Genomic DNA, 121896 nt, shown 5'->3' with positions numbered 1-121896 from the left:
CCCTTGTTTTATTTAGTGTATGCGGGATGAAATTAAATCTTATCCTACAATATAACAACTTATATCGTTGTTGATGGCCGTATGAGATTCCTAGCGTGCTCTGTAATGAGTATATTAGCTGAGCATAAGAACAAATGGGTTGGGCAGAGTAAGCCCTGTCACTGGTATGTGACCTATGTCATCTTTAGTACGTGTTCTACTCTAATAGCTTAGGTATGCCCCTGTCCCCTATATATTCTTTGCAAGAGTTTATAAAGGGGGCTGTCAATGGTGTGTCACTTAGGTGTTCTGGGATGCTGTGGTTGTTTGGATAAATTTAGTGGTGCAAAGATCCGATCCAGGTGATCTGATATTTTAACTCTTTTGAGCATTTTTCATAAAATGAAAAACAGATGAGGAAAATTACGAAAACATGCTCAAAAGAGTTAAAATGAAAAACAGATAAGGAAGATTATGAAAACAACATGCAGCCTTTACAATTCCCTATGTACAAGATACGTGTTCAATTCTTCCATGTCAAAATTCCTACTGCCATGTAAAAATTCCTGCTACCATGTACAAATAAGCATCAAAAGATTTATCATTTCATTATTCTAAATACATGTCCTCTTACATCCATCAAGATACAGGACGTATTAAAATGCATCACTGCAGACCTGTCACCAAAAGATGCTAGCTGGAATAAGAAATCCCAGCTATCCAATTTTGCCAATTTAATCATCAAGTTGAAATTTGACCTTGAATTTATTTTTTTCAAATGCAACTTACTAGCTGACTGCTTATACTATTTATTAGAGATCAGCATCAACTTTCAAGTCTGATTTTGAAGCTAGATTACCATTCATCTCACTTGACTTGTCATCTGACATCCAATACTGAGCAGTCTTTATATCATCTTGTCGCATAAGTTTGGAGAACTCTTCATTGTCATATTCGGATTCATTCTTTCCTCCAAATGCTGTCGGAAGCTTATCAAAATCAAAAACTTGTTGCATGAAACTGCTACATTCTTCATTTTTGGGGTAGACAAATTTCACCTTCTCAAACGTCTTTGAATCAAGAAAGTACTTCACAATCTGACATATATTAGAAACAATTTATTAATTTTGGTGGAATAAAGAAGGACGATGACTCAGATGACTGCATCAACATAATGAAGAATGTCACCTTCCAGAAAGCTTTGAACTGTATTAGAAACAAATTAATTGATCTTTGGTGTGATAAAAACGAAATATAACTCAACTGACTGCATTAGAAAAATGAAAAATGTCACCTTCCAAAAAGCTTCAAAGATCCGTGGAGGGTTGTATAGAATAGCTGCAGCAAGTCTCTCAGGATAGTGATTTTGTAAAATATTTGTAGTTTCATGAACTGTTTTTACAGGCACATAATTGGTCAATGACCAGCCATTGAAGTCTATGAGCCAAACCATCTGCTCCTGATCAGGAGGCAAATTAATAATGGCATTCTCTAGGAGATAAACAAGGTGGCGTAGTTGATTCTCTTCCGATGTAGTGTTCTGCATGGACAAATGCAACATCCATCGGGTCATCCACTAATTCAAATAAATAGCAATGCAACAAACTTTACAACTTCCACTACCAGACCTGTTTTGCAGGATTCAATATTAGGACGGATCTCCGAAATCGATCATGAAAATCTGCCCTATACACCTTCCCAGTTTCACCTTCCATAGCAACTTCATCCTGAAAGAACAAAATAAAACATTTGAATGTTAAAAGTTGAAATCCGCTATAAATTATCTGTAACTTGAAATATAGGACTTCAATACAAACTAAGTTGCTTCAATGCAATTATCTTAAACCACACTAAAGCAGGCATGTATCCAAAGAAACGCATGTGGAATGCTTAACATAAAATAATCTAAACAATGTAAGCACAAAGCAGTCATGAAGTGAAACCAGTGCTTCCAAAGTTCCACAGGGTTTTCAGTCAGACATATTCAAGCAGGCACATGGATAGATAGATGCATGGAATAGGCAAGCATCAAGACAAATCCTTACCCTAGGAGAAGCAGCATAACATAAATAACAAGTAACAAAAAATATGGATTCTGCAGTTCATATAAAAGGAACAAAAACTAAATAAAACTCAAAAAAGTTGCCTGAATTTCTGCATTCCAGCAGCATCTGCTCCTTGGATTGCTCTTAGCTATATTTGTTGTTTCCTTGGGACAACGTTGGAATATTTCTTTATTCCTAATATGTGATCAAAACTGCTTACACAGGAAATGCATCTGATGGTAGATTTTGTTAAATAACATTTACCCAGTGAATCTCCTCTGGTTGATATGTTGCCCTCCATCTAAGTGTCTCTTCTAACATTTTTTTTGATTTATGAACATTCCAATTCCGAGCTTCCAAATATCGTCTTAAGCATGCATCAGAACAAAACTTCAAAGCATGGCCAGACAAAGGACCAATGGCAGCCCTCAGTTCGTTTATCTGTGCAATCAACAAGATAAATTAAATCATTTATACAGATGAGAAATTATAATGATAATTCTTATCGGTTCATTCCTATCTGTAAAATAAGCTAAATGGGCGTCCTGTAAATTTACATGTAACAGAGCAAAACCACAACAAAACATGAATTTGAAATGCTTTAGATTTATCATTGAATGGAACATACCTTAGCATGCCTTTCATCATGATCTTGTACATGATGATCCTTGTTACCATACCATCTCCGCAACATGGTGCTAAGTTTCACAAAGTGCAGAAGTTAATTCAACCTGCAATATCATCAATCAGAACCTCTAAAGTTTCAAGCACACATCTATTATGCATATATGGACAAAACAATCAAGTCCAGAATGCCATTTGGATTAAAAACATCCATAGGCCTTGATATCATGGAAAAGAAACAAGCATCTGCTCTTCCAAGCATTTTGGAGTCATAAATGTTATAAGTGGAAGCAATTGCTTTGGAATTTTGGTTAGAAACATAGCAGAGAAACGAGATATTTATGAGCAGAAAAAACAAATCAAAGACTTTGAGAACAACATGAAACCATTACCAAACATGTCACTACAAGCAACCTGAGATGATAACGACTATTGTGTGAAGGATTATTTTGCAACAGTGAGATGCATACAAAAGTCACGCAGTTCCACCTCGAGATTTTATGACCCACAGCTACAGCTAAAATTGCATGACCAAACTTATCAGAGTTGCAGGTGCAACCTTGCAGCTGAAGGTGTGGGTGTGGATTGGGCATCAATGCTGCCAATTATTCAGCACCATCAAATTTACCAAAATATATATAGACATAAAAAACCTTAATTGGATTTGGCAATATCTGGACTGTTGCAGATAATTTCTTCAGTGTCCACTCAGGTTACATGGTTTGGAAAGACAAGAACAGGGTTAGTTATAAGGTGGGAGGGTGTGTGACACTCATAACTAATTCACACACAAGAAACACAAAGCAATGCCAGGAAATGTATTCAATACGATGCCCATATGTATTACATCTTGGTGTTGATGATGACACAATTCAGTGTTTATGGGGTCTCTGTTTACCTTGATGCAACACGCTTTATGACACTATGTTGGGAACATATTGGTTCACCAACATACATAACACACATACCACACATATGAACACTAATGACACATATGTGCATTAATTACCTTATGCCTCCAAATTATTACATGACCCTCATATTACATCATCACTCTTATTTTATATAAATCACTGCATTACTCACAGACTCACAGTAATGACCAGTTTTAAGCTAACATCTGCTCCTATCTTTGAAATTGAGAATACTTGCTTAAGTTTTCAGGATCTTTTGAGCTTCTTCTAAATAACCTTCTAGATCTTCTCTCAGCAACCCTCCAAGTGTTAGTGTTGATATTGTCTCTATGGGTGACAAAGCCCATGCTGAGGTACTTGCCATGAGCACCTTGCAATGGAGCTGTTACCCCTCATAACAGCAGGGGTACACACAAAATTTTGTAGTATCTTTCACCACCATTGTAAGCCCAAGTTCACAGGTTAAAAGCATTTTAACAACCATGTGAAGCTTTGTATTAAGCATCCTAGACCTATGTCTTATTGTCTATATCTAATTGTGTCTATCGGACCATGGCCAGTCCCTTGAAGTTCATCTCAAGTTCCTTTTGTCTTGTATAGGATTGGAGGGCCTTAGGTCGGCTTACTTGAGGACTCATGGTTTTATGGGAGCCTGCTTTTGTAGGGGTGATCAACAATATATAGGCCAATCCAGCCCACATCAAGGTGCACCTATGCCTTACCACATGGTTAGAATCTATAGAGTCTGTAGGTGGCCTTGGCTTTTGCGTGATATCCCTCAGATAGTCCTCATGTATGCCAGTCTCATATTGACAACTTTCATAGTTCCTGAGGCAATTCACAGTTTCCAATGCAAAGTAGTCCCAATGGTTAAAAAATAAACTTGGTTTTAATTTGTTCAGCTTGGTCAAAGCAATCCATGTCACGTAAAAATGTTCCAAATAGTGAAGGCAATGACTAGTTCCATGTTGCGGGGGAGCGCCCCCCCCCCTCGAACCCGCTCCCGAATTGCGCTCCGGGCGGGAGCGGCTCGGGAGCGTGCTCCCAAAATCGCTCCCGGACGGGGGCGATTTTCGGGAGCGCGCTCCCTTAAAAAAAATTGTGCTCCCTGGTCTGTTAGGGAGCGATATAGGGAGCGATCGCTCCGGCGCTCCCAGAGCGATTTTTAATGCACGGGAACGATCGGGGAGCGATCGCTCCCAGACATTAAAAATCGCTCCAGGAGCGATTCGAGCCGGGCCGGGAGCGGTTCGGTGGAAAAAAAAATCCGCCGGACCCGAAAATAAAAAAATAAAAAATAAAATTAGAAAATTTTTTTGGTTTTATAAGCCCAATGGGCCAAAAAAAATTCATTCTAACTTCATTGAGCTTGAGTTTGGAGCTGGAGCAAGAGCAAAGGAGCGAGGAGCAAGTGCTGAGGAGCGAAAAGCAAGTGCCAAGGAGCGAGGAGCAAGCCTGCAGAGGTAAGTAACTTAGTAATTTAGTTAGTTTAGCTGGTTAGGTAGTTAATTTAGTTAATTTAATTTAGCTGTTTGAGTTTAAAGATCATGTATTTAAATTAAATTAATTAATCCCAATAAATTAAATTAATTTGCAGATTCAAGAATCAAAACCCTACAAACATCAAACACCATGGACTTGGCTATATTTATTGGCATTTTCCTCTTCCTGATCCCTTTTATGGTTATTATGGTGCTGGAGAGTAGGAAACGGAGGGGGTCCCAAACTGAAGAGGGGGATGAAGAAGCCGGAGAAAGTCAAATGGGTGAAAACCCCAGTGAGGAGGAGCTGGAGGAGGGTGAACATGACCCTCAAAAAACTAAACAAGACCAAACTCCATTGTGGAAATATGTTCACAGGGCTGAAACAGGGAGACGGGGTGGAACCACTAAATTTCATTGCCCCCATTGCAACACTGATTACACAGGTTCATACACCCGTGCTAGAAGACACCTCTGCGGGAAAAGGCCATGGGATGGAGAGAAACAAATAGGAATCAAAACTTGTACAGCGGTGTCAACAGCAGATAGAGCCAAATACATAAGGGAAGAGGAGGAAGCCCAATACAGAACAAAAAAATCAAGGGGTTTCTTTGAACCAAGCTCACAATCACAAAGAACTCCTTCAGCATCCTCCCAAGGCAGTGGATATGGACATGGAGGCACAGGGTCATCATCTTTAAGGCGTAGAACCGTATCAGATTTCCTTGATGAGGGGTGTAGGAATGATGTGGATTCAAAAGTTTACAGGTTTCTCTATGCATGTGGGATACCATTCAATGTTCTACGCTCACCTTATTGGCACGAAATGGTTTCTGCCATAAATGATGCCCCTAAAGGATACAAGAGCCCTGGGTATGACAAGGCAAGAACCGTTGGCCTTGATCATGAAAAAGAAAAAATATCACATTCTTTGAATAAAATGACAAGTTCTTGGACTGACCATGGGGTGTCCATTGTATCTGATGGATGGACAAATGTAAAAGGCAAGCCATTGATAAGTGTTCTTGCTGTGTCTGTTAGTGGTCCCATCTTTCTAGCTGCACATGATTACTCAGACAAGTTCAAGACCGCCATCAACATTGCAGAAGCATTACTTGAAACAATTGAGCGTATTGGCCCATACAATGTCAGCCAAGTCATCACTGATAATGCTCCTAATTGTAAGGTAGCGGGAGCAATTATTGAGGATAAATACCCGAACATATTTTGGTCTGGATGTTTGGTTCACACATTGAACCTTCTGTTGCATGATATTATCAAAAACAAAAACGAACAATACCAATGGATTGGTAATTTGTACAAGAAAGGCAAACAAATGATAAAATTTATTACAAATCATAGCAATACCCATGGCCTTTTCCGCAGTCACTCGAGATTGGAGTTGCTGAAGATTGCGAGGACTAGATTTGGTAGCTATTACCTCACCTTCAGGCGCCTTTTGAAGGTAAGAGAGGCATTAGCTAGCATGGTATCAAGTCCACATTGGCAGGTGTTAAAGGAAAGGGCTACAAATGTAGCTGACATGGCAGGTTTTGAAATGGTGGAGGAGGCCGCTCTTGATGGGCAGTTTTGGACAAGTGTGAGGCAGGTATTGGATTTCACCAAGCCAATTTATCACATGATTCGGTTTGCAGATACAGACAAACCAGTGATTGGCGAGGTGTATGAGCAAATGGATACCATGTTGGGGGAAATAAAAGACATTGTTCATAATAGAGATCCCAACTTGTACAAACTGATTCATGATTGTGTGTGTGAACGGTGGAATAGGCTTAACCTTCCACTACATTGCTTGGCGTATATCCTTACGCCAAAATACTACTCTACATCTTGGTTGGGCCAACCTGCAGCAGGGGGTGGGGTTAGGACCAAACCCCATTTAGATCAAGAGGTAACTAAAGGATATTTGGAAGCATTAGAAAAGTTGGTACCTGACAGGGAGGAATGTGCAGCTGTGCGCCTTGAAATAGGCAGATACTTCAGCGGCACTGGTTTGTATGGTAACTTCCATGCAATGGACGACAAAGATAAATTTGAATCTCTCACATGGTGGGAAACATATGGCGGCCACGGACTTTTGCCAAAATTGGCAAAAAAAGTTCTTTCACAGGTTGTAAATTCTTCTTCTGCAGAGAGGTGTTGGAGCACCTACAGCTATATACATAATGTGAAAAGAAACAGACTCAACGAAAACCGAGCAGAAAGCTTGGTTTATGTGCACTACAACTTGAGGTTGTTGAGTCATTATTGTGATCGGGCTAATGAGGATCCCACATATAAAATTTGGGACAATCACCCAGAGGATGACAATTTGGAGGATGGCATTGTACATATTGAAGAACTAGAAGAGGAACTTGTAAGGGATGAAAATGAAGCAGCAGCCATGCCACCTCCACCTCCACCTCCACCTCCACCATCCAGTAGCAGTGCTCGAGGTCCGAGTCTTGTTCCTTTGCTGTCGCCACCTCCATCTACACCCTCGCGTGGAGGTTCTAGTTCTGGTCGTCGGTCTGTGCGGGAGACTCCTAGAAGACCACCACGACCTGCTTATACTCCTGGAGACTCTCGTGGCAAGGGCCACATGTAGATTTACAGTTTACTTGTCTTTTTTAGTTTCTATTAGACTTTAGTTTTCATAACTGTTGAGTTTTGAGTCCTTGACTCTTGACTCTTGACTCTTGACTCTTTCGTATCATAATGATATTTTTTGTAAACATTATATCACTGTGACAATGAAAATTTGAAGTTTGAAGTTGGGCCTTGGCAATTATAACTCATTGGTAATGATTGTGAATTATGAATATGATGCTTTGTGAAAGACTAAAGTTGTTTCATTTCATCTCATTATTCATGTTTCATTTTATAAATTTTTAACATTTCATATCATGTTAACAGTTAGAAGTTAGGACTTAGAAATATCTTCAATATTACTTCTTGTAATGGTTAAACTTAGCTTACAAGTACAACTTTGGTGATCAATGATGATAAATGTTATTGAATTTTCAACTCTGAAAGCTTGAAGTTGAAACTTTAATATTGAATTTGATGAATCATGATTTATAAGACTCAATATGTTGCAGTTGTAATATGTATTTTACTAACTTGTGGACATGGTTGATGACGAATCACGATTATAATTTCTAGATGATTGATGTGATATGGTTCAATGATCAATCTATGTTTTTTTATGTTTTTTATGTCTAATTCATCATTCTACATGCTTTTGTTGACATATATGTATCAAAAATTAAAAAATATAAAAAATATATATATTTTTAAAAAATCGCTCCCGGATTCGCTCCCAAACCGGGAGCTTCTGAAAATGGTCGCTCCCGCTCCCGTTTTCGCTCCCGCTCCCGCTCCCGTTTTCGCTCCCGCTCCCGCTCCCAAGTAACATGGTGCTCTATGGTTGTGGGGATTTTTCATTCCTTAATGGCTTTAATTTTGTTAGGGTCTACCTTAACACCCTTATAAGATACAATATGACCTAAATATTCCACTTCCTGTACTCCAAAGAAGCATTTGGAGGTTTTTGCATATAATTGTTTCTCCTCCAATAGTTTGAGCACCCTGTCAACATGTTGAACATGATCCTTCCAAGACTTTTTATAGATTAGTATATCATCAAAAAACACTAACACAATTTTTTTAAGGAAGTGTTTGAAAATGGGATTCATCAAACCTTGAAATGTCGAAGGTGCATTAGTAAGGGCAAAAGGATGACCAAAAATTCATAATGACCCTCATGAGTTATGAATGTTGTTTTCGGAATGTCTTCAGTCTTCATTCTAATTTGATGATATCCTGAATGAAGATCCAGCTTGGTGAAGTAAATTGTTCCATGTAATTCACCCAACAATTCATCAATGATAGGAATGGGAAATTTATCTTTAATAGTGAGCTTGTTGAGCTCCCTATAATCCGGACACATACGCCATGATCCATCCTTCTTGTGCACCAATACTACTGGAGCAGAGAAAGAACTTTGACTAGGTTGAATTATTACCAACCTCTAGAATTTCTGCAACCATGCATTCAATTTCACTCTTTTGGGCAGAGGGATATCTGTAAGGTCTGATGTTTGGAAGAACACTTCTTGGAATCAAATGAATAGCATGATCATGCTCACGAATAGGTGGGAGGCCTTTGGGAGTCTCAAATACGTTGGAATGATTGTACAAGACTTTCTGCAAATCTGGAGAAATAGATGATTTTGATGTTTGAACCTCTAGTGAGCATAATTGTGCAATTACGCCCCATTGTTCTTTCTTTAGAAGCTTTGTCATGCCATTAAAGTTGATTATCTTTCTTGATTTCCCTGTGATACCCCTTAATTCAACTTCCTTTTCCTTTCCAAAAAATTTCAAGAAAAGCTCTTGAAAATTAAAAGCTATCGTCCCCATAAAATGTAACCATTGGGCTCCTAGTACAACATCAGCACCACCCATTCGAATGCAAAGCATTGGACTATTTAATAGATATTCCCCCATGGTTAGCTTGATATTATGGCACTTTCCAGAGCAATTTATAGTTCCTCCATTTGAAACCATCACTTGACACTTTGATACTGGATACAGAAAGCAATTCAATTCCTTAGCTATCTTACAATGAATAAAATTATGAGTACTACATGAATCAATCAGCACTATTACATTTTTCTTCTTGATATATCATTCTATCTTGAGAGTTTGAGGAGTGGTAATTCCTGCCAATGCATTGCAAGATATGGTCGGATTCATTTCTTCTTTCTTTGGGGTTGGTTCTTGGTGTATATCCTCCTCTTTTGATGTTTCTTGTTCCTTTTATTCCTCCTCTTCACAATCTATGTAGAATAATTTCTTCTCAGCACACTTATGACCTTTAGTGTATTTGCTATCACAACTGTAACAAAGCCCTTTTGCTCTTTTTTCCTCCAATTGTTTTGGTGTCAACCTTGTAGGTTATGGAAGGATAGGAGCAACAACACTTCCATCTTTATAGTTGTGAGTGGTAGACTTCCTTGTTGCCATAATTTTTCTTTCAACTTTTCTTGCCACCCTGAATGCCTTCTCCAATGAATCAGGTTCCCAAAGGCGAACCTCATGTTGGATGTTATCCTTCAAATTCCCTATGAAGACATCAATCCTATGCTCCTCTAGAATATCAATTACCTTGATATTCAATTTTTGGAAGTCCTCAATGTGCTCTGCCATTGAACCCTTTTGTTTGAGATTTATCAATTGGCTAAAGAATGTGTTGCTCTTTGTATCCTCATAATGTGCTATCATTTCCTCCATAAAAATTGACCAAGTGACAAGTGGTTTACGAGAACAAAGCCATCTATACCATACAAACTAATTGGGTTCTAAATATAAAGATGCAATGCATACCTTTTGTGTGTGTTGCACGTCATGGACATCAAAATATTGCTCCATCTGTAATATCCATGTTACCGGATCCTTGCCATCAAACTTCCTCATATCGATCTTTGGAATGTGGTGGTTCCTAAACCCAACATTCGAGACTCTAAAATCATAATTCATATTCCTTTTGTCTTCATCATGATTTTCATGGATTACCTCGTTACCACTGGGAAGCCTTTCTTCTAGCAACTTTGCCAAATCTTCCTTCAACCCCTCTATCTTGACATTCATCATTGCTTCCATGTCTGCTTTAAAACCATCATTCAAAACTTCCATGTCCCTTTTTATACCATCTACCTTAACTCCCGTGTCCCTTTTTATACCATCTATCTTAGCATTGATCATGGCTTCCAATTCATTTTTTGTTACTTTTTGTTACTTTTTGTGAGAGCGAAATTTGTTGCACTTGGTCTCGTAAATTTGATATATCATGTTGCATTTCTTCCTCTTCTTTATGCGTCATAGAAGAGATTTTTGGTTGCTTACTAGATGTGTCCATTTTTTTGTTTCAAGGCATTTTGGAATCAAACAATGATATTTATGCTTCATTGTGCCCTTTTAATCACTTCAAATTGATTTTTCAAACAAAAGTTATGCAAAATTTTAAAAAATACAAACCTTTTTCTTGCTTTTTAGGAGCTCGATATTGAAACTGTTGTATCTTTGTAATTTCAAATCTAAAATTTCATCTCGTGGTAGCCCTCTGAGTCTTCTTCCCAACCCCACAAGTCAGACCGAGATTGGATTTTTCAAGAAAGAGTTATACCCAATCTCCCATGATGACCTGATTATAGACTCGTTTAGAGAGTGAAATTGTACGGAGTGCCACATGTCACTATTTCGACCTTCGGCCCTCAAAATGATACCTGAAAAACTATAGTTTGTGCACTTTTAGTCACTTTTTACGAAATTCAAATTCGATGCTTAGAGAGAAAGTTATGATGATCTTCCCTAGATCACCTGTTTGAGATGGAATTCTGGAACATGCAAAAACCCCAACTTCCTCGAATCATATCTCCGAAAATATTGTGAACCAAGATCTGAAATTCATACACAAAGTTCATCAGTATTTCAGCTCCACATGGTTGCACTTTCAGCTTCTGAAGCCTCGTAGAAAGAGTTATAGCAAAAATGCCAAGATGACCGGTTTGAAGAAGTGAAACCCTATATTCTAAATAGGAGGGAAAAATCAAAGTCTAGGTAGGGGTTTCATGCTAGGGAATCATAGTTTATGTTAAAAGGCACTTTTGGCATGTTGTAGTGTCTTGTTACAAATGAGTGTAGCCAACACATCTATCTTCAGATATAATGTTAAAATTGACAACTAGGGCCAAACTCCATGTGGGTCTTCTTATTTATGGCAGTTGATATTTTTCTTGGATTCCTCTCTCCGAGAGGTGTAGGATTGATCTAACGATCATCCGATTCCGACATGTATTCATGGAGATATGAATTTATTTGTATTCTTGACAATTTGTCAAGGTCAACCAGCAAGCAAAAATAGTCATTTTCACCCCCAGCGTATCCTCAACGTTGCATATAAAAGGAGGAGACCTTGTGGCATTATTTCACTCATCTCATCTCACATCCTTCTCTCTCTCCTCTTGATTGGGTATGCATAAAGGAGCAGCATCTCTCTCACACGTGTGGCTGGAAGAAGGGTTTTCTTATTAGGGCAGCGTTGACCTAGGTTGACCGAAGCTGCAGGGTGTATTTTTGGCCAGCATTGACCAAGCGTTGACCCTTATCATTTGCGGATTGGGTTAGGTTGCCTCTCCTAGGCAGGCCGCAGTTTTGGACAACAGTGTTGACCTCATTTTGTCCCCACGTTGACCAGCGTTGACTGTCAAAAGGCTGACCACAGGTTTGACCAGAGTTGACTGAAGTTTGACTGGATATTTCAAACTGTTTTGGGCTGCCTCTTCTTGCTGTTGGAGGCCGAGTTGACTGAGCATTGACTGGGATTGTTTAGAGGTCAAATCTGACCTGTTTGACCAACTTTGACTTTGTTGGTTAGGGTTTTGTAGTGGCTGTCATAAAATTACAGAATTGTATATTTGTACTATCTCTCTCTCTATTGAATTATTGAAGAATATAAGAAGAATTGATCAAGGGTTTCCCCACATTGGGGTTTGTCCCTGGCTGGTGCCACATCTTGTGTCCTCTTGTCTTGGCTTGTCTTCTACTGTTTATATTTATGTTCTATCTGCATTTTACTATCATGCTGATGTGATTGCTAATATGGAAATTGATATTGGGCTAATAAGAAATTTGAAGTAAATTGCTCTTAAACATAGAACATACCAAAAATTAACAGATAAGATACCACCATTCTAGCTAGTTTGTATTGCTTTGTAGTTGACAGTGTTTTTCCATCATTAATAGAACTTGGGTTTTGTTGTACTATGAGGCTCTCTGCAGTATCTTTGTGTGTGTTTCCATTTGATATTGCTACCTTCATTTCGTTCTCTAGATAATCCAGATCAGTTGTATCAGAGCAATTTGATATTTGTTGTTTCTCGGTGCATGTTCTTGATGAGGTCCGGGTATTGAGAGTTGGGTCTTTAACTAATTGATCCTAGAGAAAAACACTCTATCTGACCCAAGCATACTTACATGGCAGAATAAAAGAGAGATGACAGAGTAGGAGATCCTATTAAGTCGTTGCTCAAGGAAGCCCTCATGCGACAAAGGAACGAGATGATGGATAATTTTCCCCATATCCTTCGATGACTACCAACAACAGTAGTGACACCTTCAACCAACAACTATTTGAGAGGTGCAGCGGATTGTACAACCATGCATTTCCCTCCCAAATGCTTGAATTTTGAACCTGCGCAAGCTTTCCTTTAAATGAAGTGATAGGGAAAGTGGATCGTTTCCGCTTCTCCCCCTCTATTTCTCTATGTGGGGGATTACGTCCTCAGTGGATCCCCTCACTAACTCAACCTTTCGGAGATCGTCGAGCTTTTATGAGGAAATGAATTATTAGAGTAGATGAGGGTACTTCACCTAAAAAGGCAGGCTCTTAAGCCCCAATGAAATGTTGTATGCAATAGAGAAACCTCCCTCTCTGGTGAAGAGCTTTCCCTTGTTTCTTTTTCCTAGTTCGTAATCCTAAGGAAAAAGGGGACCAACCCTCTATCTCTTACTGATTCAATAGGTTGTGCTCCTCTCAAGGAAAGATATAGGCTCTCACCCCTAAATGAATAGGAAAGTGTGTGGAAAAAGAGCTCGACGAAGGGAAATAGTTGTCGGGAGAAGATAGGTGGCAAAAGGAGAGAAGAGAAAGTGTTTTTTCGGTGATTTCCTTCATAATAAAGAAGCCCTCTCCAATTATTTAGGGGTTCGGTTGACCATCCTAATTCATTCAATAATTAATTCATTAGAGGTTTAATCTGCTTCGAGCCGAGTCGCTTCCCCACCCAGATACTTCTTCCCCTACGACGGCCCCTCCCAGTTCGAGTACTTTGAAGCAGCGCCTTCAAGCCCTCTCTTTCTAAACAAATTGGGTTAAGAATGGGCAGATGATATTTCCCCCAACCAATGCACTAGGTAGGTAGGCAATCGAATTCAGGTTTCTTGGCTTTCTCTTCCAACCCAGTGTCGTTACAAGGAATGGCGATTTGTTGCTCGATTCGTTGCTTTCCTTATCTGGCTCATAACACTAATAGTAGCATCTCCCTACCCATTGGTTACGTCGAGTGCAATAGGGATCTTTGAGCGTAGTCCAATGATTTTTGGATACCATGACCGATCACCATTCATTAGGGTGTTTATCTTCCTTCACAACGAAATATTGATGTCACTCATGAAACCATAACTATAGTCGAGGGGGTTGGGTTGGGCTAAGGTTGGAGGTCGAGCCCCTATCTATATAATTGGGGGCTCAACCGCGAAAGGGCATAATTATAACTGGATAGGGGAGAAGAGAAATGTGGTTACTCGCTGGGAGGGGAGGTCCGCTTAGCTCTCTCTGCGACCATAGAGAATAGAATATATCTTTTTTCTTCTATTAGTGAATGCCCTGCTGGGGGTGAAGGGAATAGGGGTTGGCTATAACAGTCGCGAACATGGGACAAACAAAGCCCAGTCCCCATCCTCCAACTTGATGATAACTAGAGATCTGGGAAAGGTTATCTACGTGATACAACTAGTCCCTACCTCAGAAAGAGTACTATGGCAGGGCCACCAACCTACCTCCCTATAGATTCAATCAAGCGAATAAAGTCAATAACTAGAGAGATACCAATGCTGAGGGAGAAAGAGAAATGATCACCGAAACTGACTCCGAAACCATGTAAAAAAAAAAACATGTAATGAAGGTTGTTGGTCACTATTGTGCCTGCCACCAGGTTGGTTGTTCTCGCTGCAATGCTGCGTGGGTATTTATGCCAACCAAATAATTCAGGTTACATTGACTGAATTGAATGAAATGTTGACCTACTCCCTCCCCAATTATAGTTGTTATTGTCGGGACGGGATACAAGACTGTTACCTCATTATAAAATGCTAAACTCCCCACCCAGTCAATATTTATACGAAGGAGTTTCCTTATATAGTTCACTTGGCCTCCCTTATTCAATTTAGGCGGATCCATTTACCTCGAATCTACAAATGTGCTCTGGTACCAAATGTTATGCAACCAACTCAAAGAACAGAAGAAAAGATAGATCAACAACTTAAAATTGTCCTCTTCAAGGGGGAAACCTCCTTTACATTACATAAATGAACAATTTTTGGATGATACAAATGATATGACCTCCTTGGTATATATAGGAGTCTAAGAGGTCACAATATAATCAGAGCCTAAATAACAATAATAATGTAAGGGCACAACAATAACAATAGTGGACTTCTATGGGGCACAACAATAACAATAGGGGGCTACACTAACAATAACAATAAGGGGAATACACTAGTATTATAAGGACCTAACAGAAGCATGAAAAACATGTTTGACCTAGATGACCAAACAATTTGAGCATGAAACCCGTGCTTATAAAATAATATTTATTTTTCTTCTTTTGAACTTTACATGAAATATACAATAATATAAGTACAATAGCAATTATGAAGACCAAACCTAGTTACATTTTCTAACAAGGAGAGCTCTAAAATGGGTATTGTGCCTACATCCCTACAATACATAACATTTTCTATGGTTGAATTGTATATGTCACTATCAAAGTTTCTCCTTTCAATAGTCCCATGAGAAGAAGGGGCTAGTAAGCTTGAGGCTAATGCTAATGAAGAAGAAAGTTAAGAGCAATTAAGAAAGGTCAAAATGCAAAAGAATAATAAAAGGGATTGTAGTGCCACAAAAGCCAAGGCAAATTGAGCAATAACCCTTCACATGGGGTCATCACCTCTAGTCTTATGATGCATCTACCAAGAAAAAGGACTAATGAAGTATCTCGATGTCCCATGCATTGAACTGCAGATGAACAGTATATCAAATAAACCAAACTATAAATGTATATTTATATACAAGCATTGTGAAATGAAAAGCACGATGCCCCAAATCAAATATTGAGGAAGGGATAAGAAATTGAAAAAGCAATGTAAAGGGGTGGAAAGACACAGTGCCAAGGAAAGGGTAACACAAAGCATCAAGGAAATCCTCTATAGAGGCACTTATGGGATGAAAATTCATTGACCTTACTTCGCTAACCAAGACAACCAATAAAACCCTTCATTTTCCCCTTTTATCATGCTCATCTTACACTTCATATATCCCTTCAAGAGCTTTATGGGACTTGTTGCCTCAAAATCTCATAGGGCTTGTGAGAGGCCTCTCAAGGCAAAAAAGCCAGACCTTGTTGCAACAATGAGGAAGATTGCCACTGTCACCTCATGATCCGGATTTATGAAGGGACCAAAATGAAATATAGATTTATAACAAAAACACGAAGATATAGTAAAACTTGACTTCCATTAATAAATGGAATGTGCTGAAACTGTAAAAAATGCACAATGAAACAAATTCACTCGAATGGTGGTAGCTTACCTTTGAAAACAGATGTGACTACTATGTGCATTCGCCAAAGTGCATTACAATGAGGTTGAAAGCCCCTTTTTAACATAAAGCAACAATGAGGAAACCCTAAACATCCAAAAACCTAACTCTAAGAGATGAAACACCAAACGGTTTGTGGCCTCGATGGGGTTAGTTGGTACGTCAACTTCCCAGGGTCGTAACTTTTGCATATGTTCTATGGTTGGCGCACTTGGTAGCCCATTGGAAAGGCCTAGCTAAAAAGTACACATTCTGACTAGGCCCAAGCAATAGCCACATGGGCCCTTACCACATCAAAAAAATGTCGTTTAGAGCCTCAAAACATCCTCAGAAGTTCAAGACCCCAAAAACTGTAAAAAAAAAACTACCAAGATGGAGAACTATGCTTTGACCCAGTGGAATAAGTGGGTGGCCACCAGTATCCACCTGGATCATCTCGGCAATCTTCCTCTTGCACTTTAGTGGAATTGCATCACAAGTGAGGCTTCCTGTGATCACCTAAAGAACTATGGTTCAATGTGATGTAGATATGGACTAGGTGAAGACACTTTTTCATGGATGAAGGCACAACTCTTCCTGTAAAAGAGATGCATGTCATATACCAAGCCTAGGGATGCCATGCATGACCTAGGATTTCAAAATTTGTAGCAACAAAGGTATTTCTAAGCATACATGCATTAAAAAAGGGGTTTGCAAAAGACGTAAGCAACAAAGGAGAAAGGCAAACATTCAAATTAGGCCCTAAATTGGATCCCTAGCTAGGGTTAGGGTTTTCTAGGGCACAAATTACTTAGAGAATGATCATGTTAGCGCTTTCTAGGGTAGATTCAACCATGCACAAGTCTAGATTTTGAGTTAAAGGGAGTAATAAGTTTTAAATTAAGGCTTGTCACCTCCAACATTCATCTATGATTGCCCTAATTGCATTTGGCCCTATAGATTTGCCCGAGAGGCTTGCCTTGAAAGGCTTAGAAAGAGAAAATATTTATGTTTTCTAGATTTTTAACAACACCAAGAATGTTAGTGCCTATTCCTATTTGGTTGAAGGAGTCTTTAGGGCTAATTTAAGAGATAATGGATAGATGCTTGGAGTAAGGGGGAAAACCTCTTGTTTCCACTTGTACAAACCTAGCTATCTTTTTTGTGAAGAGAGAAATTAAATAGGGGAAGCTCTCTAGGAGGTCCCCATGGATTTCAAGAAAAAGGAATTTAACATGCACCAATTGACCAAGATTTTCCATAAATAATATGCATTTAGACATGGAACAAAGAAAAACCCTAGTAATAATTAATCATATGAAAAAATTATAAAAATATGCAATAAAACTTATAATTATTCCATGAAATAGCCTTCTTTCAATCCCAATAAGACATCTCCAAGACAAAACCCAATCTCCAATAGCAATAGCACCATAAAGATCACATCTCCACAAGTAGCGAGATTACACAAGGCTAAGTCAAGCTCTCTAAAGGAGGCTGAAATCCAAGAGTGATGATGAAAAAGTACAAATAAGTGACCCTCTAGTTATATGAGTTAAATCACTCATAATAGTTAGCCTAAAAGCCCCATGAAAAGTTTAATTTTGAGTGTAAATGAAAAAAATGGGTTACAAGCCAACCTAATAGCTCAATGTAACAAAAATAAGCCACAAAAGCCCACACATGTGGTTCAAAACTCTCCTCTAGCAAGATATCATGCCCTTTTTGGGTAATAAATGCTCTGAAAAATGCATTGAATGGGCAAGACAGATGTCCAATCATCATAATAAACTCAATGTTTGAAGCGAACCCCTCAAATCATGCCTCAAAATGCCTCCATGTGTCAAAACCCTACTCTAGGTTGCATCACCTCCAAGGTGGCTAGAAGAATGATGTGGCACACTCTCTCTTAAGCATTGGGGCTCCAGGTGGTAGTACAACCCCTCCATTGTCATTATGAGGATGACCAACATCATCTGGACTCTGGATCAAGTCATGTCTATCAAACAATGTCAAGGCTAACCTAGGGGCATGTTGGGTTTGTTGGGCACATCGTCAAGAATCTCCAACACTAAGCAAAGTGAGCTCAATGTTTCTACATCTGGGGATGCTTTGAGGTGTCAATCAACCATTGGGATCATCAAAGTGCCCAACACTCTACTATAGAGAGGCAATGTTGCAGTTTCAAAGTCATCACTACTCTTTGAAGTGTAGTACGACCTGGGCATCATGTAGAGTGAAGGCATGGAATGTGTGCCCTCAAGGCATCTGCTGCTCTATGAAGGACTACCTAACAAAACCATCTCAAACTCAAGAAATAGTTACCATTCATGGGAGACAATGACCATAGATGCATCACAGTGGACCATACATAATTGTTAAGGGCACAATAAGACTTCAAACTGGGATCACCTTCAAATATCCAACTAGACCAAGTCCCATAAAAGTGTTCCCTACCTTGTTAAGTATGGCTAGATGGTTAACCTTATTAGGTGCTTCCATCCCCTAAGGGGAGGTGACATGCCTAAGGTCAACACTTCAATTTATAGGCGTTCGTGATAGTGGTGGAAATGGAGGGGAAATGCTTCATGGCTAGGTGCAAGGTCATAGGATCGATTGATGGAGGTCCATCATCCTGAGGGTACAAATGAAGGGAGGAAGAAATCGTGGAGGCATGGGTAACCCCTTTCCTCGCCCTGCTTTTTCCACCCCTCTGGTACACCTTTTACTTATTTTTTATAATACTTTGATAAGGAACATAACTCAGGTGTCCAAGCTTGCCTTTAATGATGTAGCATTTATTTGCCCCTTAAGGATGAGTTAGCTTCTCGCTCATCAAGGTTGGGGCATGCAAGGGTTCCTTATTATGTGATGGAGCATCTAGTGCTCAGGAACTGGGTGATGGCTAATAAGGGGGGTAGAGCTCATGCTAGGCTTTTTCCACGCATTAATTGATATCCCGTCAATCTTTTGCATTTTGACTTTTCGTTTTCTTTCATTGTGGCCATTTATGCTTTTATCTTTTTTTAGTTGCATCTACCTCCACGATAAAGTTTTCCAACCCTGACTCAAGGATGAGGATATGAAGGTGCCAATCCCAATGAACCAATGACAGCAAATCTGAAGGATGGATGTGATATCAAGGGAATCATAAAGAGGTAAGTATGGAAAGATTATGGACACGCTACTTCAATCCAAGTTCCCCAAGTAATGCCCCTCCTATAACCTTAAGGCCTCAGAGGAGGGCCCACTAGACTAGGGTCAAAGACTAACCTCCCTGGTTGTTAAAAAATGTAACTAGTGCCGATCTTCATAATGTAATAAAATGTAATTTTTTATTATATTATTATTTTATTCCTAGTCAAAGCATGTTTTTCATGCTTATAGGGTCAGTTGAGTCAAAAATATTTTATTACGAGTCAAAAGAAATGTAATTGAGTCAAGTCCCATTTGGACTTTTGCAAAGAAAAAGAAAAAGAAATTTTATTAAGTCAAAGTCCACCAAAACTGTCAAGTCGGCCCTCCTTGGAAACAAATCGGCCTGATGCTCCAAGAGCCACCTATTCGACCTCATGGACAGATATATATAGAGGACAGTTTGATCATTTTGGAGGGCATTCATTCATCATCAACATACATATCTTCTACACCTAACAAACGGAGAAAATTATGAATTAGAAGGAAGGAAAAGCTTGCACATGTGGGAAGAAGAAGCTGAAGTTTTGATCTTATTGCAGGCCCAAAAAATCAGGAAGACCAGATTTGACTTATGTTGACTTTTTGACTTTGGAGGTGACTTGGAAGAGGGCTAGACTTGGAGTTTTGTTGGCAATTTTGGGTCTTGGTCTTAGATATCTCATTTTGATCTAATTCTATAAGAGAACGATTTTTGTTGGGTTTTCCCCCTTGTGGGGTTTTTCCCTAGCTTGGAGCCTAATTTCTGATCTACTATGAACTATGATCTCTATTTTGTGTTTTTGAATGGTAATTGTTTGATGAATAAAAAAGGAAAAATAAAAGAACACTAAATAATTTCACAAGTAATTATCATGCTAAGAAATTCCCCACTGTATTGGAATTTCAACATGGTATCAGAGCTAAGGTGAATGCAGGAGCACCATTGAAGAAGCCCTAATCAGAACTAAGTCTGGTGTGCAAAGAAGATCTAAGAAGCAAGAAAATAAACATGAAGCAGTGACATATACAATGATCCAAGAGTTGGATATGAAGTTCTAAACCATCAATTCAAAGTTTTGTGGCAGTGGTTTGAAATCTGTAGCATCTAAGGTATGTGTTCCATCTTCATATAAAAGACAACAAGAAGGTTGAAGGCCAGAATTAAAAGGCTGTAAGAGAGGCCTGAATCTCTGTAATATCTTCTTGTAGAATGCAAACCACCTGAAGCAATACATCACTGTGAAATGTGAACTCCCTGAAGACTATATTTACTTCTAAGGAATACAGAATTTTCTAAGGAAATCCTCCTCTTTGCACGTGACATTCAAGGAATCCAAGACAACCTCTATCTCTATGACGTGAGTTTCCAAGATATATCTCTCCATGTGTTGCAAATTTTTGTGATGCATCTCTCTGTAATACGAGCTATAGTATCTCTAAAATGCGGTCCAAGATATATCTCTCCATGTGTTGCAAATTTTTGTGATGCATCTCTCTGTAATACGAGCTACAGTATCTCTAAAATGCGGACCTACGACAGTATCTCTGTGCGGACCTGTGACAGTATCTATGTATAATACAAACTTGTGATAGTCTCTCTATGATGCATACCTATGATAAATATAATGAACTGAGGCAAAAGAAGATTTGTGGTTTGTGACAAAACAAGAACATGACAGAATTTGGAGGACTGAATATGAATCTTCTGTGGAATGCAAGGACCCTAGTGTACTATGGTATGCCAACTGTACCTATGGCATTATTCTTCTACAACTTGGATCCAAACCTATGATACTTCTCTGAGGCAATATCACTATAAGAGGCACTGTTCTTCAATCAATTCAAAATGTTTTGGGCATATAACAAGCGAAGGAGCAAGTCAAAGAAATTAATTAGATTACAAATGTGAACAAAGGTCTGAAAACTGTGAATACTATTCTATGGTAGTTATTCTAATTTTATCCTGTGCAAGAAGTCCAAATCTGTGGTCACTATGACCTAGAATTCTGAGATACATTTGATCTCTGAAGTAGATAAGAAGGCTGAAATCTGAATTTGATATTCTCTAAAAGTTTATACGAAGTCTCTAAAGATACTGTGATATGCAATGTTAACACTGACATGCGAAGTTTGTGATATGCAGGATCTCTATGGACTTATGGTTGACTTGGCACTTGAACAATAGAAATACATATCAGAAAAAAGCATCCGAACTACTTGACAATCCAAGCTTATTGTAGCTTCATACCTCTAAAACCCTAAGCATCTATATTAACTCCAGGCAACAGCATCACTTGTTCAAAGATCCAAACTATACAAGACATTCAAAATACAGATCAAGAATTTCTCATCATTCTATTATGGGGCTGGCTATGTATTGTTGTGAACTCTGTAACAGTATATGTTCCTATATTATGTGTTTCTGTGGGCTCCAAGACGCGGTGTTCTACACAAGGACCTGAGGAAGGAAGGACAGAAGTTTGTCATGAAGATATAAGACTCATTCATCTATGTGACATGTGCATCTATGATCTGAAGTTAATCTCGTGTAGCATAGACCTGTGACATTTTTGGCTGAAGTCTATATCTATATCAAGTCTCATCCTTGTGACATCCAAATTTGTGAAATCCAATCTCCTTGTAATATCTGAATTTTGTGCTAGCAGACCAAACCTGAGGCGATACAAAGCATTGCAAGGATAGTTTCTTGAAGCATAGCAAGGATCGTATATCTGAAGTATTTCTGCAAGGTTGAAAAAGGTAAAATTTGAAGAGGCTCATATAAAATTTTCACTTGCATCAAATGATCTATGTCAAAAATATTGGACATGATACCAAAGCTTCTAGGTCATGATGAAGTCACATCTAGGAATCAAAAGTAAGCTAACGATCTTTTGAAGAGATAGTGAAAAGGGTCTTCATAGATACATTAGAAATCGTGACTTAACTAATATGGTAGCATTCAGATTCTTTCCTTGCATATGATGACAAGGGGAAATGATCCCCATCTCATAGAAAGCTTGACAATAGCATCTGTAGGGTTTTGTAACTAACTCTAAAGCATGCTTCTAGAATTTACATTTTCTAAAATGGCAGCTCTTCAAGACTTTGTAGAATCTAGGGTTTGTAAACCGTAGCAAATGCTTGAATTGGAAAACCCTAGGAACAAAAACCCTAACTAATCATTTACATTGTAAAAAGAAAATCTAGCTCTTGAGAATGACAAGAATGACATCATGTTGATGTGAGGACAAGGTTGATGAAAAGGTCCAAGATTAAGAGGGAGTTGACTCTCCTCAAAAAGGTAAGTACTCTACACCTCCTTGATTACTACTATTACTATTATCTTTGTACTTTGCCTTTTTCTTCTTTCATAATCTTCTAATAAAGATTGCAGGTCAAGACAAGATCTATCTAAGCTTGGCTAGCAGATGGCAGAATTGGAAGAACGTGGCAAAACGAAGAAGTTTGAAGTATGCATCAAAGAAGTCAATTACATGGCAGCATATAAGTTCAGCTGGAAAGAGGGAGCTATAAGATCTTGAATAGATACAATGATACTTGAAGTTTGGCAGAAAACTCAGAGAAGCTTGTGAAGATGACAGAAGTTGAAAAGTTTTGCTATCGTTGTGCCGGCAGCTGATTGGTTCGATTCAAGAACACGTTGATTGGGTTAACAATACTGATGCTACTAATGATTGGGAGCTGATATGATTTCTTGGAAGAGCATAAAGCTGAATTCTGTTGCAATACGAAGGAAGAAGATGTGAAGGTTTTGAGCAAATCAGATATGAAGAAGTTTGGCTCCATAAGACGTTTTCTGAACTATTTGATGACACATGGATTCAATATGAAGACTATCAGGACGATCGAAGTGCTTGATGATTCGAGAGAATGATGCAGATAGGAGCCAAGAAGCTAAAACAGATCTCCACAGAAGAACATGGTAGTCAATGCATTGATGAGTATTTTTGAGACTAGCTTAGGCTTGTGGTTATTCCTCTCTGTTTGAGAGGGGGTGAGGGTGGACACCATATCTATGGCCAAGACTAACAATCGTAAGCCTAGTGAAGGCACTGGTAGGGAGAATGGTGGATTGGATAAGCATCTAGGACCGATATTCTTTGAGGATTTGGATCCAAGATAAGAAGAGTCCCAAGGACTGATATTCTTTGAGGATAGCATATCCAATATAAGAATAGTCCTATGAGCACATACCTAGGGAACATCGGATGGGGTATGTTCCTAGAGAGGCGGTGGTGTCCAAATTTATGCCTCCTAGCATTGTGCTCTGATCTACTGGAGAGATAGAGCTTGTTAGTCAAGGCCTTGTTATTTTGGCAATGTTGGTTATGATGATGATGCTTATCAATCCGAGATCCTTTCTTATGAGAATATTTCAACTTAAGAGTATCATGTTGTGTACTTATGAATACCTCCCTAGTTAAGAGGGAGTGTTGAAACCTTTAACTAGTGTCGGACTTCATAATGTAATAAAATGTAATTTTTTTTTTATATTATTATTTTATTTCTAGACAAAACATGTTCTTCATGCATATAGTGTCAATTGAGTCAAACATATATTATGAGTCAAAAGAAATCTCATTGAGTCAAGTCCCATTTGGACTTTTGTAAAGAAAAAGAAAAAGAATTTTTATTGAGTCAATGTCCACCAAAATTGTCAAGTCGATCCTCCTTGGGAACAAGTTTGCCTAGGGCTCCAAGAGCCACCTATTCGACCTCCTAAATGTTGAAAAATGTGTAACTAGGTTCAGTCTTCATAAATATGAAATGTACTTTTGATTCTTGTAAATTGTAAAATGAAAGAAAATTATTATTATTATTTTTGGAGCATGGGTTAATGCTCAAGGTCTTTTATTTTATAGGGCAAGCACCCATTGAGTGCTTCTAAGGTTTGTCCTAGGAAGTCAAAAGAGTCATTGTCATAAGTTGAAGACCCCTTCGAGCACATTGTAATTTGTAAAGAAAATTATTTTTGTCATTAAAATACCCTCCAAGACCAAGTCGGCCTGGCAACTGGCTAATCGGCCTAAAAGGAAGAGCCACATCCAACTTGAAGAGCCTATATATAGGAGGAAACTCGACCTCCTTGAGAGACATTCCTCCATCACTCATTCTAGTGAAGGAGGAAGAAGAAGGCAACAAAGAAGGAAGAGGACAAAGAAGATTTTTGTTTGGGCTATTTCTCTCTCACGCGTGCAAAGGAGGACTAGGGTTTCTGCAGCAGATCTAGGGTTTTCATCTACAAGTTTAATCTTGGAGAAAAGAAGGCAAGAAGATCAAGAGAAGATCACCAGAGGTCATCCTCAAGCTCCAGAAGACAAAGAAAGGCAAGTGAGGGTTAAAGGAACCCTTGGAAGGCCAAGCAAGGCTCACACGTGCTGCAACAGCGATTGTTGGGGGGCTGAAAATTTCAAGTCTACACTTGAGGCCAAAATTCTGCAACTGGAGGTCGAAGAAGTGCTACAGGAAGAGATTTCACTGGATCAAGGTTAGCACATCATCTGGAGAGGGCAGTGTTGGTCTTGGAGTGTATTGGTTTCAGTCTTAAGGTCTTGGAATTCGTCAATTGAAGAATCTATAAAGAAGAGAAGGGAAGAGATTTGCGGGTTTTCATCTCAAGTGGAGGGGTTTTGGCCTTAACTTGCAGCCTATATTTTGTGTTCTTGTTCTTCTTGTTTTGGTAGTTGTTTGATGATATACACACATAATAATAAGTAACAAAGCTAATAAGTAAAAAGACATCACAAGCAGTTATCAAGTAAAGAGAAATCACTCTAATCATTGCCCTATAGATTTCTCGAATCTCAACATGGTATCAGAGCTAAGGTTGGCTAAGGGCACCATGAAGATATTTACTACATTGAAAAGGTTCCTCAAGAAGTGTTCAAAGGTAGCAAGCCATCTCAAGAAAGGCATCAAGGAAGCATGGAATCTTCTATTTACTACACAGAAGGAAGTAACCAAGACAAAGGATGAAGGACTCTTCTCAACACTCACTAGCACATTTCAAGACGAGAACATTTGGGTAATCGATAGTGGTGCATCTAGACACATGACTGGTCATCACAAACAACTGAAGACATTATCAAAAGGAAAGTCTTCTTACTCAGTGGAACTTGGAGATAATAAGAGCTATCCTATAAGAGGAATTGGGTAAACTTCAATAGAGCTGGAGAATGGAAGCAATATTCATCTCAACAACATCTTATTTGTTCTAGGTTTGCATAAGAACTTACTTTCCATTTCAAGTCTAGAAGATAAGGGTGATAGAGTGGCTTTCATTGATGGAAAGGTTGTAGTATGGAGTAAGAACTCAAGCATAGAAAATGCTAGAGTAATTGGTATTCGTGAAGGAAGACTTTACAGGTTGATATCTCCTCTTGCTCAAGCTTTGGTTCACATTGAAATCAGCCCATGTGAACTTTGGCATAGAAGATTTGGTCATCTCCATTTCAAAATCCTTCCAACTCTAAGTTCTATAGTAGATGGAATCCCCGAATTAAAAGAAGATCACGAAGGAGTATGCAAAGGATGTGCATTGGGTAAGAACACCAAGAGACCATTTGGAAGCAGTGCTTCACGGTCAAAAGAAATCTTGGATCTTATTCATTCTGATGTTTGTGGTCCTATGACTCCTAAATCACTTGGAGGTCATCTATATTATGTCACATTTATAGATGATCATTCAAGAAAAACTTGGGTTTACTTAATGAAATCCAAGGATGAAGTATTTACCAAATTTCAAGAATTCAAAGCTGAAGTAGAGAACCTTACAAAAAGGAGAATCAAGATATTGAGGTCCAATAATGGAGGAGAATATACATCCAAGGAAATCATAGCTTTCTATAAGGAGTCTGGGATTAAGAGGGAGTTAATAGTTCCATATAATCCTAAACAAAATGGAGTTGCAAAACAAAAGAACAGATCCATTGAAGAAAGTGTAAAAGCAATATTGCATGATCAAGATTTACCGAAATTTTTTAGGGGAGAAGCCACGAAGACAATTGTATATATTCAAAATTGAAGTCCCCATAGGTCACTAGATAATAGAACTCCCAAAGAAGTATTCACTGGGAAGAAACCAACTGTGGATCATCTCTGAATCTTTGGTTGTCTTGTATATATTCATATACCGAAGGACAAAAGAAAGAAGTTGGACCCTTCAGGCATGAGAGGAACATTTGTTGGCTACAATAACTCTTCTAAGGCCTATAGGATCTACATAAAGGAAGGACACCATATAGAAGTAAGTCGAGATGTTATATTTGACGAAAGTATCACATTCAAGAAATCTAAGGAACTTCCTATGGACTCTGATGATGAAGAACTTCCAGTATTTGAAGAAGAAGTTACCAGGGAAGAAGAAGAATCTAATCATGAAGATGAAGGTCCCAATGAACCTATTCAACCTGTGGTCATCCCTGAATCAAGAAAGAGACCTAACTGGTTGAAGTCTACACTACTTGATGCAGAGGGTCATGGAGCAGCTCAAGGCACATTCAGGGAAAGCAAGAAGCCCAAACAATATTTTGGGTATGCAGCTTACATGACAAAACTAATAGAAGCAGAGCCATCCACTTTTGAAGAAGTTGTCAATCATCAAGAATGGAAGGATGCCATGAATGAAGAATATCAATCTATAACGAAGGATGGAGTTTAGGAGAACGTGCCTAGGCCTGAAGACAAATCTGTAGTAACTTCCAAATGGATCTATAAGGTCAAACATGCAGTCGATGGAAGTATTGTGGCTAGGGGTTTCTCTCAACTAGAAGGCATCAACTATGAAGAGACATTTGCTCCGACAGCAAGGTATACAACTATACATTCGTTGGTCTCTTTGGTAGCATTGATGGGATGGAACATCCATCAAATGAATGTCAAGGCTACATTTTTGAATGGCACAATTGATGAGAAAGTTTATATAGAAAAACTCTTGGGATTTGAAGTTAAAGACAGAAAGGCATATGTTTGCAAATTTAAGGCGGCATTATATGGCCTCAAGCAAGCACCAAGGGCATGGTATGCTAGGATGGATGCATACCTACACAGAATAGGCTTCACAAAGAATTTTGTTGATCCAAACCTTTATATTAAGGTTGTTAAGGGAGAACCAGTAATCATTCTTTTGTATGTAGATGATCTTCTCTTGATAGGTGTAGAAGGTCGAATTGAAGAATGCAATAAGCAACTAGCAGCAAACTTTGATATGAAGGATTTAGGGCTTATGCACTACTATTTGGGATTGGAAGTCTGGAAAGTATGTGATCAAGATGTTGAAGAAGTTTGACATGATGGATTGCAAACCAATGACAACCCCGATGATCACAAACCTGAAAAGACTAAGGAGTTTTGAATCAAGCCCTGTGGATCCTTCCAGGTATAGACAACTGATTGGCTCACTGATGTACTTGGTGAATATTCGACCAGACATATGTTTTTCAGTAAATGTTCTCAGTCAATTCCAAATGGAGCCGAAGCATGATCATTGGATAGCAACAAAATATATTTTGAGATATTTGCAAGGACTCATCCACTATTGCCAGAAGTACGTCAGGAGGAATGATGTCCACCTAATTAGATATACAGATTTTGACTGGGGAGGCAGTGAGCAAGATGGAAGGAGCACTACAAGAGGACGTTTTAGTTTGGGATGCTCCATGATCTCATGGATGAGCCAAAAGTAAGATATAGTTGCTTTGAGTAGTGCTAAGGCAAAGTATATTGCAACATGTGAAGTAAGCAAAGAAGCGTTCCGGTTGACGAAGCTATTATCTGAACTATTTGAAGGACCACCAATTGTATCTGATTGTCTGAAGACCCAGTGTTTCATGGAAAGAAAAAGCGTATCAACAAGAAGTATCACTACAGTCGGAAGCTAGTACAAGATGGTGTGTTCCAGCTACGGTATATCTCCACTGATGAGCAGGTAGTTGACATATTAACAAAATCTCTTCCTAATAAGAAGCTTGTGTATTTGAGAGACAAGATTGGTTTGGTTGATGTATCATCCCTAGTTGAGACGGAGAGATAGGTACATCATTTTAGTCTTCACTTGGGAAGACAGAATGGAGGATTGGGTAAGCATCTGGCATCCGATACTCTTTGAGGATGAGGTAGGGCATCCAAGATGAGAGTAATCGTGGACCGATATTCTTTGAGGACTAGCTATCCAAGATAAGAATAGTCCAAAGAAGGTCATACTCTATGAACACCCAGGTGGAGTATGTACCTTGAGATACAATGATGATGGTGTCTATAAATCATTGGTCTCACCAGCATTGTGCTCTGATCTTGTGGAGAGATAGAGTTGTTAGTCAAGGCCTTGTTATGTGACAATGTTGGTATGATGCTAAACAGATGTGTTACCAATCTGACTCTTCTTATGAGATCTCTTCAGATTGAGAATGTCCATGTACCATTTATGAATACCTCCCTAGTTAAGAGGGAGTGTTGAAAAATGTGTAACTAGGTTTGGTCTTCATAAATATGAAATGTACTTTTGATTCTTGTGAATTGTAAAATGAAAGAAAATTATTATTATTATTTTTGGAGCATGGGTTTCATGCTCAAGATCTTTTCTTTTATAGGTTAAGTACCATTGAGTGCTTCTAGGGTTTGTCCTAGGTCAAGAAGTCAAAAGAGTCACAATCACAAGTTGAATACCCCCCTTCAAGCACATTGTAATTTGTAAAGAAAATTATTTTTGTCATTAAAAGTGTCAAAATACCCTCCAAGACCAAGTCGGTCTGGCCGCTAGCTAGTCGGCCTAAAAGGAAGAGGAACATCCACCTTGAAGAGCCTATATATAGGAGGAAACTCAACCTCCTTGAGAGACATTCATCCATCACTCATTCTAGTGAAGGAGGAAGAAGAATGAAGAGGACAAAGAAGACTTTTGTTTGGGCTATTTCTCTCTCACACGTGCAAAGGAGGACTAGGGTTTCTGCAGCAAATCTAGGGTTTTCATCTACAAGTTCGATCTTGGAGAAAAGAAGGCAAGAAGATCAAGCAAAGGTCACCAGAGGTCATCCTCAAGCTCCAAAAGTCAGAGAAAGGAAAGCGAAGGTCTAAGGAACCCTTGGAAGGCCAAGCAAGGCTCACACATGTGGCAGCAAAAACTGTTAGGGGGCCAAAATTTCAAGTTTGCAATGGAGGCCAAAATTCTGCACCTGGAGGTCGAAGAAGTGCTACTGGAAGAGATTTGACTGGGTTTGACTGGATCAAGGTTAGCACATCATCTGGAGAGGTTGGTCTTGGTCTTGGAGGGTATTGGTTTCAGTCTTAAGGTCTTGGAATTCGTCAATTGAAGAATCTATAAGGAAGAGAAGAGATTTGCGGGTTTTCCTCTCAAGTGGAGAGGTTTTGGCCCTAGCTTGCAGCCTATATTTTGTGTTCTTGTTCTTCTTGTTTTGGTAGTTGTTTGATGGTATACACACATAATAATAAGTAAAAAATCTAATAAGTAAAAAGACATCACAAACAATTATTAAGTAAAGAGAAATCACTCTAATCATTGCCCTATAGATTTTTGAACACTAGACAAATATATATATATAGAGGACAGTTTGATCATTTTGGAGGACATTCATTAATCATCAACATACATATCTTCTACACCTAACTAATGGAGAAAAGGACGAATTAGAAGAAAGGAAAAGCTTGCACATATGGAACGCAGAAGTCGAAGTTCTAACCTTATTGCAAGCCCAAAATTTCAGGGGCCAAAAATTCAGGAAGACTAGATTTGACTTATGTTGACTTTTTAACTTTGGAGGTGACTTGGAGTCTCGAGGAGGCTGAACTTGGAGTTTTGGTCGCAATTTTGGGTCTCGGTCTTGGTCTTAGATATCTCATTTTGATCTTATTCTATAAGAGAAGGATTATTGTTGGGTTTTCCCCCTTGTGGGGTTTTTCCCCTAGCTTGGAGCTTAATTTCTAGTATCTCTCGTCTACTGTGCACTATGATCTCTATTTATTTGTTTTTGAATGGTAATTGCTTGATGAATAAGAAAGAAAAAATAAAATAAGAACACTAAATAATTTCACAAGTAATTATCATGCTAAGAAATTCCCCACTGGTATTGGAATTTCAACACTGGTAAGGTGAGAGAACAAGTTTATAGCCAAGATCGGTCAACCATCCAGATCACCCCTTTATCTATTTTAGAATGCCAAAAACATTAAGCAAAATCACATGATTGCAAAATGGTTAAAGTGTCTGTCGAGTGATGACTAACCTTCATTTAAGAGGAATGCCAAATGATGAGATGTGTCTCGCTGATGGAAATGGTGAAGGAATGTAGCATATCATCATACTAAGCAAATATAAGTTATTGGCTGGCTGGCTATCCAAACTAGGAGGAAAAATTTCTCCTATGGGGTTATGCACTTTTGGTGGTGTTGTCGCCCAAACTGTACAGGCAAGATGCGACAATGCTCAGGACGGGGTCTGTCACTCTGATCCCCGCCCTCTCGGTTCTAGTTGTCTCTCTACATCAAGCTATGGGGGTAGTCCTTATGAAATGTGAAGATGGGAGACTTGTTGGAAACCAACAAGTTCGGGAGACACGACTAAATGGCCTAGCAACTTGGTTCAATTTGTGAAAATTCCTACATTGGAATCCTATTGCAATAACTGGTATATTTCTCCTAATCGTTAATTAGTTAACAATTTATCTACTACGGCAAATATCGAAATAAACACACTGCAACCTTCACAAATAAAAATTCTACGAAAAAATAAAACATTGGAAGCCGAGAAATGCTAGCACACGCACATATAATTAACACAATTATTTTTAGACAAAAGTCCCCGGAAAATCCCAACTTGGGAAAATCAGTGCAACAGTTGAGGGTTTTTATTATTATGCAGCAGCGAGAAACTTTGAGTACAACTGGATGCCGAAATATGGCAATCCTACAGAGAAAAACACTGGCCAAAAATCTAGTGAGGAATTCCTCACCCCACAGGAAAACCCCGACACAACCTGCCTTCAGAAACTCGGCCCTCTAACCCTCTATGTCAGTCTCTACGCTGCTCTGCATAGTCTGCTTGACGTCAAGCCTCTGACTAGCCTCTGATGAAGTCATTTTGCCTTCTGCTTGTTAGAAAATCAGAAAGGCAGGAAGATTTTCTTATTCTTGATAATTACTTGTGATGCTTCTTTTTATTACGATTCTTTATATCCTCTTTCTTTTATCTCATCAAGCAATTACCAAAGTAGCAGCACATAAAACAATAGACACTAGATGTAGGCACTATGCCAAGGCAAAACCCCCCTCGAGGGGAAAGCCCAGTCAAGAAATTCTTCCTTTCAATAGTATTCTTTGAGACTCTTCACCCTAGACCAAGATCAAACCTTCCCTCCACACCAAGTGAGCCTCCAATAATTTCAACCCCTTTCCAGGAACTTCGACTAGGTAGCAGCTTCCAACAACTGGTAGGTTCCAACAACAGTGAATCTTAGAAGACTTCGATCTCCCAATCCAAGGCACGAAATAGAGAGAAAGAGGCACCAAATTTTCGATTTTTTCCTTTCTCCTTAGACTTCCCCAAACTCGCACTTACTTTGGCTTCTCGGCAACAGACTTCGCACTTTTCCCAACTACAAGAGATATCAAACTTCTTGTGAGAGAGTGATGCTCCAAATGACTTCGAGTAGCTTGTATTTATAGGCTTATTGTGGGTCGAATAAGTTTCCTTAGGCCGACTTGATCTTCTTCTAGGTCGACTTGGTGTGGAGTATACATAAATCATGTTTGACTCAATACTTAACCTTTTTACATTATTCAAAAGCCCAAAAAGGGTCTCTTTAAAAGTGCAATGACTCTATTGACTCGGAATAAACCCTAGAAGTCTTCAATGGGGACTTTGACCTAAAACACAGTGACCCAAGCATGAAATTGATGCTTTAATAAGTCACAATAATAATATTATTATTATTTTCTTTATTCTTTTGATAAGTACATTACATGATGACTCAAATAGATTAAATGAAAACCGAACCTAGTTACATTTCCCAACACTCCCTCTTAAATAGGGAGGTATTCATCATATACAAGTACAATGGAAGATCTCAAACTATATGAACCATGAAGAACTTTAGGCACCGCAATGCCATGGACTAGATTCCAGACCAGGGCAATCTATCCATTAGTCTCTCAACAATTTAGGCACCACAATGCCACGAACTAGATTCCTGACCAGGGCAATCTATTCACTGGTCTCTCAACAATTTAGGCACCATAATGCAACGGACTAGATTCCTGACCAGGGCAATTTATCCGGGTGGGACTAAGATGGACTCAAGCTTTCAGCCTCTCTAGGTACCATCAAGCTTACTTGCTAACCATCAACCCAAGGATCCAGGTGCATGTCAGAGCTCATTGACCAACACCACCCTTCCAACTTCGAGACCTAGACATCAACAAAAAGTGTTGGCCAAATGTCCTCCCAGGCAATGCTTCATTCACAAAGCCTCAACACCCCTTGATCCAGCAGATAAAGGACAACAAATCTCTCCTGATCAAATTGATCGGTAACCAGCATGTTATTAAAACCTTCCTGAGATCTACCTGTACAAACACAACTCCAATCAATAATATAATTTCACATGTACATAATCAAATACAAACCTTCGGGGTCGTTCTAGATGTTGCTCCTCAACTCAGTAGGACTATCAATCGAATCTTTGACAAAAGATTCCTCAATTATATGCTTTCCTACTTTTCATGCAGCAACATATCCTCTAAAATTCATTCTTCAATTAAAACCAAGCTATGCCCTCCCTCTCAACCAGGAAGCATCTCTTCATCCGGACTCCCTCTTAATCTTAGGGGATTTCTTCTATTCAGGCTTCCTCAGGGAGATCAACTTCTTCTTTTCGTCATCAAAGAATCTTTCGTGACTTTAAACCATTTCATCAGTGTTATCATTATCCTCATCATGCTTTATCACATCAACGAGCATCTTCAACATATTGAGGATTGTGTCCCTGCACAACTTAGATAGCAAGTACAACCAAATTTATAGAAGCATGAAGTTATCCATATCAAAATCACGGAAGCATTTATTACAAACAAGAGACATATACTCTTCAACATCTTGCTAGTGACTTTGTCATAAACCCTAAACTGCATCATAATCAACTTTCATTACATCTAGGGTTTCAATGTTTCTTCCAAAGGTATTACATACCTTACTACAACATATAGTAAACCCTACAAACATTTCAAATAAATATAAAGCATCTAACAACTTTTCAAAATTCATATGTTAGACTTCTCACTAGGGTTTCATACAAATCCTACATTTCATACAAGAGAATCAATAAAAATCAATCATAGCTTAGTCATTAACATGACCAACTTCCACTAGGGTTAGTTGCAAACCTTATATTTTCAGTCAAACATCAATACCAGCTAAAAATCAGATTTCAACAATCTTATACAAATCTCAGATTATCATAGTTATCAGAGATTTTACTTCTACTAAGGTTCAACCCTAGAATTCCATTTTCACAATCTCAATAATCACAAATATATTTCAGATTGTTACATCACACATACTAGACAATTTAACTACTACTAGGGTTTAGCTACAATACCCTAGATTTCAAAATATCATCATCCTAGAATCTCAAGCAAGGACTTCCATTAAATCCTAAAACTTATGACCATCAATAACTAGGTCAACACACATAACTAGGAATTCATAAGCATATCATATGTCTGACAACATTAATACATCTGACCTAGACCAAGCTAGGGATTCAACCAAAACGACATATCTATGTATAGCTAGGGTTTCATCATTAAGCATATCATGTGTTAGTCAAACCCGACTTCACAAATATCAACAGAAGTTAGACATATAACAAACTTGATTGGACTAGGGTTTGATCAGACAAACACACACATACCAAGGAAATCATTTTAAGAATTTATAAGAATCTTGCTTACACTTTCCACCAAAACCTAATGAGTTAGGGTTTCAACGTAGAAACATGGCAAACCCGACATTACCAGAATTTCAAAGGTTTGAGATTTTAGACCTTATCATTCAACCCTAACAAATTAGGTTTTCCTAATCAGACCAAAATCCCAAACATGACATCATCAATAGGACTTCAAATAGCATTTCACAATACCCCTAAGCAATTTAGGGTTTTAGACATTCACATTAGCATACCCTTCAGTTAGGGTTTTCCAGAACCTATCTAGGGTTCTACAAAATCAATTAAGAATATGAGTGGGGTGGGTAGATTTATCAAGTGATGAATCACCCAGAACAATAATCATTATGATTCAATATAGCTAGACATTACAATGTTAGTAATAGACTGTTAAATGAATAAATTTTTAATATAAAGAAATCAATGTATTATAGTTTAAGGCATGCCTTTGTTTCTTGACCAACCTTTGCTTGGGTAGCTCTCTTCAAACTCCTAATCAAGATAATAAAGGGAGAATGATGATTAGTATTAATATAATCAAAACTTAAACAAGTACATGAAACCAAAAACTGAAAGGAGATGAGATACTTATCTTTGGGAGTTGTTGGGGGCTCCCTCCAAAGCTTGAGGGATACCTACAAACTTATAAAAACAATAAAAATGTCTTTTCCAAAATATGTTAAAAACCTATAAATTCTAAAACATTAGAAATACAAAACTAGAATATCTAAGACTAAAAGCAAAGGACTTAATAGTGTAAGTCCCTTATATCAGATTCTTCGGGTTTTGTTTTCTTTGGGTCTCCTTCTTCAGCAATGTTAGCATAATCTCTATCTCTCTTCTTATTCTTTGGATTGTCGAGACAGTCACTCTTGTAGTGACCCTTCTTATGACATTGATAGCACTCTATCTTGGACATGTCAACTTTCTTCCTTGGTCCTTTTGATTTCCTTCCTTTGTGTTGAGCAATGTAGGCATTTGATACTCCTTCAGGATTGGCTAATGAGATCCTCAATTCTTCCTGACTGCAGGCAGTCCATAGTTCTTCAAAAGTGGGAGCTTCCTTCCAACTATTAAGACATGCAGCAAATGCACCCCAAGAGGGTGGCAATCCTAATAGGGCAGTGATCACAAGTTCTTTATCTGGAACAATTTCGTCGATTGCCAAAAGATCATCCCGATTCTTGCTATCTTCACAAAGAAGGATGCCATTGTGTCTTCTTGAATCATCTTTGTGGTCCTTAGCTCATTCTTTAGACTTGTTACTTGACCAATGTTCTTAATAGTAAATAACTTTGATAAGGCTTCATACATTTCCTGAGCATGATCGATGTTAGATATGAATGGGACAAGGTTGTCCTTTATTCCTTCTACCATCAAAGTCATGGCCACCAATTCTAGTTCCCTAAATTTCACTTTGTCATCATCACTGGAATCCTCTATAGGCTTCTTTACTTTTCCTTTGACCAAGTCTAGTACCTTGTTCTTTTCAAGGATTAGGTCAATCCTCTTCTTCTAGGACCTGTAGTTTGAGGCCCCTTCAAGTTTGTTCTCTCCCTTGATTGTGTTAGAAATCTTCTTTGAATATAGTAGATTCCTTCCCCAAGATAATACTTTTGAATAGTTCCTTGATCAAGTGCTTGAGACTACCTTTTTCTTCCTTCTTCACCAAAACTCTGATACCATGTTAGAAAATTAAAAAGGCAGAAAGATTTTCTTATTCTTGATAATTACTTGTGATGTTTCTTGTTATTACGATTATTTATATCTTCTTTCTTTTAGTTCATCAAGCAATTACCAAAGCAGCAGCACATAAAACAATAAACACCAGATGTAGGCACTATGCCAGGGCAAAACCCCCCTCAAGGGGAAAACCCAGTCAAGAAATTCTTCCTTTCAATAGTATTCTTTGAGACTCTTCACCCTAGACCAAGACCAGACCTTCCCTCCACACCAAGTCAGCCTCCCAGAATTTCGACCCCTTTCCAACAACTTCGACTAGGCAGCAGCTTCCGGCAACAGTGAAACTTGGAAGACTTCGATCTCCCAATCTAGGGCACGAAACAGAGAGAGAGAGGCACCAAAATTTCGATTTTTCCTTTCTCCTTAGACTTCCCCAAACTCGCACTTACTTTGGCTTCCCGGCAACAGACTTCGCACTTTTCCCAGCTACAAGAGATATCGAACTTCTTGTGAGAGAGTGATGCTCCAAATGACTTCGACTAGCTTGTATTTATAGGCTTCTTGTGGGTCGAATAAGTGTCCTTAGGCCGACTTGATCTTCTTCTAGGCCGACTTGGTTTGGAGGATACATAAATCATATTTGACTCGTACTTAACCTTTTTACATGATTCAAAAGCCTAAGAAGGGTCTCTTTAAAAGTACAATGACTCTATTAACTCAGAATAAATCCTAGAAGTCCTCAATGGGGACTTTGACCTAAAACATGGTGACCCAAGCATGAAACACATGCTTTAATAAGTCACAATAATAATAATAAAAATTATTTTCTTTATTCTTTCGACAAGTACATTACATGATGACTCAAATACATTATATGAAGACCAAACCTAGTTACATTTCCCAACATTGTTGGCTGGAAAAATGCTTCTCCGACACTCTGGGACTCCTTACCAGCATCTAGAACTAAAGACATCTTTTCCTCTCAGCAAATCGAACTTGCCTCTAGAAGCTATTGCGCAGCCCCTGCGTCAACTTCTTTGTGGCTCTTCTGCCTCTCTGCAAATGCACTCACTGGATCTGAAATACTTCCTCCAACCTCACTATCTCTGCCCCTCACACACTACTTCGATCTCTAGCTCTCTCTGGCAATTGACCGTTGCTACTCCGGAAATCGATCTGCCAAGAAATCTAACTGCTCAAGTGTGTTCTCCATCACCACATCGACCTCCTCATATAATCCTCTACTGGAGCATCAACAGCCAAGATTAAAACATAATCAATGGTTAGGATCATCTCTGGATCGAGTGTGAGTCTCTAGATGATTATCACCTTGACTTAATTAATACTGATTAATTAACCATATTCCCTAAGTTTAGACTTAGGAAATATTTAAAAACTGGTTAATAATCTAATTAAGTCATTTCTAGGTGGAATTTCCAAAAAGGATTTCTGGGTTTCGGAGATCTCATGTATTCTAGCCTCTCCACCAAATTTAGTAGCTAGAACACATCCGATGCTACAAAAACTAACACTCCCTCTTATTGAGGAATGTGTTCTAAATTCTAATGTTGCACTCCCTACCACAACACCCTATCTCTGCATCATCTCCCATCACGCTATTGATGCTTGGCCATACTGCCCACCAACCATTGCGCAACTCTAATATATGTTGCATTTGTGTAGCTATGGACGCTGCCATATTGCTGCCAACACCGCATATGCACTGCAACTCTCTTTCATATGTTGTTGCTACAACTGCAACATCTGTAACTGAAAAGCATCCAAAACACTGAATCATCTATGATCAGCATGATGCATCTGTCTCCCGAGTCTCTTACTCTACTAGCATCTCCACTACCACTGAAGAATCTGCACTGCTGCTAACTCTGCACTGCACTCCTCAAGCTTTTGACTGGTACTAGTCTCTACAACTGTCACTGATCCATCCTGCTACTAAATAATATGGGCCCCCGTAGCCAGGTAATGGTCCATGAGGTGTGTTGACCACTACATGTCAACAACCCATAGCGATACACCCCCTTTTTTTCGCAAAAGGGATAGCGCCTGATCGATGTTTTTGTGTCATTCAGTGATCATCATCAGCTTGATTTCCAAGATGTTATAATGCAAACCCATTTTGCATGTATATGATGTAAATAATCTCAGCATATCCATGTCATGTATGTAACAACTAAGGTAAACCTACTTTTCTAGTGACGATCTACATTCTGGGAGGTTTTTTGTCTCACCGATCCATTCTCGGATGGTCGACAGAGTTTTCCTTCAATTTTACCCCAAAGCTGGAATGGATTTTGTAGCTAGGATCTTAGGCGATTCCTAGTGTTCTAGATCAAATCTATGTAAAAGTGATTTGGGAATAATCCTAACTATTTGGTTAAGTTATTTTATTACAAACTGCTTGGTCTATTGGATTATATTTGTGTCGCAGAAATAGGTAGTCTTTGAGAGTCTATTACAAATGGGTTTTCCCCCTTATGATGTAAAAAATATGAAAATCGTGATATAAAGTGTCTTGAGGGTTGGAAAAATAATGTACCCCCTCATAAGTTAATTAATTAAATTTTCTGGCCAAAAAATTAATTAAAATCCTAAGCCAGAAATTTAATTAATTTTAGGTCCTAAGTAAATTTAAATTCTCCAAAGGCAAAATTCGTCGGTCATAAAAAATTACAGTGTTCCATGGGGACTCACCCCCCCTCTAGGAGTCTAGTTTCCTCGCTCTCCCACGCTCCGGGGACTTGGGGACGAGTAGGTGTCGTTTCCCCACGCTCCCAAAAATGAGGAAACTCAAGGGGACGTGCCAGGGAGTCGTTTCCCTTTCCTGAGGGGGCGTTTCCGAAAAGGGGGACGAGGGGGACGAGGGGGGACGAGGGGGGACGTGGTACATGTTTAGGAAAAAAATGATTTTAATTAACTTAAAACTGAAACTAATCTTTAATTAACACTTAAACTAAGCGTAGGGTTTTGGGGTTTCATGTTATAAACCTATATAAGCCGCAGTGTGAACACTGAACCCTCACACTCACAGCCTTCGAATTCAGAACTCCTCCCTCCTGTCGAGCATCCTACGAGCAGCGCTGCAGCCTGCAACAGTTGCCAACTTGCCACGTCCACGTCCACGGTGCAGCAGTTGCGAGTCCAGCATTGTTCCAGTCAACAGCGAGGAGCGGACTGCTACAGGTAAGTACAGAAGTAACAGAACTGTTTGTAATTTTAAATTTTTTTTTCATTTTTAATTTTTTTTTAATCTACGTTAACTGTGATTCTGTAATTGCATGTTTTATTTTTTTTTTCATTTTTTGTCAAATTTTTTTTTTTAGTTTACTGTATATACTATAAGTATAAAGTTTCTCTGCGATTTGCCATGTCATCTGGTCACTAGACATTGCTACATTTTGCTGATATTCTGCACACTCATTCATGAGCATTTGCGTTGAGCATATATGACTTTGCATCTTCACAATAGGCGTTTACATCTCTGCTATGGTGACTGGTCTGCCATTATAGTCTGCACATCAACAGCAATCTGACCATGCTATAACACATCCATGATGTGTCTTAAGCCTTCCAAAATTTCTCTTGAAACCCCTCAGACATGGACATCTAACCTTAGAACCTGTATTGTAAATCCTGTATAACTGACAGTTCTGGTGATTAACCAATACTGAAGCTTGGATGATCAGCTGGTGGTAAACAACAGTTGTCATTCCAATCTTGTATTTTGAATTTTCAAGAACTTGTTGTAAGTATACTTGCCATAGTCCACAGTCTCTGGCCCTTAATGATTTGATGGAGGATTCCTTCATACAAAAACATAGCAGTTGCTCATATTCTAATTGCACGCCTCCATGTATATGGTTTAAACTTTAAACTTTAATCATAATGTATGATGTATGATTATAAATTAGAATTTTAAATTTATATGATATTAGAAATTTAGATAATGATATTCATATCAATGATCATGCTTTGTAGCGTTTCAATTCAAACCAAATTGGAATAGTGGACTCAATTAATAAATTATATTTTATATTTATAAGTTTTTAAGACCCTGACGCTCCCCCACGTTTCCTAAAAAATGGTGGGGAGCTTTTGCATAGGCCGCTCCCGCGCCCCCTCGCTCCCTCACCCCCTGTCCCGGAACCTGGTGGAACATTGAAAAATTATATTTTAAAAGGTCCTGGAACTGAAGTAATTAATTATTTTGCCAAATTTTAAACCTTTGATCCCTAGGGGTTAAGTCAAAGTTAAATTTTTTGGGAAATTAACTCAAAAATTTTATTTTTGAGTTAATTAAAAATTTCAATTTTCCCCAAATATTTAAATATTTTGACAGATGAGATCAAAAGAGATTTTAATCTTCAACAACGGTCGAGATTGCTTTGACAAGGATCACTCGAACTAGCCATTGGAGGATATATCTTTAAATAGGAAGTCATTTGTCAGTTGATCCATCTGATCTCTGAGTCGTGTGCTAAAAAAACTCTTGTGTAATCTTTTTCTGGATAATAAAGAAAGACTTTGGGGTTGATTTTTGTTGGTGTTACTCTTCATGGGAATATTGTAAGATGTTTTACTTTCATGCATAAATTTTTTCAAGCCGTTGATAATAGCTTCTGAAGAGTGATTTGAGTACAAGTATCTTGCTCAGTTGCTGGGGTTTAAATAAAAATTTAAATTTTGAACGTAATAGCAGGTATCTCTATTTGTCTGAATTTTATTATTATTTTCTCACTCTATTTTGATGGCTGGATTGATTTTTGCAAGGAAATCTTGACTTTTTAGATCCTCGGGCGTTAGGGGAAGTTTTCAGTTGGACTAGCCAACTCCCAATCCGTGTTTTCTGAAGAGCAGCTAAATTAGCTTCGAGCTTATCATAAGATTTTATTTGTGATACACAAAGGGTTTCGAGTTAGCACCTCCTTTAAATTTAAAAAATTTAAATCATTGTGTGGAAAATTGATAGATTTGGCTGTTGAGAGCCTTAGATTATCAGATCTGAAAGCGGAGTTGGACTCATACTTCTCAGATCTGATAGATCTACCATTTTTGTGCATAGATCTGTAATTTTTTGGTTTTCTGAGTTGGGTTTCTGGGGTCTTATTTATTTTTGTATATCTAGGTTCTTAGCGTTTTTTTTTTTCTTTTTTTTGCAGGTACAAGGTGTAGATTTGAAAGAGAAATTTAATTTGAAGCCAGATCTAGGCCCTGGAGGGTAAGATCTGGCCTCAAAATCATCTATAGAGACATTATTCAAAGTTTTTTTACAGTTTGAGGGTTTTAAAATTTTAGATTGGGGCTTTCATGAATCTTTCTTAAAGCCGATTTTAAACTTAGAGTATATTGTTTTTACATATAAATTTATGGAAAAATTTTAAGGGTTTTGACGACCATTTGTTGCCTCGAAACCCCTTTAGGAAAAACGCTCCTCTTGTTGCCTGCATTTTTTTTCTTCTTTTCCTCTATGTTTTCTGCTCCATTCCAAACCCTTGTTTCGAGTCCCTTAACGCATCCCTATTGCCCTCATCCTCTGCAAAATTCGAGGCCTCTTCCTCGTTGCTCCGCATTTCATTCCCTCTCCTCCTTCGATCTGCAAATCGACTGCCAAAACAATTCTTCCATTTGCTGTCATCGAAGGCTGCATTTTCCTCCACTTTTGCATTGTTGCCAGCGTCCTATCCTTTGCTGCCCCTCACAACCCTTTCCCTTTCTCCATACCCTGCTCCTCAACGCTGCCATCTCCTGCTGCATCGACCCTCACCCTCCATTCCTGCAATCCTTCCCTCATTCCAACGATGCCTGAATCCTTTCCTGCGCGTTGCCTCCTGCGTGAGTCCCTCTTGCCATCCGCCCAAGCTCTTCTGCCAAACGCTGACGTCGTTATCCCTCTTCGACCAGCAAACAACAAAAAATTCATTATTGTTGTTTTTTCTTTTATTTTATATCGTATGCGTTAGGGCTTTAGTTAGTTTCTTTTGATTTTGTTTTAATTTTTTTTTCTTTTTACTTTGGTTATACTTAGATTTGTTTTATATTCGATTTTTGTTTTATTTGGTTCTAGTTTCTCCATTTCTATTTTTTTTATTAGTTTTGATTTGGTTCTTTTGTTTTACATTTTTTTATGACTTCGGTTTTTCATGTTTTGATTTTGATTTTGTTTTAAAAAAATAAAAATAAAAATAAAAATTGAAAAAAAAAAAAAACATTAAAAAAATCTATAAATAAATAAAATAAAATAAAATTCATTTATGTGAATTTAAAATTCTTGAATGAAATAAATCAAAGGAGGACTTGCGCTTTCACATTAAAAATTTTAACGTGACCTATGGCCCATTAAAAATTTAATTTGTTAACCCTTTGATTTGGTTTATTTTCATCACATTTAAAAATTTGATTTCTTCATTTACCACATTAAAGTAATTGCCTAAGGAATAATTAAAATTCTAATTTAAAGTTCCTTGGTGTCTTTGGTGTTAAGTGTAAAATTTTGATTTCTCTATTGTCAAGTGCGATTAATGTTTTAAACATCATATTGACTATAGGAGAAAGATAAATTCTTCTAGATTTGGGATTTAATTGCTAGAAACTCTTGCATGATAAAGTTTTGGGCATTGACATTTAATTATTCATGATCGTCGTTTTGCCACATTTATAAATTTCTCTGGATAACTTGTTTCTTATTGAATTGAGGCTTCTGTGATCCATATCAAATTTACGAGAGATTTTTCGGCATAAATCACAAGATAAATCGTTTGTCGACGCATTTCGAACCAACCAGTGTGGTTCATCGTCAGGACAAGTTGAAGAATCAGATCCAGCTTTGATGAAAAGCTGGATCTGATTCTTCAACTTGCCTGGTTGGTTCGAAACGCGTCGACAAATGATTTATCTTGTGATTTACGCCGAAAAATCTCTCGTACATAACTTGTTTCTGTTTAGTCTATGGTTAATTCAATATAAAGGCACTGGTCTATAATCATTTTTATCTTGTGGTTGTGTCTTATTTTAATCTATCCATCTCAATTGACCAAGACTTGTTCTAAATTCATCAAGTTGTTCATCCTTAAAATCTCCTAGAGCTTGTGTTCCACAGACTATCTTCATCCATTCACCTTAGGGACTACCCCCCTTGACTTGTCTAGGAGAGAGTCTAAACAGAGTGAGTAAGTATTAGAGTGACACCCTTACTCTAAGCATTGTCGCGATGCCTAGACACTTTGTGCAACAACATTTTGTGGCGTCGTTGCTGGGGACAGAGTTTTATGTCCTTGGTCCACTTAATCTCTTCTCATCATTTAATCCTTTCATCTTCATCTCACTTTGATCATATCATCTTCTGTGTATAAGTTAGATTTTTGTCCAGGTGGCGACTCCACTTCCTTCATCTTCTACAGGGGCGTATACTAAGAGGAACCCAAGCAGCTTGGCTAATCCTGCTCCGGATCCTAAAAGGGCTCTCAGAGCTAGATTACACAAGCTCTCTTCCCATACACTCCTTGACAATCTCGGCTAGGAAGCTCTCTGTGACATCCATTCACTCTTCTTGAATCCTCCCATTCCAGACATCATGGATATCTATGAGCCTCTTAATTTTGCTAACATCCAGGGTTATCCCCATAACCTTCTTAATAATGGTCTATACAAGCTACCCACTTTCCAAGGAAATAATGCAATCACTGTTAAAAACCGTTTATATTCTTTTCAGACTTGGTGGGCTAAATTTCCTCATGCTCAAAATTATGAAGATGTGCAAATGAAATGCTTCGTCTTGACCCTTGAGCGGGATGTTATGGATTGGTTTAGGGATAGGCCTGATCACAGCATTGATTCATATGATTCCCTCCTTAATGCTTTTAGAGAGAAATTTTGTGATAAGAAAGAAGATCAATTTCTAGCAAAAGCCATTAGTGTCATTAAAAATAAAGAAAATGAGATGTGTGAAGAATTTAATAAAAGGTTTAATGGTATGCTTAAAGAAAGATCTACTGATTACAAACCAACTGAGAAAATGCTTCTAGAATATTATCTTGATGCTTTCAATCCTAACACTGCTTATGAGCTAATAAGGACCAAGCCTTGTGACTACAAGGCTTGTCAAATCACAGCTGAAGAACTGGAAAAAGATAAGAAGGCTTCTGGCAAATCTGAAATTCCTGGGTTTGATAGATCTGTTGTTAAATTAAAAGAACCTAAAGAAAAAGAAAAGGAATTCGAAGAAGAATCTATGCAAAAATTGCTTAAGAAGTTAGAAAATATGGAGTTAAAAACTTAAATCAAGCTATGATTGTTGATCATGCTAAGGAGATAACTACATTACAGTCTAGGTTGATTCAAATGGAAAGAGCTCAAATGCATCAACCTAGGGGTCAGAATAATAATAATAATAATTGAAATAATTGGCAGAAGAAAGGTTAGTCTAGTGAGCAGAGGCCTCCTCACCCTCTTGAAACGAATAATCTTGTGGAGGAGACCCCGCCTTATTGTAGAGCATGTGATGAGCTTCATGAAGAAGCCACTTGTCCTATTATCAAGAGAATCATGCATCATGAGATGCTTGGGACAAGCAACCAGATAAATGTGGTTGGTAAAGAATATCGTTTGTCGCAGGAAAATTGGGAAGAGGTCAAGGGAAATAGTCAATCTGTCAGACCTTTCACATCTTCATATAGTATCAATAATTTTGGTCAAGAAACTAATGTCTTAGTTAAACTCTTTGGTGAGAAACCTCTACCTGAGCGAGTCCTTGAAATCGCTAAGGACAAGGGGTTAACTTATCAAAGGAGAAATCAAAATGATAATCCGGTTAATTCTTGAAGTCTTGATTTTGGATCAGCTTCTCGAATGAATATTGATTTAAGAGGTTGGTTTAATAACTCTAAAGTTTTGGTTCCTGTCGCCGAAATAGTCAAGATCCCTCCCAAAGGACTATGTTATTGAATGCTATTAGTAGCACCCAGATAAATGCAACTCAAGAGGAACCTCCTGAGGCTTTCTATCAAGATGCTCCCATATACTTGCAAAGTATGGATTCTGATAATAAAGAACACTCTTCGTTCTTCATTACTTTGCTTGTGAACAATTATCGCTTATATAACTGCATGCTTGACTCTGGTGCTTTCGCTTGTGTGATGACTAAGAGAGTCATGGAACAGCTTAATTTAAGGATATATAGGCCGTACTATAACATATGTGCCATGGATTCAAAGAAAATTGAAGTTCATGGGTTGATTAAGGACTTACAAGTCCATCTGTCTGTCTACCCTGATATCATGATTGTCATGGACATAGTTGTGGTTGATGTGCCTGATGCTTGGGGTATGTTGTTGTCTAGGAAATGGGCCTCTGATTTAGGAGGAAGCATACAAATGAATTGGTCATATGCTATGATTCCTTCCCCTAATGGTCAAAGATATCTTAAGTTAAACAGAGAGCCTGAAAGGAGATTCCATGTGGAAGATCCTAAAAGTCCCCACAATGAAATCATAAGTGAACAACCTAGCCTAGGGAATCATGCTATCCTATCTAATTCTATCATTCCCTTGGAGGCCAAGGTTGAAGAAAAAGTGGGTAATTTAAAAGATAAGGTTTGGTATTTATACTTTGATGGTGCAGCATCTAGGCATGGTAAAGGTGCAGGAATTGTCTTAAAATCTCCCCTTGGTCATATTTTCAAATTTGCCTATCGGTTAGAATTTGAAGCAACCAACAATGTGGCTGAATATGAAGCCTTGTTGTTGGGTATTGAATTGGCAAAAGCTTTAAAAGTTAAATTGATAAGTATCAAGGGTGATTCAGATTTAGTTATCATGCAAATTAAAAATAAATTCACATGTAAAAATCAAAGATTAAAAAATTATAGGAATGTTGTGTGGGATACCATGGAGTATTTTGATGCCATTAACCTTGAAGCTATCCCAAGGGAGCAAAATAGTTTGGCCGATGAGTTAGTTGTTGTTGCTTCCACCATGCAATTATCTAATAATTTAATCAAAGATAAAATTAAGATGGAAATTGTCTTTAGACCTTCTATCCCAAATAATTATGAGCATTGGCGGCTCTTTGATGATGAAAGACAGATTACTCGCTTCTTAGACAATTTGGATGAAGATATTTTAAATCCTACTCCTCGGAATGTTGTTGCTCTTGAGCAACACTTTGATCGGCATGATGTTGTTAAGAAGAAAGAGGAAAATAAAATTGATCCTGGAGAGTTTGTTGAAGTAAACATTGGTACATCTAAAGATCCTAGAATTATTAAAATTGGTAAGGGTACTAATGAAGATGAAAGAAAGAAATTAATAAATTTACTTCACGAGTATAGGGATGTTTTAGCTTTTTCTTACGATGAATTAAAAGGCTATAGGGAAGATGTTATGGAACATACTATTCCCTTAAAGGATGAAAATGCTAAGCCATTTCGTCATAAACTTAGACAAATAAATCCTAAATTGGCCCCCTTAGTCCAAAAGGAGCTCACAAAGATGCTTGTTGTTGGCATTATTGCTCAAACTAGGCATTCTACATGGTGCTCAAATTTGGTGATTGTTAGGAAAAAGAATGGTACAATCAGATTGTGTGTCGATTTTAGAAACCTTAATTTAGCTTGTAAAAAGGATAATTACCCTTTGCCTAATATGGAGACCATGTTGCAAAGAGTGACGGGATCCGGGATGATGTCATTGTTAGATGGTTTTTCCGAATATAATCAAGTCTGGGTAAAAAAGGAGGATCGACATAAAACGACTTTCACCACACCATGGGGAACATTTGAATACATAAGAATGCCTTTCGGTTTAACGAATGTTGGGGCTACTTTCCAAAGGGCCATGGACTATGCTTTTAAAGGTTTAATTGGAAAATTCATTGAAATATATCAAGATGACCTTACTGTTTTTTCTAAGAATTGTATTGATCATATAAGTCATCTTAGGCAAGTTTTTGACAAATGTAGGGAGTTTGGCATTTCCTTAAATCCTGCTAAATCTATCTTTGGGGTAACTGAAGGGAAGTTACTTGGTCACATAATTTCAAAGGATGGGATCAAGATTGAACCTGAAAGGGTTGAGGCAATTCAAAAGATTCCTCTACCCCGCAATCTAAAATCCCTCTGTCCTTCCTAGGAAAAATAAATTTCCTTAGAAGATTTATTCTGAATTATGCAAAATTAGCAAAGCCTATTCAAAGTCTTTTGAAAAAAGACGAAAAATTTATGTGGAAAGAAGACAGTAGAAAGGACTTTTTCAAGAAATAAAGAATGTTATAGTCAAAGCTCCTATTTTAATCAGTCCCAATTATTCCAAGGATTTCGTGATTTTCTCTTTTGCTTCTGAGGATACCATTGCTGGTGTCTTACTTCAGAAAAATAAGGATGGGCAAGAACAGCCTATTGCTTTCATGAGTAGAGCACTTCAGAATTCTGAGTTCAATTACACTACCATGGAAAAGCAAGCTTATGCCTTAGTTAAATCTCTTAAGCATTTCAGGACATATGTGGGATATTCCAAAGTCATAGCTTACGTCCCACATTCCGCTATCAAAGATATATTAACTCAAATTGATTGCTTAGGAACCCATGCTAGGTGGGTAACGAAAATTCAAGAATATGATTTGGAAATTAAACCCACCAAGTTGGTCAAGGGTCAAGGTTTAGCTGAGATGTTAACTGAAAATAACGAGAAAGCTCTTGGTTTGATTTGTCTTAACGATTCATCTTCACCTGAGCTGCAAAGGTTAGGAGAGCATGAATGGTACAAGGATATTATATATTACCTATTGAATCTTACATGTCCTAGCCATTTAGTTGCTCATAAAAGAAGGGCTCTTAGATTAAAGGCTTCTAAGTATTGCCTCATGAAGGATGGCCTAGGGTGGCGAAATCCAGAGGGCATTATACTTAGATGTGTTGATGAAATTGAGTCTAAAAAGTTGATTTCCGAGTTTCACTCTGGATTTTGTGGAGGGCATTATGCTGCTAGAACTACCGCCCACAAAATCCTTAGAGTTGGATATTACTGGCCTTCAATTTTTACTGATGTGCACAAATTTGTTAGAAGTTGCCAGTCCTGTCAACTATTCACTGGGAAGCAGAAGCTAGCTACCCTGCCCCTTCAACCTGTGGTTGTTGAGGCTCCTTTTCAGCATTGGGGTCTGGATTTCATAGGGAAATTCCATGAAAATTCTAGCAATGGCTACTCATGGATTTTGACCGCTACTGATTATTTTACAAAATGGGTAGAAGCCATTCTAGCTAAGAATGCCACTGAAAAGGTTATTATGGACTTTCTTGAAAATCAAATAATTACTAGATTTGGTGTCCCTGCCAAGATCACTACTAACAATGCTAAGGCTTTCAGTTCTATGGAACTTTCATCATTCTGTTTTAAGTACAGCATTGTGTTATCTCATTCATCTAACTATTATCCTCAAGGTAATGGCCTGGCTGAATCAAGTAATAAAAATCTTATAACCATTATCAAGAAAATAGTGGGAGATAACAAGCGATCTTGGGACAGTAAAATCAAGTATGCTTTGTGGGCAGATAGGATAACAAAAAAGAAAGCTACTGGTAAAAGTCCCTTTGAATTAGTCTATGGCCTGGATGCAACTTTGCCAGTGCACCTTAAATTGCCAGCTTACCAACTCCTTCAGCACTTTACTAACGATAAAACTGTTGTCCAGAATAGAATTGATCAGCTTGTAGAGTTGGATGAAACTCGTAGGAAGGCTTTTGATAATATGTATAAGAATCAATCTAACATCAAGAAAAGCTTTGACAAAAAATCTCGTCCTAGATCTTTGCAGGTTGGAGATATGGTCTTGTTGTGGGATCGAAAGAATGAAAAACTAGGAAAGCATAACAAAATTTTACAGTTTGTGGTAAGGACCATACATCATTCAAGGCATTGCTGGACCCAACTCATTCCATTTGAGCACGTTGGAAGGAAAACCACTGGATTTACCCGCGAATGGCCAAATGCTCAAATTGTACTTCAGAGAGGACATCTGATGCCATTGGGCATCCTTTGTATAGTATTCCTAACCCTACACCGTTTCATTTCAGTATTTCATTTTGTAGTTATGTCAGATTTATGTTTTTCATGTTGTTAGGATAGTTAATAAATGAAGAGCTTACATCTTTCATATGCTTAATATTATATGATGATTTTTGGATGGACGCTACTTATGTTATCTTGTGTGTTGCGTAGATGCAGATTTTGGATTCTCACATTCCTCCCGTGCAGCAACGTGTCCCCAAGTACCCAGATGTTCACCACTACGTGTCAACGACCCATAGCAATACACCCGCTTTTTTCGCAAAAGGGATAGCCCCTGATCGATGTGTCCACGCTGTTCAAAAATCATCATCAGCTTCTAGTGACGATCTACATTCTGGGAGGTTTTTTGTCTCACCGATCCATTCTCGGATGGTCGGCAGAGTTTTCCTCCACTCTTACCCCAAAATCGGAATGGATTTTGTCACTAGGATTTTAGGCGATTCCCAATGTTCTAGATTGAGTCTATGTAAAAATGATTTGGGAATAATCATAACTATTTGGTTAGGTAATTTTATTCCAAATTGTTTGGTCTGTTGGATTATATTTGTGTCACAGAAATGGGTAGTCTGTGAGGGTCTATTACAAATGAGCTTCCCCCCTTATGATGTAAAAAATATGAAAATCATGATGTAAAGTGTCTTGAGGGTTGGTAAAATAATTTATCCCCTCATAGGTTAATTAATTAAATTTTCTGGCCAAAAAATTAATTAAAATCCTAAACCAAAAATTTAATTAATTCTAGGTTCTAGGTAAATTTAAATTCTCTAAAGGCAAAATGCGTCGGTTCTAAAAAATTAAATTTTAAAAAGTCCAGGAATTAAGGTAAATTAATTATTTTGCCAAATTTTAAACCTTTGATCCCTGGGGGTTAAATTCAAAATCAATTTTTTGGGGAAATTAACTCAAAAAAATTATTTTTGAGTTAATTAAAATGCATTTAATTAAAAATTTCGATTTTCCCCAAACATTTAAATATTTCGACGGATAAGATTAAAATAAATTTTAATTTTCATCAACGGTCAAGATTGTTTTGACGAGGATCACTCGAACTAGCCATTGGAGGATTTATCTTTAAATAGGAAGTCAGTTGTTAGTTGATCCATCTGATCTCAGAGTCGTGTGCTAAAAAAAGCTCTTGTGTAATCTTTTTCTGGATAATAAAGAAAGACTTTGGGGTTAACTTCTGTTGGTGTTACTCTTCATGGGAATATTGTAAGATGTTTTATTTTCATGCATAAATTTTTTAAAGGCATTGATGATAGCTTCTGAAGAGTGATTTGGTTACAGGTATCTTGCTCAGTCGCTGGAGTTTAAATAATAATTTAAATTTTGAACGTAATAGCAAGTATCTCTATTTGTCTGAATTTTATTATTATTTTCTTGCTCTATTTTGATGGTTGGATTGAGTTTTGCAGGAAAATCTTGATTTTTTAAATCCTCGGGCGTTAGGGGAAGTTTTTAGTTGGACTAGCCAACTCCCAATCCTTGTTTTCTGAAGAGCCCAACTAAATTAGCTTCGGGCTTATCATAAAATTTTATTTGGGATACATGAAGGGTTTCGAGTTAGCACTCCTTTAAATTTAAAAAATTTAATTCTTTGTGTGGAAAATTGATAGATTTAGCTATTAAGAGCCTTAGATTATCAGATTTGGAAGCGGAGTTGGACTCATACTCCTCAGATCTGATAGATCTACCATTTTTGTGCATAGATCTGTAATTTTTTTGTTTTCTGACTTGGGTTTCTGGGGTCTTATTTATTTTTGTATATCTGGGTTCTGGGTGTTTTTGTTTTCGTTTTTTTACAGGTACAGGGTGCATATTTGAAAGAAAAGTTTAATTTGAAGCCAGATCTAAGCCCTGGAGGGTAAGATCAAGCCTCAAAATCATCTGTAGAGACATTATTCAAAGTTTTTTTTTACAGTCTCAGGGTTTTAAAATTTTAGATCTGGGGATTTCATGAATCTTTCTTAAAGCAGATTTTAAACCTGGAGTATATTGTTTTAACATATAAATTTATTGAAAACTTTTAAGGGTTTTGGCTGCCATTTGTTGCCTCGAAAACCCTTCAGGAAAAACGCTCCTTTTGCTACCTGCGTTTTTTTTCTTTACCTCTGTGTTTTCTGCTCCATTCCAAACCCTTGTTTCGAGTCCCTTAACGCATCCCTGCTGCCCTCATCCTCTGCAAAATTCGAGGCCCATTCCTTGTTGCTCTGCATTTCATTCCCTCTCCTCCTTCGATCTGCAAATCGACTGCCAAAACAATTCTTCCATTTGTTGTCATCGAACGCTTCATTTTCCTCCACTTCTACATTGCTGCCAGCGTCCTATCCTTTGCGGCCCCTCGCAACCCTTTCCCTTTCTCCATACCCTGCTCCTCAACGTTATCATCTCCTGCTGCGTCGACCCTCACCCTCCATTCCTGCAATCCTTCCCTCATTCCAACCAGTGTTTTACAAGCCGGTCGTTTCGAAACCGACTCGGCCGAGTCGAACCGTTTCATTAGCTGGAGGAGTGACTCGGCCAAGTAACCGGTCCGGTTGACCGAGTCATGTGTGACTCGGTCAACCCGGTCGGGTCTGATATGACTCGGCCGAGTCACAAGGGGACGGTTGGGCAGCGTAAAACACATAAAAAAAATTCACTTTTTGGTATTTTTTCAAAAGGTTAATGCAGTTTATGGATTAATACAGGCTCTGTGTTTTCATTTTGATGTTTGAACTCCATATCTTCCAAATTTTTAATTTCTTTAAGCTTACCTGATGCTTTATCCAATTCCCTTTTATCGTCACACTTAGAAAGGTGTCCCTGAACACCTTGTGGTTCTGACGGATCATCCTCCTTTACTGAATCAAAACTGTCAATCTTAAGTTTACCGGACCCTGATTTAGCATCAACCATAAGCTGTTGTTTCAGTGGGGGACTACCACTGAGATATTCTGAGGCACGACGTTCAGTCCATGCCTTTTTCCTTTCTTCTAATTGATCTCTCGCTGCATACACATAAGGGAGTGACTCCAAATCTTCACCCCCTTCAGACTGTACTTTCTCAATCCATCTAGTAAGCTCGAGTGCTGCCTTGCTTGCAGAAAACTCTGGATCATATGTTAGAGTAAACCTTGAAAAGGCATTACACTGACCATCTATACTGTGAGGCAAAGCACCCAGAGAATATTGATTCTTTTCAAAAGGAATGACAGAATTTTTTGCCCTTGTTAAAAGTGTGAAGTCAATATGTTTCCCAACATCATAGTGTTTTACATTACCAATGCAAACGGTATGAAGATCCTTACATGAAATCATAACAGAGCAGAGGGGGCACTTCTCCCAATTGTCACCTTTGTGATCCCCTTCTCCCATCGTCAAATACCGTAGAATACAAGGAAAACAAAAGATGTGACCACAGGTTGTTATTTGAGGACACAATGGAGGGCTGTCCAAACAAATAGGTCATTGTACATGGTTAGAATTGATCATGTATGACAGACTACAATTGACTATGTATTGCCATTGGGTACCATTTTGATATATAGTGGATTGGTTCATGAGCCTACTTTGATCATATGTTGCCTTCCATCTATATTATAATGTTGTATGTTTGGAAACATGAATGAAAATATTTAAAATTATGTTTAAAATATTTAAAATTATGTTTTTTAATAAATAAAAAAATATTTAATGTATTTTTTGCAACGACCGAGTCATTGAAATCGAGCCGGCCGAGTCATTACCGTTTCGGAGTCGAAGTCGGAGTCGATCCTCGGCCGAGTCGGAGTTGGAGTCGGAGTCTTAAAACATTGATTCCAACGATGCCTGAATCCCTTCTTGCTTGCTGCCTCCGGCATGAGTCCCTCTTGCCATCTGCCCGAGCTCTTCTGTCAAACGCTATCGTCGCTGTCCCTCTTCGACCTGCAAACAACAAAAAAATCGATATTGTTGTTTTTTTTGCATCGTATGCGTTAGGGTTTTAGTTAGTTTCTTTTAATTTATTTTCTTTTTACTTTGGTTATACTTAGATTTGTTTTAAATTCGATTTTTGTTTTATTTAGTTCTAGTTTCTCCATTTCCGTTTTTTTTTATTGGTTTGATTTGGTTCTTTTGTTTTAAATTTTTTTTTTTATGACTTTGGTTTTTCATGTTTTGATTTCGTTTTTTGTTTTAAGAAATTAAAAATCTAAAAAAATTTATAAAAACATTAAAAAATCTATAAAATAAAAAATTCATTTATGTGACTTTAAAATTCCTAAATGAAGTAAATCAAAGGAGGACTTGCGCTTTCACATTAAAAATTTTAATGTGGCCTATGACCCATTAAAAATTTAATTTATTAACCCTTTGATTTGTTTTACTTTCGTCACATTTAAAAATTTGATTTTTTCATTTACCACATGAAAGTAATTGCCTAAGGAATAATTAAAATTCTAATTTAAAGTTCCTTGGTGTCTTTGGTGTTAAGTGTAAAATTTTGATTTCTCTATTGTCAAGTGCGATTAATGTTTTAAACATCATATTGACTATAGGAGAAAGATAAATTCTTCTAGATTTGGGATTTAATTGCTAAAAACTCTTGCATGATAAAGTTTTGGGCGTTGACATTTAATTATTCATGATTGTCGTTTTGCCACATTTATAAATTGCTCTGGATAACTTGTTTCTGTTTAGCCTATGGTTAATTCAATATAAAGGCACTAGTCTATAATCATTTTTATCTTGTGGTTGTGTCTTATTTTAATCTATCCATCTCAATTGACCAAGACTTGTTCTAAATTTATCAAGTTGTTCATCCTTAAATCTCTGAGAGCCTGTGTTCCACAAACTATCTTCATCCATTCACCTTAGGGACTACCCCCCTTGACTTGTCTAGGAGAGAGCCTAAACGGAGTAAGGATTAGAGTGGCAGCCCTTACTCTGAGCGTCGTCGCGGTGCCTAGACACTTTGTGTGATAACAAGGTGGACTCAACGATCGTGCCCAACTGTAGCGCTCTGGGGCTACAACACCAAGTCATCCCACCTCACTCTTGGAGGTATATTGGCGAACATATCGAAGTCTTCCTCTACCGTGGATGAAATCCTATCGATCTTTTTTGAAGCTACCTACTGGTCCTACTTTTCCTCCTTGTCCTTCTTCCTGAGAGGACACTAGGTACTGTAGTGACCGAGCTCACCACACCTGAAGCACTTGACCTTTGACATGTCCTTCTTCTTCTTTCTCTGCTCCCCCTATCCCTGACTAGGACCCTTTGATGCGAGGGCCACATTCTCCTCCTCCTTCACCATCTTCGATCCACTGCTACTGCCACTGATGGAGCTCTTTAACAGAGCTTGTCTCAACTCCTCCTGCTGCAAATCGACCCACATTCTATCCCAGTCTAGTAGCTTATCTTTGCCCAATATGCTTTGGACAAAAACTTACCAATCCTTTGAGACGTTATTGAGTACCAATCGCACAAGCTCCATGGATTGAGGCGTTGCCCCAATAGCTGACAGTTGGTCTTAGGCCTCCTAGATTCTAGTAAGGTAGGGGTCTATGCCTTCCCCTTTCTGCATCCGAATGAGTCTCAGCTTCTCCTCTAGGTACATCTTTCGTTGCTCGGAAGTACCCTGGTATAACGTGGAGAGAGCATCCCACATCTGTTTGGCAGTATCTTTGCCAACTATATGTGAGACTATATGATCCCGGACTCCATCCAGGATCAACTACTTCGCCCGTGCCATTTCCTTCTTATATTCCTTCTGTTGATCTACATCCTGAGGAACCACCACTACAACATCAATGTAGGCTTTCAGGCCATATTCATCTAGAAGGAAGGACATCCTTGCCTTCCAGATGACGTAGTTGGAAGCTCCATCCAACCTATCTTGATCACAAAACCCTGCAATGGCCATCTCAACGAACTGTCGAAAACTCCCTCTTTCCTTTTGCTTGGCTACTGCTCAGCTACTCGCACTCCCTTCTGGAGTGAGAAGATCTGCTCACAACTACTGCCAATCTACAAGGAAAATCGAACTTCTTGAGACTAGAAGTTCCCCAAGAGAAATTTTCCCTCTGTGTGTGCTCTTCTCTCTTCCACCCAACGATGGTTTTGTTCTAGCGAACTGCTGCAAAACTTTCTGCATCCAGCTAGAGATCTGCCCAATGAAAAATGGGTTGCTCCCTCTGCCTTTGGAATCACTCGATCTAGAAGAATCAGATTTTTCTACCCCTCTCAAAAAAAACGAACTACCTCAAGCAACTCAACCTCCTAGCAAAAATATTGCGCTACCCTTGCTAAGCAACGAAATTCATTTCCTTCGTTTCTAAGCTTTCCAGCGGATCAACTGCGCTTGATACCATGTGAAAATTCCTACATTGAAATCCTATTGCAGCAATTGGTATTATTTCTTCTAATTGTTAATTAATTAATAATTTATCTGCTATGGCAAATATCGAAATAAACACAATGGAACCTTCACAAATACAAATTATGCGAAAAATAAAAAGCTAGAAGCTAAGAAATGCTAGCGCACACATAAAATTAACACAATTATTTTTGGACAAAAGTCCCTAGAAAAACCCAACTTGGGAAAACCAATGCAGCAGCTGAGGGTTTTTATTATTATGCAGCAATGAGAAATTCTGAGTCCAACTGGATGCCGAAATCTGGCAATCCTACAGAGAAAAAATACTGGCAAAAAATCTAGTGAGGAATTTCCTCACCCCACAGGTAAACCCCAGCACAACCTGCCTTTAGGAACTAATCCTGTGTGTCAACCTCTGTGCTGCTCTGCACAGTCTGCTTGATGTCAAGCCTCTGACTGGTCTTTGATGAAGTCATTTTGCCTTCTGTTGGCTAGAAAAATGCTTCTCCAACACTCTGGGACTCCTTCCCGACCTTTGGAACTGAAGTAACTTCCTCTCAGCAAATTGAACTTGCCTCTAGAAGTTATTGCGCAGCCCGTGCATCAGCGTCTTTGTGGTTCTTTTGCCTATCTGCAAATGCACTCACTGGATCTGGAATACTTCCTCCAGTGCCCCTCACACACTACTTCGATCTCTAGCTCTCTCTGGCAACTGACTGTTGCTATTGTGGAAATCGATCTACCAAGAAATCCAACTGCTCAAGTGTGTTCTCCATCACCACATCGACCTCCTCTTATAATCATATGTTGCAGCACCAATGACCAAGATTAAAACATAATCGATGGCTAGGATCATCTCTAGATCGATCCGTGTGAGTCTCTAGATGATTCTCGCCTTGACTTAATTAATACTGATTAATTAACCATATTCCCTAAGTTTAGACTTAAGAAATATTTAAAAACTTATTAATAATCTAATTAAGTCATTTATAGGCGGAATTTCTAGAAACAATTTCTACGTTTTGGATATCTCATGTATTCTAGTCTCTCCACCAAATTTTGTAGCTAGAACACATCCGACGCTACAAAAAACTAACAGAATTAGCAAGTTAAATGATTTTGATTAGATTATCGCAGAAGACCAGTGCCTTGAATGGAGTTAATTACTTGCTTAAGACAATTTATTTACCAAGTTACAGGATGAACAGTGGTTGCTTAAAGGATTCTTCACTATCCTAAATGAAATGCAAACCCTGTAATATAGGGGAGATGCAAGATCTTGGTTTATTTTAGGTTATATGCCTATTCTAGGTGTATCCTTCCTCTTAATTGTTTTGAAGCTAGTCCCTAGAGTAGGTCGTGAGAGAGAAGCTAAGGGGAAGCAAGCTAAGGCTTGATTAACGATACGTCCCCTTAGGTTCTAACCACCCGATGCCTCCGACGCCGCAGAGACTGTGGCTCTGACGACTGCAAGGTCACCATGTTAACCACTAAAGAGGTGCTAAACTCCTCAAGCTAAATGACAAAGGTGGGCCTATATCTCTATCAACCAAGCTTATGCTTGGAAGTTAATTAATTAATGCAAGAGGCTAATCCTAAAATGCAAATGCAAGATATGAGTGCTCTTAAGGTGAGATTATTAAAATTTCTTAAGCACTTAGTTATAATGATCTTCAATTATGAACAATAAGGTACTTAAACAATAAATGAATGACAATCTCAACCAAAAGAGGAAATGCTCAAACTAAACGGTGCCAGAAAATGTTGCCAGTAAAACCAATAGATAATAGCCCAAGAGATAAACAAGACAAGATCAGTGCCTTTTTAACAATCTTCGAGATTATAACCAATGAATCACCAATATGCCAATTAGATATACAAGAGAGAAATTTAGACTTCTTATAGATGCAATTAGATCACTTATCACAACTTTGATCAAATTTGATCATGTGCTTAGAGAGTGAACTTAGATTACAACCCCACAAGAAACTATCAATAATGAAGTTTGAACAATGTACTCAATTATCCAACAATAACAACAGCAATGAGAAACAAGATCCTTAATCTACAATATCACTTAGAGCAATTAACCAACCAATTCAATCCGAGCATATGAATGAAAATGCTAAAAGACAACAAGATGCCAATAACTCTTTTGACCAAATTTTAAGTCCAAATCACTTCAACCATTAATGATTATGTATTTTGAGAGTTCCTTAGCCAATTTTAGAGACTTATGAGTCATTTATTACCACTGCAACCTTGTTTTCAGAGGTCTGCAATTTTATATCAGCAGTCAAGAAATGATGCAAAATGTCAAAGGTAAGCTAGAAAATCAACACATTAAGTCTTCCAATGATTTCCAGTTGATTATAAGACTGCTTAGAAGTTATAGATCAGACTTTTAATGTTCAGATCAGACCTCAAAATAGCATATATCAGACTTGAAATAATTCAGAAAATCAGTGATTCAGTCCTTCATAAACCAACAAGGTGTCAAGTTATCAATGCCAAATAAACTCCAATGATTAGTCAATCAAGTTGAGTGATTATTAGATGATCTTTGGTCAATTTTAATGGATTTATTAGAGTTATGTGACTGCATAAAATGGCTGTAGCAAAACAAAGAGGATAATGATAGGAAGAGAGGCAAACCAAGAGGCCTAAAGGCCTAGTTGAAGGCTAGTTTGACTTCCAATGAGCTTGGCTACCTGCAACCACCAAGTTAGCTCTAATATTGCTGCAAAACCACAATGTTAGCCCACTCAAACAATATCAAATTCAAAGATAACTAAATACAAGGCTAGGGCAAGGCTTCAAGGCTAGGAAAACCCCAAGACTAGGGCTAGAAGAGGCACAAGACAAGGCTAGAGGCCAAAGAAGGGCAAAGAGAGGACAAATGAAGTCGGAAAAGGGATGAATGAGCAGAGATGAGCCCACAAGGGTTGACATCAAGCCCTTAGAGGCTGATGCAGGGCTAGGAAAGGCCCTAGAAGGGCCAGCGGCTAGGGTTTAAGCCCTTTTGGGGCTGCGGCAAGGGCTAGGAAGGAGGCCAAGAGACTTAGGAGGCTCCCCAAGCCCACGGCTAAGGGAAACCAAGGTGGTCGATGCCTTTTCAGGCCTGTGCTAACCAAAACAAGGGTGGCAAAGCCCTAGAAGGTCCTCTAAAAGCTGTGGCTAACCCTTAGAGGGCTAGCGGCTCAAGGAGGAGGGAAGTTGAGGGCCTAGAAAGCATTTTGGAGGGCACGGCTAGGGAGAAAAAGGTTGGACGACTAGGCCCTAGGGCCTATAAAATTTCAAAACCCTGCAAACAAAAATTCCTCCACAAATTCACTGCAAAAAGGCTAGACGACTTCCTCTTCAGGTTGGACGCTGAGGTTGGAGGCTAGATCTTGCCTTCCTAAGCCTAAATTTGCCTCAAAACCCCAGCAAAAATTTTTTGATTAACTTGAAGTTCACCTACACAAATAAATCAAAGAATGCCAAACCCCAAATATATATACAAAATGTAAAACCGCAAGTGCTGCAAAACAAATGGGTTAGAAATTATTTACAAATATACAATATTTACAAATTTAAAAAAAAAAAATTGCAAAAATAATTTTGGATAAATAACAATGGATGAATATTGGTCGAAACCCTCCTGCAAAATCAAATACCATAAAGAAATTTCAAAGCCCAAACATAGTCAGTTCTTCCCCACAATCTATGAACTTGGAGCCCAAGGGCTAGTGTACCTATAAATCTCTATAATATTCTTAAAGAAAATTGTTAGATCATATGGTGAATCAGATCACCTAAGATAACATGTACCAATAGAATGTTCTTATCACCAACAAATGAAATAACAATTATTTAGCAATATTCAGCACAATATAGGATCACACATAGCTAACACATACCACAGATCAGTGGAAGAAAAACACCATGAACTGAACCCCAAAGTCTTTCTATTATGATACAAAATGTTCCCAGCAGAGCAGCAACTCAATACCAGTGTTCAAGAATTACATCATCCAAAGATATTCAATAGAAGCAAAATGACTTATTTATATAGAGAAACCCCTCTAAGTGGAAAATAATAGCTAGTTGGCTTGATCCTCGTCAAAATAATCTCAACCATTGAAAATAGCTTGATCATTTTTTAATCTCCACCGTCGAATTTTTAATTTTGAGGAAAAAATCGATTTTTTCTTAAAACCCACTTTTAATTAATCCAAAAATAAATATTTTGGATTAATTTCCTCAAAAAATTGACTTTGATTTAACCACCAAGGTCCAAGAGCTCAAATTTTCTTAAAATATCAATTTTTCCCTTGGTGGGGGACCTCCAAAAGTTGACTTTCCTTTGACCCACGAATTTTTGGTTATTTTCCACTTTGAGAAATTAATTTCTCTATAATTATTTTTCACTCAAAATTAATTAATTTTCTAACTTAGGATTTTTATTTAATTTAGCTAGAAAAATAAAATAGTTGACAATAGAGGGGATTAATAATTTTTTCCACCCTTAAATTTTCTAGCCATTGTGTTTAAACATGAGTCAACCCTTGAATGGGGAAAACACATTTAGACTCAAGACCCTCAATAATTTACCTAGTTTTGCGACACAATTTGATCTAGTATAGACTAAGTGTGTTTGTAATAAAATAATTTAGCCAAATGTGCTTAAATTATCCCCAAACACACTTTTACAAAGATTCGATATAACACAAGGACTCACCTAAGACCTTGTCAAGGAATTCCACCCTAGCTTTGGTGTTTAAGTTGGAAGAAAAAATTTGTCGATTATCCATGTTTACAAACACACATAATTCGGTGAGGTTAAAAAACTTCCTAGGTGAAATTTGTTGCAAAAATCAAAGGTTTATCTAGGTGTTGTTACATAATTAAACGGTCATACTAGTATCATTTACAATATAACTTGCAGAGATTGGGTTTACAATGCTACAATGGTGTTGGTTGATGACTTTGAACTTTGAAAATTTTTCTTCATATCTTTGCATTTTGCTTCCTTGAACTGTTGACAAAGTGTGGTCAACAGGTGGGTAACAGGGCCTATGTCTTTCCTTGGGTTTTGTTTCATGTGATAGGGGTACGTAATGGCTATACCATATCTAGACTTGGTAAATTGTATTGAATATTAAGTTATTGTAAAGTTTGATGAGGATTCTTAGTGTGATCTAACCTAATGACGGATGACCCTTGTATATGACAGGACACACTTATTATGTTGTTTTGGAAGTATGTGCCCCAAATGTATGATGATAGGAGCCCACACAAATGATGACACACCATGACGGAGAGGACCTTTGTACCATGATGATGGTGACTACATTCTACCTCCATGATTCTTGAGGAGGTTTGCCTAATTTGATGATGATTTGAACCATTCTTAAGGACATGGGGCTGATGGACATGATGATGATAGCAATCTCCTTTAAAGGGGTCACGACACCTTCTCCCTTGATGATATTATGCCCTAGCTTGAGGGTGTTGCACTTATGACAAGCATCTCACTTCATGATGATATATAACTACTTCGGAGCCAACCTAGCATCATTAGGAGACATTTGATACCTTTTTTGTGATAATACATGACCTTTGATGAGACATTGCACCTTCTCATGGAGAGATATTACTTTTGGTGCATTATACACCACTTTGGAGGATGACATCATGTCCATTTCAATCATTCGCTCACATGTGTGACTCTTAAAGGGCATTTATAATGGATGTCTTGCATTCATGGCATATTTTACTTATTGATGAGGCATCTTTTGGGGGTCGGCCTTGACCTATCAACCTTGTATCATGGGCGTCATGCATTTTTAGGACTTTTACTTCATTTTAGCCTTTGTAGAGGATAGCACTTGGTTTCCTCTTATTTATAGAGGGTGCACAATCTCATTTGGATGATTGGACATAGTGGAGACTTCTCTTCTCTTGATTTCTATCCTTTTTCTCTTATGCGCTATGGATGTCTAAGTAAAGTGACCTCCTAAGGAGGACTTGTGATGTGAATTGCACTCTTTTCTTACATGGATATTGACGAAGCGTGGATGAATGCATGATAATCTAAGTAAGTAGACTTCTTTGTCTTGGTTATGTTTATGGATAATGGTAATCAAGTATTAAGCAAGTGGATATGGTACTAAGGAATGAGTATGTGGGCTCCTTCTCTTATCTTATCCTTGAAGATTGAGAAACATTGGGTTAAAATTCTAGGGATTGTGAGTGAACTTACCCTAGTCTTATGAACCTAGATCTCCACTCCAACCTCTTCATGTGTGTTGATCCTTGACTCCATCTCTCTAGGTAGAGAAAGGCATTAGTCTTCTCCCTTGTGTCAATCATTACTCCATTTAAATTCATTTTCTTTTATGCTTAAGGTATTTTAGGGTTAAATTATAGCAAAATCTTTCATTTCCAGCATTAATTAACATGGATGTCTTGGTCATAGGGTTAGAAGGTGTTTGGAATATATTACAAAATACAAAGCATCAATTCTAATGTATTCTTCAGCCACAATCTAGGGCTGACGTCTAGGGTTTATAATGTTGTTATCTACTCTTTTATTGCAAAAATTTCTTGTAATTTAATCTCTATTTTACTCTTATTGTAGCCCTTCATTTTTCACTTTATTATCATTGGTCTTGGGGCTCTTATTTACTGCTGTTGTAAACTGGTTTATTGCTGCAATTTTCTATTTTACAAGCTAGATTGCTACAGCATTGTGTAATTTATTAATTCTGTGTCTCTGAAGACCTTCTTTGAGCTCAGATTGATTGACCTAAGCCATTAGAATAGCCATAGGACCCTTTGAATTCAAATCTGGAAATTACCTTAAAATCCACCATAACCCTAATTGTTTACTTCCCTAAATAGGTGGTGATAGAAGTAGACAAGCCTTAGGGGGCTCTTGACTGGTTTGACTATGCCACTAGATCCCTAAGATTTACTTGGGAAGGCTCCCTTGTGTTGGATTGTGTCCATCACTAAAACGAGGAGAGTAGTTGCTAAGGTGACAGTGGTGACTCTCCCATATTAGTGATTACTCATTGTCGTAATCACCTAGTGAGGCTTTGCACTAGGGTGCATGATTTTGCTGTAACAGAGCCTAAAGACATCCACTGATTATTGTCTAGCGATGAGGGCAGAAAATGTAAATAAGAAGATTTCACATATAGAAAATGGTGAGGAGCATTGAATCCCCTTGCATAGTAAATATTTCTAAGCAGTGTTGCAGGAGGCATTCCCCTCCCCTCCCACTCTTGTATCTGCTCCTAAAATTCCTGCAAGGCACTACAAAGAGAGCACTTCTGAAATGCAACCATTGAAAGAGTGTTTTGAAAGCACTCTCCCCATCCTACAGGAAATGCTTCCTAGAGGTTTTGGAAAAATTTTAACAATAAATTATTAAAGTGAGCAGAAGGAAAATATCAACATTAGAATATAAGCTGTAAGATAGATATCAACATTAACTTAAATTTCTTACATTAAAAGTTAAAATTGAGACCCCCGGTTTAAGGATATTTGGTTATGGACGCAAATCTGCAGAAACTCAAAGAAAGAAAGTAGAAACTGAGGCGTTTTCTAGATTGCAGCAGATTTAATAGTTTTTCAGCTTTTTGTGAAACATGATATTGCAAACCTATCTCCTACACCATGAGTTGGAAAAGGTAAGAAATCAAAATATGGGATTTGAACCCTTCTATGGAAGAATCAAGAAAAATGACTAGGTAACATTTGCTAGTAATGAGCTTAGCTACCTCATTAGTACAGGGGTTTTGCTTGATGGGTGCATTCTCTAGCTTACCTGCTCAGTGATGTACCCTGAATGGCCCAATACAGAACAATATGCCTTGGAAACAAACTGAACGAAGGAGGTGAAGCTTAGTGTGTGATAGATATTAGATATCCTTTTAAAAGAAAATATCATTCCAAATTTCCACATAAGCAGCACATCCACAGCCACATGAGGGTCACGAGCTCGTGGTGGTCCTCATATCAGTGTTCATCAAGATACACCTAGCATTCAGTCACGGAAACTTAGGGCAGAAGTTGCTCATGGAAAGAAGTCAACCAAGTAGTCAGTAGAATTAGAATAAAGAATTGCTTTTTCCATTTCTTGACTTGTAAAATTTACTAGTTCAGCTCACTTTAGTGTTTTAACTTTTCAGTTTCTAATATGTATTTTATAAATTGGGCGCATGGTCTATTTTGACATTATGACAGTTGATTGCATATCATAACTCTCCAGTCATGATGTCAAATACCCTATTTCATTTCATGGTCAAAGTTTCTATTAGTTGTTCATGACAGAGTTTCACGGTAATCTGTTGAAAATTTGATGTTATGGTTGCTGTTATAGTTTAGAACAGCTAGACCATTGATGCTCGAATGATTAATATAATATGGATCACGTTTCTAGCTTCTTAAAAATAATGTATTCATCTGCAGCTAGCACAAAATCTATGAATTCTGATTTTCTGCAACTAATTTCGCATTCTGAATGTTTTCTTTGAATATATTTTCATTAAAGTAAATAAAGTTTAAACATATATATATAAAAAACAAACACTTCACTCAGGGATTTTTGGGGATTGGTGTTTTGTAATCTCGCTCCCAATATCACTATTTCTAAGAGTCATAAGCAATATTGCTATTGTGACATAAAAGAGAATAACGCAGAGATTGAAGAATAAAGAATACTGGCAGAGCTATTGTTGGGATAATTATCTGCATGCAAAGAACAAATGAGCTGATCATATGGTTGTTGCTATATGTCGTTGGACTCATGAAAGGGCACATATTCAACTGTTAAGATATTGTCATTGATGGCAAAGCAAGGGCCAGCTCATGGATGCTATGGAATGGTCACAAACACCTTCTACACAGACAGCAGAATCCAAGTCCAGCCTGATGCATCATATCTATATGGGTAGCAACAAGTATTCTGAGTTAGCTTCTTGCTATTCACAGGATCTATACATGGTTAGGTATTAGTCTCACTGCAGGCACTGTGTTAAGAAACAGGGGCCTATTTCACTTAATTGCTTTGTAATGACTTAGGGTAATTCTATCCTAGAGTTTCCTGTGCAAATTAATTTTCTTCTTCTAGAACAGTAGCTTAATTCAATATAATTGTTGAACAATCTATTTTTTCAATGGTGCAATAAAGAATGTATCATCCAACAGCTCCACCCTTTTTGCAAAAACAACAGTTTAAAAAACTTGGTATGACAATGCATTTTTCAACAATATGTTAAGACCAGCAATACAGTATTAACTTGCCAAATCAAATCCATACATGTAATTCAATTCAGAACCAACTTCAGTTCCGCAAGACAGATATCACTTCTAGCACTAGTTAAAACTCACAAAAAGATGGCCAGACATAAATCGTGAATAAGTGGATTGAGGGGTACTTTTGTAATTATGTGACAGGTCAGCAAAAAGCATGGATCAAATGGTTGTACCTTGGGGAGCATTGCTACAATACCACTTACCATTTATCCATTGGGATGATGCCTTTCAGAGCACTATATGGATATGATGCACCATCCTTTATTGACAGGATTTTTGGAGACAGCAAGGCACCAATTGCTAAAGACTGGATACAAGAGAGTCAGGACATTCTCAGGGTACTCAAGGAAAACATGCAGGCTGCTCAAAATCAGCAAAAGATGTATGCAGACCAGCATCGAACAGAACGCAGCTTTGAGGTGGGAGACCTCATTTTCTTGAGATTGCAGCCCTATAGACAATCTACACTCAAGAAAAGTGGTGCAAAAAAGCTGAAACCAAGGTTTTATGGACCTTACAAAGTTCTTCGGAAGATTGGCGAAGTGGTGTATGAGTTAGAATTACCAAGCGACAACAGAATCCATAACGTCTTCCATGTGTCATGTCTCATTAGACAGAAGGGAGGATGAAGCTGTAGCATTCTCAAGACGGGCACAGTAAGTAGGCTAAGATCTAGTATAGGATCGAGAAGTTTATCTGGACAGAACTTACTTAAATTTCTTTAACTGTGATCTCTGGTTAGGGCATTCGGCCTGTTGACCTCAGGTCTAACTATTACGTATGGCTTATATTATTTCTATTCCCACTAGCCTAAAAAGCTCTTGCTAGAATGAACCCATAAACCTGTTATCTTGATCACTAACTATATTTTTAGGTAGTCCATAGAGTCTGAAGACTTCTTTCAAGAACAGTTCTGCTACTTGTTTGGCCAAATAATCAGCTAAGATTGCAAAGAAGTGTGTGAATTTTGTCAAGCTGTCCAACACGGTGTAGAAACAGTCTTTGCCTTGTGCTTTAGGTAGCCTTGTGATAAAGTCCATTGAGATGCTCTCCCATTTTTGTTCTGCAATTGGTAGAGGATGGAGAAGACCTGCAGGACTTGTGTGCTCAACCTTATTTTGTTGGCATGTCACGCATTCTTTGACGTATTTCATCACATCTTCCTTGAGACCTTTCCATGAAAATCGTTCCCTAATCTGTCGATAGGTTTTGAAGAACCCCTGATGTCCAACTGATGGACTGTCATGCGTAACCTTCAAAATATTCTCCTTGAGTGTGGATTTAGGAACCAAGTATATCCTGTCTTTATAGTAATTAATATCATCAACTATGTTGTACCTGTCATCTTGAACGATTATGTCGGTCAATGCACATGCAAACTGGTTTTTGGCGTATTCTACTAAGAGATGAGCCCTCCAATCTTCTGCAAGTTTCATGAGGGAACATGTTGTCGAATTCCCGTAAAGTGCATCAGCCATGACATTCTTCTTCCCCTTGACATACTCAATATCAAAATCGTAGGCTTGGACTTTATTTACCCACTTTGTTGCCATTCGTTCAGGTCCTTTTGCTCCAAGAAATGACGCAGGATGTTGTAGTCTATCCTAACTACGATCTTGTTTCCCACCAAATATTGTCTGAACTTTGCCAAAGCGTGCATGGGCAGCCAACATCTATTTATCGTATATGGGGTAAAGTTTCTCTACGTCTTGGAGCTTCTGACTTTCAAATGCAATGGGGTGGCCCTTTTGCATTAAGATTGCTCCTATTCCTTCTCTTGATGCATCACATTCTAATACAAAGGGTTGACTAAAGTCGGGGAGGGCCAAGACTGGACATGAGCTCATCACTTCTTTGAGCTTGTTGAACGTCTTGTCTGATTCTTTCGTCCACCTAAATGCTCCTTTCTTTGTCAAATCTGTTAATGGTGCACTTAATTGAGAGAACCCTTTGACAAATCGTCGATAATAGTTGCAAATCCCGAAAAATCCTCGCAACTCAATCAGATTCTTAGGTGTGGGCCAGTCCAATATTGCTTGAATCTTCTCTTGATGAACCTGTACTCCTTTTGCACTAATTATATGTCCCAAATAAAGAATTTCCGTCATTCCAAACTCACATTTTGATGCCTTGGCATAAAGTGACTATTCCTGCATTATGCTCAAAATTTCATCCAAATGCCCCAAGTGATCATCCCATGTCTTGTTGTATATGAGAAGGTCATCAAAAAATACTAGTAAGAATTTCCTCAACTGCTTGTTGAAAATATTGTTCATGCAAGATTGGAAAGTGGTGGGAGCGTTGGTTAATCCAAATGGCATGACCAGAAACTCAAAGTGTCCATAGTGGCACTGGAAAGTTGTTTTTGGCACGTCTTGCTCTTGAACTCGAATTTGATGATACCCTGATCGTAGGTCAATCTTTGAAAAGTATATTGCTCCATATAGCTCATCTAGTAACTCATCGATCCTGGGAATAGGGTACCTGTTCTTGATGGTTTTTTTTTGAGAGCTCAGTAATCAATACACATTCTCCACGTGCCATCCTTCTTTTTCACCAAAACCACCGATGAGGCGAATGGACTCAAGTTGGATCTCAGATGTACAAGTGCTAACAAATCCAATATGTCCTTTCTATCTTGTCCTTAAATTTCTTTAGATGTCGATATGGTATGGTGATTATTGGCTTGACCCCTTCTTCCAATTCTATAGTATGTTCAAATCCTCTTTTTGGAGGAAATCCTAGGGGAATATCACCAAATACCTAACCATGCTTGTCCAGCGCTCGTTGAATGTCGCCTCTCCACTGTGGTTTGCCACTGTTGGGAGTCTTTCGGCTCGTAATCCTACATTCTACAACATATGCTACATCTCCATGCCTAAATATGGCCTCCATTCTTCTAGCAAAAACGACTTGTGGGCCCTCATTTGTCATGCCCCTCAAAACTACCTTACTACCATTAGGGGCTTTAAATTCCATTTCCAATGCTTGGTAGTCCATAGTGTGCTTCCCCAATGAATACGACCTACCATATTAATATTTGCAAGCTCTATTACGTAAAATTCACTAGTGAAAGCATAATTACCAAGTGTTACACTCAAACCTGGGATCATCCATGTGCAATCCAAGTTGTATCCATCTGCTACTATCACATCAAGGCCCTCGAATTCTTTGGTGGGAAGCCCTCTCCTTGCTACTAATGTTGCATCAATGAAGTTGTGTGTAGCTCCCCCATCAACTAATGTTGTGATGTGTTATCCTTTGACGACTCCCTTGATCCTGAAGGTGTAATATCTAGGGGTTCCTGAAAGAGTAGCAATCTTAACTTGAGGTCGGGTCTTCTTCTCATCGTGGGGCTTCTCCTCTTTCTTAGCTTCCTCCTGTGGTGGTTCTTCCTTTGGACTGCTAGGCTCGACATTAGGAGCGGGTTTCTTATCATTTGAAGTGGGTTCTTCTCCTTCATCCTCGTCGTCAAAGACCACTTCGATGTAGTGAATCTTTCCCTTGCCTAAGCAACGATGTCCTGGTTCCCATGGTTCCTTGCAATTGAAGCATAGCTTCTTCCACCTTAGTTCACTTCGAGTTTCCTCATCCAACCTGTCTCTTCTGGGCCAATCTCTTTGAAAGGGTTTCTTCTCCTTATCTTTTTGAGGGATGGGAGGCTTGGACGGAGCCTTAGCTTTAGTTGTTGCATTTCCCATGTCTCGAGTCTTCTTGATGGCATCTTGAAGGGTTGCGGGATTGAATGCCTTGACCTAGCCTTGTAGGCACTCTATTAATTCTTCTGTAAAGAGCATGACTAATCATTCTTCCGATATGTCTGTCACCATGACTGTGATTCATTCAAATTCTGCAATAAGTTCTTCGTGTGATCCAGTTTGTTTGAGTTGTGCCAATTCTTTGAAGTGTATGTCTGGGTTCTTCTGATCAAATCTATCTATCAACCTCTACGTAAAGTCTACATAAGAAGTGATGTTTGCATGTCCCAAAGTGACCAGTCCATGATACCACCAATCATGTGTGTCTCCTTCTAGGTGTAGTGTCGCGAATTGGATGGTGTCCACTTCTAACATAGGGTTAAGTCTGAAGTAGGTGTCCAATTTTTGCACCCAAGCCCTTGCTGAACATTTAGATGATCCATCAAATGAGAGGAGAGTTTACTTACCTTGCATATTAGATCAGAATTATGTTGATCCTTGGGTCTTATGGAATCTGATATTGCTATGCTCCCAGAAAGTTATGGTTGCTCGAGTGTTCTCTTCCAGTGCTACATACTCTTGAAAATAGTCATCAAAGAGTTTATTTGGCTCTACTGCTTCTGGGGCTGTCGTTGCCTGATTATTTATAAATTGAGGAAGTAATGGTCTGGAATTTTTGCTGTTGGTTGCCCTAGCATTAGTGTGTACAGGAGGACCTGAATTATGGTTACCACTACCTTCAGTGGTGGTATTGTTGCTACAAACAATGTTTTGGTTACCTAGGAGTTGAGCCATTAGTTGATTGAACTGTTGTTGTCCTTGAGCTAATACCTAAGTTATCTCTTGTTGGCCTTAAATCGATTGTCATCCTTGTTGTCCTTGTATTAATATATTTGTCATTTGTTGTTGACCCTGGAGTATTACATTTAACAAGATGTCAGGATCTTGTTCTCCTTGTCCTGCTCTTTCCCCCATGGTTGAACATTATGTGTTCCTTTTCTTTCTTACTCTGATGTTGTTGGTGTCTGCTAGAAGCATACAAGGCTCATGAGCTCACAAGTTGGCAAGATTCTTGTGCTATGATACCACTGTAATGACCTAGGGTAATTATGCCCTAAGGTTTCCTGTAGCAAATTATTTTTTCTTCTAGTAAAATAGCTTAATTCAATATAATTGTTGAACAATCTATTTTTTCAATGGTGCAATAAACAATGTATCATCCAACAGTTCCGCCTTTTTTGCGGAAACAACAGTTTGAAAACCTTGGTAGGACCATTATTGTTCAGCAATATGTTAAGACTAGTAATACAATATTAACTTGCCAAATCAAATCCATACATGTAGTTCAATTCAAAACCAACTTCAGTTCCACAAGACAGATATAAACCACACGTAATAGTTACAGACCAGAGGTCAACAGTCTAAATGCCCTAACCAGAGATCACAGTTAAAGAAATTTAAGTAAGTTATGTCCAAATAAACTTCTCGAACCTATATTGGATCTTAGCTTACTTATTGTGCCCATCCTGAGAAGACTATAACTTTGTCCTCCCTTTTGTCTATCAGACCTGAGCTTTAGGAGTCACTACTTCGAAGTTTTGTCTCTCTTTTGACTAATTGCAGCCTTGTTCTCTTGCAAGATCCAAGCTTCATGAAAATTCAGGCTATAAGGGGAGTACCTTCGCAGGTTTGTATAGAGGTGTTCCTCCACAAACACGAGTTTGGATTGCTCATAAATTACTATAACCTAGCTTCGTAGGCCCTTCCAAGACACAAATCCAAATATCATGACAAAGACCATGTTTTTTCCAGTCACAGAAACCCTCGCTTTGTCCAGAACTTCATTAGAATGCCACAGGAACTTCGATCTTCTTCCCAACTGAGCTTCCAGTGTTTTAACCTTCAATCCAATAACTCGTCCTTTTCAGAAGATGTTACTCTTTATTGTGCCATAATAGAAATAAGAAAAAGATGGTTTATCAACTAGGGTGGGATCTTTCACCACCGAAATTGATAGGAGAGGAAAGGGGTCTTAAAACCCTCAGAGCTAAAGCTCAAGAAAACAAATGATTTGATCCACAAGATGATCATTTGATCTCAACTCCTCTCATATTATAGATTTCTCCATGGGCTTCAAGATGTGAGGGATTGTGAGTGCAACCCCTAGTTTTGGGTTCTTTGGTCCCATCCGACCAAATTTTTGCCTCAAATTGGGAAAAATTGTGTTTTTACCCCTTTATCAAGACTATAGCCTACAGGTTGGATAGGCCAATTCGTCTCTCCTTAATCGTCAATTTGAAGAGGAAATTACATGCTTGAAATGTTTAGGAGATTTGTTGATTGGTGTGGTCTGTATGTGTTAAATTTTAGGTATGTTCTATGCTTAGAGTAATTTATTTCAATTTTCACAGTTAGCTCGATATCTCTTCCAAATTAGCAATCACATCAGCAATAAAGTAAACTGCAGATAGAACATAAACATAAATCGTAGAAGACAAGCCAAGACAAGAGGACACAAGATGTGGCGCTAGCCAGGGACAAACCCCAATGTGGGGAAACCCTTGATCAATTCTTCTTATATGTTCTTCAATAGTTTAGCAGAGAGAGAGAGAGAGAGAGTACGTTTACAATAGAAGTCAACACTTTGATTTATCTAGATAAGAGCATAGATCATCTCTAAGAAGATGATACATGAGATCAGTTGAAGACATGCTACTTCAACTGATTCTCCAAGGTGACTCCACCTATCATTGTGCTGCATTTTGTCATCATGTTGCACCTCACCGTGCTGCACCATGATGCACCCATCATCACTATGCTGCATCTTATCATGCTTCATTAATCATGACTGTACCCATCATTGTACTACATTATGTGCCATTGCTGCACCTTGTTGCCATACTGACCTCCGATGTGTTGGTTGCATCTTGCTTGCTTGTTGTCCCTAGCTTGCTTGTTGTCCTTTGCATGCTTGTTGTTGTGTGCTAGCTATCCCTTGCATGCTAGCTGTAACATTGCATGCTTGGTGTATTTGCTGCTAAGTACCATACAACTGTCTCAATGTTAGTTAGTTGTCCCTTGCATGCCACTCTCCTTCGGAGACAGATGCTCTGGCTATTCCGGCAGTTCCCAGCAGTTCCGGCTGTTCCCGGCAATTCCGGCTGTTCCTGGCAGTTCCGACAATTCCAGCTGTTCCTAGCAGTTCCAGTAATTCTGGCTATTCCCGGCAGTTCCGGCTTCTGCCCTCTGTGTCAACTTTCCCGGCAGTTCCGAAAGTTCCGACTTCTACCCTCTGCGTCAACTTTCCGGCAGTTCCGAAAGTTCCGACTTCTACCCTCTGCGTCAGCTTTCCCGACTGTTCCGGCAGTTCCGAAAGTTCCAACTTCTACCCTCTGTGTCAGCTTTCCCGACTATTCCGGCAGTTCCGGCTATTCCCGGCAGTTCCGACAGTTCCGGCAATTTCGGCTATTCCCGACAGTTCCGGCAATTTCGGCTATTCCCGACAGTTCCGGCAATTCCGACAATTCTAGCAATTCCGGCTTTTCCCGGCAATTCCCGCTTTTCCCGGCAGTTCCGACTTGTTCCAAACTCCTCGGGTTGTTCCAAACCTATGGACCTGTTGCATGAGGGGAATGGTCCCCTTATAAGATTTTCCTTCAGTACATCTCAGACATGTACCTTCATGCTCTTCTTGAATTCAAGCATCCCTATCACCATTTGACTCACATCGGGTAGGGCCCCATAGGTAGACCCCCCGTGTTATAGATGCGATATGTCAATTGACATGATCCCCAATGGACCATCTTGCAACTTGATACAAATTGCCAACCCTGAACCCATGAGAAAAAGCATCTTTGAAAATTCTATTCTTTAACACGTAGCTTTCCATCGATGAATGCCACCCTGAAACCTTTGACTTCCATTTCCGAGATGGACACCAGGTTCTTCTTGAGATCAAGTACATAAAAGAGATTTTGTAAATGAATCGAGTTACCCTCATTCAATTGAGGGGTAACATTCCCTACACCCTTTCCGGGATAGGTGACATCAGCTCCAAGTATAATCCCACGATTGTTTCCATCTCTACCAAATTAGAGAGTTGACCCTACTATCCGATGAAGTGCCTTGAAGCACTACAATCAATAAGCCAAATTCCCAAAGAATCTGAAGGAGAGGGCCAATATAAGATAACGCTTCTTTATCTTATCAAAAACATCATTTGATTCTTCATACCTAGGGTTCCTTGCTTTTTTTTTTTTAAGAGTCAGCCATTTCCTTGATGACCTGCATTACCTGTCATTCCTTTAATCATTGAAGATGTCCCTGGAATGATTGTTATCTTCATCAATAGATGTGTCTCTGCCATTTGGACACTCCTTCGCATAATGGCCGAACTTATTGCCTTTCCTTCCACCCTTAGATCCGGACTTCCCAATGAAGTGATCTTTAGGTAGGCCATCAGAAACTTCCACTACGCCATTCTTATAATATTCTCTGCTTCGACTTCACCCTTGGTGAATTTGAAGAGGGATGAGGAATCCATTGATCCTTTTTTTTTTTATTTCCCAACTATCTTCGGTGATTGCTCTTTCACTCTTGCTTGGGCATTGTCTTCACCTTAGCTCTGATACCATGTTAAATTTTAGGTATGTTCTATGCTTAGAGTAATTTATTTCAATTTTCACAATTAGCTCAATATCTTTTCCAGATCACATCAGCATTAAAGTAAACTGTAGATAGAACATAAACATAAATCGCAAAAGACAAGCCAAGACAAGAAGACACAAGATGTGGCGCTAGCCAGGGACAAACCCCAATGTGGGGAAACCCTTGATCAATTCTTCTTATATGTTCTTCAATAGTTCAGCAAAGAGAGAGAGAGATAGTACATTTACAACAGAAGTCAACACTTTGACTTATCTAGACAAGAGCATAGATCATCTCTAAGAAGATGATACATGAGATCAATTGAAGACATGCTGCTTCAACTGATTCTCCAAGGTGACTGCTTCACCTATCGTTGCGCTGCAATTCATTATCATGCTGCACCTCACCGTGCTACACCATGCTGCACCCATCATCACTATGCTGCATCTCATCATGTTTCATTAATCATGACTATACCCATCATTGTACTGCATTATGTGCCATTGTTGCACCATGTTGCCATACTGACCTCCTATGTGCTAGCTGCATCTTGCTTGCTTGTTGTCCCTAGCATGCTTGTTGTCCTTTGCATGCTTGATGTTGCATGCTAGTTGTCCCTTGAATGCTAGTTGTAACATTGCATGCTTGATGTATTTGCTCCATGCAATTGTCCCAATGTTAGTTAGTTGTCTTTTTCATGTCGCTCTCCTTCGGAGACAGATGCTCTGGTTGTTCTAGCAGTTCCGACTGTTCCCAGCAGTTCCAGCAATTCTGGCTATTCCCGGCAGTTCCGGCTGTTCCCGGCAGTTCCGGCAAGTCCGGCTATTCCCGACAGTTCTGGCTGTTCCCGTTAGCTTTCCCTCCAGTTCCGGCAGTTTCGGCAATTCCAATTGTTCCTGGCAGTTCCGGTAATTCCAACTATTCCCGGTAGTTCCGGCTTTTCCCAACAGTTCTGGAAGTTCCGACTTCTGCCCTCTGCGTCAGCTTTCCCAACAATTCCGGCTGTTCCCGACAATTTTGGTTATTCCCTGGCAGTTCCGACAATTTCGCCGATTTCGGCTATTCCCGGCAGTTCTAGCTTCTGCCCTCTATGTCATCTTTCCCGGCTGTTCCGGCTATTCCATCTTTTCCTGACAGTTCCAGACAGTTCCGGCTTCCGCCCTCTAGATTAGGGCAGCATTATCCCTTAGGATCTCTCCTCCTACTAAAACCCAAAGACAAGTAGAGAGGAAGAGACCCCAAGTGTGTTGAAAATGACTTGAAGGCCACCTCTATTTATACTAAAACATTGAGCACAAGTGGGGTTTATTTGGTTGTTGGCCGACCTTGACGAATTGTCCCATAACACAAATAAATTCATATCTCCATGAATACTTATTGGAATCGGATGATCTTTAGATCAATCCTACACCTCTTGATGAGAGGGATCCAAAAAAAATATCAACTTCTATTAATAAGATGACCCACATGGAGTTTGGCCCTAGTTGCCAATTTTAACAGGATGTTTAGTTTAAATCCACACAATTCGAGTTTTTTGGTGAAATTAATGAGCCTTCCAAGGTTGAAATTTATGAAGTTTATTCGGGGTAATAATAATTTCTTGCGCTCTAACAGTACAGTAAACATAAAATAATATAACCAGCATAAAACAATAGTACCCATTGAAGTTTAATACACCAAAATGAAAGAAAGTAGAAAGCTATTCATTCAAAGCACGGTCAAAAGTTCGAAAGCAAGCTATATGAGCACAACCCAAATGGGATCGTACTGGCATAACAATCACAAAGCAATATCAAAAGCATGGATTTACTATCAATTGCAGGAGTCGGCTCAAACTAAACGCAAGTTGACCTCCTCCTAGGGTCATGATGGTTCACTGTGGATTGAACTAATATAAATAAGCAGCTCATCTCCCTATTTGGCACTGGATTTGGTGAAGAAAAAGAACTCGTCAATGAGATCTGAGGAACAACTCAGTGATAACAAATGCAGACCTGAGCCCTAAAACGAAAGAAGGCCGCATTAAATAGACCTATTCTGAAGCAGAGACCAAAGTTTTTGTTCTGTGATATTGCTAGGTATATCTTGTTCCTTCTAAAGCTCTTTCTAATCAAGTCTGAGGCTGTTCAAGTTCCTGAAGAAGGCTCGAGTTTTCTGAAGTATCCTCTGAGGCAACGTTTTGATGTTCACCTGGTTTCTAAAAGAAAAGTTTGTATGTATTTCACTAGATATAAGGAGATATAAGGTCTCTCTGAGACACATCATCTGAAGTTCTATTCAGCCTATTTGAATAAAAATTTCAGACCTTCAAGTTGTCAGCGAAGGTACATATAACAGAATAATTGCACAGTTTAAGAATTCGATTGCATAGAGTAATATGCAAGGCTTAGATCTCTGTTGATGAGGAAAACTGGCCATGTTCAGTTGATGCAAGTCCAAAATAAGTGTTGGTATGTACAATGGAATAAATGATGAATAGTGGAGCACTGTGAGGAATCAATGCGATTGCGCAAATAGGTTCTATGTTTTGAGCTCCAAATCAGAACATTGGCCAGTGCAATGATCTCAAACCAGTGATGTAGAGTGATGTACTTGGAATGACTCTCAGTAACCCTTGAAGAGCTTTGGAGCAGCTTCCAAAGATATTATGGATCAACCTCTTGAACAGAATTTGAAGCTTTTTGAATAAGCCTTGAATCAGCATCTTGAAGAGTTTTTTGGAGAAATCTTGAAGCCTATTGAACAAATCTTGAAGCAGAAGTAGAAGAAGTACCTTTTGGGGCAGACCTTGGGTTAACTTTTGGAGCAACACTGTAGCCTCTCTTGAAGCAGACTTGGAGATTCCTTGTTGCAGACTTGAAAAGATTTGGAGTAGAAAATCTGGGACTCACTTTTAGTGCAGATTGGAAAAGTCTTGGAGCAAAAATTTGGAGCAGACATTGTAGTCCTTCTTAAAGCAGATCTGAATAAGACCTTGAAGACCAAGTTGGAGCCTAGATTTATATTTGAGGATTGGAGTCCTCATACAAGGTTGGAGCCTTGTGAGAGACTAGGTTGGAGCCTATATTGATATTTGAGGATTGGAGTCATCATTCAAGGTTGGAGCCTTGAAGAAGTTGGAGATTTTCTTGTATAGGTTGGAGCCTGAATTTTTGTAAAAAGTGATGGAAGTCCTCACTATCTTTATTAATAAAATTGTTTTTTTTTTTTTACTTTTCTTGTATTGGTTAAATTTTGTTAAAATCTTTACTGTCATAATATAACAATTGAAAGAAATACGGATTCACCCCCTCTCAGTATTTCCAACCGGTGTGCATATCTTTCCAGGCTCCTTGGTCAGTATTCTTGCTTGTAATTGTCGTCATTTTATGCCTTCTTGAATGGCCTGTTAAAGTCACAGTGGCATATTGCTGGTTCAGGATTTTGTTCCATGTTCATATTACTTTTCCAACAAGATTATGAACTTAATTGCCAAGCCTAGTAAAACCTCAATCGGAATCCAATCTAACACTACATGTCGAAGGATCATTTATGAGATAACAACATCTGTGAGAATACAGTATCTTTTGGCATTGTCTACGTTCGCCACAAATTTTCGTAGACAGCAGATTTCTGGCCGGAATCTGGTAAAATAATTCAAAAAATTAGAATGCTGGAGTGTTTGAATAGTTTTTTGATGGTGGAAATGGATTCAGCACCATCAAAAACCCCTGGGGCACCCAAAATCCCGAGTGTTTAAATCATTTTTTGATGGTAAAAATCGATTCAGGATCATCAAAAAAACCCTGACGCACCCAAAATCTTGAAGTTTAACCGCTGTAACCAAGATTTTCAAAAATTTCTACACGATTTTATTATAATCATAGAATACGCTGTCTCTTTTCCTTTTTCCTTTCGGAAATTATGAAAGTGCGTACCTTCTTCCACTGCAGCGCAATAGGCAGCACTCATATAGTCAAAGCTGTATCTTTTAAAAAACACAACTCTGGTCTAGGTAGCAGCACTCGTATAGTCAAAGCTGTATCTTTTAAAAAACACAACTCTGGTCTAGGTAGGTAGCTTAATGCTGCCATGGAAAACACCTGCTGAGAGATCCTCAAGCCCGCCTCCTCACAGAGGGTTCTGGGGTAAGAAAGAAAAAGCTCCCCCGTCCCCAAATACCAGGACTAGGAGCACTTCCCTTTGTAGAAAGAGAAAACCACCGTAGAGTATGAAAACTTACCAAATTGAGGAAAACATCAGAAGGCCCAGGAAACAGATTCCTACTAGGCGCGGACCTCCCAAGCTCGGAGAAATCGGGGTTGCCTGTTAAGCATGGAGTAAAGTCTCAGACCTGAGTTTCGCCCATAAAAAAAATCGATAAACTAGATATGCAATAATGCATTCTCCATGTCGATACAAAAATGTGAGGACCCACAATGCAGTTAGAGTACCCAGATTTCAGTGTGCTGTAAGGCACTTCCGAAGTTTTAGGGACCGGAATGGAGTTGTTTTAACATAGTAGTATATCTGCAAACAATCTACAGACCACAAAGGGATTGGACACCCACAGTGCAAGCCAGCACACAAGTAAGTTAATCTCAAAGCCCAAAAGGTTTTGTTTAACATGCAACAACCCTGAACAACATGAAAGAAACTGAGAACAGGATGCTAAACGCATAGAATTCGAATTGGCAAAGATGAATCCCCATATAGTGGCTAATGAATCATATTTACAGCATGGTAAACAACCCTGTGTGGGCTTTTGCAGAACTGAGAATGGCTAATTTCCTCAGATAACCTATTTCCCATGAGCCCAACTGTTCACAAAATTTTAACAATACTAGGAACAGAAGCTAGACCATAGTTTGCAAAGCACCAACCTGGATTCTGCACAATTTAGATGCTGCAAAATTTAGATGCTCAAGGCAAGTCCAGAAGGTTTCTCCACCTCCCTGGCTGTGTCCTCCTCCTAATATGCATTCATACAATCAAGAAAGCATTACCCTCTTAGTGTGTTGGTTTCTCAGAAGCTGCTAATCAAAAAGTTTTCCACATGGCTTTGTGGGTGCACCTTTTTCTCAGAAACCCAAAATTTATTCAAAGACGTAGAAGTCAATGTCCGTCAACCAACTCAGGATGATTCACACTAGCAACCTAAATATCAATCATCCTAAATTTTCAACGCCGGTAAATCCATGGTGAATTGTTAACCATTTACTTTTATCTCCACCCACCAAAAGATCTTCACTCTCCACGACTTGTACAATGAAAGTAAAGGCCAAAGCCATAACCCTATTATCGTCAGGCCACGACTTGTACAATGAAAGTAAATGCAAAAGCCATAACCCTATTATCATCAGGTCTAGTAGTAATCAGAGGACTGTTTGAAACCAGTCACCACTAGGGTGAAGGAATCGTCATCATGGCAACAATACAATTCACAAAACAATCCGCAAGGATTATTATTATTATTTGTCACTTAAATTGCTAAGAATTGGTGAAGAGTTCGTTGTCAAAATACGTTGATCAATCGTTTATTAAAAAATATATATATTATTGATCGTACTCAAAATTGTTGATCAATTGTTTATTAAAAAAAAATTGATTATTATTATTTGTGATTATTGCAGGCGGTATGTTTTAAAATCGTTAAAAATTGGCAAAGAATCTATTTAAAAAAAAAAAAAAAAAAATAAGGCTTAAGAATGAGAGGTGGGCAGGAATCCTCTTCTGTGGACCACTAGTGAGTAATTTTAAATGGAGTGGTTTATGTTATGTGTATTATTTTTATGGATCATCAACTAGTAAATTCACAAATGGCATGATTTTTGTTACATTGTTGATAATAACTAATAATAATCACCTCATTTTTATGGATCATCAACTAGTAAATCCACAAATGGCATGATTTTTGTTACATTGCTGATAACAACTAATATTAAGCACCTCATGCTAATTTGACGACTCAAATTAGTAAAGTGCTGCAGTGTTGTCTTATTATATGTTTTTTTTTTTATTATTATTTTGTTTTTCTAAACAAGATAATTTTAATTATTAAAAAAATAATCAACCTATCATGATAATGTTAAGAGGATCATAATAAAATTATATATTTTTAAATAACATTTAATTTTACTTTTTACTATATGTATATATAATTAAATATTATTTATGATTAAAATTTAATTGTTTATTTAAGAATCAAAATTATTTTAACTATTTTTTGAAGTGTTATAATTCATTGATGGTAGGAAGTTGAAGAGTTTTGTTAAAGTAAAAGTGACAATGGCAATTGAAAAGCCATGCTCAGTGGTTGGAGGCCAGGACTAAGATACTAAGCATTTCCACTCCTTTGTCAATCATTGAAAAAATCAAAATACAATTTGCAATCTACTTGATGGCTCAAGCAACAAGGTGCAAGGTTTTTGAGATTTGACTCCTCTTCGAGTGTCACACTTTGGGGAGCTACTCATGAAGATCTGAGTGATACGTTCATGGTTTTCCCTATCATTACTCGCTTGGTGGAGGAAGGTGAAGGTGAAGATGAGGAGCTTTTCCATCCTATTTAGTCAAAAGAATTGCTAGCAATTTATCGAATCCTTTAACAAGGCCAAAAGCCTTGGACCTTATGGTTGGACAACAAAATTCTTTGATGATTTTTTTGATCTTATCAGTGAAGATCTACTCAAGATAACATAATAAATCAGGTTCTTCAAAAGAATGGCTAGAAGTTTTAGTTCCACCTTCATTGCTTTGATTTTGAAGGTGGGTGTGCCAAGAATATCCAATTACTTCCATCCTATTTCAATGTGTAACTAGATGTATAAAATCATTTCTAAAATCATTACAATAAAGATTAGGCAATTACTAACTATAGATATATCTCATGAACAATTTAGGTTTTTGCAAGGCTATCTAATTCATGAGGCCATTGGATCGGCTCAAGAAGGAATTCACTCAATAAATTATTATAGGCATCCCATCTATTGTTATCAAATTAGACCTTTCAAAAGCCTATGATCATGTCTCTCGGACTTTCCTTAAATTTCTCTTGCCTCAGATAGGTTTTGATCTTAGGATTGATGACTAGATCATGATAGATCAGGATTGCTAACAAGGAATTCACTCAACAAATTATTGTAGGTAGCCCATTTATTATTATCAAATTGGACATTTCAAAAGCCTACAATCATGTCCCTTAGACTTTCCTTAAACTTATTTTGCTTCAAATAGATTTTGATCTCGTGATTGATAACTAGATCATGTGTTGTGTTATGAAGTGATTTCTTGTTTTTCATCTTGTTTAGTCAGAAGAATTGCTAGCAATTATCAAATACTTCAACAAGGCCAAAAGCCCTAGACCTTATGGTTGGACAACGAAATTGTTTAAGGATTCTTTTTTATCTTATTAGTGAAGGCCTACTTAAGATAACATAGTAAATCGGGTTCTTTGAAAGAATGGCTATAAGTTTTAATTCCACCTTCGTTGTTTTGATTTTGAAGGTGGATGTGCCAAGAACATTTAATTACTTCCATTCTATTTCAATGTGCAACTACATGTATAAAATCATTGCAGCGAGGATTAGGTGATTACTAACTCAAGACATATCTCATGAACAATTTAGGCTTTTGCAAGGCCATCTAATTTATGAGACCATTGGAGCAGCTCAAGAAGGAATTCACTCAATAAATTATTGTAGATAACCCATATATTGTTATCAAATTAGACCTTTCAAAAGCTTGTGATCATGTTTCCCAAACTTTCCTTAAACTTCTCTTGCTTCAAATAGGTTTTGATCTCAGGATTGCTAACTAGATCATGTGTTGTGTTATGAAGTATTTTCTTGTGGGCCTTGTTAATGGGGTTTGTTCCAAGTTCTTTAGTGCCTCTATAGGACTCCACTAATGTTGTCCATTATCTTTATATCTCTTTTTTATTGATCATTGAGTGGCTTAATCATTTAATTATTAAAGCAAGGAAAGTTCATCAAACAAGGGGATTCCCATTTTCCATAATTTAAATCTTACTCATTTATTGTTTGTAGACGATGCAATTATTTTTTGTCAATGTAGCACTAAGGAAGGTCAGCATTATACAAAAATTAGTTCTTATTTTTGTCGTATTATAAGTATGGAGTTGAGTATGGAAAAATCAACCATCACTTTTTGGATTCAGTTGGGAAATTTGGTGACAGAGAAATCTAGATATTGGTCTTTGGATTTGAAAGATGGTTTTGAAATATCTAGGTTATTCTCTCAAGCCCAATAGATATTAATTGTTGGATTGGAAATGGCTTCTTGCGAAAATATAGAAGAAGATTAACTTTTGTTGCAATCATTGGATCTCGAGAGAGGGTCATCTAATTTTAGTTAAATCTGTCATTGAGGCCATCCCAGTTTATTGGCATTTGTTGGCACTAATTCCTAACGGAATCCTAAAGAAAATTAAAAGAAATGCTTTTAATTACTTATGGAAAGGTAAAATAAAAAATTTGGGATCACAACTTCTGAGTTGGAACAGAATTGTGTTGCCAAAGGTTCGAGCAGTTGTGGGCTAAAAAGGTTATCTTATTTTGAGACAAGTTTAGTTAAGAAATCCCTTTAGATATTTTTCACAAGGGATAGTTAGCGTAGACAAATTATGGAGGCCAAATATATTACTCCAATTTTTATCTCGGATTGGATTCAGTCCCCTCAAAAGATTTCTCTCAATTTCTCTTACCATTGGAGGGCTCTCTCTCGAGCATTCTCAGTGGTAGGGGATTATTTAGCTTGGAACGTATATTTATGATCTAAAGTTCATATTAGGTGTGATGTGATTGAGGGTTGCATCTAGAATAGTTTTTTGGTTGTTTGTATGATCAACTACATTCAAGAAATAGGCAAATGAACCTTGGGTTAAATTGTATATTAGGTTGCATCTACTATATGGCATAAATGTTGGCTCTTGATAGAAACCCAAGGTTGTTTGAAGAATGGTATCCTCATTGGAATTTATTTCAAAAATAACTTGTTGAAGCACAAGTAAAAATAAGATATAGCAGAGATGATTTGGCTTGGGCTTATAATCCAACAAAGGGATCCTACTGAGGCTTATTTCAAAATCAAGTCATTGTTCTTTGTTAAGGAATCCTCTAATCAATGATGCATGGTGGTACATTTTTTTTTCGAAAATTAAGGCTTTCTTGAAGGCAATTCTTTTGTTTTAACTTATTTTGATGAATAGGGTACTAACATATAATCAAATGATAAAGCGATGGTTTAAGGGTCCAAGCGTTTGTGTAGTATGTCATTCAGAAGCAAAGGATTCAATTCATTTGTTTTTACATTATGGGTACACTAAACATGTATGGGAAAATCTCGAATGTTCGACCCATATTTCGAATCTTTGGGACAAACAATTTGTGTTGGATTGTTTTAGATGGTAATTTACCTCTCGACCTTTAAAAGGAGTTGAGAGCCTTATAATTATTGTTTCCTAAGGGATATGGCTAGCCCAAAATAATTGTTTATTTCATGACAAGCTAATTCCACCAACACTAGTAGCTTCAAGGGAAATGACTATCTTGTTAATGTGTTAGCGAAGTGGCCAAAAATCAACAACGGGATAACATGGGGTTTTATTTCTGGTTTGATACAAGATGCATGAAATTACAATGCCCTAGAATTCTTGTTTTGTTGTGGTTTTACTTTTCAAATAATCATTGTTTGGCGAGAAAAACATTCTTGGGTCTAGGCTCAAATAATTTTGTTGAGTTGAAAGTTTTGTATGTTCTATTGTTTATAACAGTTGCTTGGGGCATTAGTCGGTTATAGATATTAGTGATTCCCATTTTGTCATCAATTGGATGTTGAATCAGGGACACATAAACAGTTTGGGCCTCTCAAAATTAGATTTGCTTCTCAAGGATTATGCATATCATTGTCAAAGGACTTTTTTTTTCTCACATATACCGAGAATTTAATGGTCAAGGTGATGTGGCGATGCGCCCTTGAAGGAGGCTTTGCACACTCCATAAGATTTACTCCTTACTAATTAATATAAGGATAGTTACCTTGTGGGCCAGTCTGAGATCAACTACATAAATTTGTAGCTTTTAAAAGTCAAAGTTGTATTTAGACTCATCAGTGTTTGTGTTTATAGACACCCTATTGGTTTTGTATTTTTATTGATGAGACTTATAAAATCCCTTTACCAAACGAGTTATTTATAATCATATGACTTCAGGCCCGACATTTTTTTACATTTTCTTATATGAGATTGATATAATTTTTTTGCTTATCAATGCAATTTAGCACTTTTGGATTGTATTTTACATTTTATTCTGAAATAGAAAATACAATTTAAAAAAGAAAATCATCAATTAATAACAAAAATATTTGTTCATCATAAAGACAAAATTGCAAGGTGTGTCTCAATTATTAAAATAAAGATAAATAAATAAAGATTTTGTTTATATCTCAGTATATTGTGAGACTCGTTTGTCTTTGCTTTTGTCCAACAAATGTGGAATCTAGGAAATGCATTACGAGGCTTGTTTCAAGAAGAGAAGTAATAAGAATTGCAGACTTCCTGGTCAAGATACACAATAGAAGATCCAAGATGCAAGAAAAAATAAATTAGGCACGATGTTGTGGGTTGTGCAAGCTTTCATTTGTTGGCTACAAGTTTGTTTATGTTTGGGACCCATAGACTGCTTGGCCTCCTGGACGTGATTAAAACACTTCATTCATTCATTCAACCGTAATTGTTATTTACCCGCATGATGATGTCACAAGTTATCTGCATGTTAAAATTAGTTGCTCAACCCACAGTTACCAAAGAGAGATACAACCTACTTAAAATATTTAAGTGTTAAAAAATATATTTAAATAATAAAATTCATAAACCAGTTACTTTGGCAGGGAGTATATTTAAACAATTTTTGTTTTTAAATGAAATAGGTAGAGATTTCTATTAAAAAAATCTGGATTACAAGGCCATAACCTTTATATATTCCAATCTTCCTTGCGAGTTTGAGATTAAGCACAAAGGTTCAATCCAAACCCTCACAAGATTTCCCCATGACACAAACATTTCAGACTCCTTCTAACTAAATATTTTCCAAAAAACCCCTAAAATGCAGACACATTACATTCCATTTTTATCTATATTTTTATTTTAATCTATAATGACTTTTTGTTTTCTGTGGAGAAGCACTTTTTCCTTTCTTCCCAACTTGAATCCAACCTGCATTTTCTACAAATTTCGATGAATTGTTTTTCAAAACTACACGATATTTTTCTTGAAATCTTCCTAATCCACCTGATATGCCCAAGAAGTTTCCTTTTCAATAAGTTTTTTTTTTTTTTCTTTATTTTTTACTAACATTGCATTCGAGGAATCTTTTATAGAAACCAGAGGATCCACATTGGCAAGAGAATTTTCTTGCTCAAATTATGTTGCTGCAACTACGGATTCTTTGACTGAATTTGCTTCCTTCTTGTGTTTTGGTTCTTTTTTTCTTGAATCTTTTCTTCTTTGAATATCGTATAGTGATCACCTTGTGCACCTTCCCACCATTTGGGCCTTCGGGGTTTTTTCTGATCTTTGCTATTCTGAGGATGCTTGGGGCAATTTTTAATTACATGCCTCGTTTCATAACATACTCTACACCAAAATGAGATATTCTCATAGTCAAGCTTTTGGACCTAAATATAGTTTGGAGCCATCAAATTAATCTCTATAAGAAAACCCTCGCTGAAGTCCATCTCCACACAGATCCGAGCATAAGTACCCTTGAATTTTTTCTATTTCAGGATAGTTGCGATAAATTTTTCCCAGTGCATTCCTAATAGAGGAAAGTGATATGTGGTTCCATAAATGCAAGGAAATTTTCGACAATGTTACCCAAACTGGGGCTGAAGAAATTGATGTTGATACTAGATCAAAAGTGGGATACCTGGGTTGCATGTAGAGGCCAATGCTCCCCCAAAACCATGACCCAACTTCACAAATTGTGTTCTTGTCTTCAATCTTTTCAAAAACCACGACCCAACTTCACAAATTGTGTTCTTGTCTTCAATCTTTTCAAAAACCACAGTGAAAAAACCATGTGCCATAGGGTAAATATTTAGCTCATCTATCAAAAGGGGTTTCCATGACGCAGAGATCCATTTATGTAGATCGACCAACAGCGGCCAGAACCCATTAAACTTGCAAACCAAACCATTCTCCGAAAAATATTTTTCACAGTCTAAAGCTTCCTCATCCACAGGGACATTAAGAGAATAAATTTCTCACACCATCGAAAAACCAAAACCAAGCTTCAGCATAGAGCTATACGAAACCGGAAAATCCATGCAAATAGAAAAAAAGATTGAACGACTAAGGTTTTGAGAGCTCCTTCCATTCTTGATAGGATATTCTAAAATCATATTTTAAACAACAAAAATAAAATAAAAAAATTGAAATTGTATCCCAAATTCCCATGAAATTTTTTATTTCTATTTAAACAATAATTATGAATAAAATGTATTTAAATAAAAATTGTGAGTCAATTATATAGTATATAATATAATAAAAATTGCGAGACAATTATGTTGGTATGGTATATAATATATTCAATGTGGAAAAGCACAAAATTTGTTTGGATCAATATTTTCAAGTTATTTGAAAAATATGTAATCTTTTCAAAAGATTGCAAGCTCAAAATTTTGTGGAGATAATGTATATATACATTTTACTAAATTTTGATAATTAAATATCATGAAGAAAAGTTTTTGAATCTTTATATGTATGTCAAAGGTTTGGACTATGTCTTAAAATTGATTTTATTTGGCTAAGAGTTAGTCTTCTTTTGACGTAAGGAAATATGTTAACGACCCAAGACCCAAGGCATTTGGCAAGAGTGAAAATTCCCCCCTAATGGACCACCAACGAATAATTCTAGGTGGCATGGTTTTCCTTGAATAATAATGATAAGTTAACCTACATTTGCAAATAAATGCTAGTGGTAGATGTCTACGTTACTAATCTAACGAGAGCCATGTGGTGGCATGTCATTGTTTCTTTATCTAGGTGAATTCTAGGCACATAGTTTTGTGCATAAAATAAAGATAAAATGTCGATTACAAATGCATTTTAATATTTTATTGAAGACGCACAAAGAAAACATGGGAGAACATTTGGGATAACACTAGTGAGCAAAGATGGAATTCGATAGTAAAATTGCCTATCAGAAAGTAATTTACGTATCAAACACAATAAAAAAATTTCCATGCCCCTTAACATTCTTTGTTAAAATAATCAAAACAAGGAAATTGCATAAATTTGAAGCGTGTTTTAGATTGGAAATTCCTACCCTGTCAACGAGATTTGTGGTGAGACTCCATTACTATTTTTTTTTTTTTTTCTTTTTGCTAAGTAAGTTTAATCTATTAAGAGAAGAAAAAAGATATTTACAGAGTGGTTCTGCGTGTAAAGGAAAACAACCTCTATCTCAGCTTGCTGAAGAACTAGTTCTAACTGCCCCAACAGAGGGGAAACCAGTCTGATAGTGCGGGAATTACAAAAAAGAGGACATCATTGAACATTTGCCACAGTTTTCTGGAAAGTGCTAAGAAAACAACATAAAACCAGCAATTCATCCTCCTGGGTGCGCCTACGTGGACAAAAAAGAAGTAGAACCAAAAGTTAGATGAAGTGCCACCTGGCATTGGTAATTTTCTTGATGAACTCCTCTGTGGCAGGTTCCTCCACTGGTGGTGTTGGGCTGGCAGGTGTCGTCCAGCTTTGCCGCACCCCTATCCCATCACCTTAACTGTCAGCTGAAGCACCCGCATCCGGGTTGTTAATTATTATTTTAATTTCTCTTGCTATTTTTTATTAATATACTAATTTTCTAAATTTTCATTTAAATTAACTTTTAATATATTAAAATTTTATTTTTAAGATTTAAATTTGGGAAATTTTTAATTTTTTTAATTTTGTGTAATTATTTAATTTTAATTCAATTACTTTAAATTAATTATGAATTAGTAAATATAATTTAAAATATTTATAACTATAAGTAAGAGATATTTTATATTATTTTATATTTCCATTTCTATTTTTGACGATAAATATAATTTAAGATAAATACAAATATAAATATAAGCATGTATATTTAATACTAAAGATATTATAATTAATAATTATTATCTTATATTAAGTATTTATAAATTATAATTATAGTTTATATTAATTTCTTTTATTATAATATTATAGATAATTAAAATTTATTTGATGAAATAAAGTTATAATCATAGTAAATTTGAAGTATATATATATATATATATATAAAACTTGTATTATTCTTTTGTAAGTCAGTTGTCTTCTTCCAGTGCACGTGCTTAACAGTCTTGTGAAATTTGAACACAGACTGTCTTCCTAACGAAACCCTTTCTCAACAAGTTATGCTACTATGACTCCACAAACTTGTACTCTTTTCAATAATATTAACAATCAACAATTATTTTTTATTAAAAGTTGACATGTAATGGAAAATTTGAATATTTGAATAAGTTACAAGTAAAATTTATATGTGTTTTGTGCAATGGATCAATTTACTAAACACATAAAAAGTGATTTGAAACCAAATTTTACAGCCAAACATAGACAAATAACCATATCTGAAACACATAACACAAAACATGATAAAGAAGTTCAACCCTCTTCTAGGCTACATCTTTTGGTCCAATTTCCAATGCAGGTCCTCTTTCACTAAGTGCTCTAAAATGTGTTTACACATATTTACAATGCTCAAACAACAATATTGACGTCTCCAATGGATGCAACATTGTCAAAAACCCCCATCTGGGTTCTTTTTGCACCTCATTTGGACAAAAATTGTGAAAGTTATGCCTGTTACAAGTTTTTGCCTAATTCCATAGCTAATCATCCTCCAATTCAGCCCAAACTTGGCTTGAGTGCCCCAAACCCAGAATCGGCACACAAATCTGGCTTACAATGCCGCCCGACAGGCGAAATTGTAAGACTGTTAATTTAGCCATTAAGCCCCCAGTCCTGAAATTTCGGTCACATTGGTGCATGCGACCGCATTGGGGGTTGAGATTCCAGGTCCTATCTCCGCCAGCTATTTAAGCCCCTTTGATAAAGTCGCGCTCCTGGTCGCATTGGGTCCCGGTGACCTAGGGTTAGCCCCCTTCAACCTTCAGTCTCCGGTTTGAGTGTTGGCTCAGACTATGTTGTATGTGGGGTGTTGTGGTCGTGGGTTGGCTAAGGTGATTAGGGATTAGTATTTTAGCTAAAAAAATGAAAGTGCTCAAAATTGCTTAGACCTAAATTAAAGGATAGAGTTTGTCGTCGGGATTCCAACGCCGCAAACGGTTCAAAAAACTGACATCGTGTGCAAAAGTTAGAGCTTTTGAAAGTTTGGTAAAAAAAAAGTCAAAGTCAAAGTTTGACTAGAGTTTACTGGATGCCCAGTCAACATGGAGAGAATATTCTTCAGTTTCAGTGACACTGTGACAAGTGTCATCTTCATATTCACTAGATGGTTTGTGAAGAGTTGACTTTGCCAATAACCTCCAGGAATGAATAACTATAGAATTTGATTTTTTTTTTTATTATTTAATTATATATATACATATATATATATATATATATATATATATAAGTAGCCTTGAATTTTTTCTATTTCAGGACCGTTGCGATAAAATTTTCCCAGTGCATTCCTAATAGAGGAAAGTGATATGTGGTTCCATAAATGCAAAGAAATTTTCGACAATATTACCCAAACCGGGGCTGAAGAAATTGATGTTGATACTAGATCAAAAGTGGGATACCTGGGTTGCATGTAGAGGCCAATGCTCCCCCAAAACCACGACCCAACTTCACAAATTGTGTTCTTGTCTTCAATCTTTTCAAAAACCACGACCCAACTTCACAAATTGTGTTCTTGTCTTCAATCTTTTCAAAAACCACAGTGAAAAAACCATGTGCCATATGGTAAATATTTAGCTCATCTATCAAAAGGGGCTTCCATGACACAGAGATCCATTTATGTAGATCAACCAATAGTGGCCAAAACCCATTAAACTTGCAAACCAAACCATTCTCTGAAAAATATTTTTCACAGTCTAAAGCTTCCTCATCCACAGGGACATTAAGAGAATAAATTTCTTACACCATCGGAAAACCAGAACCAAGTTTCAACATAGAGCTATACAAAACCGGAAAATCCATGCAAACAGAAAAAAAGATTGAGCGACTAAGGTTTTGAGAGCTCCTTCCATTCTTGATAGAATATTCTAAAATCATATTTTAAACAACGAAAAATAAAAATAAAAATTGAAATTGTATCCCAAATTCCCATGAAATTTTTTATTTCTATTTAAACAATAATTATGAATAAAATATATTTAAATAAAAATTGTGAGTCAATTATATAGTATATAATATAATAAAAATTGCGAGACAATTATGTTGGTATGGTATATAATATATTCAATGTGGAAAAGCACAAAATTTGTTTGAATCAATATTTTCAAGCTAGTTGAAAAATATGTAATTTTTTCAAAAGATTGCAAGCTCATAATTTTGTGGAGATAATGTATATATACATTTTACTAAATTTTGATAACTAAATATTATGAAGAAATTTTTTTGAATCTTTATATGTATATCAAAGGTTTGGACTATGTCTTAAAATTGATTTTATTTGGCTAAGAGTTAGTCTTCTTTTGACGTAAGGAAATATGTTAACGACCGAAGACCCAAGGCATTTGGCAAGAGTGAAAATTCCCCCTAATGGACCACCAACTAATAATTCTAGGTGGCATGGTTTTCCTTAAATAATAATGATAAGTTAACCTACATTTGCAAATAAATGCTAGTGGTAATGTCTATGTTACTAATTTAACGAGAGCCATGTGGTGGCATGTCATTGTTTATTTATCTAGGTGAATTCTAGGCACATAGTTTTGTGCATAAAATAAAGATAAAACGTTGATTACAGATGCTCTTTAATATTTTATTGAAGACGCACAAAGAAAACATGGGAGAACATTTGGGATAACAGTAGTGAGCAAAGATGGAATTCGATACCCCGGATGTGGGTGATCTGTAGAGCAATAACCACGATGGGACGGAGGAAGGCGGAGCATGGTTGGCACCTGTCTAGCATGCTCGCCGGACAGAACTTCAGGTGGGAAGACATTAATGTGAAGGTGATTAACACCATGGGAGCTCATATGTTCGGTCTTGGCATTAAAACACTATCCACTTACGCCTGCTCAAAAGGATTTCGGCCTGCAGCGAACTTGATTGCCATAGTAATGGCGGGTGAGGATCGAGGGAATGGCACCTGCGTTTTAAATGACCTCACTGCCAGTAATCTGAGTCTATGCTTCATTCTGTTCGGAAAGATCCGGAGCTGTGAGAAAGAATGGGTCTGGGGATGGTCTGACGTTGGAGGCTGGTTTCGAATTGAGCCTGAGACTACGCTCTGGCGGTGTAATTCCCTCACAGAGACAAGCAACAACCCCTGTGGTGTCAATACAGGTCAAGGTAGCTCCACTGTTGGAGACTTTTTTACTGTTGTTCGAGTTTGTCATTACGCGATGCCGAGACCCCGCCAGCGTATGCTGAGTCGCAGAGGATCTGGAAGAGGCACCCCTTCACGGCCCCCTGCTGAGTCGGGTTCCTTGGGGATTTCTTCTCATCATCGGGGAACAGAGCGCATTCTGACCCCTAGCCACTACCTGGACCCAAATTCTCCAGACTCTGCCAATTCGTCTTCATTTGGTTCAGCCACTTTCTCGTTCAACTGCTCTCTCACGCGCCCTCGAATAACGGCTCATGTCTCTGTTCTCTTCATCGAGGAAGCTCAGAATGAGGGAGATTCCAACGCTCCAATTCCACATTATGAGGAAGTCCATAATCCCAGTTCTCCAAAGCCTACCTCAGAAATGCATCAGGAGCAGCCCCAGCCAGCCAGCGCCATCAGCTTCATGCCGGAGGCCCATGCTCAGCCAGACATGCAGGAACCAGAAATGGGTTGGTGTAAGATCGTAGAGGAGAAGCCCGATGAGTAATCCAGGTTCCAGCTCTCACCATTTTTGGATGCCCAATGAAAAGGAGGAAAGGTTATCTATGGTTCTGTCTGTTAATCTTTCTTCATGTTTTTTGTACCGTTTCTATTGTCTAGTGTCTGATGTGGCGATGCTACTTGTGTCTGTATACCCTTCACAGGGAATGTCTAGTGTCGGATATGTGCATCACTCTGTCTCCTCTACGCGGGAAGTAAGGTTCAATCTCTCTGTTTCTGAATCTGTCATGAACAAACGGCCTAACTCACATGCTTGATGGCTCTCTGCTCTCCAAGGATGTAATTGTTCTCTTTTTTGTATATAATAGATTAAACTTACTTAGCAAAAAAAAAAGATGGAATTCGATAGTAAAATTGCCTATCAGAGAGTAATTTACGTATCAAACACAATAAAAAAATTCCCATGCCCCTTAACATTCTCTGTTAAAATAATCCAAACAAGGAAATTGCATAAATTTGAAGTGTGCTTTAGATTGGAAATTCCTACCCTGTTAACGAGATTTGTGGTGAGACTCCATATTCCTACCATAGTCTTCACAAATTAATTTTGTCAAAAGTCACCCATTCTATGTTATTTATCACATGCCTACATTGTACTATTTGTTAATTATTATTTTAATTTCTCTTGCTATTTTTTATTAATATATTAATTTTCTAAATTTTATGTAATTATTCAATTAATTTAAATTAATTATTAATTAGTAAATATAATTTAAAATAATTATAATTATGAGTAAGAGATATTTTATATTATTTTATATTTCCATTTCTATTTTTGACCATAAATATAATTTAAGATAAGTACAAATATAAATATAGGTATGTATATTTAATAGTTTATATTTCCATTTCTATTTTTGACCATAAATATAATTTAAGATAACTACAAATATAAATATAAGTATGTATATTTAATACTAAAGATATGATAATTAATTATCTTATATTTTAATATGATTAAGTATTTATAAATTATAATTATAGTTTATATTAATTTATTTTATTATAATATTATAGATAATTACAATTTATTTGATGAAATAAAGTTATAATGATAGTATATATATATATATATATATATATATATAACTTGTATTATTTTTTTTAAGTCAGTTGTCTTCTTCCAGTGCACGTGCTTAATAGTCTTGTGAAATTTGAACACATACTGTCTTATTAATGAAACCCTTTCTCAACAAGTTATGCTACTATGACTCCACAAACTTGTGCTCTTTTAAATAATATTAACAATCAACAATTATTTTTTATTAAAAGTTGACATGTAATGGAAAATTTGAATATTTGAATAAATTACAAGTAAAATTTATATGTGTTTTGTGCAATGGATCAATTTACTAAACACATAAAAAGTGATTTGAAACCAAATTTTACAGCCAAACAGAGACAAATAACCATATCTGAAAAACATAACACAAAACATGATAAAGAAGTTCAACTCTCTTCTAGGCTACATCTTCTGGTCCAATTTCCAATGCAGGTCCTCTTTCATTAAGTGCTCAAAAATGTGTTTACACATATTTACAATGCTCAAACAACAATATTGATGTCTCCAATGGATGCAACATTGTCAAAAACCCCCATCTGGGTTATTTTTGCACCTCATTTGGACAAAAATTGTGAAAGTTATGTCTGTTACAAGTTTTTGCCTAATTCCATAGCTAATCATCCTCCAATTCGGCCCAAACCTGGCTTGAGCGCCCCAAACCCAGAATCGGCACACAAATTTGGCTTACAATCCTCCCCGACGGGCGAAATTGTAAGACTATTAATTCAGCCATTAAGCCCCCAGTCCTGAAAATTTTGGTCACATTGCCGCATGTGACCGCATTGAGGGTTGAGATTCCAGGGCCTATCTTCGCCAACTATTTAAGCCCCTTTGATAAAGTCACGCTCATGGTCGCATTGGGTCCCGGTGACCTAGGGTTAGCCCCCTTCAACCTTCAGTCTCCGGTTTGAGTGTTGGCTATGACTGTGTTGTATGTGGGGTGTTGTGGTCATGGGTTGGGCTAAGGTGATTAGGGATTAGTATTTTAGCTAAAAAAATGAAAGTGCTCAAAATTGCTTAGACCTAAATTAAAGGATAGAGTCTATCGCTAGGATTCCAACGCCGCAAACGGTTCAAAAAACCGACATCATGTGCAAAAGTTAGAGCTTCTAAAAGTTTGGTAAAAAAAGGTCAAAGTCAAAGTTTGACTAGAGTTGACTGGATGCCCAGTCAGCATGGAAAGAATATTCGTCAGTTTCAGTGACACTGTGACAAGTGTCATCTTCATATTCGCCAGATGGTGTGTGAAGAGGTGATTTTGCCAATAACCTCTAGGAATGAATAATTGTAAAATTTGATATTTTATTATTATTATTTAATTAAATATTATTAACGTTTAATAGAACGCATTATGTTTTTTTAATTATTTAATTAAATACTATTATATATGTAATTATTATTTTATATTATATAAATTTTTTTAAATTATATATTATAATATAGATATTATATATTTTTAATATATTAATTAACTATCAAAAAACTATTTAAATTTATGGTAATGTTTTAATTGGCAAGAGTATAGAAGAGCAAGGGAGGGGGGATTGAGCATTACATCCAAAGTCCCGGGGGAATGGAACCAACAACCTCCCGCATTACATCCAAAGTGAAAATCAAAAAGCTATTTCAATTTATGGTAATGTTTTAATTAACAAGAGTATAGAAGAGCAAAAGGAGAGGGGATGGAACCCATGACCTCCCCAACACCACTCCATGTACATTACCAACAGACCACAAGGCACAAAGTTGAAAGGATGTTGCATAACACTGTATTTAATGCTGAATTTATTGTTGACGACGGGGAAAGAGGGCCAACCCCTCTCTATACGACCTCATCCACACGAACATGGGCCAGCGCCAATTATAAGTGCAATACGTGTGCCATTAATCCAAGTTTAGCATTAATTAACCTTAGTTTAATATGGCGGCAGTTTTAGAGGTCCACCAAATTTGGCAGAAACTGCAAGTTTTGGCGGACTTAACTTGAGTCTCTCTAGATTTAGTGGAGGTTTTTTAGGAAAAACAGTTTGAGTCATAACTTATTCAATTCTCAGCCAAATTTCGAAAATGAATAGTCATTTTTGGCTAATTGGCATGCTAGGAACTCATTGGACCAGGTTTTAGAGGCAAAAGAGGTCATCTATAGGTGTTTTTGGTCACTTTTAGTTTTTTGAAGCCTAGGGCTACCAGGTGTTGGAGACCATTCCCAGAGCAGCTGGTAACCAAATTGAGTAAACAAATAGTCATTTATGATAGATTTAAATGTTTTAAACTCATTGGAATAGGTTCCAAGAGCATTATATGCATGTAACATCAATGCTAGCACTATTGAAGCTAATATAAAGTCCCACGCTATGAAGTTGGACTAAGGAGATGTAGTCGAGGAGGGGTGAACACCTTCAACAAAAATTTGTGTATTGAGCTCTGTTATTTTTGCTTGTTGTGTTTTTATATGTTTTTTTTCATCCATTTAAATTTGTGCTTTTAATTTCATGCAAAACACTAAATTTCAACAAGTTAGATGAATTGACAATCACATGCTCATGGATAAACCCTTTATGGATAAACAAACCAAAGCAAAGAAAATTTTATATGTGGAAATGATACTAGCACAACATTAAATAACAATGAATTTCAGATCAAGGTGGTATCAGAGCACAAGGTTGCTTGCTTGATTTTCTTGAAGGGTTTAATAGTTGCAATTGTTGTTATGATTACAAGGTTGAAGTTGCAGAGAGGAGAAGGGAAGCTACAATAGCTAGTCCTGAGATTAGGACAAGAAGGAAGAAGGATGAGAAAGCACCATCCTCACCCAAAGGACCACTCAAGGCAACACCTGAATCACCTCAAGTTCCATCTCCATCAATTGAGATAGAAGAGGCACAAATTGCATAAGAGGCTGAAGTGATTGAAGAGGTACAATCAGTACAAATTTCTGAGCTTGAATCCATAGCCATTATGTCTAGAGAAAGAGAGCATGAAGATCGTTCTTCAGAAGAAGAAGAATTCAAGAAAGCTTTCTATACTTTGACTGAGATGGTTAAAGTCCACTATGAAGAGAGGAACACCAGAATGGTTGGAGAGACTTCTAAGCCTCCACATGGAGAAGGAAGCTCAGAGGAAAAAAAAAAAAGACGAGAAGAAGGATTCCAAAGGGAATGGTGGAAATCCACCTCCATCTCCCCCATCCTCATCATCTTCACCATATCACACAGCATCATCTTCCACTACCACCACTACCCATACTCATTCCAAAACCCTAAAAGGAAAAACTCCATTACTGAAATTGGACATAAAATTCGAACTTCCCATGTACAATGGAGAAGTGAATGCAGAAAAGTTGGAAAATTGGATTCGACAGTTGGAGGTATAATGCAGAATTTAGAACCTTCAAGAAGACGACATAAAGATCCAATTGGCTTCACTGAGGCTAGAAGGAGCTGCACTAGTTTGGTGGGAAGCAAAGACTCAAGAGGAAATGAGAATCCATGGTAAGATATCCATTTCTTGGGTTGAATTTGTTTCTGCAATTAAAAGACAATTTTATCCTTTAGCATATATGCAAAAATTCGTCATGAGTTGGAAAAACTTTATGCATCTAAAAGGCCAAAATGTCTAAGACTACACTTAGGAGTTTAGGAAGAGGGCTTTATTGTTGGGAGTAAACTTGAATTCACAAGACACACTCTTGAAATATATTGGAGGTTTATATTCCTATTTGCAGCATACTATCCTTATGTTTAACCCAAGCAACTTAGATGAAGTATGTGTGCAAGCCACGCATCTTAAGGCAAGGGGAAAACAAAACTTAGAGGAGAAAGGTGAAAGTGAGGGTAAGGGAAAAGAGAAGGGAGGAAAATGGAAGCGAAAGAAGAATGCAAGTATAAAAAAAGAGAAGGAAAAACTCACATGCAAAAAATGTTCAAAGACTGGCCATAATGAACACCACTATTGGAAACTTCATCCAGAATTAAAACCAGATAGATTGAAAGCCAAAGAGAAGGGAAAAACTGTTGTTATAGCTGAAAAAGACTTAGGGTCACATTTAGGAGATGAGACAAAAATTACAGTTATGGGTTTGAAAGGTCAATATGTTGAAAGTACTAGTTCTTCAAATAATCACAACAACACTCCAAATGAAGACAAAAGGGAAGAGTTGTTCACTATCAGAGTAATCTCAAATCATACCAAGATTGATGCACTCTTTGATAGTGGATCACAAGCAAACCTGATTTCATAAGACTTAGTTAAAGAGCTTAAACTTGAAACTGTACCACATCATAAACCATACCCTTTGGGTTGGATAGTTAAGGATGCCAATTTACAGGTTTCAAGGAAATGCATTTTTAGATTTGCTATTACTGCAAACTTTGTTGATGAAGTCGAGTTAGACGTGGTTCCACTTGACATTTCTGGAATGATCTTGGGAATTCCATATTTGTATGAAAGGAAAGAGGTGTTTCATCGCTATGGGCACAAATATCATTTGCTTAAACATGGGGTGAAGTATATTATGAGAGCTCATCGCAAGAAACTGAACTTTTCTTTAGTTAATGCAGGGAAAATGAAGAGGCTAGTGAATGCAAGTAAGAACTTGACATTGTTGATTATCAAACAAAGAGATGCTTTCAATCATACTTTTCATAAATATGCTTATATTTGTAATTAGTTGTTTCAAAATGATAACAGGATGCTTTTGAAAGAAGGTGAAAAGCCAACATTGGTGTTGAGCAGTGTTGAAAGCAAGGTGCCGGTGCAGGAAGTTGTAAAAGTCAAAGAGAAGAGGACAAAGCAGCTTGGCAAAGAAGGCATGGGTTTCACAAATGTTCATTGCTAGTTCCAAAAGGCGCATTACAATGGCGAAGGAACTTGGGCAAGAGTCGACTCAAGTACAAGGCAAAAGCAGCTAAAAAACGTCATAGAAACAAAGTGCAAGGTGAGAAAGATTCCAAGTTTCCTTTGAAGGTTGACCAAGGTAGGAACAAGATTTTTTCGACAAAATTGGGTTTTTTTTTGCAAATTCAGAAATATTGGAGCATGACGATGTCAATGACAGCAATAGATGGTCGTCGGAATCAGGGAAAATTTTGACTTTTTATGAAAAGCTCCAAATGATGAAATTAGGATAATCTCAATGGACAAAGACTGGAAGGATGAGGGAACAATCCCCTCATGAACATAATCAGTGATCAAGAGAGCTTTTGGGGTCCAAAAGGCTTCTAGTGGTGACGAATGATCAGGGATCAATATTTTAGCTAAAAAATGAAAGTGCTCAGAATTTCTTCAGACCAAAATTATAAGATAGAGTTTGTTGCTAGGATTCCAATGCCGCAAACGGTTCAAAAAACTGACATCGTATGCAAACGTTAGAGCTTCTAAAAGTTTGGTTTTAAAAAAAAGTCAAAGTCAAAGTTTGACTAGAGTTGACTGGATGCCTAATCAGCATGTTGGGAATATTCTCTAGTTTCAACCAGTGACACTATGACAAGTGTCATCTTCAGATTCGCCAGATGGTTTGTGAAGAGGTGATTTTGCCAATGACCTCAAAGGAATGAATAATTGTGGAATTTGATATTTTTTATTATTATTATTTAATTAAATATTATTATTATATAATTATTATGTTATATTATATAATTTTTTAAATTATAATTATAATTTATATATATATATATATATATTGATTAAATATTAAATATCAAATACATTAAACTAAAGTCTGCATATTTAATGTTTAATGGAACGCATTAAATTTAGGAGTTGCCTTTAGTGTGATTTTTTGGACTTTCCGATGCCGAAATCCGTCATAAAAATTTGAGCTCAAATCTTGATTTGGGTTATTTAAACTGGTTTTTTTACTGTATATACAGATTCAACACCCTGAAAAACCTCTAAGGCACTTCTATTGTGCAGGATTTACCCATCAAATTTGTGATTTCAAGAAATTCCTGGTGGATTTTAGAGAAATTACACCATAAAAACTCACTGGAAAAGCTTTCAAAAAGTCGCACTAAAGACAACTCAATTTATGGTAATGTTTTAATTGGAAAAATTATAGAAGAGCAAAGCACAAGGATGGAACCCACAACCTCCCCCACCCCACTCCATGTACATTACCAACAAACCACAAGGCACACAATTGTAAGGAGGGCGCACAACATTGTATTTAATGCCGAATTTATTGGTGACGACGGAGAATGAGGGCCAACCCCTCTCCTTATGACCTCATCCACACGACCATGAGCCAACGCCAATTATAAGTGCGATTAGTGCACCATTAATCTAGGTTCAGCATTAATTAACCCGATTTTAAGATGGCGGCAGTTTTGGAGGCCCACCAAATTAGGCAGAAACTGCGAGTTTTAGCGGACATAACTGAAGTCTCTCCAGATTTAGCGGAGGTTTTCTGGGAAAAACTATTTGAGCCATAACTTACTTAATTTTCAACCAAATTTCGAAAATGAATAGTCTTTTTTGGCTAATTGGCATGCTAGGAACTCATTGGAGTAGGTTCAAAGGGCATAAGAGGTCATATATAGGTGTTTTTGGTCACTTGAACATTTTTGAAACCTAGGGCTACCAGGTGTTGGAGGGCATTCCCAGAGCAGCTGGTAACCAAATTGAGTAAACAAATAGTAATTTGTGATATATTTGAATGTTTTAAACTCATTGGAACAAGTTCCAAGATCATTGGATGTATGTAACAACAATTTGAGCACTATTGAAGCTAATACAAAGGCCCACACTATGAAGCTGGACCAAGGAGATGTAGTCGAGGAGGGGTGAACTCCTTCAACAAAAATTTGTGTTGAGCTTTGTTATTTGTGCTTGTTGTGCTTTTATATGTTGTTTTTCAGCTATTTAAATTCATGCTTTTAAGTTCATGCAAAACACTAAATTTCACCAAGTTAGATAAATTGACAATCACATGCTCATGGATAAACTCTTTATGGATAAGCAAACCAAAGCAAAGAAAATTTTATATATGGAAATGGTACTAGCACAACATTAACTAACAATCAATTTCAAATCATAAAGCCTGGACCCTTGGCCCTTGCACCTGTGGTCCCGTGGGTGCTGGGGTGGCCAGTGGCTAGGGCTTAGCTCGACCCCCTCCACCAATGGCACTCTTTGTAAACTTTAAATAGTGGTTCTAACCACTACGGTTAAGAACCAATGTGTGGCGCAGTGGTGTGAGCCTTTTTTTATTCAGTCAAGGTCACGAGTTTGAATCCCTTGACCTCCAATCAAATTTTTGAACCAACCTATGGAGGCCACATGGAAACCCTTGGTTGACCCACGTGGTCGTCCACTATTAGCCCCAATTACATAGTCAACAACCTTAAATAATAAAAATATTTGAATCCTTGGAGAAATTAGAAAATATTATGAACATTAGAAATTATTTTTTGACCAATCTAGAAAGGCCATGTGGAAGCCTGCCATTGAACCAAATTGTCCAGTCACCTATCCGTTTTGCTAAAATTTACCTGTTTGGGAATTTGATTGAAACTCGATATTGGGAGCATACGATATCAGTTTTGAACGATTCAAGTTGCGTTGGATTCAAATCGTCGAGATCTATCTAATCATTCAGGTTTTGATCTCTGCCATACATTTTGAATTTTGAGCACTAAATTGATCCCATGGATCACTCCTCCCCATTGGAAGCTTTTGGACCTCCAAAAGCTCATTTTCAGTCAACAATTATATGAGGGTACAATTCCCTCATCCGTCCAACCTCAATCCATTTGGATTTGTTTATTTTGGTCACTTTGAGCTTTTCATGAAAGTACATCACTTTGACTGATTTTGGAGTGCTTATCTTGATGTCGAAGATGACATTTTTTTGCAAATTTCCAATGAAACCCTTAAAAATTCTCAAAAATTGTATTATAATTATAAAATCTTAAAAATTCTATTATAATTATACACGTTATTGTTAAAATATAATTATAATATATATACAAATTTAAAAATATATTATTTTTTAATTAAAAATAAATAAAATATATTATCTTTTAATTAAAAAAATAAAATATACTATTTTTTAAACAAAAACTACGTAGTGGAAATATCAAAAAAGCAAGGGCATTGACATTGCCAATACGCGGCTCTTGTTAATATATAGTCTTATAAATTTATTTTCGTGCTAAAGATGATAATGATTTTTAACGTACAATAAAATTATAAAATAACACACACACACATATATAGCAAAATTCATGGCGATTTAACAACAATAATGTGAGTACAGAAGTTAATTAATATAACTTTTATAGATTTCAAAATATTGAAATAAAATTGTCAACAAATAAATTTTCACACACACACACAGCAAAATTCATGGTGATTTAACAACAATAATGTGAGTACAGAAGTTAATTAATAAAACTTTTATGGATTTCAAAATATTGAAATAAAATTGTCAACAAATAAAAATTTAAGAGAATTAAGTACAAAAGGATACCACAACATTCAAGTTTAATTCAACTTTTAACCCAAAAATATAATATTTTGCAGTAGAATGGATCTACAACATTAAACCTTACCACTAGGGTGGAACAAATCAAATGATACACATTCTTGAGATGGCCATTTAAATGTCCTCCTCATAGTTGTAAATGCTTAGCGTTGTTGCACACCAAATGTTAGGTTTTGTGGCTAAAAAAGTAAAACAATGAGATTGAACCATTTTTTTTTCAAATACTAATTTTAATAGAAATTTATGTAATAATTTAGGGTGATGTATTTACGATCTCTTTGTTGTAATAATTTACTCTCTCTGCGGTAATAGAAAAACAATCTGGGGCACGTGTGTCTGCGGTCTGACTTGTTGATATCAGGTGCACACATTCCTTATATTTTTCTAATACATATCTGCTCATATATTTTCAAGTATGAATAATTCACCACAATTACCAAAGATCACCAAAGGTAGACCTAGCACAATTACTCTACAGAGCCTCTATGAGTATATAGAGTCTTTAGAAAAATGTAGAGAAGAAAGAGAAGTCAAGCTACAAACAGAGTTAGTAGCCTTGCTGGAAAATAAATTCACATCTCTTGAAGACAAGATCCAAAAACAAATAGAAAATAAAATAGAACTATTGGAGAATAAGATGGAGGCAATGGAGACTAGGTTGCAGGTTATAGAAAAACAAAACCAAGATATGAACCAAACATCCCAGCAAGTAGATGTTGATACTTTAGAGAGTCTTAAAATGAAGGACATGATTAAAGAGATAGAAGAAAAAGTTAATATCCGCCTCACCCTAAATAGTGTGGCAGGTAAATTAGATATCAAACCAATTAAAGATGACATGAAAAAATTGATAGAATTAGACCATGAGCATAACAAAAGGGCCTTGAACCTTATAATCTTCGGTTTGAAAGAGGAGGTAGGCGAGGATACTTTAGCCATAGCCTAGACATAATTACATAACATATTACAAATTGAAACAACGTGTCTCGCAAAAGCAACAAGGTTGGGGAAACTAACTGAGAATAAAGGAAGGCTGATCTGAATAAAGGTGAGCTCTACTGACCATATGTATGACATACTTAGTAAAACCTCAAGTCTAAAAGGAACAAGAATATTTATAAATGAAGATCTCATTCCAGAAGATCAAGAAGAAATGAGAAAGTAGGTTCAAAAGGTAAAGGAAGCTAGGAAGGAAGGAAAATGAGCAATAATCAGAAATAGAAAGTCATTATTCGAGATAGAAACCAAAAAGATAATAATAAATAACAATTCAACATGCTCCGGATTCTTGAATGATGTTGATATTATTTTTCTTGTTGAAACTTGGGAGCACGAAGAATCTAATGTCCCTAACATAGATGGATTTACATTATGGTCTACCTGGAATAAGCGATCCTCTCGTAGAGGCATTGGCGGTGTAGCTTTTTACATTAAGAAGAACATCTCTCCCCATGCTAGGATTTATAAAAACGACCCTTACAACCAATATAGTTGGATAGAAATTACTGACATTTATGATAAAAAGGCCTACATAGCAATATGTTATTTCCCCTCCCATCAATTCTAGATAAAAATAGTCCTTACAATGGTTTAGAGAATGATATTTCTAGCCTAAGGAATGAAGGCAATATCCATTTAATGGGTGACTTTAATGCTCAAACTTCAAGCAACCAAGCTATTCTTCTAAGCAATCATTCCATTTTCTAGTCCTCTTTGGTTAGACGAAGACCTTCCTCTGGCTAGCCGGTACAAAAGGAGCTCTGAAGACTTCGGGGAGAATTTGTTTGGGTCGGAGCTAGTCAAGCTCTATAGTGCTCAAGATCTCATAATTTGCAACGGTCTAAAGAAGTGGCCTAATTCTAGCCAGATGACCTGCATCCATGGGCTTGGTAGCAGCGTGGTAGAGTATGTTATCTTCGATCTCCCGCTCTACAACGAAATAACAAATTTTGACATCTTAAACGACCATGAGCCTGACTCTGATCATAGGTCTTTACTTATAACTCTCAATTTTTTCATGCATAGAGATCCCATAGAAGATAATCCTTATAGCCAAAAGAAGTTAATCTTTGATAAAAATAAAAAAGATCTCTTTCTAAATGAATTAAAAATTAATTTGCTTCCTTTATCTAGTATAGACAACATAGAAGATCTCTACCATAATTTTACTACAACCCTCTCATATTCTATTAACAAGTTCTCAATTGAAGTTTCAAGTAATAAAAGAAATAGCAAAACCAACCCATGGCATGACAAAGAGTGTAAAAGTGTGAGGAGAGCAATTAAGCAAGTTGTTGATGAATCTCTTAAAATTGGCAAGATAAAAATATACGAAGCCCTAACTAAAAGGAAAAAAAGGCAGTATATTCGTAAAAGACAAGAGAGTCTCTTACACCTCTCTAAGGTAGCTCCCAAGAAATTCTGGAGGCAGATTCTAGCTAGGAAAACTAAAGATAATAATAAAATTGCTTTACACGATTGAAATTCCTATCTTAAAAAGCTTTATGAATCTCGAAATGTCATGGATAACTTTGAAACCATGCTCACAACGAAAGAAGTTTTCTCATTAGAAGACATTGATTTTGGGGTTAATCGCTTGGCTAATGGAAAAGTTAAGGACATTGAAGGTTACCAAGCGAAAATCTTAAAAATTGGAGGTCCTGTCCTCGTCCCCGAAATTCACAAGCTTTTCAATCAAGCGGTCAAGCAAGGGTTCCCTAAACCATGGACTCAAAGCCTCATTATCCCTATTTTCAAAAGTGGGGATACAAATAACCCCTCTAATTATCAGAGAATTATGATCAGCCCTCTCCTAGCCAAGTTATATGGTATTATTTTGGAAATGAAGTTGAGCATATGGCTTGAAAGTGAAGGTAAGCAGGCTAAAGGCCAAGTGGGTTTTATAAATCAACACTCAACAATAGACCACCTTGTTACACTTAGGATCATTATGGAGGAATATCGCAATGATAAATCCAATCTCTTTTGTTGCTTTGTGGACTTTAGAAAGGCTTTCGATACGGTTCCTAGAAACAACCTTTGGAATAGATTAGAAGAGCTAAAGGTTCCTTTTGAGTTGAGAGTTGCCGCTATAAGGTTATATGAGAATGTAATTGCCAAGTTAAAGAGCAATGAGGGGTGGTCGAAAGATATTAAGTGTAATATCGGAGTTAAACAAGGTTGCCCCCTCTCCCCTACCCTATTTGGCATTTACATCGACAAGCTAGAAGGTTGTTTAGAGGAAGCGGGATGTGTTGGCACGATCTTAGCTAGGATAGTCATCATCCTTCTTCTCTACAATAACGATATTGTTCTTCTCGCAAGGTGCCCATCTGATTTTGATAAGCAACTTATACTTCTTAAGGATTTCTGCTCTACCATGAGTATGATTGGTAACACTCACAAAACAAAAGTTATGATTATCAAATCCAAGAAGGACACATACGCTAATTTTATGTATGACAATAGTAACTTGGAGGAAGTGTCTTCCTACAAGTACCTAGGAATTGATATTCATCACAAGCTTAATTGGAACTATAGCATTGATAAAAGGATTAATGGGGAATGAAAAGCTTATTTTGGTCTTGAAAATAATTGTAAAATGACAAACCTCGTAATGTGGGATAGAAAGAAGTTCCTCTTTGAAACTTTAGTCACTCTGGTTATCTTATATGGATGTGAGGTTTGGGGTTGTAGCATCTCTGGAGAATCCTGGAGAAAGATTGAGCAAATCCAAAAGTGTTTTATAACGTATAACCTCAAAATTAAAAGCAACACACCCTATCCTATTCTCCTTATAGAAGTGGGTCTTTCCCCTATCGAGAGCCTAGCTATGACTAGGCTTCTGTTGTACAAGCACAAACTCAATAACATAGGAGAGCATAGACGTCCTAAGCTAGCTTTAAATTCCAGCCAAAACCACCTAAGGCTCAAACAAGGTTGGTATAAAGACACCAGGGCCTAGTTAAACCATTGGGAGATCGATGAGAATGTTGCATTGCAAAACATTAATAACATTAAAAATATTGTTACTTCTAAGTTCAATGAAAGAATGTGGTGTGAGAAAGATTTAGCAGCTAAAAGAAAATTAAGATATTATAAGGAGGTCATCAACCCCACCTTAGAAGATCAAAAGTATCTCTCTATTTTAACTAACTCAAAGAAGAAAATTAATATAGCCAAGATTAGAATGAACTCTCATGAGCTCCATAGTGAAACGGGTTGTTGGGAAGTTCCTAAAACACCATAGATGGAAAGGTTCTGCCATCTCTGTGAGAATACGAACATCGAGGATGAAAATCACTTCCTCTTAGAGTGCCACGCGTATAACCACATTAGATCTCAGTTTCAAAATCTTTGTTGCAAAACTAACGTTCCTAGCCTTTTACGTTGTCAAAATTACAGTGAGCTCGGGAGGCTTCTCTCCAAGATTTTTAAGCATAGGAATAAAATCTTAAATCAAACTAAATAATTCGTTTCTTTAGGTCCAATAGACCAAAGTTTGGTCTCAGTGGACGTTAACCATCATCATCATCACCATCATGTATTAATATACACATATTTAATTTGTAAATTAAATTACTTTAGTATTAATATAATAACATCTCATTCTTTTAAATATGATTCGATATCCTTACCACAAGGGTAGAACAAATAAAATGATACACATTCTTGAGATGGACATTTGAATGACCTTCTCATAGTTATAAACACTTATTATTTTTGCACACAAAATGTTAGGTTTTAGGGCCAAAAAAGTAAAACAATCAAATTGGACCATTTTATTATTATTATTATTATTTATTTATTTATTTAAATACTATTTTTAATAGAATTGTTTGTATTAATATAATAGTGTTTAATTTGTAAATTAAATTACTTTAATATTAACATAATAACATCTCATTCTTTTAAATATGATTCGAGTCATAATAATTATTTATATACTATTTTAAATTATTTTATTACATGTTAATTGAATATACTTATATTAAAAGGAAATAATTAAATTTATTTTCAATAATATATATATATATATAATCCCTCAATCGCCGTGGTGTGAGATGGATTGCCATTCCATTGTGACAAATTAATGACGATGCCTTTGGGGTACAAACTCATGACGATGCCTTTGGGGTACAAACTCACCATCTTCCACATGCTTGAGGTATTTGGTGTGGTGGCTCCGTGCATGCATGGTGTAAATACTCCCGTAGGAGCTTATAACGGTATAGTGTTATGGTTTTGGCATTTGGTTAGTCGCTCCGTGAGAGAAGTTGGTAAGTGCTTTGTTCACGGTAGAGGAGTGTGGAAGGGTGGTGTCGAGCTCGGTGGAATGACGCAGATTCAAGCGAGGTGGCGGGATAGTCTTCTCCTTGCGTGGGTAAATTGGTATGTGATCCGCCATTCCTTTCTCTCTTCCATTCAACAACTTATTTGTTTGATGGAATTGAGACTGCGTGGTTTTGAATTGTCGGGGTTTGTCATAAAGAAAGGCTCCATGCATTTGCATGCATGTAGTTGCCTGTTGAAACAGATCCATTTGCCCGACATGGTCTCTGTGTCTGTTATGTTCGGGATTATTTTATCCAGGATGGGGTTACATGAGGTTTCTGTCTCCACGGTTAGTCCCTGAGACATCCTTTTGGCTTCGCCTGGCGTCGCTGGGACTTGGGGATGGGTAGGTTATAGTTCTACTCTTGGGTTTTTCCTTTCTGAATTGGCTGTTGATGGATCGAGGATTTTTCTCTGTTTGTTCTGGAGCCAAATTGTTCCATGGAGGATTTTATGTGGGTTCCATGACCTCTGCCCCTGTGGGAGTCTTCTTGGGCATATGTTTGTGGCTTTGCGATGGTTTGGGTACTGGGTTTACCCTTATGTATAAGCTTTGGTGTTTTCTTCATATCATTCTCTCACAGTTATGTTAAAGGGCTATGGGTTTTGGCGGTTGTAAGTTTGTTTGGCTCGGTCGGTAAGGAAGGTATGCAATGGAAGAGAAGGGAGGAAGTCCCTCAGGTTCTTTATTGGAAATTATTGTTTCATGTTTCTTCCTTGGCAGGTGTGCGGGGCGGTAGTGTCACCTGGAAGTTGGGAGCTTCTGGGCTCGAGCTACCACCTGTGCAAGCAATTAAAGTCACCTTTTTCTCGACTGAAAACTGTAAGCAAACGACAATGGCTCAGTCGGCTGCTACAAAGGCACGAAGCCCAATCTTGAGGGGTCGTGGCAGAAGAACTAGGGGGACTGAGACGACAGGGCAACCCAACTCCTCGGGGGGCAAATCGAGGGGTCGAAAACCAGTTGCTAGCATCATAAATTGTGCAGCTACATCTTATCATGAAGGAACAAATGAGGAAATCTGACAGTTAATTGAGGAATGGGAAGTAGACTTGAACCATCAGGCTGGCTCGATGGAAATTGAGGGCACACTCGTGGTCGCGTCTCCCAGTTCAAATAGGCTTGGTTCTTGTATTGGTCCATGAAGAGTATCTTGGAAAAGGATTTGGAGCAAGTCCCTGTGGGCATGGCAACAATGGTGCGGGACTTTCCTAACTATAAACATGAATTTCAGAAGCTCCAGTTTCATATGCAAAAATAGGATGGGCGCCTTCGACGAATTGTAGATCACCTCCCTTGCATTGTCTCACAGATAGAACTCCTGGGTTCCAATGCTAAGGACTCAACTCCAATGGAATTTGCGTCTGCCGAGGGAGCAGAGTAGTATGCTAGCTAGTCTCTCAGTTTCCTTTCACTTTTTGTATGTGGGAAGTTTTTAGTTTTCATAATATTGATCTTTTGCTTTTAGGCATGTAGTATTCAGGCAAGACAGACATTTAGACTTATCTAGCTTGGTTAGAAAGCCTTATTTTTTTTATTAGATGACATATCACGGTGTTAGGTAGCCAATAGACTTGGTTTCTCTCAAAGCAAATCGAAGCCACCTAATTATTCTGTTATATAAATATAACTTGTTTTTATATTAATAAAAATAAAAAAAACCTACCAAACATATACATATATATATAAAAACAATATTATTAATAAAAATTATATATATATATATAATTATAATTATAATTTTGTTTCAAATATTTTATTATAATAATAATTTTTTCATTAATAATAAAATATTTATTACAAACAACCCAAATAAGATAACATCAATTTTTTTTACCTAAAATAATCTCTCTCTATTTAAGTTATTTAAATTAAAAAGCACCTCACTTCTATAGAAAATAGAATAATATTATAAATTATAAATACAATAATGTTATAAATTAATTATATACTTGCTTGTTTACCTTTTTCTTATAGAAATCTTCCATAACTTGCATTCATAACAATGTTTTATTTTATTAATCTTTTCTGAAATATGATGCGTGTTTTTATTTATTAATCTTTTCTGAAATATGATAGGCTGAAGATAATTAATATGACATTATTATTATTATTTAAAGTATAATTTTTATTTTAAATTATAATTTAATATAATATTTTTTATAATTTAAATTAATAATAAAATTTTATTTATTATTTTAATTTTTTTTTTTAATTTAAATTTTCATTTTCATTTAAAAAACAGTGCATGAAAATCTTAATTTTCTTTTTGGGTATATGTTGTCGTTGTTATAATACTTTTCAAAATTTTGGCTTACACTCAAATTTGGAACCTACCTTGATCTTGCATAATGTGTCGCAAACATTAAGACCCATTGCGTGTGTTTTCTCTAAGTGTTTTTGTATCATTCACAAAAAAATCAAAGTGTCGTACATTGTACAAAAGCTTGTTTTTGTGGTTTCAAGGGGTAATATTTGCATAAATGAGTTGATCTTACCATGTAAACATTCGTCGCACTCATTTCCAAAGTTTTAAGCATTGTCGCACAAGTGTCGTCACAAAGTGTATCTTTGGTCCGCACTTGTCATTGTAAAGTTGTCGAATTGAGGGAAGTTTGTTGTTCATGTGTTCTCTATGATCTACGTTGTGTCGTCAAGTGTTCTAAGTGTGTAATCACAGTCAAGTCTTATCATTGTTCACATAAGATTCATCAATCCCACACTAAGTCAAATTCAGGAAAACTTCTCGACCAAGCAACTTAGCCTCATCCATACCTCCTGAACTACGCATTGCATAGTCTTAGCCCTCTAACAACAACCCTTCCTCTTGACACTACGGAATGCGCAGTTCTTGCCTCCCAAGATTGTGCATTGCACAGTGTCAGTGCTCAAGCCCAACGTTGAGCTCTAAAACTGCACAACCCTGCCCTCCAGCTAAGCCTAAACTGCTCATTGTGCAGTCTCAACCCTCTAGCAATAACCTTGCCTCTTGACACTGCACAATGCGAAGTTCCTGCCTCCCAGGATTGCACACTACAAAGTCTCAGTGCTCAAGGCCAACCTTGAGCTCCAAAACTACATAACCGTGCCCTACAGCTAAGCCTGAATTGTGCACTGTGCAGTTTTAGTCCTCAAGCCCAACCCTTGAGCTCTTGAGCTACGCAATTGCGTAGTCACCTGGCTTCCTCTACCTTCTAGAACTTCGCAGTAGGCAAAATCAATGCTCAAGCCCTCAACATTGCTCCATGAGCTCCCCAACTGCACAATTTGCTTGCTCAGTCCATCTTGAACTGCACATTGCACAGTCTCAAGGCTCAAGCCTGATCCCTGACTGCCCGAGTTACACAATTGCATAGTCACTGAGCCTCTCCCTCAAGTTGCCACCTAGTTCAATCTCAGGAAGTGGATTATCATGCAACATGTTAGACTAGGGGTTTGTCGGACTGATGTCGTCTTGTCATGAGTGAATCGCAGATACAGGTACTCTATCATGCCATGACAGGATGATGAGGAAGGATATGGAGAAAGGGAACATGCAAGAAGACACCTCTATAGCTAAATATGCAAGTGAATCAATCAGAAGAAAGCATAGGGACACTAGTTTGTGACCGTTGCACTGAAAACTCCTCATCTTTAAGCCATATGGAGGTGGATAGAAGAACATTCTCAAGAAGACACATAACAAGAAGCACCAATAATGACTTGACATTGCCATGTCATCATGGAGGCCATGTCGTCAATGTCATGTCATGTCATGAGTCACCATATGTCACATCACTTTTGTGGATTATGTAAATTCCTATTCAAAAATGTATTGTAAAGTGGAAGTCCAAAGGACATGTACAAAATATGGAGAGTCATGTAAAGTCAAAAAGTCATAGGAAGTCAAACAATCATGAGGGTAGTCAAAGAGTCACAAGAGAGGTGAACCTTTATTTTCCCTCTGCAGTAGAAGAACCTTGACACACCTACAACCGAACACTCACCAGGCACACTTACTTGCTTTTCGAAGGCACGTATGCATTCCTCTCTCTTGCTGATAGTTAGAGCCATGGAAAACTTTAATAAAATGGTAATCGGGTCGTATTTCGGATAGCGTTCCTATCCCAAATGGTGTCAGGTCTAATTAGGACCACATATCTAGGAGACCCTTTGAATGTTGGCAGGTCCAACATGCAGGTTTTAACCCCATACAAAAATTGCCTGCATACGAATTCTAAAACAAAAAATAAACAATGGCAAGAGCATAAAAGAGATATACACAAAGATTTTCCCTTGTATCCCAAAACCGGGACTACAAGATTGATTTTTCATTATGGTCCTTTCAACGTTACAATACATATATACATGCTGAAGCATCCATAAACCCCAATCCATTAACCCTGTATTAGAACATAACCATAATTCCCTTGACCAGATCTACAAAATACCATGGACAAAAAACCATCATGCCCAAAACCATGTGCGAAATCCATGCACAAAACCATAGGTAGGTCCGCCCACCTAATATAGGGTCCAAAAAAAATTTTCCCGGGGCACTGCCCTGGACCCCGTGCAAGGGGGCTACCACCCCCCTGCGACCCTTTGACATCAACCCGTGCAATGTACAGGAGGGCCTTCCGCCCCTTGCCCCCGCGCATGGGGTAGTCATGCAAAGAATATAACACAACCCAACATTCTCCCACTTGTTGTTTTCTTTCCATAGGGGGTCACAAGAGAGCTTAGTCATTGACCAAGCCCCTGCAATGGCCATTATTTCTCTACATCAAGAGAATTTATCAGTGCTCACAGACTTTGCCAATACATCTACAGTATTCTTCAAAGTGTACCTTTACCAACAACACCTTTTTTTCCTCAACCATATCCCTCACAAAGTGATACTGAACTTTGCTTTGAATGATAAGCAGGGTTCTTTGTCAAGAAAATTACATTTTGGCTGTCATAGTCTATCCTTATAGCTTGCTGTACTAACCCCATACTTGAACACAATCTCTACAACCAAACTACTTCCTTGCTTGCATGAGTGGTTGCCATGTATTCTGCCTCTGTAGTTGAAAGTGCCACTACAGAATGTCTCTTATTCATCCAACTGACTACACCTCCAAATAGGTTAAACACATACCCACTTGTAGATCTTCTCTGATCCAGATCTTCAACTCAGTCTACATCAACAAAGTCACGAATGTCCAAAACTTTGTCCAATCCCAGTCTTCCTTGGTAGCACAAACCATAATCACTAGTGCCACGCAAATACCTGAAAACTCGCTTCACTACTGTCCACTTACATGGTTTTGACATAAGCTTGCTCAACATTCCCACTGCATGTGCAATGTATGGTTTAGTACAGACCATTGCATACTTCAGACTATCAACTGCACTTGCATATGGAACACTGGACATGTCCTCTTCCTCTTCTTGTGTCTTGGGACACTGTTCAATAGATAACTTTACACCTACAGGAATAGGAACCTTCACCAGTTTACTATCATGCATATTAAACCTCTACAGTATTGTATCGACATACTTCCTCTAGTTTAAAAAAAGCTTCCTCTTTGTCTGATCTCGTTTAATTACCATGCCCAAAATATAGTTTTCATAACCAAGATCTTTCATGTCGAATTTGGAGGACAATTGGGTCTTCAAATCCTAGATAATTTCTTTGTCATTTCCAACCAGCAACATATCATCCACATACAAGACCAGATAAATGACACGGCCACCAACTAATTTAAAATACACACAATGATCTTCTTTGCTTCTGGTGAAGCCAAGTCCTCGTATAAATGTATCAAATTTCTGGTACCACGTCCTTGATGACTATTTTAGCCCATACAAAGACTTTTTTAACTTGCATACCAATTCCTTCTTACCCTTCACCGCAAATCCTTCAGGTTGCTTCATGTAGATCTCTTCTTCTAGATCCCCATGAAGAAATATTGTCTTCACATCCATCTGTTCTACCTCAAAATCAAAAGTAGTAGCAACAAATAAAAGTAATCTAATAGAAGCTACCTTGGAAACAAGAGAAAAAATATCACCAAAATCAATTCCCAACACCTGGGAATAACCTTTTGCTACCAACTGAGCTATGTATTTCTCCACCTTTCCTTCCGCATTCATCTTCTTCTTAAACACCCATTTGCTGCTAATGGGTTTCCTTCCAGTCGACAACTCCACCAGATCCCAAACCTCATTTTTGTGCAAAGATGCCATTTCATCCACCATGGCCTCTTTCCAGAATTTTCCATCCTCTAAATCTACTGCTTCCTTCATATTTCTGGGATCATAATTAATAATAGATAAAGCAAAATTTGAACAGAAATAAAATGGACTATATCTTTCTGGTTTCCTTCTTTCTCAAACTGATCTTCTCACAATTGGAGTTTGTGGCTATTCATCTTCTAATTCCTCTTCTGCTGTAGAGTCTGGTTCTTCCTCCTTTAGCTCAAACTCTATCTTCTTATGTTCCTTTGGTAGGACTTCATGTTTAATAACATATTTCACCTCTCTACACACCACACCTACACTATACACAACGTTCCTTGTTTCTAGGTTCCAAAGCTTATAACCTTTTAAACCATCCTTATACCCAATAAATATGCACTTTTAGATTTATTGTTCAACTTTGTTCTTTTCTCCTTTGGAACATGTACACATGCATCACATCCAAATACCCTCATATGTGAAAGAGAAGTTTTCTTACGAATCCATACCTCTTGTGGAGTCATATCTTCCAACGCTGATGAAGGTGATCTGTTGACCAGGTAACATGCAGTCTCCACCGCCTCTGCCCAGAATTCCTGTCCTAACTCGACACCATTGAGCATGCTTCTTACCCTTTCCATCAACGTCTTGTTCATTCTTTCTGCAACTCCATTTTTATCAGTTGTGTATGGAGTAGTCTTCTACCGTGCTATACCACACTTCTTACAAAACTCTTCAAGTTCCTTCTTGAAAAACTCTCCACCATTATTTGTCCTCAACACCTTTATGTTCTTCTCTATCTGGTTTTCCACAGGAGCCTTAAATTCTTTGAACCTGTCAAAGACTTCAGATTTCTTATTGAGGAAATATATCCATGTATTTCTTGAGAAGTCATCTATAAATGATACATAGTACACAGACTTACCCAATGATGGAATCAACATAGGTCCAAACACATCACTGTGCACAAGCTCTAATATTTGTTTTGTCCTCTTACCACCAGAGGCAAAACTCACCCGATTCTGTTTTCCATATACACAATTTTCACAGAAATCAAAATCCAGAGAGAAATTAGACATACCTTCTACCATACCATTACGATGAAGTATTCGATGGCCCTTCTCTCCAATATGTCCAAGCCTTTGATGCCATAGCATGGTCTTTTCTCCAGAGACCACTAGATTTTCTACTCCACTTTTAGGAACCACCGAATTGTTGCACCCATCAATAACAGTGTTGCCTTGAAGCTTGTACAGAGTTCCAATTCGAACTCCCCGCATCAATACTAGTGTCCTCGAATCATCTTCTAGGTATATTTCTCGAACACTGTTTTTACATCTTCATCATCCATCTTGCTTACAAAAATAAGATTTTTGGCTAACACAAGAATATGCATAACACCTGGAAGTGTTCTAATCCTTCCACCTTGCAACTTCAACTTTACTTTTCCACGACCAAAGATTCTAGCCTTCCTGTCATCCCCTAAGAAGACATCACCACCATCATATTTCTCATACTGGCAGAACCACTCTCTAAGGGGAGTGAAGTGAAAGGATGCACCTGAGTCAATCAACCATGCCTCGCGATCTACATGTGTACTTGAAGAAGAAGCCAAGTACACATCCCCACCTTCATCTGAGGTGGTTTTCACTTCTACAGAAGGAGCATCATAAGATCCATTTCCTTTCTCAGGAGATTTAGATTTACAGTCCCTTTTGTAGTGCCCTTCCTTTCCGCATTTCCAGCACACCTTTACAGGTTTTCGTGGATATTTAGATCTCCCACTCGAGGACTTATTTTTGTTTATGTTCTGGGACTGTCCTCGTACAAACAAGGCATCACCATTCTGGACCTCCATATTTTTCTGTCTCATCTCCTCCAACAGCAAGGACGAGACTATTTCATCAAACTGCAAGGCAATTGCATTGCTACCTATTTCAACAACTAGAATATCCCATGAATTTGGTAGAGAACACAACAAACTAATGCACTTATCTTCATCTAAAATTTTAATATCAACAGATAATAATTGGCTTACAACAATATTAAATGCGTTCATATGCTCTGTCACCGAGTCTCCATGTTTCATCCTCAGGTTATAGCTTTTTTCATAGGAATAGTTTATTCACCAGAGATTTAGATTAATACAAAGTCCCTAACTTGTCCCACAAAGCCTTTGCCAAGGCTTCCCCTAATACATTCAGCAATACTAAATCTGAGACGCAGAATCGTATTGTGCTCTTTGCATTCCGATACAACTTCACCCAATTTTCAGCTAACATTACTATTGGTTTAGTACTTGGATCTACCGTGATCCACTGATCTTTATCCACCAACAGATCCTCCATCTTGAGTTTCCATAACTCAAAAATTTGACCATTAAATTTATTGATCTTTATATTTCCACTACTCGCCATCTTCTTTCACCACAAGAATCGATCCCGCAGATCTCCCACGGAACAGGGTCTACCACAAGCCCGAGAAAAAACCCCTCAGCAGAAAAGGCGTACCCTTGAAGCCAAAACAACTGTGGTACCAAATGTAGGTTTTAACCCCGTACAAAAATTACGTGCATACGAATTATAAAACATAAAATAAACAATGGTGAGAGCATAAAACATAAAACAAATATACCTAGAGATTTTCCCATGGATCCAAAAACCGGGACTACCAGATTGATTTTTCATTATGTTCCTTTCAATGTTACAATACATATATATACATGTTGAAGCATCCATAAACTCCAATCCATTAACCCTGGATTAGAACATAATTGTAGTTCCCTTGACCAGATCTACCAAATACCATGGATAGAAAACCATCATGCCCAAAACCGTGTGCGAAATCCATTCACAAAACCATAGGTAGGTCCGCCCGCCTAATATAGGGTCCAATTTTTTTTTCCTAGAGCGCTGCCCTAGATCCCATGCAAGGGGCTCCCACCCCCTTGCCTACCCCCCAACAGGGGCGGCAACGCCCAACAAACTGTACAGAAAAAACCTCCCTTCCCTGTGTGTGGGGTAGTCATGGAAAGAATTTAACACAACCCAACACAACACTGTCAACATTTCTGGCGCTAGAAGGAGGGAATCCATATTTTTATGGCTAATAACCTCACCCACCCTCATCATACTTCTTATGGTAAAGGCACTAATATTCCCAACACCTCCCATGTTCATATTCCTGAAGTTGGCGGATCTTCTCTGATCAGCCTTGAAAAAAGAAATATCTTACGAGCATATTCGGGCTATCCGACCCATAACTTGTAAGTTTGCAAAGGCTATTATATTGATTCTTGGAGTACAAAATCTCCCTTATTTTCCAAATAAGAACGCAACCACTACTGCTGGGATAGTGGTTTCGACAGTTGAACATCTAGTTCTTCCACCCTTGAAGAGTTAGCAGAGACTACACAAAGCACAGAGAAACCAAAGCAACCTCCATCTTTTAACGAAGGTGATGGAGACAACATTGTACTCTTAGACGAAACTTTCCATGGGTTAGGCGCTAACAAAGAAGAAGAAGAAGATCAATCAAATTCTGATGAAGAGGAGGACCGTAGAGGTGAAGATATGGCAAACCAAGATGGGGATTGGATGTCTCAGGGCCCACTTGCGCTACCGGGTGTTTTACACAAGATGTTGAGGCACTCAAAGAAGTTGTTAGCGAAGTACAACCCTAACAAAGCAATGTAAGCGGAGGACTATTTGGACAACTTCTACCTACATTAGAAAATGCTTGAGGTACATTACGATGATGTTGCATGTATACTTTTCCCTTGTACCTTAGATGGTAGAGCAGTTGTATGGTACCACAGTCTCCCTTAGAATTCAATCCAAAATTGGAAGGGGTTAAAAAAGTTGTTCCTTGAAAAGTATGTTGATGACAAAACCCCTGCCATGTTATTGAAAGAGCTGGGCAATCTGAAGATGGAGCAGAAAGAGAAAGTTAAATATTTCAATCATAGGTTCAATTGCATATTGGACATATTTCCCACAGAATGTTACACAATATTTTGTCACACCTTCGGTTCACTTCCTTTCCATACCTTGAAGTGCCAAAAAATTGACTACTATGAAACATATCCATCATGATATACAAACCAAAGCCTCCTTGAAGAATCAAAGGAAAACTGCCCTAAATCCATTCTGAAGAAGGTTGCCTAAAAACCCAATTTTTGGCATCAATGCGTTTTGCTCCACTGCTTGCCCATGCTGATGGTAGGTTGCACAGTTATACACTCACGCTGCCAGCACAGGTTTTCATAGGAAAACTCGTGCTGAACCTCTTCTGGAAGGTTTTCCCAAACTAGAGGAGAAGCTTCGTACACTAGAACCATTGGGAACAATGAGCTGGATATTAGTTGTTGTTTATATGGCCGCGCTCTCTCATTTGGGCCTCTTGATCTTATCATCATGGTATTTCCCCTTGATATGTGGACCTTCCTCCCTCTTTTGTGGATCCCTAACTCCCTCTCTCTTCCTATAAATTCACTCCCTTCCATCCCCAAATGGTTGGTCATTGATTGTTGCATCCCTATGCTGAGATTATGGTTACATGCTACCCTTCTAGTTTGGAGGAGTGTTTGAAGAGTCTTTGCTTGGACTTGGACATCCACCAAAAGGAGGCTTCCATCATCAAGGCATAGGTTTTATGCTTCCATTTTTAGCTTATTAATATATACGTCTGATGTTCACTTTCCATAATTGTGTAAATGTTTATGTTATTAGCTTAATACTCCTTGATCTATTAAGTAGTTTATGTTTGATGAATACCATATATGCTCTTTTATCTTGCATAGTTCTTTGATATTCGTTGCAGGTACTCGGACGTGAAGAAAAAGTAAGGAGTGAGGCCTGGAGCGAAAGATTCAAATTCATCTCCAAGGATCGAGCGATTAACATCAAAGCGAGGTAGGTTTCTCCTTCTCTCTGCATTTGTTGAACATAAGTTAGGAAAGTGTACGTTAGTTTGTTGCTAGACATACTCATTGGGCTAGAGGGATCACCTCTGTCCACAGAGGGGATTTTCCTTCACAACAGAGACATGAAACCTCATTACTCCAACATTATTGTAATAGCCCTAGTTAAAAATACATGTAAAAATATATAAGACCACGGTGATGGGACACGTATTCGGAGCTAAATGGTGGGGAAAACATCCTAGTGGGTGTTCATTCAGTTTATTATGGATAAGGAAACTGAAAAAGGAAATGACAAAGGCTTTAGAAAGGCGTGAGGCATTTATTAGCATTTTATTTATGAAAATAATGGAAAATACTAGAAAAGAGAGGTGAAAGGTCACAAGTTGCATGCGAGTAGGAAAATGAAGGAAAATAATGAAAAATTAAGAAAATAGAGACCTCATTGGTAAAAAGGCTTATGAGGATTAATGGGTAAGCTTGGTCAGTTCAATTTTTGATCCAGGTGGCTCCAGAGACACACATAGGACAAAGGGGGCTTATGGGAGCTCAAAAATCAAAGCGATCAGAACGTTTTCAAACCAAGACTAGAACGTATATCTCATCGTCCTGATCACATGGTGCGAATGGTTCGTCAATCCGAGTTCGTATGAGGGAGAACGAGCCAGTCAAAGTTTTGGTTGACTTTTACTGACTAGGCACACTTAATGGAGACACAATTTGGAAGTTTTCTGACATACGGAATCTGGCCAACTCTGGCCGAATTCCGAGTGAATTTGTGGCCTGTTTAATTTGTCTCCTTTGGTCATTTTTTGAATTTTTAAAAATGACTATATATATATATATATATATATATATATATATATATATATATATATATATATATATATATATATATATATATATATATATATATATAATGGTGGCAGGCCATGACCCCCGCCACCGCCATCAGACCCCAAAACTATATTAACAAAATGTTATTAAAATTGGCCGACGGGCCATGACCCCCGTCAGCCCCCCAACCAACCCACATAACCAACATTTATTAAAGGGTTGTGGGCGGGCCACCTCTGGTGGACCCGGCCCACGCCCCCACCCACCGCATACCATAAAAATTAAAGTGAGGCCGACGGGGATTGAACCCACCCAGCCCACGTGGGCCGGACCCCACTGGGCGGCCCCATGTGGTGGCGTGCACCAACAAACCCCAACAAACGAAAAACGCAACCGCCCAAACATTAAATACACCCAACAAAACAATGCACTGAATTGCGAAGGTTATGGGGTGGGACACCCAATGTGGACCCGACCCCCAAAAAAAATATATTTCGGGGTTTTTTTAAATCAAAGGTTGTATTAATATGGAGTTAGGGTTTGACCCACTGACCTCCTCCACCAAATTTGGATTTTTAACGATTACACCAAACTGTCCTTTTGTGGATAAATCTGCCCATGAGGTTTTATAAACCCGTCCTTTTGTTAGCGTGCCAAGGCAACATGGAGGAACCAGGAATGCGCACAGAAATCAAGATGTAATATTTTTTATTAATTTATTGCAGGCAGAACCATGATTGAGCGAAATTCTCAGGAGGGTGAAATTTTTTTAGTGTCCAAATTGGAAAAATTTTATGTCGATCTTACACTTCTCAGCGACTCGAACCCAATGTCATAGTCAGTTTCCTTATCTAAGTAGCATATTTGCAGAGGACCCAAAGGAGGGAATATTTGAGGAATATAGGGGGAATCTAAAAGATTCCTTAAGCCCCAGATTTCCACTTTCTCGGAATTTAGAAATTTGACAGTAAATTTTGCATTATTCAATGCCACAAATCTGATGGTGCATTCAGATTTTCCATTTGCTCATTTTATTTTTTGGCCACTTTTCAAAGTGGAGTGCAGGGGTCAACATTCAAAGTGCGAGCAATCATTCCATGAGATTTGACGCCGCGAGGTTGATGGTACGAACAACTTCAGCAGCTTGACATCCTTTTCTTTAGATGCCCCCTGGATGTGAGGTATATGCAGTGTGTTCATGTACTTCTTTTGCTATGCATTGTGATGCACAAATCCCTATTTGATGATTGATGTGGGATCTTGTTTCTTACTTGTTTCATGATTCCTACTTGATATGACGCATAATCATTTGTAGGATGTACTTGTTGTCATGATTCATCATGTTTTTGTTTGATATCCCTTTGTCGTTATGTTGATGGGATACTCATGTGTCGCCATGTATGTTTGCATTCAGATTCCTTTTATGCCATGTTGGCAGGATGTTCATTACCATCATGCATGAGTTTGTGTCATACTGATAGAAGTCCTTTTTGATGGAGAGTTCCTGTAGCAGAACATATCTTGGCACCACTCCCGTGTGAGGGAATTTTCCTTGTATGATAGCGATGTCACCTCTTATGTAAATCATCACTATTGACAACACTTAATGTAGCAGCCTACACCCTCTTAACACCGGGCCCGAAGACGTAGTCCCTCCTGGACGAACTCCATTATCAACGTCTTGTTATTTTATGTTGTTGATCCTTGTCATGTCCTTCTTATTTACAACATGCACATGTGTTCAATTATGCTATTTTAATTGCAATTCTAATCACATCACCAAAGTAAAAGATCTTGGTTAAATTCGGGAGTTGAGTCAACTCGGATCAAGTTTGGTATTAGAGTAGTCTTTGTGTGGATGTGAATTGCAAGTGTGAACAATGGAACATGCAGCTACAAAGGATGGAAAAGCGATGTATGAGACCGTGCTCAAAATTTCCAAAAGGGTGGAAATAACATATGAAACTCTACAAAGAGAGACAGGGGAAAAGGAGTAATTGCAGCGTCAGTTGCAAGCCATGGAAGAGGCCCTGGCAGAACTAAAGCACAACAACCGAAACCTTCAAACAAAGAACCCTGAATTGAAGATGCATCTACAAGAAGAGAAAGAGGAAAAACAAAGTTTGCTACGACAACTGCAAGTTAAGGATGAGGCCTTGGAAAAGCTGCAGCATGACCCATGTGAGGTAAAAATTAGTCCTCCATCTTCATGTATGTTTCTTGAGGATGGTTTCATTTCTTTTGAAAATCATACCACAGGAATTGTCTCCAAACTGTTGAAGAAAATGGGGTATGAAGGAAAAGGCTTGGGCGTTAATGGCCAAGGCATTGTCAACCCCATCCAAGTAGAGGAATTAACCCGCCAGGCAAAACTTGGGTATGTTAGAAAGGAAGTTGGGGAATGCGTCGAGACAGCTAGCGAACCACCAACAACATTGATGAGAAGCCCTCATCAGTTCTTTCCAAATCGACAGAGGAGGTAAAAGATGTTGATTTCCTTTCCATTTCGTCTTCACATAGTATGATTTTTATTGGAGATTTGGAGATCCAAATTATAGGGACAAACATGAGGCTCCTTACCAGGACGAGGCACGAGGAGGAAAAAGAACTTGGTTTTTAATAACCAAGGCATAACTCAACCATTTGAGGTTATGTAGAGACCTCAATTTGTAGGCTTGGATACACGGAGGGAGAATGATCGAAGGTGTCAGATTCTTCTGAGACCCCATCGAAATTGTCGATGAAAGAGAATGATGGGAACACATCCCCATCATCCCATGGCAGTGCCCATTGTGGGGAAAGAGCTGAGGAAAGCTCTCATCGCCATACTTACACCAGAGACAACAAGGAAAGTTATAACCAATTTTGATTATAATCATGTTTTTAATGATGAATGTAAAACATGGCATCGAAAAACATGTACCTTTTGTGGATTACATAACCATACATCTTCGAAGTGTTGGAAAAGAATATCAGGACCCAAAAGGAGGAAGCGTGAAAGACCCTCTCAATAGTAGGTAAAGAAACATGTTAAGAAGATATAGAGGAAGAAGACCTATTGTAGTCATTGCGATAGAAGTGGCCATCAAAGAGCCACTTGTTGGAGGCTCCATCCAGAGAAACGCCTTAAAGACAAAGTGTCGATGCGTGAACCATATAAGCTGGTTGTTCGACAAGCAAAACCACCACAGGGTGATGACCCATTCACAGTGATAAGTGAAAAATGGTTTCTAGATATGTTAGCTTGTCATGGTCGTGATTTTGTAAATCATTTGTTGCATTTCAAAATGTAAAAGTGATGACGTGTTTTCCATCACTTATTAGGCAAAAATGATGTCTGGTCTTATTTTGAGTTGCATGATAAACTATGAAAGTGATGTTGTGTTTCCATCACTTGTCAAAACAAAATAGTGTTTGGCCTTATCTTTGTAAATCATGTGTTGCAGTGATGATGTGTTTTTCCATCACTTGTTGAAGCAATAATGATATGTTGGCCTTGTTTTCGTAGCTGGGGTATTGTTTCCATTTTGATGTAAACTTGACCATCGAGTATGTGTTATAAACTCGTGGCAAGTATGGGATGCTTGGGTCATTAGTTGGTCTTGAAA

The 121896-nt window shown here is 37.7% G+C and overlaps 1 protein-coding gene across 6 annotated transcripts; it reads right to left on the bottom strand.

The window, feature by feature from the left end:
* Positions 1–556: 556 nt before the first annotated feature.
* Positions 557–78736, bottom strand: LOC149222423 (CRAL-TRIO domain-containing protein C23B6.04c-like). Of its 6 annotated transcripts, XM_089385436.1 has the most exons (8): positions 78423–78736; positions 78232–78320; positions 77592–77674; positions 2653–2722; positions 2289–2465; positions 1608–1706; positions 1274–1519; positions 557–1076 (listed from the first exon to the last, which is right to left on the bottom strand). In XM_089385436.1, the coding sequence occupies exons 3-8, from the start codon at positions 77606–77608 to the stop codon at positions 792–794; spliced, it is 894 nt and encodes a 297-aa protein (XP_089241562.1). In that variant the 5' UTR covers positions 77609–77674; positions 78232–78320; positions 78423–78736; the 3' UTR covers positions 557–791. The 6 variants fall into 6 exon arrangements, with proteins under 6 accessions (XP_089241562.1, XP_089241566.1, XP_089241564.1 ...); XM_089385440.1 differs by lacking the exon at positions 77592–77674 and having other exon boundaries at positions 78423–78735; XM_089385438.1 differs by lacking the exon at positions 77592–77674 and having other exon boundaries at positions 2653–2755; positions 78423–78723.
* Between the last annotated feature and the right edge of the window lie 43160 nt (positions 78737–121896).

Source organism: Pinus tabuliformis, chromosome Q (genome assembly GCF_031772625.1).
Source record: "Pinus tabuliformis cultivar Carrire ecotype Pingquan chromosome Q, CPIR1, whole genome shotgun sequence".
Lineage (NCBI taxonomy): Eukaryota > Viridiplantae > Streptophyta > Pinopsida > Pinales > Pinaceae > Pinus > Pinus tabuliformis.
This window is presented reverse-complemented; position numbering and strand designations above follow the sequence as displayed.

What these genes read in the sequence shown, in the direction of transcription:
- LOC149222423 (XM_089385436.1), bottom strand. An exon ending in AACCAGAGGAGATTCACTGG is followed by an intron (nt 1,707 to 2,288) that starts GTAAATGTTATT and finishes TTGTTCTTTCAG; the next exon opens with GATGAAGTTGCTATGGAAGG. An exon ending in TCTTTGAAGCTTTTTGGAAG is followed by an intron (nt 1,077 to 1,273) that starts GTGACATTTTTC and finishes AATATATGTCAG; the next exon opens with ATTGTGAAGTACTTTCTTGA.